The sequence below is a fragment of the Oncorhynchus mykiss genome, chromosome 10 (genome assembly GCF_057628025.1).
Source record: "Oncorhynchus mykiss isolate SJ-2025 chromosome 10, ASM5762802v1, whole genome shotgun sequence".
Classification (NCBI taxonomy): Eukaryota; Metazoa; Chordata; class Actinopteri; order Salmoniformes; family Salmonidae; genus Oncorhynchus; species Oncorhynchus mykiss.
This window is the reverse complement of record NC_143031.1, coordinates 50,768,188-50,895,740: the sequence shown is the minus strand read 5'-3', so window position 1 is coordinate 50,895,740 and position 127,553 is coordinate 50,768,188. Positions and strand designations below refer to the sequence as shown.

General features: G+C 41.4%; 4 protein-coding genes across 8 annotated transcripts; 2 read left to right on the top strand and 2 right to left on the bottom strand.

The window, feature by feature from the left end:
- Positions 1–654: 654 nt before the first annotated feature.
- LOC110534222 (eukaryotic initiation factor 4A-I) lies at positions 655–40,991 on the bottom strand. Of its 3 annotated transcripts, none has more exons than XR_016483783.1 (11): positions 40,742–40,948; positions 31,213–31,270; positions 30,828–30,960; positions 30,064–30,203; positions 29,215–29,383; positions 26,779–26,888; positions 14,802–15,981; positions 11,203–11,340; positions 7,656–7,745; positions 7,212–7,291; positions 655–1,729 (listed from the first exon to the last, which is right to left on the bottom strand). XR_016483783.1 is itself a non-coding variant. In XM_021618946.3 (11 exons), the coding sequence occupies exons 1-11, from the start codon at positions 40,762–40,764 to the stop codon at positions 1,585–1,587; spliced, it is 1,230 nt and encodes a 409-aa protein (XP_021474621.1). In that variant the 5' UTR covers positions 40,765–40,991; the 3' UTR covers positions 655–1,584. The 3 variants fall into 3 exon arrangements, 2 of the variants coding, with proteins under 2 accessions (XP_021474621.1, XP_090043148.1); XM_021618946.3 differs by having other exon boundaries at positions 14,802–14,945; positions 40,742–40,991; XM_090187022.1 differs by lacking the exons at positions 655–1,729; positions 7,212–7,291; positions 7,656–7,745; positions 11,203–11,340; positions 14,802–15,981 and adding an exon at positions 21,602–22,640.
- A 27,567-nt stretch (positions 40,992–68,558) lies between these two features.
- Positions 68,559–85,304, bottom strand: senp3a (SUMO specific peptidase 3a). The gene is made up of 11 exons (XM_021618945.3): positions 85,138–85,304; positions 80,075–80,760; positions 79,627–79,806; positions 73,720–73,834; positions 73,306–73,453; positions 72,928–72,975; positions 72,601–72,678; positions 72,194–72,331; positions 71,518–71,601; positions 71,376–71,426; positions 68,559–69,845 (listed from the first exon to the last, which is right to left on the bottom strand). Exons 2-11 carry the CDS (start codon positions 80,709–80,711, stop codon positions 69,735–69,737), a joined length of 1,590 nt encoding a protein of 529 aa, XP_021474620.3. The 5' UTR covers positions 80,712–80,760; positions 85,138–85,304; the 3' UTR covers positions 68,559–69,734.
- Positions 85,305–90,100: 4,796 nt separating this feature from the next.
- Positions 90,101–107,943, top strand: LOC110534220 (CTD nuclear envelope phosphatase 1A). 3 transcript variants are annotated; one of them, XM_021618942.3, is made up of 9 exons: positions 90,101–90,254; positions 90,444–90,675; positions 96,306–96,372; positions 97,960–98,090; positions 98,220–98,291; positions 100,637–100,747; positions 101,012–101,123; positions 106,559–106,643; positions 106,772–107,943. In XM_021618942.3, the coding sequence occupies exons 2-9, from the start codon at positions 90,571–90,573 to the stop codon at positions 106,848–106,850; spliced, it is 762 nt and encodes a 253-aa protein (XP_021474617.2). In that variant the 5' UTR covers positions 90,101–90,254; positions 90,444–90,570; the 3' UTR covers positions 106,851–107,943. The 3 variants fall into 3 exon arrangements, with proteins under 3 accessions (XP_021474617.2, XP_090043146.1, XP_036789220.1); XM_036933325.2 differs by lacking the exon at positions 106,559–106,643 and having other exon boundaries at positions 90,115–90,254; XM_090187020.1 differs by lacking the exon at positions 106,559–106,643 and having other exon boundaries at positions 90,101–90,675.
- Positions 107,944–117,599: 9,656 nt separating this feature from the next.
- On the top strand, positions 117,600–122,382 carry LOC110534218 (gamma-aminobutyric acid receptor-associated protein). Its single transcript, XM_021618939.3, has 4 exons — positions 117,600–118,744; positions 119,154–119,232; positions 119,316–119,434; positions 119,650–122,382. Exons 1-4 carry the CDS (start codon positions 118,655–118,657, stop codon positions 119,728–119,730), a joined length of 369 nt encoding a protein of 122 aa, XP_021474614.1. The 5' UTR covers positions 117,600–118,654; the 3' UTR covers positions 119,731–122,382.
- The last annotated feature ends 5,171 nt before the right edge of the window (positions 122,383–127,553 follow it).

Genomic DNA, 127,553 nt, shown 5'->3' with positions numbered 1-127,553 from the left:
TCGAGGGAGGGCCTCCCTGTGTCACTCCCACCGGCTCTCAGCCATGTTCCCTTGAATACCGATTCCTCAACCGTGCTGCCAGTTATCCTCCGGGTGCACTCATCAGAAGAGTGCCACAGCCAGTGGATCCTGCCTGGATCGATGGAATTTGGCAGACCAATATTATTTTTATTTGTCAAACGGCAGCCAAGCATCGATGATCATGTAACCAGAATAAAAAAAAAGACCCAAGAGAGAGGAGCATCAAGCTCATCACATTGCACTTTCACCACCCTGTGAAGTTCATCGTCATTTATTTCATATGTAGCCTAATAAACTGCACACTTTCCCAATGAGTCGTTGTGGGAGGACAACACGTCATCGCGTGGCACCCAAGTTTACTTCAATATGATGGTTATTTGGTAGACACTAAAAGATCCCACCTTGTCTAGCGTATTTTGTTGTCTGCATTTGGAAAGTTAACCGGAGAATGTTCTGTTTCCATCAGGCCTGTCATGACATTTTTTCTGCAACATGTACTTTACTCGCATAATAAGGTTGGATGAAAACCTGGTTAGTGTCGACAAAAAAAATAAAAAATCACTGGACAAGTTAATGGAAACATAGCTATTGATTATATTAACATGATAAATAACTGGCAAAACAAACACATTATTTATTTGGTAACTTTATTGAAGTCACCCCCCTTCCCCAATTTGTAAAATTAAACCAAACTAATGAATAAAAAAAGGTGTGGAAAATAAATAAAATGTTTATACTGGAATTTTATTCCATGTAGTCCATCAAATGTCTTTGCACTCAAAGCAAAACCCACAATAGCCCCCTCTGTACACCTTCAGTTTCTCCCCCAAAATGCCAACCTTTGTGAAATGTAAATTATACACTTTAGAATTAAATATGGGTAGTTTTATATATTCAATCAAAATATCTACCAACAGCTTGTGTCTTACCACTCATTAACGGTGTTAAAATGAATAGCTCTACTTTCAAGGAGGCACATGGAGGATTTTTTAAAACATTTTTATAAACAATGTCATCCTTTGTTTGTTTAAAAACTCTCCTGCAGAAAATCTACTGCATATCAGCAATGGAGAGTGATAGAATATAACAACTTCAATGCAAATAACAAAGACTGCAACTGCATAGTGCAATCCCCATTCCCAAAAGAAGTTACCATTTCCTATTGAAATGGAGTCCCAAGGGGTCCTTGTATACAACATAAGGACATGAAGTCTGCTGCTAATGCAAACATACTGATCCTCATCTGTGGCCAAGTAAACATACAATTCTAGGTTTTTATAATGCAAGGCTAGCAGGAGAGGTGGTCTCTTTCCTTTAAGCCATAGAGAACCAAATGAGTGGGGCTGAGCTGAGGGACCGCAGAGGGCATGGAAAAGGAGGGGAAACCGGGGGTTCCCCTACCCCATTTAAGAGCGCAAAATTGGGATACACGGGAGAGGCTTGGATAGGTGGGAATATAGGTGGGTGATAGGTAGGAAATGGGAGATTTTAGAGAACAGTGAGATGATGATAGTGGTATGTAGACCACCAGCAGGCAGGGCGCCAGGGGCAGGGGGCTCTACTCTAGATCAGGTCAGCCACATTCATGGGCATCTCTTCTACTGTGGTGTTGTAGAACGTCTCAATGTCCCGGAGAGTGCGCTTGTCCTCCTCTGTCACCATGTTGATGGCAACACCCTTTCTGCCAAAACGGCCTCCCCTCCCGATCCTGGCACACAACATTTAAAGACAAGGTTAATATGAACGCTGCCAATCTGCATTTAGAATTAAAACAGTAGTGAAATAAACATGAAATGAAACAAACCAGGAGGAATGTGAGCAGATCAATATAGATAACTCTGGAAATGTAAAAAAATAAACAAGAATTCCTGATTCATTCGCTTTATAACTAGGGTGGCAACAAATTCTACAGGTGGAATTCAAACCTGAGTTAAGCACACAAAAATTATACATGATTCCCTTTTAATGCACTTCTCTCTATGCATTTTCTGACCTTTAATTTAAGCATGAGAATAGCATGCTATTCACACGCTATTCATTCTGGGGTGGAGACCCAAAAACTTAAGTTGTGGCAAAGGCGTCTTTATACGCCGTATTCTGACATCTACCTCATTCCCTCATAATTCCACTACCTTTACGCACGATGAATAATGTCGAGCAACTTGTCGGTTCCAAGTAGAACATCTTTCTTTTATCCAACAGAAATAACACCATTCTCCATGCACTATTGATTAGAGCTAGGTAAATTAGTAAGCCGTTTGGATAAGGGGATTGTTAATAAATCTAAATAAATGTGAAACCAGTCAAAGGGTAGCAAACTGAAGCATATTAACATATCACCTTTCCCACAGTGAAGTTCATGAAATGCTGGCCTTATAACTTGGGGTGAAATTTGGAGACCCGAGGTATAGGCTTCTGTAGCCATGCACAAATGGCAGTATAACGCCAAACCTACAGAGTTTATTTATGATTTCTAGAATGTTTTAATTAGAGTGAGCTCCAAAAGTATTGGGACAGTGACACATTGTTGTTTTGCCTCTGTACTTCAGCACTTTGGAATTGAAATGATACAAGGAAGTTCAAGTGCAGACTATCAGCCTTACTTTGAGGGAATTTTCATCCATATCGGGTGAATCGTTTAGAAATTACAGCAATTCATGTACAGTGCCTTGCGAAAGTATTCGGCCCCCTTGAACTTTGCGACCGTTTGCCACATTTCAGGCTTCAAACATAAAGATATAAAACTGTATTTTTTGTGAAGAATCAACAACAAGTGGGACACAATCATGAAGTGGAACGACATTTATTGGATATTTCAAACTTTTTTAACAAATCAAAAACTGAAAACTGTGTTTGAGCAGGGCTGAAACAAAAGTCTGCACACCCTGTACCTCTCCTGGAGAATGGTTGGCTAACCTGCAACATTACAATTACCCCCCCCCCCCCACTGTATATCATACCTTCTTTTTATACAGTGCCTTGCGAAAGTATTCGGCCCCCTTAAACTTTGCGACCTTTTGCCACATTTCAGGCTGTATTTTTTTGTGAAGAATCAACAACAAGTGGGACACAATCATGAAGTGGAACGACATTTATTGGATATTTAAAACTTTTTTAACAAATCAAAAACTGAAAAATTGGGCGTGCAAAATTATTCAGCCCCCTTAAGTTAATACTTTGTAGCGCCACCTTTTGCTGCGATTACAGCTGTAAGTCGCTTGGGGTATGTCTCTATCAGTTTTGCACATCGAGAGACTGAAATTTTTTCCCATTCCTCCTTGCAAAACAACTCGAGCTCAGTGAGGTTGGATGGAGAGCATTTGTGAACAGCAGTTTTCAGTTCTTTCCACAGATTCTCGATTGGATTCAGGTCTGGACTTTGACTTGGCCATTCTAACACCTGGATATGTTTATTTTTGAACCATTCCATTGTAGATTTTGCTTTATGTTTTGGATCATTGTCTTGTTGGAAGACAAATCTCCGTCCCAGTCTCAGGTCTTTTGCAGACTCCATCAGGTTTTCTTCCAGAATGGTCCTGTATTTGGCTCCATCCATCTTCCCATCAATTTTAACCATCTTCCCTGTCCCTGCTGAAGAAAAGCAGGCCCAAACCATGATGCTGCCACCACCATGTTTGACAGTGGGGATGGTGTGTTCAGCTGTGTTGCTTTTACGCCAAACATAACGTTTTGCATTGTTGCCAAAAAGTTCAATTTTGGTTTCATCTGACCAGAGCACCTTCTTCCACATGTTTGGTGTGTCTCCCAGGTGGCTTGTGGCAAACTTTAAACGACACTTTTTATGGATATCTTTAAGAAATGGCTTTCTTCTTACACTCTTCCATAAAGGCCAGATTTGTGCAATATACGACTGATTGTTGTCCTATGGACAGAGTCTCCCACCTCAGCTGTAGATCTCTGCAGTTCATCCAGAGTGATCATGGGCCTCTTGGCTGCCTCTCTGATCAGTCTTCTCCTTGTATGAGCTGAAAGTCTAGAGGGACGGCCAGGTCTTGGTAGATTTGCAGTGGTCTGATACTCCTTCCATTTCAATATTATCGCTTGCACAGTGCTCCTTGGGATGTTTAAAGCTTGGGAAATCTTTTTGTATCCAAATCCGGCTTTAAACTTCTTCACAACAGTATCTCGGACCTGCCTGGTGTGTTCCTTGTTCTTCATGATGCTCTCTGCGCTTTTAACGGACCTCTGAGACTATCACAGTGCAGGTGCATTTATACGGAGACTTGATTACACACAGGTGGATTGTATTTATCCTCATTAGTCATTTAGGTCAACATTGGATCATTCAGAGATCCTCACTGAACTTCTGGAGAGAGTTTGCTGCACTGAAAGTAAAGGGGCTGAATAATTTTGCACGCCCAATTTTTCAGTTTTTGATTTGTTAAAAAAGTTTGAAATATCCAATAAATGTCGTTCCACTTCATGATTGTGTCCCACTTGTTGTTGATTCTTCACAAAAAAAATACAGTTTTATATCTTTATGTTTGAAGCCTGAAATGTGGCAAAAGGTCGCAAAGTTCAAGGGGGCCGAATACTTTCGCAAGGCACTGTACATAGTCCCTCTATTTTAAGGGACCAAAAGTATTGGGAAAAATTCACTTGTGCCTTGATTACTTCTGGAAGTTCGTTTTGCACAAAGTTTGTATTGCATTTCTGACATTGTTCACTAGCCAACATCAACTTATTTTTGTTCTAACGTATTGTACAACTTTCTCACCTTCCAATATTTCATGGATTGAACAATCAGAGTATCAAGATCAAAGTATTTTTTAAATCTACCAATTGGTGCTGAAAAGGAGACGAATTTGTGTATTTACATGGCTTTCTTTCATTGATCCCTAATATTCTGAAGCGTTAGTGAGTGTCGAGAAGAAAAAAAAAGAAAAAAAAAAAGGTACAGCAAATTTAAAAGGATGGATTTAGATAAATGTACTGACAACTTTATTGACAATCGTTTCAGCGGTTGAATTAAATTTATACAGCATTTATTCAGCATGCGCAAGGGGGTAGTAGACAAGTTTTTTTCTTCTGGTTAGGCCATCGTGATATCTAGCTTCCTCGAGACATTTGTGGGCCTTAATTATTTAATCAAACAGCATGCTTAAAGCATCAGACAAGTTCAGTAGATATAGTTGATTTTATTAAAGCACAAAGTGTGTGTCTATATATGGAAAAGTACACATTTAAAAATGTCAACCAATCGATTGGTCGAAAGAAGAGACTACTTTTGGCCAAGCAATATTTTTTGGGGTCGGGGACAACCCTAATCCATACACCCAGTCACTACAAAGAAACAGGCGTCCTTTCTGACTCACTTGTCAGAGGAGGAAGGAAATCACTCAGGGATTTCACCAGGAGGACAATGGTGATGTTAAAACCGTTACAGAGTTTAATGGCTGTGAAAGGAGAAAACTGCAGATGAATCAAAAACATTGCAAGAGCTTTGCACACCTGGATTGTACAATATTTGCACATTATTCTTAAATTCTTCAAGCTCTCTCAAGTTGGTTTTTGCTAGACAGCCATTTTCAAATCTTGCCATAGATTTTCAAGCCGATTTTTAAGTCAAAACTGTAACTAGGCCACTCCGGAACATTCAATGTCATCTTGCTAAGCAACTCCAGTGTAGATTTGGCCTTGTGTTTTAGGTTAATGTCCTGCTAAAAGTTGAATTAGTATCCCAGTGTGTTGGAAAGCAGCCTGAACCAGGTTTTCCTCAAGGTGCCCTTCTTTGCGATGCATTGAAAAACGGGTGTGTGAAAAAAGGGGTGTGAATAGCTTACGTTCCGAAGGCAATGTAAATGTAATGCGGGTATACCTGACAGTGGCTACTGATAGTGGGCTAATATTTAACACAATACAAATGGTAAAAAATACAGTGAAAAGTCTGGGTATAATTAAAACATTCTAGAAATCATGAATCAACTCTGTTGGTTTGTTGCTACACTGTAATTTGTGCACGGCTGCAGAGGCCTATAGCATGGGTCTCCAAATGCTATCCCAAGGCCAGCATTTCATATAAACTTCCTTGTGGACATTGCTGCCATATGACTGGTTTCACATTTGTCTCCATCGTTAAGGTAAAATAGATCTAAAACAATACTAATTTATATTTACAAATGCCTTATTTAAACGTCTTACTCATTTACCTAGTTCTTATCAATAGCTCTTATCAATTTTCCTTTATCAATTACAATGCAGGGAGAATGGTGTTCTCTATATAAAAAAAAAATTCCCCATGGAACTGACAGGTTTCATCGTCCGTAAAGGTGGTGGAATTATGTTGGAATTAAGTCATGGTGAGAATACAGTATCCTGTAGACGCAGATCTGCCAAACCATTTCTTTGATATTCAGCCCAAACGAAAAGCGGGTGAATATCATGCTATTCTCATGCTTAAGTTTAAGGTCAGAATACACATAGATAGAAAAGTGCATAAAAAGGGAATTCCGTTAAATTTACACACGCTTAAACTCGGGTCGGAATTCCCCACTAAGGGATTTCAATGGGGCGTTGGAATCAACTGTTGGAATCAAGGCAATAGAATGATTATTCAAATTCTATAGTAACAATATAATAGTGAGCACTTTGAATACACTGTTGTTTGACATGACAACGAATGAAAAAGCCCAGGGAGGAATTATTGTGACAGGATAGGAACCAAAGTGTTGGTCAGTGTTACCTAGGGGACCCTATAATCTAGCTACATTAAATGTTTTCTCTTAGCTACATCATATAGCTAACATTTTCATGCTTCGCCTATTCCTCTTTGATTTAGAAGATACTGTTGCACAAAAACAATGATGACTTAGGCCTTCACCAGCACTGGTATCAGGCTGTATTAGCTAACTGGTGATTAGCATTAGCAGCTAAAACTATACAATTTTAGTAACAACTTGCTAAAAAAAGACACTAGCTGTTTGCACACTGCAAGACACACAACGCTTGTGGATTTATATTAAGAAGCAAAGTGGAAATGAGCATCGTTGTCATCAACATCTTGTCGCAAGTGCTGTATTAACTATGCAGACTGAGCGCAAGTGGTCGTAGCATATCATATTTAGCGGAGTAGCATATCACATTTAACAAACCAAACATTCAGGCCTCTGCATCATTACCAGTATATAGTAAAATACGCTATACCACTCATCCCTAAGGGTCCCTCCTACCTGTGAATGTAGTTCTCACGGTTGGTCGGCAGGTCATAGTTGATAACCAGAGACACCTGCTGAACATCAATTCCTCGGGCCTGAAAGGAGAAACATGATCAGCACTCCTGCAATGCCTGACCTCTAGCTGCCATTGCTTTATTACCCTGAACACTGGTGCAGGCTAGCATAGTCCTGTGTGGATCAGTTGGTAAGAAAGTGTGGTGATAGCAATGCCAAAGGTTATGGGTTCAGATCCAACAGTGATCACATACTAAAAATGTATACATGTTGCCACTTGATTCAAACTTTGTCATCACTGTTCATTAAGAGTAGGCTAATTAAATAAATCATATAGAGCCCACTTACACATTCAATTAAGATATTAACATAATTTTACATCCAACATATGAAAAGATTCAGGGCACAGCGTGCTCTACCAAGGTAGTCCTGAACTCAACTCACCAGCAGATCTGTGGTGATGAGAACACGGCTGGAGCCAGAGCGGAACTCCCTCATGATCAGGTCCCTCTCCTTCTGGTCCATGTCACCGTGCTGGGGAGGAAGGACGACTCTACATTTAGCAGACACTTATACCGAGCCCCTTATAGTCAGACAAGATAGTTAGCCTGGATCTGACATCACCTTAGTGAATGAACACCACAAGCATTTCATGAATCTCGATACCGTACCAAGATCAAACAGTTACAAAAATCATAAAAAATACACAACAAATGCTGATCTATGGGAATCATACAAATGCTGATCTATGGGAATCATACAAATGCTGATCTATGGGAATCATACAACTGCTGATCTATGGGAATAATACAAATGCTGATCTATGGAAAATATACAACTGCTGTTCTATGGGAATCATACAAATGCTGATCTATAGGAATCATACAAATGCTGATCTATGGAAAATATACAAATGCTGATCTATGGGAATCATACAAATAATGATCTATGGGAATCATACAAATGCTGATCTAACCAGATCAACGGGATGATTTCTGCACAAATAGAGGCACTAAGAAGTACAGGAGGAACTTTGTGACAAAGATAGGAACTATACTGTGGAGATCGAAGGCTGTGGCTTCTGTAGATATTGCAAACTAATGTGTTTAATGTAAACGATGACATCTCAATAGGATAAATTACAGACACTTCAACCCTGTGCCCGTATTAAGTGTTCAACTCAATGACGAGTTTGTGCCGATAGCATGTACCAACCCGTTGCTCACGGCAGAGTCGGTTTGGGATGAATATGGCTTTGTCTCTCTCCCCCTGGCAGATAAGACTCAGTGCCACTCAAAAGACAGGGGGTGGAACTAACCACTTTTAAAAAATCAACGGCACTCTCCCAGACACAGATTGAGCTAGTCCGAGAGATCATGCTTTTAATCCAGGACTAGGCATAAATCGGCACCTGGAAACCCAGCTCATAAACTGTTATCAGTTTTCAGAAAGTATTCACACCAATTTACTTTTTCCACATTTTATTGTGTTACTGCCTAAATTTAAAATGTATAACATTTAGATTTCTTTGTCACTGGCCTACACACAACACTTAATTAAGTTTTTCCAATTTTCTTTTTTACAAATAAATTCAAAATGAAAAGCTGAAATGTCTTGAGTCAAAAAGCATTTAACCCCTTTGTTATGGCAGGCCTAAATAAGTCCAGGAGTATCAAATCAAATGGATTTATAAGGCCATTTTCACAACCGCATGTCACAAAGTGCTGATGCAGAAACCCAGCCTAAAACCGCAGAGAGCCAGCAATGCAAAGGTTTGAATATTTGCTTAACAAGTTACATAATACAGAGCCTTCAGAAAGTATTCATACCCCTTCACTTGTTCTACATTTTGTTGTGTTACAGCCTGAAAATGATTGTCAAGCAATGATCAACAAGCAATTTGACATAGCTTGAAGAGTTTAAAAAAAAATATTAAAAAAATGGGAGACTTACCCAGAAAGACTCACAGCTGTAATTGCTGACAAAGGAGATTCTAACATGTACTGACACAGGGGATTGAACACTTATCTAATCAAGATATATTAGGGTTTTATTTAGCTCGTCTTTTTTTATATACAAATGTTCTTCCACTTTGAGTATTTTATGTAGATTGTTGACAAAAAAAAAACAATTCAATCAATTTTAATCCCACTTTGTAACACAACAAAATGTGGAAAAAGTCAAGGGGTGTGAATACTTTCTGAAGGCCCTGTATGCCTTTGTTCATCATCATCCTCCACATACCTGAGTGGTATATGACAACATATTATTACTAAAACATCAACGCACATAACACTAACCATTATCAACCCATACAGTGGGGCAAAAAAGTATTTAGTCAGCCACCAATTGTGCAGTTCTCCCACTTAAAAATATGAGAGGCCTGTAATTTTCATCATAGGTACACTTCAACTATGACAGACAAAATGAGAAGAAAAAAAATCCAGAAAATCACATTGTAGGATTTTTTATGAATTTATTTGCAAATTATGGTGGAAAATAAGTATTTGGTCAATAACAAAAGTTTATCTCAATACTTTGTTATAAACCCTTTGTTGGCAATGATAGAGGTCAAACGTTTTCTGTAAGTCTTCACAAGGTTTTCACACACTGTTGCTGGTATTTTGGCCCATTCCTCCATGCAGATCTCCTCTAGAGCAGTGATGTTTTGGGGCTGTTGCTGGCCAACACGGACTTTCAACTCCCTCCAAAGATTTTCTATGGGGTTGAGATCTGGAGACTGGCTATGCTACTGCAGGACCTTGAAATGCTTCTTACGAAGCCACTCCTTTGTTGCGCGGGCGGTGTGTTTGAGATCATTGTCATGCTGAAAGACCCAGCCACGTTTCATCTTCAATGCCCTTGCTGATGGAAGGAGGTTTTCACTCAAAATCTCACGATACATGGCCCCATTCATTATTTTCTTTACATGGATCAGTCGTCCTGGTCCCTTTGCAGAAAAACAGCGCCAAAGCATGATGTTTCCACCCCCATGCTTCACAGTAGGTATGGTGTTCTTTGGATGCAACTCAGCATTCTTTGTCCTCCAAACACAACGAGTTGAGTTTTTACCAAAAAGTTCTATTTTGGTTTCATCTGACCATATGACATTCTCCCAATCTTCTTCTGGATCATCCAAATGCTCTCTAGCAAACTTCAGACAGGCCTGGACATGTACTGGCTTAAGCAGGGGGACACGTCTGGCACTGCAGGATTTGAGTCCCTGGCGTAGTGTGTTGCTGATGGTAGGCTTTGTTACTTTGGTCCCAGCTTTCTGCAGGTCATTCACTAGATCACCCCCGTGTGGTTCTGGGATTTTTGCTCACCGTTCTTGTGATCATTTTGACCCCACGGGGTGAGATCTTGCGTGGAGCCCTAGATTGAGGGAGATTATCAGTGGTCTTGTATGTCTTCCATTTCCTAATAATTGCTCCCACAGTTGATTTCTTCAAACCAAGCTGCTTACCTATTGCAGATTCAGTCTTCCCAGCCTGGTGCAGGTCTACAATTTTGTTTCTGGTGTCCTTTGACAGCTCTTTGGTCTTGGCTATAGTGGAGTTTGGAGTGTGACTGTTTGAGGTTGTGGACAGGTGTCTTTTATACTGATAACAAGTTCAAACAGGTGCCATTAATACAGGTAACGAGTGGAGGACAGAGGAGCCTCTTAAAGAAGAAGTTACAGGTCTGTGAGAGCCAGATATCTTGCTTGTTTGTAGGTGACCAAATACTTATTTGCAAATAAATTCATTAAAAATCCTACAATGTGATTTTCTGTTGTTTTTTTCTAATTCTGTCTGTCATAATTGAAGTGTACCTATGATGAAAATTATAGGCCTCACTCATCTTTTTAAGTGGGAGAACTTGCACAATTCGTGGCTGACTAAATACTTTTTTGCCCCACTGTATGTCCATCACCAAACACATACCTGGGTGTTAGGTATGACAACACTGTGGGACATGGACACAAAGCTGGAGGTGCAGGAGCTCTTACCAGGGCAGAGACAGTAAAGTCCCTGGCATGCATCTTCTCAGTCAGCCAGTCCACCTTCCTGCGGGTGTTGATGAAGATCACAGCCTGGGTGATGGTCAGGGTCTCGTACAGATCACACAGGGTGTCCAGCTTCCACTCCTAACAATGGAAATGGGGTTGAATTGAGACTGAAGACATGGGAGTAACGTTACTTTATAGCTAAGTAGTGGAGAGGGAGAGATCCCAGCCACGGTGGAGAGCAGTCTGCTTTCTTTGCCAAAGAACACCGTTCCTCTAACAGCATGGGAGACGGAGGGAACTCGGGACCCCAAAAACATTTAAAAGAGTGCTTAAAAGGATATAGCTACACATTATTAGTATCACTGTAGAAAGATTTTTTCATACAAAATCAACCATTTTGATAATCAAATAATCAAGTACTACAAGTTTAACGAAGGAGAGGCGATCTCTAAACTCATCACTAGCTATGTTTTCATGAACCTTTCCAGTGATGGTCAACATTTAGAATGCTTGCACAGAAAATACATGCGACAATTGCCTGCTACGGTGCGTTTCCATTGAAATATCTTGTATCGATAAACTCAGCTGGATGTAATGACGTCACACTTTCGCAGAAACCCTACAGTGTCAAAACAAAATGAAGAGATTAAAGTGTTACCATTAAATTACGCATTAATGCATTGCCGACAGCCTGTATGCCCTCACACCAGCATACATAGAATGCAATAATTGACTAATATTTGCCATATTCTAATAATTCTCATGTGTTGACATATAGCCACGGTTCGTGGAATGGTGAAACTTGCACTCCTGTAGCGGTGAAACTTGCACTCCTGTAGCGGTGAAACTTGCCAGCCAACCAGAAAAGAAAAGCGAAGCAATTCCGGCATTCTTTAAAGTCAATGTTCTGAAAAAAACTTTTTTATAGTTCGAAAAAATGATTTTGCAAGCGGTATAATTTAGAACTAAATGTTGAGCTTTATAGTTACGTGATGACACCACGTGCCCCACAAATTCAAAATGATTCACCAAAAACTGTTTCCAGCATCATTTGTCACAACAAAGGTTCGACAAAAGAACAATCTACCCCTGTTGAACGACCTCAGAAAACAATTGTAGACCTCCACAAGTCAGGTTCATCCTTGAGAGCAATTTCCAAAACGCCTGAAGGTACCACGTTCATCTGTACAAATAATAGTATAAACACCATGGGACCACGCAGCCGTCATACCGCTCAGGAAGGAGACGCATTCTGTTTCCTAGAGATGAATGTACTTTGGTGCTAAAAGTGCAAATCAATTAACAGCAAAGGACCGTGTGAAGATGATAGAGGAAACAGGTACAAAAGTATCTATATCCACAGTAAAAACGAGTCCTATATCGACATAACCTGAAAGGCCACTCAGCAAGGAAGAAGCCACTTCTCCAAAACTGCCATAAAAAAGCCAGACGACACTTTGCAACTGCACATGGGACAAAGATTGTACTTTTTGGAGTAATGTCCTCTGGTCTGATGAAACAAAAATAGAAATGTTTGGCCATAATGACCATCGTAATGTTTGGAGGAAAAAAGGGGAGGCTTGCAAGCCGAAGAACACCATCCCAACCGTGAAGCACGGGGGTGGCAGCATCATGTTGTGGGGGTGCTTTGCTGCAGGAGGGACTGGTGCACTTCACAAAATAGATGGCATCAGGAGGCAGGAAAATTATGTGGATATATTGAAGCAACATCTCAAGACATCAGTCAGGAAGTTAAAGCTGGGTCTTCCAAATGGACAATGACCCCAAGCATACTTCCAAAGTTGTGGCAAAATGGTTTAAGGACAGAAAAGTCAAGGTATTGGAGTGGCCATCACAAAGCCCTGACCTCAATCCTATGGAAAATTTGTGGGCAGAACTGAAAAAGTGTGTGCGAGAAAGGGGGCCTACAAACCTGACTCAGGTGCACCAGCTCTGTCAGGAGGAATGGGACAAAATTCACCCAACTTATTGTGGGAAGCTTGTGGAAGGCTACTCGGAATGTTTGACCCAAGTTAAACAATTTAAAGGCAATGCTACCAAAAACTAATTGAGTGTATGTAAACTTCTGACCCACTGGGAATGTGATGAAAGAAATAAAAAGCTGAAATAAATAATTCTCTCTGCTATTATTCTGACATTTCACATTCTTAAAATAAAGTGGTGATCCTAACTGACCTAAAACAGGGAATTCTTACTAGGATTAAATGTCAGGAATTGTGAAAAACTGAGTTTAAATGTATTTGGCTATTGTGTATATAAACTTCCGACTACAACTGTATGTGGTCAGAACAGTTACTATTGAGGGGGGGGGGGGGGGGGGGTTGCAAATATCGATAGTTACATACAGTATCAGAACTGGAGTTCTAACCAGTTTTAGGAGGGCGTGTCATATTTGTATGGTTCCCCCCGTTGCCCCTCCTTCTCCCGACAGTAGGGCCTGCTCTGCTCCTTCTCCCGTAAAGTGAAAGTGCATTTCCCAGCTGATAATCACTCCGAAACAAAATAAGTTTTGTTTACTGTCTCAATACCTTTGGAGCCCATTATAATGCCTTTATTGCTTTTGTTCTGACTTTAACAAGGCCACTTGACACTTATAATGATGTTTAGGTTACAGATGTTTTCATCATTAGACGGCTCGTGGTTGGGGTATTTTTTTTAAAATGTTGTCATTATAAAAAACTGTTACCGTGTTCCAACACATATGCTTTCTGTTTCATACTGTAGTTGTAACACAGGCACTCAACCAATAAAATAGATTGAACACTTTTCTTTGTTTGTTTTTTAATTTTACCCCTTCTTCTCCCCAATTTCGTGGTATCCAATTGTTTAGTAGCTACTATCTTGTCTCATCGCTACAACTCCCGTACGGGCTCGGGAGAGACGAAGGTTGAAAGTCATGCGTCCTCCGATACACAGCCCAACCAAGCCGCACTGCTTCTTAGCGAAACACTTTAATGAATTTGTTTGTTTGTTTTGTTTTTACATATAGCCTACAGTAACAAACTAATGAAAACACTATTGTGTTATTTTAAATGAAATACAAATCGTATTCCAATGCTATCCAAGGCCTTCGTTAACACAATCAAAAAAATGAATATTTTTGAGATAGCATATAATACATTTATTAATTATGTTATGTTGCAGTCTGGTGTTAAATAGGGAGCCAATTTGATTTGAGCACTTATTTCCATAACTGATCAAAACTCGTTTTCTCACGGCTCTCTCTTGTCCCTCTGAAGCAGACGTATGGTGAGCAATATGTTTGAAACCTCGATGGGCAATAAATTGCATATCGTATCTTGAGATCCCAGGCAATTCCGAGCCCAAAGAGTTACTGTGTTGTATTGACAAAATGTGTCTACTTCATGACCTTTGTTCTTCTTTTAGATACATTTTTTTTAAAATGTTAAAATCAACTGTTTTACTTACATATAGGATGCTCCATGAGTTGATTTATTATTATGTATTACTAGTAGAGCAAAGAGCCTCACGAAACTCTTGTATCACAAGCATATATAAAGAGCCTTATATTTTATCTATATATACTTTTCTAGAACAAGCAACTAGAACAGCAATACCTCTTTCTCCACGTTAATGTAGAACTGGCGAATACCCTCTAGGGTGAGCTCCTCCTTCTTCACAAGGATACGGATTGGGTCACGCATGAACTTCTTGGTGACTTCCAGCACATCCTGAGGCATGGTGGCAGACAGGAGCACCACCTGGAAAATAGGGTTGAGAAAAGGTATTAGCTAGGCTCTATAGAACAAAATTCCTGACAGAGGAAAGTCTCTCTCTCTCTCAGAAATAAATATTCTATATTCGCCAAGATTATGCTTAATTCTGTTGCAAAACAATTTGTCAGCAAAACAATCTTAATTAAAAGTCCTGAATTTCCAGAGAGGCAGCAGGAAGAGCATGAAATCAAATCAAATATATTGGTCGCATTCACAGATTTGCAGATGTTATCACAAGTACAGCATAATGCTTATGTTTCTAGCTCCAACACTGCAGTAATCTATATATCAGGAATCAAGGTAAGACCCAAGTGCAGTCTGTGTGAAGTAACAATGTTTATTGTAACAACAGGGGTAGGCAAACGACAGGTCAAGGAAGGCAGGGGTCGATAATCCAGAGTAGAGGCCAAGGTACAGGACGGCAGGCAGGCTCAGGTCAGACAGAGGTCGGTAATCCAGAGGCGGAGCAAAGGAACAGTACGGCAGGCAGGGTCAGGGTCAGGGACAGGCAGAGTGGTTAGGCGGGCGGGTACAGGGTCAAGAATGGCAAGGGTCAAAAACCAGGAGGATGAGAAAAGGAGAGACTGGGGAAAAACAGGAGCAGAGATAAACGCTAGTTGACTTGAACAAACAAGACGAACTGGCACATACAGACAGAAAATATAGGTATAAATACCAAGAGGCTAAGTGGGGAAGATGAGCAACACCTGGAGGGGATGGAGACAAGCACAAGGACAGGTGAAACAGATCAGGACGTGACAGTACCCCCCCCCCCCACCCCTCTAGGGACGCCACCTGGCGTTCCACCTGGGCGGATACCTGGTTGACTGGGGGTGCCGGCGGTGAAAGTCGGCAATGAGGGCCCGGGTCCAGGATGTCTTTAGCGGGAACCGAGCACCTCTCCTCCGGGCCATAACCCTCCCAGTCAACCAGGTACTGGAAATCCCTGCCCCGAACCCTCAGGAGGCGTCTCACCGTGTACGCTGGCTGGCCACCAATGACACAGGGGGAAGGGATGGGCCTAGAAACAGAAGACAAGGGGCAGTCAGACATGGTTTTTGACTCTAGACACAGAAAGGGTAGGAAAAATATGGAGAGTAAGGGGCAACAGAGGATGAACAGCAGAGGGGCCAATGATCTTGGAGCGGGGGGGAAAGGCCTCGGCTTCCGGGGGTGTAGTCGCGGCACTATAGCGGCATGCCAGCGCCTCAGGCTTGACCTTCTTGGATACCGGTCGGTGCTGCGGAATCGAAGTGGCCCGGGCCTTACTGAACCCCTCCAGGAGGGTCTGGTACTCTGCGAAGCTGGCGGAGAGGTCGGGGCAATTTCCAAGCCCCCAGGAACACTTCCCGCGGCAGGCAGAGCTGACTTCAGGCAATGAGTGTGGCAGGACAGGCTCCAGCCCACAATGGCACCAGTAGCCCAGTCAATGAGGGATTGTGTCGCTGGAGCCAAGAGAATCCCAATACCACGGTACCCTGCGGACACTCAACCATAAATTGGTATAAATGTACGGATATAAAAGTACGGATAATCCTGATTTGGACAATATAGATTAATGAGCCAAATCTCGTTTTCGTCCACTTTCATATTCAAAAGGATCCACCTTCCTTGCGAAACATTCCTGACTATTTACACATTCAGATCGTAATATTTGTTTATTAATATCATCACACCTTTTGAGTTCCTTTGTCCATGACAGAAAATGATTTCACCACCCCATTCCTTTTTCCACGCAACTTCATCTAAGGATGTAGAGTGAGTTTCCTGTAAACAGTAATTGTTACATTCCTTTTCTTTTAGAAATGTAAAGACTGATCTTTTTTTAATAATCTGCTAAACCATTACAATTATTACTGGCTATACTTATTTCACCCCTTACCATAACTAGATACTATTCTCAGTCTAAATTGACAATAATTAGTGCTTGTAAAGTTACTGCCATCAGAGGTATTACGACGGTCAAAACTAGAGCTTTCAAATGTCTGATTTCAAGAAATAGGTTCTAGCAATATTTGTTTTATTCCCTTGCGTGTTTGCCTGTGAGCCAATGCCACAGATGTTAGAAAATTGAGACAAGATCTTATGTGTGTAGTAAATCTGAGTATGTTGATGTGTATGATATTGGATGTGATTTAGTGAGAGTGTGTACAATGTCTGTATAAGAATAAGACTATAATGTGTGATGTCCAAATAAATAATAACTTCTTGATGGTAGTGGGGTGAACAGGCCGTGGCTCGGGTGGCTGAGATCTTTGATGAGATTCTTGGTCTTCCTGTGACACACGGTAGATGTCATTGAGTGCAGGCAGTGTAGTTGCCGTACCAGGTGGTGATACAGCCCAGCAGAACGCTCTCGATGGTGCATCTTTAAAAGTTTGTGATGGTGTTAGGGGCCAAGCCAAATTTCTTCAGCCTCCTGAGGTAGTACAGGAGGGTGCTGGGCTCACACCCCTGTGGGGCCCGTGTGTTGAGGATCAGCCTGACAAAGGTGTTGTTGCCTACCTTCACCACTTGGGGTCGGCCCGTCAGGAAGTCTAGGACCCAGTTGCACAGGGAGGGGTTCAGACCCAGGGCCCTGAGATTAGTGATGAGCTATGAGGGCATTATGGTGTTGAACACTAAGCTGTAGTTGATGAAAAGCATTCTTACATATGTATTCCTCTTGTCCAGGTGGGATAGGGCAGTGTGCAGTGCAATGGCAATTGTGTCATCCGTGGATCTGTTGGTGCAATATGCAAATTGTAGTGGATCTAGGGTGTCGGGTAAAGTGGAGGTGATATGATCCTTAAATGCACTTCCTGATGACAGAAGTGAGTGCTACACTGTTCAGTTCAGTAGCCTTTGCTTTCTTGTTGGGATGTAACCGTACACGTATTCGTATCGAACCGTTCGGTACGGACACCTCGGGTCGGTCTGCACTGAACCTGAATGATTACATTAAAAAAATGTGTATGTACAAAATAAAAAAAACTCTAGGAATAGGCTATGACTACACTGCGGTGTATGCCTTGAGTAAATCTGAGCTGAAGTAAACATGGTCTATTCCGTTAAAACAACTAAAGCCTATTGCACACGATGTAATGAGAATTCAAATTTTAATTGGCGAATTCCAAACTGTACTTTAGAGAGGCGCAGCCGGGAACTAGTTCTGTGCAATGACTAGTGTTGGGGATCGATAAACCAGGAGGATTTTCCCTCATCGTTTAAATCTCCAGTTTGAAAAACATTTTGGCTTCCCAGTAGATTACAACGGCGATGGACAGATAGAGTATGTCGCCACTGCTCAACGAGAATAGCCTATGCAGCTGCCAACACCACAAACATGTTGACACATTTACGCCAACACCACCCCAGTATTCAATGCTCCCGTCTGCATTCAAGCAGCCCTTCACAGCAAATTCTGACCGGGCCAAAGACATTCGAGAGCGATAAGTATGTTTATATCCGCAGATATGTTCACATACTTGTTCATTGAGAACAACATTGTGTTTCGAGCCACGTTACGAACTTCGCCCTCTCACACCCATTTCAGCAAATAGGTAATACAAGCTCTACAGTGCCTTCAGAAAGTATTCACACCCTTAGACTTTTTCCACTTTTGTTGTGTTAAAGTGGGATTCAAATGGATTTGATTGCAATTTTTTTGTCAATGATCTACACAAAATATTGTCAAAGTGGAAGAAAAATTGTAAAGTAAAACAATATTTTGATTAGATAAGTATTCAACCGCCTGAGTCAATACATGTTAGAAAGCATGAGAAGCTATTATCTGATAGCATGCAACCCCCCGAAATACCTGAAGGGGACGTAAAACAAAATAATTAGCGTAGCCGGCGCTACACAAAACGCAGAAATAAAATATAAAACATTCATTACCTTTGACGAGCTTCTTTGTTGGCACTCCTATATGTCCCATAAACATCACAATTGGGTCTTTTTCCGATTAAATCCGTCCATGTATACCCAAAATGTCAATTTATATAGCCCGTCTGATCCAGGAAAAAACAGCTTTCCAAAACGCAACGTAATTTTTTTAAATTAAAAAAGTTGCCTATAAACTTTGACAAAACACTTCAAACTACTTTTATAACCCAACTTTAGGTATTTGTAAACGTTAATAATCGATCAAATTGATCACGGGGCGATCTGTATTCAATAGCAGCTACTCTTGAAATCATGGTCCATTGCCTCTCTCCCATAAGCCTCTTCCTGTGTACTGGACGACAGGAAGTGCCTATTTCTCATTCCACCAAGGATTAATTCCAACAGAATTGCCAGTACTGGCGACATTGTGTGGTCGCTATCTATTTTCTCTTGCCATAGACAATTCAGAGACTGGCGGATGAATACTTTTTTTTTTGTGTGACCAGGTTTTTCTTGGGATTTTGCTTGCTGTTCACGTTCTGTTATAGTCACAGACATGATTTAACCAGTTTTAGAAAATTCAGAGTGTTTTCTATCCAACACATACTAATATGCATATACTATATTCCTGGCATGAGTAGCAGGACGTTGAAATGTTGCGCAATATTTAACAAGAGGTTATTAAGGGTTTCAGTGACTTCATTAGTTGTGGTTGCTGATGCGTATATGGTTGAATCATCAGCATACATGGACACACATGCTTTGTTTAATGCCAGTGCCAGGTCATTCGTAAAAATAGAAAAGAGTAGAGGGCCTAGAGAGCTGCACTGCGGTACACCACACTTTACATGTTTGACATTACAGAAGCTTCCATTAAAGAAAACCCTTTGAGTTCTATTAGATAGATTGCCATATCATGGATTCAGAGCTGAGGTTGAAAAGCCATAACACATATGTTTTTTCAACAACAGGTTATGGTCAATAATATCAAAGGCTGCACTGAAATCTAACAGTACAGCTCCCACAATCTTCTTATTATAAATTTCTTTCATCCAATCATCCATCATTTGTGTCAGTACAGTACATGTTGAGTGCCCTTCTCTATAAGCATACCGAAAGTCTGTTGTTAATTTGTTTACAGAGAAATAGCATTGTATTTGGTCAAACACTATTTTCTCCAACAGTTTGCTAAGAGCTGGCAGCAAGCTTATAGGTCTGCTGTTAGAACCAGTAAAGGCCGCTTTACCACTCTTGGGTATTGGAATGACTTTGGCTTCCCTCCAGGCCTGAGGACAAAGACTTTCCTCTAGGTTCAGATTAAAAATATGACAGATAGGAGTGGCTATTGAGTCAGCTACAATCCTCAGTAGCTTTCCATCTAAGTTGTCAATGCCAGGAGGTTTGCCATTATTGATCGATAATACTTTTTCCACCTCTCCCACACTAACTTTACAAAATTCAAACTGGCAATGCTATTCTTTCATTATTTGTTTATTTGAAAAGCAGACTGAACCAGGTTTACCTCTAAGAATATGCCTGTGCTTAGCTCCATTCCTTTTCTCTTTACCCCCACCCCCCACCCAAAATAAACTCTAGTCCTTGCCGATTACAAGCATACCCATAACACGATGCAGCCACCCCCATGCTTAAAAATATAAAGAGTGGTAACTCAGTGATGTATTGGATTTGCCCCAAACATTATGCACAAAAAGTTAATTTCTTTGCCAATTCCTTTGCAGCATTACTTTAGTGCCTTGTTGCAAACATGATGCATGTTTTGGAATATTTTTCTTCTGTACAGGCTTCCTCCTTCTCACTCTAATTTATGTTAGTATTGTGGAGTAACTATAAATGTTGATCCATCCTCAGTTTTCTATCACAGACATTTAACTCCCCATTGGCCTCATGGTAAAATCCCTGGGCAGTTTCCTTACACTCCATCAACAGGATCCCTGTAGATCTTTGTAGCAACAGGGCATATTAATAAACCATCCTAAGTGTAATTAATAACTTCACCATGCTCAAAGGGATATTCAATGTCTACCCGTCTACCAATAGGTGCCCTTCTTTGCGAGGTATTGGAAAACCAGCCTGGTCTTTGTCGTTGAATCTGCGCTTAAAATTCTATGCTCGACAGAGGGTGTCACGACTTCCGCTGATGTCGGCTCCTCCCCTTGTTCGGGCGGCGTTCGGCGGTCGACGTCACCGGCTTTCTAGCCATCGCCGCTCCATTTTTCATGTATCCATTTGTTTTGTCTTGTTCCCTGCACACCTGGTTTTCAGTCCCCAATCAATCTACATGTATTTATTCCGCTGTTCCCCCTCGTGTCTTTGCGTAAGATTGTTTTTGTGATACGTGTTTTTTTACGCACTAGGCTTGCGTGCGTTTTCCCTCGTGTTATTTCACGAAGCCTGTTTGTATACATTTGACGGTTGTGACTGTTTTTGCACGTTTTACACTTTGCCTTGTCGGCTGGAGGTTTTTGGACGCAGCTGCGTCCGTCGGTATATTCTCTCCTGCCGAAATAAAGTGTGCGCCTGTTCACAATTCTCTGCTCTCCTGCACCTGACTTCAGCACAAGTACGCACACGCCTGACAAAGGAACCTTACAGATGATTGTATGTGTGGGGTACAGAGATGGGTAGTCATTACAAAATTATGTTATACACCATTATTGCACACAGAGTTAGTCCATGCAACTATCTGACTTGTTAAGCACATTTGTACTACTAAATTATTTATGCTCGCCATAAAAACAAGTTGAATACTTGACTCAGTTTTTCATTTTTTATTCATTTGTAACTCATTCTAAAAGCATTATTCCACTGACATTGTGGGGTATTGTGTGTAGATCAGTCACACAAAATCTAAACGTAATCCATTTTAAATTCAGGCTGTAACAAAATGTGGAAAAGTCAAGAGGTGTGAATACTTTCTGAAGGCATAAGCAATGAGCAAGCTAAAGCCGAAGTTGTCAATGAGTTGGCCACTACAAGCTTACTACAGATGGATAGACCCGCAAGGCTACAGAAGGCTACTTAACAGTGACAAGCCCATCACATTAGCCTGGAGTGGGAAATGAGAAATAGCGTACTACAGACATGCCCTTTGAGTCACACAAGTATGCATCTTTTTCTCTTTGTAACAAAACATAGCATAAACCTATACAATGTCTGAAACATGTTTACATATTGATTTCACATGGATATAGCGCTTTATTTTAGTGTTGTTGTTTGCGTAATCGTGTGTTTTATTTAAGAAAATACAAAGTGCTGGTATTCCTTATTGTGCTCTCATGAGGCATTATATTACATGATCATATACTGTATGGAATCAGGAATACCAACACTTTGTATTTTCTTAAATAAACAAAAATGAACTAGTACCGAAACTAAGGGTGGGAATGTTTAAACACATTTCTTTGTCCCCCGCCCCCCCCCACTTAATTAAAATCACTGTTCATTTATCACGAAACATTTTCCGAGATACAGCCAATAGGTTGTGAAGGCCTGGGGAAGTTGTGCAACTCAAATAAAACTAAAGAGGAAGAGGCGAACTTTAGGCTACTTGGTGAATTTGGAAGTCATGCAAGACAAGACATTGCGAGATGCAGATTACCAAAACATAAGAGCAAGCTTCTGCCTCTCTCTTCCTCAAGCTGGCCTGCCTGCTCTACTTGCTCTGTCTCATTGCTAAGGATGCAAGTGTGTGTTCAGTCTTCAGTCTGTTGCATTTAGAATATCCTAATCCAGTGGTCGCCAACCGGTCGATCGTCGATCTTCAAGGCATTCCTAGTCGATCACCAAATATTTCTGTAGAAAAGCCAACGAACAATAAAGGCTTGCACTCCTTTATTTAAATAATGTTGAGCTGTTGCCAGTAGGTGCACTTGATTCAAAAGTCCTGCAAAGCAAAGCGTTCCCATGAGACAAAATACCTGGCGGACCGGCAATTCTGTGACTAAATCGAGTGCACCTACTGCGCTGCCCAATCCGATTGCTCAAATCACCGTGGCTACAGAGCTTCCATGACCCTGGCCACAGCCAAGTTTAATAGGCTACTAGCCTACGTAAGATTTAATATATTTTAAAATCATGACCACAGAGAGACTGTCAACGAATACAGCAAAGAGCTGAGTGAGTTCATGTTTAAGTTTATAATCAGCATGGTCACTGTTTTTATTCAACACTATTACAAAACACGCTTCTCCGTACTCGCTCGGGCTGCAATGAATGACTAGCCAAGTATCGATAGCCCTGCGTTTTATTATTATTAGCAGCTCGTCGTGTCAAATTTTAATATTAAGGAATATTTAACTTTCTTTGGTCATAGGAACAACATGAATTTCTGCATGAGGCAGATGCGGTGTGACTCAAGTTTTGCCATCAGGTGGAAGACGGTGTCCCCTCTCTCTGGTCAGTCTCACCAGAGGAAAGGAATGAGAGAGCAGGGACTGTGAGAGGCAGTTGGGAAAAATAGTTTTGAACGGTCATCCAAGTCGGAATTCCAAGTCGGAAACTCTTGACTTTTCGACCTGAAGACCACTGACGTTGTGATTTGACCTCGTTGACCATCAGATGCAGGTACCATCAGTCCAGTAAAATAAAATAAAAAGCTAATTATTTCAATTCATGCTCCACAGTGCCTCACAAGTGCTAAACCAACTGATCTATTTTGTTATCAAAGCTCGAGTTTTGAAATGTAATATGGTCTGATTAACAATATTGGCAGGCCAATCATATAGCCAATATGCTGTGATAATGTATTAGACCTACTGCCCAAACCTTATTCCTACTAACCTGTTTGTGTGAGGTTAATGTAAAAAAAAAAAAATCTGAGCAGTAGATATCAGCTTGCTTTTTGACTGCGAAAGTGATCTTGACTCAGAAAAAGTTGGTGACCACTGTCCTAGTCTATTCATGGAACCGATGTCTTCAGGCCAGTCTTCGGTTTTGCCTCATATTAAATTACAGTAGGCTACCTGTAGCCTGTATTGATTACACGTTTCAGCCTCGGCTGAAACGTGTTGTTTGTTTATCTGTCTGTTAGGGTAGGCTACACTACAGTTTTTAAATGCCGACATGGAACCTGCTTTGGTGATATGAATGGACATTTTACTTGCCTGTAAAGGAATGCCCACTGAAGAGGGACTAAAGTCCATCGATAGGCAACCAGAACTGTCAATCAAATAATCAAACACTCTGCTAAAAAATAACTTTGTTTATTAAACACAAAGACATTTATATTTATAGTGAACAAAAATATAAACCAACATGCAACAATTTCAAGGAGTTTACTAAGTTACAGTTCATATAAGGAACTCAGTCAATTGGAATTAATTCATTAGGCCCTAATCAAAGGATTTCACATGACTGGAAATAAAGATATGCCTCTGTTGGTCACATATACAGTACCAGTCAAAAGTTTGGACACACCTACATATTCCATGGTTTTTATTTTCTACATTGTAGAATGATAGTGAAGACATCAAAACTATGAAATAATACGCAATCCCATCTGGATTGAGCTTAGTGGGACTATGATTTGTTTTTCAACAGGACAATGATCCAAAACACACCTCCAGACTGTGTAAGGGCTATTTCACCAAGAAGGAGAGTGATGGAGTGCTGCATCAGATGATCTGGCCTCCACAATCACCCGACCTCAACCCAATTGAGGTGGTTTGGGATGAGTTGGACCGCAGAGTGAAGGAAAAGCAGCCAACAGGTGCTCAGCACATGTGGGAACTCCTTCAAGATTTTTGGAAAAGCATTCCAGGTGAAGCTGGTTGAGAGAATGCCAAGAGTGTGCAAAGCTGTCATCAAGGCAGAGGGTGGCTACTTTGAAGAATCTCAAATAGAAAATATATTTGGATTTGTTTAACACTTTTTTGGTTACTACTGTACACTATGCCATGTGTTACTTCATAGTTTTGATGTCTTCATTATTACTCTACAATGTAGAAAATAGTACAAATAAAGAAAAACCCTGGAATGAGTAGGTGTGTCCAAGCTTTTGACTGGTACTGTACCACATCTCCGTCACAGAGTTAATCAAGCTGTTGATTGTGGCCTATGGAATGCTGTCCCACTCATCTTCAATAGCTGTGCGAAGTTGCTGGATATTGACCTGTGTAATGATCATGCTGTTTAATCAGCTTCTTGATATGCCACACCCATCAAGTGGATGGATTATCTTCACACAGGAGAAATGCTCACGAACAGGGATCTAAACACATTTGTGCACAAAATTTGAGCGAAATAAGCTTTTTGTGCATATGGAACGTTTCAGGGATCTTTTATTTCAGCTCATGGGACCAACACTTTACGTGTTGCATTTATATTTTTGTTCAGTATATAACTTCATTGCCTGGCCCTAGCGGTCAAACAAACGTAACAGGACCATTATACTGCATTGTAAGTTCACCTGGAATTGTATGACTTTTTCTTATCATTTAACACACTTGAAGGCCTTACTCACATTGGCCACAGATATAGGGAGCACACAGTCCTTGTTAGCCCAATTTGCTTGTTTTCCTCAAAATGGGCAAAGAAAAGGTGTTTAGCTTGCCCAGGAGTGAGGCATCGGTGTTCGCGATGTGGTTGGCTTTCCCATTATAATCTGTGATTATCTGTCTGGAGTCCCTGACACATGCATCTAGTGTCTGAGCCGTTAGATTACAACTCCACTTTGTCCCTGTATTATAATTTTGCCTTACGGAGGTCATAGATGTTCCCAGTCACCATGTCGTGGTTAAATGTGGTGGTTCACGCTTTCAGTTTTGCGATTGCTGCCATCTATCCAAGGTTTTTGGTTTGGATAATTGCTAATCGTCAAAGTAGGAACAACATACTCTATGCACTTCCTGATGAATCCAGTCACCAAGTCAGTGTATACGTCAATACTATTCCCAGAGGGGAACCGGAAACATTTCCCAGTCCGAGTAATCAAAACAGTCTTGAAGCATAGATTCCGATTGGTCAGACCAACATTGAACAGCCCTTACCACAGGTGCTTCATGCATAAGTTCCTGTCTATAGGTGGGGAAGTGCAGGATGGAGGTGTGATCTGATTTGCCAAAGGGAGGGCGGAGGAAGGCCTTGTTCTCTCCACGTGTAGCACAGGAGATGTACTGGTAGAATTTTGGAAACATTTACCTCAGATTTCCTTTATTAAAGTCAACAGCTACGATAAATGTGGCCTCGGGATATGCGGTTTCTAGTTTGCACAAAGTCCGGTGTAGTTCCTTGAGAGCCATTGCTTGGGGGAATATGCATGACAGTGAACCAAATAACCAAATAAACCAATAAATTTCTCTCTGAAGGTAATGTGGTTGGCATTTAATGGTCAGGTATACCAGATCGGGAGAACAAAAGGCCTTGAGTTGGTGTACGTTACCACAATCACACCATGAGTTGTTAAATCATGAGACATACCCCTCCACCTTTGTTTTTACCAAATGGTTATTTCTTCCTGTCCTCGCAATGAACAGAGAACCCCGCTGGCTGTATGGAGACAATAAATCCATACAGCCATGATTCTGTAAAACTGAGTATGTTACAGTCCCTTATGTCTCACTGAAAGAAGATCCTCGCCCTGAGCTCGTTAGCAAGTAATATACTCTGAAGCAATGGATGATTTTCTCGCCGACTGAGCCTGATTAGAACCCCACTTCTCCCTCTCCTCCAATGTCAACGGTTTGGTGTAACACCAAGGATGAATGGGGCTGCCTCGGGAAGGATCCAGGTCAGAGAAGTGGCCACCGATCGAATGTCCAAAAGTTATTTTCGGCTGTAGGAAATAATACTACAAACATTCTGTGCAAATAATATAAGAAATATAAGAAATAACAGGGTGACCGTGTCTGTCGGCGCAATTTTGTCATGATCATAGCTTTCTAACGGACTGTTTGACAGTCTGTGCCCTTACTTGTGCGTGTGGTCCTCTTACCTGTGTGCTGGTGCCGAGCTTCTGGAAAATCTCATAGATCTGGTCCTTGAAACCCCGGCTCAACATCTCATCAGCCTCGTCCAGGACAAACATCTTGATGTACTTAGCAGCTGTAGGGGGAAGATGAGCACTTAGTTCAGACAACTTGAACACAAAATAGTCCAATCCCAATACTCCATTCAGTAAACAAATAATTTAATAAAACATACTGATGTAAACAACAACTTGAGAAAAGTATGACAAACAGTTATGTTATCTCCAGGGGTTAGAATTAAGATTATTTTCCAATCGTTTCGTTCTGGACAGAACAATTATTTTGTTCGTTCCGTTCCACTGTTCCAACCAGTAAAATAAAGATCTGAACCGGTTCGAACGCAAAAAAAGTATGTTTATATCGTTCCTTTCAGTTCCTTTTTAAACTTGTGAAATATCAATTTTTTTAAACATTTAGTTTGCCATTACATTACCTTACCAATCAGTGGGGATAGAGCAGCTTAATTGCTATGGAGCAGGCAAGCTATTTACATGCATTGGACAGATGAGTGTAGGGTGCGAGATGTGCCAGAAATGTTGTGGGTGGGGAGAGAGCGAGAGAGGGTGGAGGAAGAGGCTTGAAGTGCTGTGGATGTTGTTGTTGTGACAAGCATTTATACAATTATACTAACGCAGGAGCAGCTTCTATGAAGGAATTTTGAATGTCTTTGAACTTCAGAGTTGGCTTAACGTTGGACCAGCTAGCTAGCAAGCAAGCATGTGTGTGCAGAGTAGCACCAGAATTTTAATTTAAAACAAGTCTTACCTTTTTGTAGTTTATAAATCCAATGTGAAACATGAAAACGATAGTATCCTTAACTAGCATTGAATAGGTTAATCTATTCTCAAATTAAAAATCTCTCACCTCGTTTCTGAATCACGCTTGAAACGTTAATAGGCTACGAGACTATGCTTTGGAGGGGTAGGGGCAGGTTGTCTACACGCACACACGCTGGAAAAGATTTTCAGCTGGCGGGCAGGCAGGCAGACACGGGAATACATTTCTGAGTGGCAAAGTGTGGGCTTTGCATAGGCACTTTGTTGCGTTTTTTTGGGGGACTGAAAAAAATGCCTGAGAACGTAAAATAACATTATTTAAAAAAAACTGGAGTCAATTGATGCACCCGTGCTTCACAACTGTAAAACCTAATATGTCCCCAATAACGAAAGTGGAGATTCCCACGAACACGACAGTCTCTGTTGTTTGGGTCAATGATATCCACAAGCTTTACGGCAGTTGTCTGAACTCTGTCGCGGATGTCCTCATTTCGAAGAGGTCTTCTCAAAAAACTGACTGTCCAGACTGAACCGTTGGAGCTACAAACTAATATGCCACCAATATCAAAAGGGGACTCTCACAAACAAGAAGGTGTCGGTTGTTCTGCTCTACGCCAGTACCGGGCTGTAAAAATTGCAAAAAGTGCATTAGGGGGTAAAATGTGCCAAAAGGTTAAAAAAACACTTCAAAACCGTGTTTTTATTATTAATTTTTTTACTTTGTGTTTTGCCATTTATGAATGGTGTTATTCAAAGTGTTTCTATGGGTTATAGCAGTAAAGTCTAAATTCAATGTTTCATCAAATATATATTTTCTATACGTACAGAGGTCCTAAAATTCCAAATCAAATGGCTAAATTATAAATTTTATGATTATCTTAAAACAATTTCATATGTTAGCATAGTAGATATTGCGATCTAAGGGCTTAGACCTACAGGGTTAACCAGTACCCATGCTTTTAAAATAACCGTTCTGTTCCGGAACAGTATAAATCACTTTCGTTTGCTGTTCTGATTCTGTTCTTTGGGAAACAAATCCAATTCCAATCTATTGTTATCCTTTTGCGACTAGCAATCCCGGATCCGGGAGTGTAATCATAGCCTCAAACGAATTAGCATAACGCAGCGGACATAAATACCCCTAGAAACTTTTCCTATTCATGAAAATATGGTCCCTTACGGCTATTCTTCAACGGAAATGCGTAAAAAGACGTCACAATGCTGTAGACACCTGGGGAATACGCAGAAAACGTAAGCTAATTCGTAGCTCATTCACAGCCATATAAGGAGTCATTGGCATGAGGCGGTTTCAAAAAATGCGGCACTTCCTGATTGGATTTTTATCTGGGTTTTGCCTGTAACATCAGTTCTGTTGCACTCACAGACAATATCTTTGCAGTTTTGGAAACGTCAGAGTGTTTTCTATCCAAAGCTGTCAATTATATGCATAGTCGAGCATCTTTTCGTGACAAAATATCTTGTTTAAAACGGGAACGTTTTTCATCCAAAAATGTAAATATCGCCCCCTAGTCGCAAGAAGATATCTATACAAATCTGGTTACAAAAAAAAGATAATTAATGCAGAATAACACAAAAGTAAACAAAGACCCTGAGGACATTACTCACAGAGGAACTTGCGGTTCAACATGTCAAACACGCGTCCTGGCGTTCCAACCACTATGTTCGGAGCCTCAGCCTGGAGCTTTGTCACCTCGTTACGGACGTTTGTGCCGCCAATACAGGCATGGCAGGAGGCTCCCATGTAGTCACCGAGGGCCAGGATCACCTTCTGGATCTATTGAAGAGGAGAGGGAGTCAATACAATTTATTAAAACCCTTTTTCAAATCCGCAGTTGTCACAAAGTGCTTTTAGAGTAACACAGCCAAGACCCCAGAGAGCAAGCAGAAGCACAGTGGCAAGAGAAAGCTCCCCCTCTGGCACACATTTTACTACATTTACATGCACACAATACTCACGAAGACCCACATTACAATTCTATTCCATATGTTCTTAGTCGAGGTAATTCCATGGTCAAGATACTTTTAGCTTTTTCATACAAATTTGTATTAATTTGGCAAGCAACAATCTTCATAAGGAATCAGATTTTTGCAACTCAGTTATGAGTTTGTGCTCTTAGCATGAACCAGCACCGAGTCGGCTGGGATGAATATGGCATTGTCCGTTTCCCCTTGTCAGATATAACACTCAGTGCCACTCAAAGACACTTTCATTCCCAGAGACAGAGATGGTACAATATAGTACATGGTTTGAGTCACACTATGGAGCAGAGCCGAGCCACGCTTTACCGTGCTGGTCTGGTCCACCATAGTTGCTAGAACCGTACTGGAAAGGACCATGTCATATTAAAATACCAGAGGCACCATGGTACAGCATCGGTGCGACTGTGTAAAGGGTGCAGGAGTTGCATTCACAGTTAACTGTTTTTAGGCCAATTTAATGTTTGTGCAACCTGCCTGCTGAGCCAGCTCTCGGGTGGGAGCGAGGACCAAGGCCTGGGTGCCCTTCAGCTCGATATCAATCTGCTGGAGGATGGAGATGGCGAACGTGGCAGTCTTCCCTGTGCCTGACTGGGCCTGCGCAATGACATCATAACCTGGTGGGAAATTAAAATTAATTTGTTCACACCGTAGCAAAACATTTTGTAACAGAAAACAAAAACAAGTGTTTCTTATTGGACAAATTCAGGTAGGTCCCTACCCGTTTCATCCCATTTGGTTCCTAGTTGCTAAGACCAAGGATACGCTTTAAAGGCATTTGGGTCACTCTGTTTTGAAGCTTAGGAAATGTGTCCGCTTAATCATTAACTTGCATGAAAATAATAAAAAATGAAAGGCAAGATTGAGAAGGTCTCCAAACCTCACCGGTAAGATACTCTGGAATAAATAAAAGCCAGTATAGTATGATCTCTCAAGAAAACCTTATGTTCGACACAGGAATTAAGACGATTAAGTAATTAAATAAAGGTTAAATGTTTTTTTAAATACAATTTTTAAGTAAGTAAGTATAGATGCTCATGCAACTTCAGTCAGCGACAATTTAGGCTAGATCATCTTGAAGCAAGAAGCAATGTTCAAGAATCAACACATTAATAGGCATTTTGGAACCTTAGCTTATACCCATCTTGAAAAAGGTCTGACTGAAACGTGAACAAAATAAACAACATGCAGAGGTTATATCCTGTGTGTGTGAGTTTATACTTTAGGAAGCTTGTACTTACCCTTGATACAAGGGAGGATGGCCCTCTGCTGAATGGCAGACGGTTTCTCAAAACCATAGGCATAGATTCCTCTCAGGAGAGTCTCACGCAGGGCCATCTCATCGAAGCTGTCCACGATCTCATTCCAGTTACTCTGTGGAGAGAAAAAAATGATTGTAGAGCACGGTCAGTATAAATAGCACCCCAGTACTGTACTTCTTATACACAAACCCCAGTACTGTTTTTTTTGCCAGCGGAGACAAAAAAAAACAAGTGTGAGATACATGCATCTTTTCTTCCATTCCATTAGACAACATGCCATTCGATATTTAACAATGCAACATGTCCTTTATCCAACATTTAACAAAGTGTAGCTTGACACACACACACACACACAAACACTTACCTCAATGATGCCATCTGGCTCCATGCCCTCTGGGCCATTGTCTCTGTTGGAGAGGTCTCTGTAGGAAAACGTTAAATGTTGATACTTTAGGATACATGTCATTTTGCATACATTTGCTAAATATAATGATATATTGGGGGATAAAAAAACATTTCTGACCAAAAATCTATAAGGGGTCTGCCAGAATGTGATTGGCTCATTACAATGATTGCATTGAGGCAGCCATGTTCAATAAACTTGCATATCGTTGCTGACAAACAGCAATGCAAAAGCTGGGGCACACACCTAACTTGCGTGATACATTCTGAGGACGAGATGAAGCAAGAAGCTCCACTCCCATCAATCTGTCAATGTGAAAATACAGCGATACGCAGACCAATTGGGGATTTTATTTTTTATGGAGGTCTACGAGTGTCAGATATGGTCAACAATATTTTTTATTACTAATTTGCTAAGTGAGGCTTATTTGATCTAATATAAGTTTCGTAATGTTTAGTTTGTTATGAACGTACTGATGTAAGTGGACGCACATGGCATCTCCGCAACTTTGAGAAAAAATATTTTATATCGTAGTTGTCTGTTGTGCACAAGCGTTATCTGCCCTCTCATTGGCTAGAATGTTCATGCCTGATCTCGCCTCCTTCCGCCTGACTTTCCCCCAACGACTCCCATTGTTAGGGCACAGATAAGACGGATCTTGTCATTACATAAAGCAGTGGTGCGTGCACAATCAGAATTCAAAGAGGTCCAGTGATTCACAACAGGTCCAAACCATTAAAATGTCTAACGTGCGCTATGTTTTGGGGGCATATGTAGTTCTTGTATATGTATAGCTAATAAACAAAGTACTACATTTCAATAACAATTCAACAATATTTATTGCACATTTTCAATGTAGACACTTTAAACAGGTAAAACAAATATGCAGCGTAATCATAAATAAAAGTAGGCCTATCACAAATGTTTTCACTTCAAGCAAAACAAGGCCGCATCTTCACAAAAACATTTTTTTTTAAAGTGCCTGTTTCTGAAAACAGTGCTTTGATTTTTGAACAAATAAGAAGCCACAGGTTTAATATGTATCTTTACAACTCTCTCCCACCTCTCTTCTTTAGTGAGAGAAATAGGCTTTTGCTTGCCCTGCCAGTCATTTGAACCTTGGCTGGAATGGAGTCAGTTGCCATTGTCATGCACATACTGTATGTAGGTGCTCATTGGTGAGTCTAGAACGGTACTTATTGTTAATGATGTTCATAGTGGAGATAGAAGACTCACAACTGTATGTGGTGCCAAACATGGTCAAGGTGTGTAGTGCTACTTTGGTTAGACCAGGGAGAACAGTCTCAGACACAGCCTGCAGCCAGAAAGCGTCATGATCAGTTAGTTGAAAGTGCTCTCTTAGTGCAACATTTGCTTGCAGATCAATCAGTTCCATCTGTAGAGATCCAACATGTGCCCACTTGAAGGTCTGTGTCACCTCCTTTGAAAATCCCCTGACATCTGTGATGATGAATGGATTCTCAATTAGAAGGAAATGCTATCTAAGGCTGAAGCTGTCAAAGCGATTGCTGAAGTTTCCAATCAGCTTTATCTATGAAGTCAACATGAGGAGAAGCATCTCTCTCACCCTGAATCTGTTTCTGCACTTTTGAGAAGTGTGCACAGTCTTCTTGAAGATCTTCATTGAACAATTTCAGTTCCTTCTGGAAGGAGAGGACAGATGTCATCAAATCACAAACTGAATTGTTCTAGCCCTGTTGAGCTCATTAAAGTGTGACGTGGTGTTTACCAAAAAAGCAACCATATCCATTTTGCTCGTCTTGCAAAAAAAGTGAAAACTGTGTTGCCTTCTGACTCTTGAGCTGTACTAGGAAAGCTGTTATTTCCTTTCGAATGGACCAAAAGCGTTTCAACACCCTGCCTTTACTGAGCCATCTTACGTTGTTGTGCAGCAGTAGGTCTTTGCATTTGCCTCAACTTCTTTCATGAATTCTCTCAGCAGGCGATGCTGATGAGATGGGGATGCCCTGAGGAAGTTAATGTTAGTTAATGTTAATGTTAGTTTCATCATTGTATTCATCACTTCAGCATACTCTTCCGACAGATTGCTGTGAGGTCAGGGTTTTCCTCTTTCGGCCGTGCCACAGCTCCCCTCTCTCTTCCTATCATGGTAGGGGCCCCATCTGAGGTGATAGAGAATACTTGTTTTAGATCTATTCCCCTCTTTCTCTGCATGTCCTTTATGGCCATGGATATGTCCTTTCCTCTTGTATGTGTCTCGAGTGGTGTTACACCTAACAGGTCTTCGCAGAATTTTGTCTTCTTTGTGTGGTAAAATCTAACATACACCAGAAGCTGGGCCTTATCACTCACATCAGTAGATTCATCAACAGCTAATGCTCTGCGTGGTGCACTCCGAATAGCTTCATCATGCTGTGTTAATACATCCTCTGCTTGTATTTCACTCTTTCTTGCTGTTGTTGTACACGACATTGGGATTTTCTTGATTTTTTCACACAGCTCGTAAAGTTTCAGCAACAGCATTCGTGCACTCCGTCGCCACTCCCCCATCATTAAAACGGATTTTGGTGTTGACCCAAAATCCAAGCTATTTTTAGTTAACATTCACTTGCACGTTGTTGGGCAGTGAATGCATGGGAGAGGACTCTGGTGGACCGATCATACTGGGCTTTGAGTTTGTTTATTTTGCGTACCCTCAACTCAGACTGCTGTGGATATTTTTGCTCAAAAGATCGTGCTTTGTCTCATAGTGGCGCTTCACGTTGGCACTTTTTATTAGAATCACAGTCGCTGAACATATCAGGCAGAGTGGTTGGACACTCGCTGCGGGAAGGATAAAGGCATATTTGTCTGTCCACTCCTCTTTGAAAGCTCCATTTTCTGTATCGACTTTCCTGACTTTTGCGTACGCCATTCTATAATTTCTCCTCTCGCTTCCGCCTTTGCTTCTCTTGCGGTCTCTCTCTATGACAACATCAGTCTCCTAACATCAGTCTCCACTGTGAAGAGTCATTGTAAACATTTGCTTTGATTGGCTGAGTTTCGTGAAGTGATTTAAGTAACGCACGCGATTGGACAAGTATGGGGCACTGTCTGGGACCTTCCAAGCTGTGCTGTATGTCTACATTGAAAAAAAGGGTTGCTTCATCAGTATTTAATTTAACAATTATTTATGAGAAATGTGTCGAGGTCCAGATAGAACCTCAGAAAATGTGCATGACCTTTTTTTTGTATTTCCCCACCAGAAGTGTGTTTCCATCAGATACAAGGCGTTGCGTGATGACGCAAAATAAGGGCTATAAATACATAGGCCTACCGGCAGGCTGGAAAAGGAGGCTTGTCTATCTGCATTTACCTCATTGGAAACATCCTTATTATTATTATTATTATTCGCAAAACAATTGTAAAGTATTCTCATTGTAAATATTCTAACTTTTTAACCATAAATGGTAGAGACATGGGGTTTGGATTATTGTTTTTCTAACCTAATGTTATATTGAGTGGTCATATTTTTTATAAACCTTGAATGAATTTAAAATTTTATGGGCGAACACAATACAAAGTATGCCACTGTCCTTCTAAGACACCAATGTCCCTTTAAGAGCTCCGTTGGCCCGAAAGGCCAATATACAGATCTCTCCGTGACTGTACTGTGCCATCAGAGTCCCTGGGTTCGCGCCCAGGCTCTGTCGTAAACGGCCGCGACCGGTAGGTCTGTGGGGTGACGCACAATTGGCCTAGCGTCGTCCGGGTTAGGGAGGTAGGGATGTCCATGTCTCATCGTGCACCAGCGACTCCTGTGGCGGGCCGGGCGCAGTGCGCGCTAGCCAAGGTTGCCAGGTGCACGGTGTAGCCTCCGACACATTGGTGCGGCTGGCTTCCGGGTTGGATGCGCGCTGTGTTAAGAAGCAGTGCGGCTGGTTGGGTTGTGTATCGGAGGACGCATGACTTTCAACCTTCGTCTCTCCCGAGCCCATACGGGAGTTGTAGCGATGAGACAAGATAGTAGCTACTACAACAATTGGATACCACGAAATTGGGGAGAAAAAGGGGTAAAAAAAAAAGAAAAGAGAATGATCAATGGAAACAGGATGCACCGGCCTCAATTTTGAGTATCATAGCATAGGTACTTAAATAAGGTATTTCAATTTTTATTTAATTTTTATTTAATTAAAAATGTGCAAAAAAATCTAAAAACCTGTTTTCACTTTGTCATTTTGAGGTATTGTGTATAAATTGATGAGGAAATATTATGTAATTCATTTTTGAATAAGGCTGTAACGTAACAAAATATGAAAAAAGTTAAGGATTCTCTGGTCTGAAGAAACCAAGATTGTACTCGTTGGCCTGAAAGCCAAGTGTCACATCTGGAGGAAACCTGGCACCATCACTATGGTGATGGCAGCATCATGCTGTGGGGATGTTTTTGAGCGGCAGGGACTGGGAGACTAGTCAGGATCAAGGGAACAACGAACAGAGCGAAGTACAGAGACAGGACCTCAGACTGGAGCAAAGGTTCACCAACAACCTTAAGCACACAGCCAAGGCAATGCGGGAATGGCTTCGGGACAAGTCTCTGAATATCCTTGAGTGGCCCAGCCCGGACTTGAACACGATCAAACATCTCTGGAGAGACCTGAAAATAGCTGTGCAGCAACCCTCCCCATTCAACCTGACAGAGCTTGAGAGGATCTGCAGAGAAGAATGGGAGAAACTTCCCAAATACAGGTGTGCCAAGCTTGTAGCATCATGCCCAAGAAGACTCGAGGCTGTAATCGATGCCAAAGGTGGTTCAACAAAGTACTGAGTAAAGGTTCTGAATACTTATGTAAAATTTGATATCAGTTTTTTAAAATAAATTGGCTACAATTTCTTAACCTGTTTTAATTTTGTCATTATGGGGTATGTGTAGATTGATGAGGGAAAAATTCATATAAAAAGTCACATACAGTGCCTTGCGAAAGTATTCGGCCCCCTTGAACTTTGCGACCTTTTGCCACATTTCAGGCTTCAAACATAAAGATATAAAACTGTATTTTTTTGTGAAGAATCAACAACAAGTGGGACACAATCGTGAAGTGGAACGACATTTATTGGATATTTCAAACTTTTTTAACAAATCAAAAACTGAAAAATTGGGCGTGCAAAATTATTCAGCCCCCTTAAGTTAATACTTTGTAGCGCCACCTTTTCCTGCGATTACAGCTGTAAGTCGCTTGGGGTATGTCTCTATCAGTTTTGCACATCGAGAGACTGAAATTTTTTCCCATTCCTCCTTGCAAAACAGCTCGAGCTCAGTGAGGTTGGATGGAGAGCATTTGTGAACAGCAGTTTTCAGTTCTTTCCACAGATTCTCGATTGGATTCAGGTCTGGACTTTGACTTGGCCATTCTAACACCTGGATATGTTTATTTTTGAACCATTCCATTGTAGATTTTGCTTTATGTTTTGGATCATTGTCTTGTTGTAAGACAAATCTCCGTCCCAGTCTCAGGTCTTTTGCAGACTCCATCAGGTTTTCTTCCAGAATGGTCCTGTATTTGGCTCCATCCATCTTCCCATCAATTTTAACCATCTTCCCTGTCCCTGCTGAAGAAAAGCAGGCCCAAACCATGATGTTGCCACCACCATGGATGGTGTGTTCAGCTGTGTTGCTTTTACGCCAAACATAACGTTTTGCATTGTTGCCAAAAAGTTCAATTTTGGTTTCATCTGACCAGAGCACCTTCTTCCACATGTTTGGTGTGTCTCCCAGGTGGCTTGTGGCAAACTTTAAACAACACTTTTTATGGATATCTTTAAGAAATGGCTTTCTTCTTGCCACTCTTCCATAAAGGCCAGATTTGTGCAATATACGACTGATTGTTGTCCTATGGACAGAGTCTCCCACCTCAGCTGTAGATCTCTGCAGTTCATCCAGAGTGATCATGGGCCTCTTGGCTGCATCTCTGATCAGTCTTCTTCTTGTATGAGCTGAAAGTTTAGAGGGACGGCCAGGTCTTGGTAGATTTGCAGTGGTCTGATACTCCTTCCATTTCAATATTATCGCTTGCACAGTGCTCCTTGGGATGTTTAAAGCTTGGGAAATCTTTTTGTATCCAAATCCGGCTTTAAACTTCTTCACAACAGTATCTCGGACCTGCCTGGTGTGTTCCTTGTTCTTCATGATGCTCTCTGCGCTTTTAACGGACCTCTGAGACTATCACAGTGCAGGTGCATTTATACGGAGACTTGATTACACACAGGTGGATTGTATTATCATCATTAGTCATTTAGGTCAACATTGGATCATTCAGAGATCATCACTGAACTTCTGGAGAGAGTTTGCTGCACTGAAAGTAAAGGGGCTGAATAATTTTGCACGCCCAATATTTCAGTTTTTGATTTGTTAAAAAAGTTTGAAATATCCAATAAATGTCGTTCCACTTCATGATTGTGTCCCACTTGTTGTTGATTCTTCACAAAAAAATACAGTTTTATATCTTTATGTTTGAAGCCTGAAATGTGGCAAAAGGTCGCAATATATATATATATATATATACATACATACATACATATATGGATATATATATATATATATATATATATATATATACATACATATATGGATATGTATATATACAGTGGGGCAAAAAAGTAGTTAGTCAGCCACCAATTGTGCAAGTTCTCCCACTTAAAAAGATGAGAGAGGCCTGTACCAGGCTGGGAAGACTGAATCTGCAATACGTTTGACCTCTGTCATTGCCAACAAAGGGTATATAACAAATTATTGAGATAAAGTTTTGTTATTGACCAAATACTTATTTTCCACCATAATTTGCAAATAAATTCATAAAAAATCCTACAATGTGATTTTCTGGATTTTTTTTCTCATTTTGTCTGTCATAGTTGAAGTGTACCTATGATGAAAATGACAGGCCTATCTCATCTTTTTAAGTGAGAGAACTTGCACAATGGTGGCTGACTAAATACTTTTTTTCCCCACTGTACATACATATACATAGATACATATATTTGTTACAGCTCAACTAAAACAATCTCAGTCGACCAACAGCCAAACTACCAATCGATGACCATTCGACTAATTGGGGTAAGCCCCACCGGCATCATATGAGATGTGAATAGGCAACGTTTCATTCCTTAGTCAGAGTATATTTTATCTCGCTTTCAGCTCAAATAATGGCACCACCGATATCAAGAAATTTTGCCTTGTTTTTTACGCGGTTGTGTCATAATTCTTTGCATACTTTCCGATGAAGCGTGCAACGATGCAAGCTTCAAATTAGGGACAAACGGAGTATGCATTCGAGAACTGCCCTCCATGCTCCGTTTCACCCATTTTGATTTGGACTCATTCTCCAACCCTCCAGTGCTCCAATTTGCATGCTTGTAGCACAGTAACATGCATTTTGAGAAACACCCAATGTATGATGGAAGACCACACAGCTCACGTTATGTGCGCGAGTGTTCCAAATAAATGTACACATACATGTTATTCAATCATTGCTTCTAAATTTCTCCGCGCGTCAACGAGCATCCGCGTTGCCAGGCACTACAATAGAAACTTGGTTCTATTTGTGATGCTTCATGCGCTGCAAATCCTGCCCCTCTCATCTCCTTATTGGTTTTTAGGAGCATGTAACCACATGGGTGATTGAAATATTTACTGAGGTCCACACTCAAGTCCAGTTGGGTGGTAATGCACATTAAAGTTCGTTGCCAACCGCCATATGAAGTCCAAAGAAGACTGAAGGAGGAGAGATTACTAGAAACTAACTTGGTTTACCCTTTTATCTGTGGATTAATTGTCGGAGTAGAGGACCTGGTGCATTTCAGGTAAAATAACATGCCAATGTTTATATCCCAGGACAAATGAGCTAGCAACAGCAAACTAGCTAAATTGCCATGAATGTTTAATGCTTTTCGACCTGTCTCCAAATTAATATAGTTTGTTCGGAGTTCGTTTTGATATTTCAACCTGTGTGTCCTGATCGCGTCTGGTGTGGACAAACTCAACATGCGCACGCACGCACGCCCCATCTAGACAGCATGTTAGAAGTAGTTTCACATACAAACTTTATGTCTAAACTCAATCAAATATGCTTCCCAAAAATAGCATGGTCACTGTTGTAGAACGTTTATTTGCACCAGCATCCATCATGAAAATCTGAAAAGACGTGTCCATGTAAATAGGATTATTAGGGAAATCGTTCTTGCAAAGCATGTAAACGTTTTAATCGAAATATTATATTAATCTGACTATCCAAAATAATCTCACGGTGTGCATGTAACCGTACACAGTGACAGAACCATAACCCCTGAAATGTACCTACACATGGTTATTCTAACAACAATTGTGAAAAGAAACGTTTCCACCGCAATTCGTCACATGATACATTTTGTAGACACAAAAATATTGGTCGTCTGTTGACATTTATAACATTGTACCAACACTTCCTGTTTCCATCACACTTTTTATGACTTTACTCACATAAAAACGGTGGATGGAAACGTGTTTTCTGATACATTTGATCACGTCTTCCCAATGCAGACGATTTAAACACGCCAATACAAATACAGTTTATTGTGTTAAGAGGTTTTGAAGAGAACAGCCCGAGTGGTCATTGTGGATAACAAAATTGGTGGGGGTTCGCTGGCTATGCGCTAACGTCAGTGGAAATTAAAACCCCGTGATTAAACGCCTAGCCTACTACTAGTAGCTAGCTAGCAAAACGGCACTACTACACATTCAGCAGGGATAACCATACTAATTTAGCTGGAATTAGACAAAATACTAGCAACGGTCAATCAAATGCCCTATCCGATAGCAAATCCTTCCATTTTGTACAAGCTCGTACACATAACGTTAACATTTGGGGTAGCTAAGAAATGTAACGTTAACGTTAGCCAGCTAACGCTAGACACAAAATTATCTCGCAAATTATCTCGAGTTCTGGGATTGTTAGACAACGTCCGTTAGCTAATGTAGCTAAACATGACTAAAGACACTCACTGGGGCAGAACATAATTTGTGCACGATTGCGGGGCTCGCTGGTGGTGAGACAGGCCACCATTTCCCCGCAACCTCTGTCTGGTGTTCGCCTGCCAAATTATAGCTAACGTTAGCTAACTATTTTAGTGAACTGATTAGCAGTTCGCCTTCAAAGTCAGTCAATTCGCGAGCTGACCAGCAAATCAGTGTTTACAATTCATGGCACAATATTCGCTAACTAGCTAGTTAACACGTTATAACGTGATAAAATGTGCAAACGGCTTGGCGTTAGAGACATGGCTAGCAACTCCAACCAGACTACCAGAAGCTAGTTTACAGTTGCTAACGTTGCACTAAAACGACAGCACAAGGAAATCGCTAACGCAAAGCTAGATAAAATTGCATGCTGCATTTTATAACGGGGGGGGGGGGGGGGGGGGGGGATTGCTGGACTGACAGTGTTATCATATCAAAGTATTACTGGTTATAATAAAAAAAAATAGCTGGGCTCTTTACCTCTCTTCATAATCTGCCGACATTGTCACAAAGGGCGAATACGCCGCAAAAAAATGTTTTAGGTACCACAACGTGATCTGGAAAGTACAGTTTTGATTGCAGAAGGGGACTATCGTTCAATGTTGGCCACACCCATTGTGATATTTTATTGGGTATGTAAGACGTCATTAAACTTGTGGTCTACGCCTTTTTCAACATAATAGGAGTGAAAGGATGCGTCTTTTCGTTCCTCCCCTGCAACAACACCATTGAAGAAACGTAAGGAAAAATGAATTAATCGTTCTTAATTATGACGCAGTAGACATCATTTTGGCTCCGGTGAATGACAAAATACAGTGCTGCCAGTACTGAACCTGGTAAAATATATTCAGATGCTGAAAACAGTAATGTTCTGGCTAGATTTTTTTCTCCAGAATAATAAAATAAATATTTTAAAGCCACACCATGAGAGAGATGTGCATACTATCAAAGAGTGAGTCACCAATAAAACCGAAAATGTGTCAGAAAGATCCGTAAATACTATTCATTATTTTGAATTCTACTCAAAACAGAGAGTGGAAAAACGGAAAACAACTTGTTTTCTAATTTATTGTTTTCAAAATTGGAAATGTAATAACGGAAAACAAATAACTATATATGTAATTGTAAAAAAAATATATATATATATATACACGCTCCTAATAGAACATTTACTAGGTTTAGGAGGTGTGTTTCCTGTCCAGGTTGGCAGCACAAATAAATAATTATAAACTGGGTGGTTATTCAGCCAGTTATTCATTATTCAGCCCCTTTACTTTCAGTGCAGCAAACTCTTTCCAGAAGTTCAGTGAGGATCTCTGAATGATCCAATGTTGACCTAAATGACTAATGATGATAAATACAATCCACCTGTGTGTAATCAAGTCTCCGTATAAATGCACCTGCACTGTGATAGTCTCAGAGGTCCGTTAAAAGCGCAGAGAGCATCATGAAGAACAAGGAACACAGAGATTTGTCTTCCAACAAGACAATGATCCAAAACATAAAGCAAAATCTACAATGGAATGGTTCAAAAATAAACATATCCAGGTGTTAGAATGGCCAAGTCAAAGTCCAGACCTGAATCCAATCGAGAATCTGTGGAAAGAACTGAAAACTGCTGTTCACAAATGCTCTCCATCCAACCTCACTGAGCTCGAGCTGTTTTGCAAGGAGGAATGGGAAAAAATTTCAGTCTCTCGATGTGCAAAACTGATAGAGACATACCCCAAGCGACTTACAGCTGTAATCGCAGCAAAAGGTGGCGCTACAAAGTATTAACTTAAGGGGGCTGAATAATTTTGCACGCCCAATTTTTCAGTTTTTGATTTGTTAAAAAAGTTTGAAATATCCAATAAATGTCGTTCCACTTCACGATTGTGTCCCACTTGTTGTTGATTCTTCACAAAAAAATACAGTTTTATATCTTTATGTTTGAAGCCTGAAATGTGGCAAAAGGTCGCAAAGTTCAAGGGGGCCGAATACTTTCGCAAGGCACTGTATAAACCACCTATGACAACATATTTATTTTTACTTATCTAATTACGATGGTAACTAGTTTATAATAGCAATAAGGCTCTTTGGGGGTTTGTGATATATGGCCAATATACCATGGCTAAGGGCTGTGTCCAGGCACTCCGGGTTGCGTCGTGTTTAAGAACAGCCCTTGGCTGTGGTATATTAGCTATATGCCACACCTCCTCTGGCCTTATTGCTTAATTATACCGTGAGTGTGACAGGACAATAAAAATTACAATGGCAGCTAAGATACATAACTGATATTGAAGTTAGCATGCCAATAGAACAAACTCAACAACAACTGAACAAAGTTGGCTAGCCCTACCTTGTTTCTGGTTATAGACATGCTAGTAGTAGCTAGTGGAAGTAAGTTAGTCCCTCAACCTGCTTGACTTTGACTTGACTTTTTCCACATTTTGTTACGTTACAGTCTGAATTCAAAATGGCATAAATAGTTTTTTTCTCCTCATCAATCTACACAAACTATCCCATAATGACAAAGCAAAACAGTTTTTTAGAATTTTTGCAAATGTATTAAAAATACAAAAACTGACTTAACTTTTACTTAAGTATTAAGAACCTTTACTCAGTACTTTGTTGAAACACCTTTGGCAACGATTACAACCTTGAGTATTCGTGGGTATGACACTAACAGCTTGGCACACCTGTATTTGGGGAGTTTCTCTCATTCTTCTCCGCAGATCCTCTCAAGCTCTGTCAGGTTGGATGGGGAGCGTCGCCGCACAGCTATTTTCAGGTCTCTCCAGAGATGTTCGAAGGTTTTCAAGTCCGTGCTCTGGCTGGGCCAGTCCATGACATTCAGAGAGTTGTCCAGAAGCCACTCCTGTAATATCTTGGCTATGTGCTTGGGGTTGTTGTCCTGCTGGAAGGTGAACCTTCACCCCAGTCTGAGCTCCCGGGCGCTCTGGAGCAGGTTTTTATCAAGGATCTCTCTGTACTTTGCGTCATTGATCTTTGCCTCGATCTTGACTAGTCTCCTAGTCCCTGCCACTGACAAAACATCCCCACAGCATGATGCTGCCACCACCATGCTTCACCTTAGGGATGGTACCAGGTTTCCTCCAGATGTGATGTTTGGAGTTCAGGCCAAAGAGTTCAATTTTGGTTACATCAGACTAGAAAATCTTGTTTCTGGTGGTCTGAGAGTCTTTAGTTGCCTTTTGGCAAATTCCAAGCGGGCTGTCATGTGCCTTATACTGAGGAGTAGCTTCCGTCTGGCCACTACCATAAATGCCTGATTGGTGGAGTGCTGCAGAGATGGTTGTCCTTCTGGAAGGTTCTCCCATCTCTATAAATCAAATCAAATGTTTTTGTCACATGGCCAAATACAACAGGTTTAGACCTTATCCCGAAATACTTACTTTACAAGCCCTTAACCAACAGTGCAGTTAAGAAAATAGAGATAAGAAAATATTTGCTAAATAAACTCAATATATATTTTTTTAAGCAGCACAATAAAATAACAATAATGAGGCTATATACAGGGGATACCGGTTCTGAGTCAATGTGCGGGTGTACAGGTTAGTCGCGAAAATATGTACATGTACAGTGGGGCAAAAGAGTATTTAATCAGCCACCAATTGTGCAAGTTCTCCCACTTAAAAAGATGAGAGAGGCCTGTAATTTTCATCATAGGTACACTTCAACTATAACAGACAAAATGAGAAAACAAATCCAGAAAATCACATTGTAGGATTTTTAATGAATTTATTTGCAAATTATGGTGGAAAATAAGTATTTGGTCACCTACAAACAAGCAAGATTTCTGGCTCTCACAGACCTGTAACTTCTTCTTTAAGAGGCTCCTCTGTATTAATGGCACCTGTTTGAACTTGTTATCAGTATAAAAGACACCTGTCCACAACCTCAAACAGTCACACTCCAAACTCCACTATGGCCAAGACCAAAAAGCTGTCAAAGGACACCAGAAACAAAATTATATACCTGCACCAGGCTGGGAAGACTGAATCTGCAATAGGTAAGCAGCTTGGTTTGAAGAAATCAACTGTGGGAGCAATTATTAGGAAATGGAAGACATACAAGACCACTGATAATCTCCCTTGATCTGGGGCTCCATGCAAGATCTCACCCCGTGGGGTCAAATTGATCACAAGAACGGTGAGCAAAAATCAGGGACTCCAGGGACTCAAATCCTGCGGTGCCAGACGTGTCCCCCTGCTTAAGCCAGTACATGTCCAGGCCCGTCTGAAGTTTGCTAGAGAGCATTTGCATGATCCAGAAGAAGATTGGGAGAATGTCATATGGTCAGATGAAACCAAAATATAACTTTTTGGTAAAAACTGCAACTCATCGTTGCATCCAAAGAACACCATACCTACTGTGAAGCATGGGGGTGGAAACATCATGCTTTGGGGCTGTTTTTCTGCAAAGGGACCAGGACGACTGATCCGTGTAATGGAAAGAATGAATGGGGCCATGTATCGTGAGATTTTGAGTTAAAACCTCCTTCCATCAGCAAGGGCATTGAAGATGAAACGTGGCTGGGTCTTTCAGCATGACAATGATCCCAAACACACCGCCCGGGCAACAAAGGAGTGGCTTCGTAAGAAGCATTTCAAGGTCCTGGAGTGGCCTAAGCCAGTCTCCAGATCTCAACCCCATAGAAAATCTTTGGAGGGATGTTAAGGGAATTTTTTATCAATGATGACTAATTATGTATACATTTCAATCAGGACTGACTAATCAGAATACTATCATGTTACTGTATATGTACTAATCAGAATACTATTGTTACTGTATATGTATGAATTTTCTTTTTAATCCTAGTACTGAATATAATGTGTGTAAATATAATCAAGAATTAGAACAATGACTGTCTGTACCATGGTAGAAATGAATGAACTTATAGCCAGTCTGTCTAGAAGGCTTATCTACACAAGCATGACCTTGGCTCTGTCATATATTATCTTAATAGTGAGAGACATGTGAGAACCATACAGCCATTGTACTAGAGCGGAGATGACACAGGCTGGTACTGAAACTAATGACGTCATTTTAAGTTTATAACCTGTGGTAAAATGTGTAAGGAGCAGTACTCTCGTGAATAAAAGCTGCTGGTTGACTTTAAGACTGGGCTCTATCAATTTTATACAAATAAGGGTCATACAAACCCCTATTACTAGCCTGTTCAACCTCTCTTTCGTGTCGTCTGAGATTCCCAAAGATTGGAAAGCAGCTGCGGTCATCCCCCTCTTCAAAGGGGGGGACACTCTTGACCCAAACTGCTACAGACCTATATCTATCCTACCATGCCTTTCTAAGGTCTTCGAAAGCCAAGTCAACAAACAGATTACCGACCATTTTGAATCTCACCACACCTTCTCTGCTATGCAATCTGGTTTCAGCTGGTCATGGGTGCACCTCAGCCACGCTCAAGGTCCTAAACGATATCTTAACCGCCATCGATAAGAAACATTACTGTGCAGACGTATTCATTGATCTGGCCAAGGCTTTCGACTCTGTCAATCACCACATCCTCATCGGCAGACTCAACAGCCTTGGTTTCTCAAATGATTGCCTCGCCTGGTTCACCAACTACTTCTCTGATAGAGTTCAGTGTGTCAAATCTGAGGGTCTGTTGTCCGGACCTCTGGCAGTCTCTATGGGGGTGCCACAGGGTTCAATTCTTGGACCGACTCTCTTCTCTGTATACATCAATGAGGTCGCTCTTGCTGCTGGTGAGTCTCTGATCCACCTCTACGCAGACGACACCATTCTGTATACTTCCGGCCCTTCTTTGGACACTGTGTTAACAACCCTCCAGGCAAGCTTCAATGCCATACAACTCTCCTTCCGTGGCCTCCAACTGCTCTTAAATACAAGTAAAACTAAATGCATGCTCTTCAACCGATCACTAGCCTGTCCAACATCACTACTCTGGACGGCTCTGACTTAGAATACGAGGACAACTACAAATACTTAGGTGTCTGGTTAGACTGTAAACTCTCCTTCCAGACCCATATCAAACATCTCCAATCCAAAGTTAAATCTAGAATTGGCTTCCTATTTCGCAACAAAGCATCCTTCACTCATGCTGCCAAACATACCCTTGTAAAACTGACCATCCTACCAATCCTCGACTTTGGCGATGTAATTTACAAAATAGCCTCCAATACCCTACTCAACAAACTGGATGCAGTCTATCACAGTGCAATCCGTTTTGTCACCAAAGCCCCATATACTACCCACCATTGCGACCTGTACGCTCTCGTTGGCTGGCCCTCGCTTCATACTCGTCGCCAAACCCACTGGCTCCATGTCATCTACAAGACCCTGCTAGGTAAAGTCCCCCCTTATCTCAGCTCGCTGGTCACCATAGCATCTCCCACCTGTAGCACACGCTCCAGCAGGTATATCTCTCTAGTCACCCCCAAAACCAATTCTTTCTTTGGCCGTCTCTCTTTCCAGTTCTCTGCTGCCAATGACTGGAACGAACTACAAAAATCTCTGAAACTGGAAACACTTATCTCCCTCACTAGCTTTAAGCACCAACTGTCAGAGCAGCTCACAGATTACTGCACCTGTACATAGCCCACATATAATTTAGCCCTATCAACTACCTCTTTCCCAACTGTATTTCTACTTTGCACATTCTTCCATTGCAAAACTACCATTCCAGTGTTTTACTTGCTATATTGTATTTACCTTGCCACCAAGGCCTTTTTTTGCCTTTACCTCCCTTCTCACCTCATTTGCTCACATTGTATATAGACTTGTTTATACTTTATTATTGACTGTATGTTTGTTTTACTCCATGTGTAACTCTGTGTTGTTGTATCTGTCGAACTGCTTTGCTTTATCTTGGCCAGGTCGCAATTGTAAATGAGAACTTGTTCTCAACTTGCCTACCTGGTTAAATAAAGGTAAAATAAAAATAAATAAATAAATAAAAAAAATCCTTATGAATTGACAGAGTGTTTGATTTTAATTGGGTATTAAAACAGAGAAATTTAATTCCTGCAACAAGGGAGTTGAAAGTCCGTGTTGCCCAGCAACAGCCCCAAAACATCACTGCTCTAGAGGAGATCTGCATGGAGGAATGGGCCAAAATACCAGCAACAGTGTGTGAAAGCCTTGTGAAGACTTACAGAAAATGTTTGACCTCTGTCATTGCCAACAAAGGGTATATAACAAAGTATTGAGATAAACTTTTGTTATTGACCAAATACTTATTTTCCACCATAATTTGCAAATAAATTCATTAAAAATCCTACAATGTGATTTTCTGGATTTTTTCTCTCATTTTGTCTGTCATAGTTGAAGTGTACCTATGAGGAAAATTACAGGCCTCTCTCATCTTTTTAAGTGGGAGAACTTGCACAATTGGTGGCTGACTAAATACTTTTTTGCCCCACTGTAGGTATGGGTAAAGTGACTATGCATAGGTAATAAGTAGTAAGTAGTAGCAGCAGTGAAGAATAGTCCGGGTGGCCATTTGATACATTTTTCAGCAGTCTTATGGTTTGGGGCAGAAGGAGGATCAGACCCTTTTTTTCAATTTTCGCCTAAAATGACCTACCCATATCTAACTGCCTGTAGCTCAGGACCTGAAACACAGATATGCATATGAAAGTAAACACTTTGACGTTTGTGGAAATGTGAAATGAATGTATTAGAATACAACACATTAGATCTGGTAAAAGATAATACAACAAAAAAATGAGTTTTTTTTTCCAACATTGAAATGCAAGAGAAAGGCCAATATATGATTTAGGAATCTAGACTTAATTTAGATTATCGTGTCTGAGCAAAGTTTTAGACTTATCGAATTGCATTTCTGTTCAAAATGTTGTATCAAAGACTGCCCAAATGTGCCTAATTGGTTTATTCATACATTTTCAAGTTCATAACTATGCACTCTCTTTAAACAATAGCATGGTATTATTTCACTGTAATAGCTACTGTAAATTGGACAGTGCAGTTAGATTAACAAGAATTTAAACTTTCTGCCCATATCAGATATGTCCTTGTTACTTAAAACGTTATGCTAATCACATTAGCGCACATTAGTTCAACCATCCTGTGGGGGGACACCGATCCCGTAGAGGTTAATGATGGTGTTGGAGATGTGCTTGGCCATACAGTCGTGGGTGAACAGGGAGTACAGGATAGGACTAAGCACGCACCCCTGAGGTGCACCCTTGTTGAGGAGCAGCCTCGCAGATGTGTTGTTGCCTACCCTTGCCACCTGGGGGTGACCCGTCAGGAAGTCGAGGATCCAGTTGCAGAGGGAGGTGTTTAGTCCCAGGGTCCTTAGCTTAGTGATGAGCTTTGTGGCCACTATAGTGTTGAACGCTGAGCTGTAGTCAACGAACAGCATTCTCACATAGGTGTTCCTTTTGTCCAGGTGGGAAAGGGCAGTGTGGAGTGCAATTGAGATTGCATCATCTGTGGAGCTGTTGGGACGGTGTGCGAATGGGACTGGGTTTAGGGTTTCCGGGATGATGGTGTTGATGTGAGCCAGACTAGGGTGGTCTGACTGAAACATATAGGTATTACAGACTCGGTCAGGGAGAGGTTGAAAATGTCAGAAGACACTTGCCAGTTGGTCCGCTGTCAGTGTGACCATCGGGTTCTTGGTCACCTCCCTGACCAAGGCCCTTCTTCCCCGATTGCTCAGTTTGGCCGGGCGGGCCAGCTCTAGGAAGAGCCTTGGTAGTTCCAAACTTCTTCCATTTTAGAATGATGGAGGCCACTGTGTTTTTGGGACCTTCAATGCTGCAGACATTTTTTGGTACCCTTCCCCAGATCTGTGCCTCAACACAATCCTGTCTCTGAGCTCTACGGACAATTCCTTCGACCTCATGATTTTTGCTCTGACATGCACTGTCAACTGTGGGACCTTATATAGACAGGTGTGTGCCTTTCCAAATAATGTCCAATCAACTGAATTTACCTCAAGTGGACTCCAATCAAGTTGTAGAAACCTGAACCAGGTTTTCCACTAGGATTTTTCCTGTGCTTAGCTCCATTCTGTTTATTTTTTATCCTGGAAAACTCCCCAGTCCTTAATGATTACAAGCATACCCATAACATGATGCAGCCACCACTATGCTTGAACATATGGAGAGGGGTACTCAGTAATATGTTGTATTGTATTTTCCCCAAACCTAACACGTTGTATTCATGGAAATAAGTTAATTGCTTTGCCACATTTTTTGCAGTATTACTTTCGTGCCTTGTTGCAAACAGGAGGCATGTTTTGTAATATTTTTATTCTGTACAGGCTTACTTATTTTCACGCTGTCAATTAGGTTAGTGTTATGGAATAACTATAGTACATGTTGATCCATCATCCTCAGTTTTTTCCTTTCACAGCCAGTCAACTTTGTAACTGTTTTAAAGCCACCATTGGACTCATTGTGAAATCCCTGAGCAGTTTCCTTCCTCTCCGACAACTGAGTTAGGAAGGACGCCTGTGTCTTTGTAGTGAATGGGTGTAATTCATAATTTCACCATGCTCAAAGGGATATTCTATGTCTGTTTTGTTTTACCCATCTACCAATAGGTTTTCTTCTTTGCGAGGCATTGGAAAACTTCTCTTTGTGGTTGAATCTGTTCAACGGAGGCATTTTACAGATACTTGTTTGTGTGGGGTACAGAGATGAGGTAGTCATTGAAAAATCACGTTAAACACTGTTATTGCACACAGAGTGAGTCCATGCACATTATTATGGGACTTGTTAAGCAAATGTTTACTCCTAAACTTATTTAGGCTTGCCATAACAAAAGCGGTGAATACTTATTGACTCAAGGCATTTTTTATTAATTTGTAAAAATGTACAAAAACATAATTCCACTTGACATTATGGGGTAGTGTGTTGGCCAGCGACACAACATCTCAATTTAATCTATTTTAAATTCAGGCTGTAACGCAACAAAATGTGGGAAAAGTCAAGGGGTGTGAATACTTTCTCAAGGCATTGTAAGTTAACTAGATCTTTTGGCTGGCTGATGGTGCTTATTGACTGAGTAATATTGAACTGCAGTTACTGTAAATTCTTAACTATCTGGCTATTGCTTACACATACAACAATATCCAATGAAGCTATAGTCAGTGCTGATGTGTGTGTGTGTGTGTGTGTGTGTGTGTGTGTGTGTGTGTGTGTGTGTGTGTGTGTGTGTGTGTGTTTATTTTCAAACAGTTTGACATGAGGTGTTTTCCACCTCCTCATGAATTCACATAGAAGTAGCACATTTCACTGTGGCGAACAATTTACATTTGAGGCATGCTATGCTAATGTAAGGCGAGGACTAGATAGATGAGCCAGACGAGTTTGCAGACATTTGCGCATCTCCAGTCAGAACAGAACCTGCACTAACTTTTTCCCCTGGCTCATTTTCCGTCTGGCGCCCGAATTGCCTTCATTGTTGTTTTCCTTACTTATAATAAATTTACACATGTGTGGGTTCCTATCAAAGTATGTGCCTTATTACATTATAATAATAGTTTCTGTATAACTTATGTTGTTTCTACTGTAGCACACCGCATAAACAGTTGAAGTCGAAGTTTACATACACCTTAGCCAAATACATTTAAACTCAGTTTTTCACAATTCCTGATATTTAATCCTATAAAGAATTCCCTGTCTTAGGTCAGTTAGGATTGCCATTTTATTTTAAGAATGTGAAATGTCAGAATAATAGTAGAGAGAATGACTTATTTCAGCTTTTATTTCTTTCACCACAAACCCAGTGGGTCAGAAGTTTACATACACTCAATTAGTATTTGGTAGCATTGCCTTTAAATTGTTTAACTTGGGTCAAATGTTTCACGTAGCTTTCCACAAGCTTTCCACAATAAGTTGGGTGAATTTTGGCCCATTCCTTCTGACAGAGCTGGTGTAACTGAGGCAGGTTTGTAGGTCTCCTTGTTCACAAGCTTTTTCAATTCTGTCCACATATTTTCTATAGGATTGAGGTCAGGGCTTTGTGATGGCCACTCCAATACATTGACTTTGTTGTCCTTAAGCCATTTTGCCACAACTTTGGAAGTATGCTTGGGCTAATGTCAATTTGGAAGACCCATTTGCGACCAACCAACTGATGTCTTGAGATGTTGCTTCAATATATCCACATACTTTTCCTACCTCATGATGCCATTTATTTTGTGAAGTGCACCAGTCCCTCCTGCAGCAAAGCACACACACAACATGATGCTGCCACCCCTGTGTTTCACGGTTGGGATGGTGTTCTTCGGCTTGCAAGCCTCCCCCTTTTTCCTACGAACATAATGATGGTTATTCTGGCCAAACAGTTCTATTTTTGTTTCATCAGACCAGAGGATATTTCTCCAAAAAGTACCATCTTTGTCCCCATGTGCAGTTGCAAACCGTAGTCTGGCTTTTTTATGGCGGTTTTGGAGCAGTGGCTTCTTCCTTGCTGAGCGGCCTTTCAAGTTATGTCGATATAGGACTCGTTTTACTGTGGATATAGATGCTTTTGTACCTGTTTCCTCCATCTTCACAAGGTCCTTTGCTGTTGTTCTGGAATTGATTTGAACTTTTCGCACCAAAGTACATTCATCTTTAGGAAACAGAATGCGTCTCCTTCCTGAGCGGTATGACGGCTGCATGGTCCCAAGGTACCTTCAGTCATTTGGAAATTGCTCTCAAGGATAAACCAGACTTGTGGAGGTAACCAATTTTTTTCTGAGGTCTTGGCTGATTTCTTTAGATTTCCCATGATGTCAAGCAAATAGGAACTGAGTTTGAATGGAGGCTTTGAAATACATCCACAGGTACACCTCCAATTGACTCAAATGATGTCTATAAGCCTATTAGAAGCTTCTAAAGCCATGACATCATTTTCTGGAATTTTCCAAGCTGTTTAAAGGCACAGTCAATTTAGTGTATGTAAACTTCTGATCCACTGGAATTGTGATACAGTGAATTATAAATGAAATAATCTGCCTGTAAACAATTGTTGGAAAAATTACTTGTGTCATGCACAAAGTAGATGTCCTAACCAACTTGCCAAAACTATAGTTTGTTAACAAGAAATGTGTGGTGTGGTTGAAAAACGAGTTTTAATGACTCCAACCTAAGTGTATGTAAACTTCCGACTTCAACTGTACACTTGACATTATGGTGTAGTGTGTTGGCCAGCGACACAACATCTCAATTTAATCTATTTTAAATTCAGGCTGTAACACAAGTTGCGTCGTACTGCAGCACAGCTTGCGGGCTGCTGCAAAATTATAAAGTGTCAGCCATTGTTGCCATTAATGCTAGTAAGTGCTAGTTTGCCCACCAGAGGGCGTCTTTGAGAAGCTAAATTATAAAAATGACATGGAGCTGTAGGCCTAAAATGCTGACCAAACCCGCTTGCGCGTGTGCGCCAACGCGCGCATGTTGATTTTGTACCCCCACACCAGACACGATCAGGACACGCAGATGGAAATATCAAAAGAAACTCTGAACCAATTATATTAATTTGGGAACAGGTCGAAAGCATTAAACATTTATGGCAATTTAGCTAGCTAGCTTTCTGTTGCTAGCTAATTTGTCCTGGGATATAAACATTGGGTTGTTATTTTACCTGAAATGCTTTTTTATTTTATTTTTGCAAACCACGTTTCCGGTCTGGTCAGCATGTAAGAGTCAAAGGGAGCCTTGAATAGAACAGACTATATGGGATTGTTTTTTTGTTTTTTAGAAATGTAGCTTAATGAATTAAATTGATGAATGTTATTCTATCCCAAGAAAAACGAAAATGCTTTCCTTATTGCAGGTGTTTTAGCGTAACTTACTTATTGGCATAAAGGCCTACTTCAATATACAGTAAATCAATCAATGACTCATTAATTTGTGCATGTCAAACAGCATACAAGTCATCCATGTCTTTAAATACAGTCAAGTATTTTAGTTCTAAAACTAAATAACAAAGGGAGCCTTGATTCATTTTACAATCACGGCTAAAGCGATTTAATTAAGGGTTTCAGTTAGGAAAATAAGGCACTGTACAAGGTGACCGGTAGGGAGTAGGCCTAGGCTACTAAGTGACTGCAAGTGAAGAGCAAAATAATCCTTACATTTCCACATAAAAATCTGATTGATTTATAAAGACCAGTCCCCATGCTCTGTCATTCAGTTCTGTTTATTCCCATGGTAAATCGTTATGGATCCATCCAGATGTGATTAGAAAACAGTGCATTTGGTGGGCTATGTAAAAGAGATCGGAGAAGTGAACAGCCTCGCAAACACCCATTAATACTCTCCATTTAAAATCCCTAAACTTGGCAAGAGTCTATTGTCCTGCTGATAGCCCATCAAGGGTGATTGGCTTCTAGCCCATCAAGGACACGTTGTTTGCAGAGTTCACAAACAGGAGGTGGCGTTCCAGAGCTCACAGGTGTGCCTGGCATGGGTTGCGACTCGATCTCGTTCCTCGCCCTCTTCAACATGTCATTCCCCACCTGACTCTCCGACAGTGCCGCCTGACTCTCCGCCAATAACGCCTGGCTCTGGACCAATGCATCAGCTGTCGCTTGTATCTCTGCCCTCAGAGAATGTTTCTCTTTCTGCAGGTCTGCCTTCAATGACTCGATCTCAGTCTTCAAAGTTTGAATCTGATACAAGACTTCCGGCGCCGACAGAGATGGCCGCCTCCCTTCGCGTTCCTAGGAAACTATGCAGTTTTCAGTTTTTTTACGTGTTATTTCTTACATTAGTACCCCAGGTCATCTTAGGTTTCATTACATACAGTCGAGAAGAACTACTGAATATAAGATCAGCGTCAACTCACCATCAGTACGACCAAGAATATGTTTTTCGCAACGCGGATCCTGTGTTCTGCCTTACAAACAGGACAATGGAGTGGATCCTATGCAGCGACCCAAAAAAAACGACTCCGAAAGAGAGGGAAACGAGGCGGTCTTCTGGTCAGACTCCGGAGACGGGCACACCGTGCACCACTCCCTAGCATTCTTCTTGCCAATGTCCAGTCTCTTGACAACAAGGTTGATGAAATCCGAGCAAGGGTAGCATTCCAGAGGGACATCAGAGACTGTAACGTCCTTTGCTTCACTGAAACATGGCTCACTGGAGAGACTCTATCCGAAGCGGTGCAGCCAACGGGTTTCTCCACGCATCGCGCTGACAGAAACAAACATCTTTCTGGTAAGAAGAGGGGCGGGGGCGTATGCCTCATGGCCAACGTGACATGGTGTGATGAAAGAAACATACAGGAACTCAAATTCTTCTGTTCACCTGATTTAGAATTCCTCACAATCAAATGTAGACCGCATTATCTACCAAGAGAATTCTCTTCGATTATAATCACAGCCGTATATATCCCCCCCCAAGCAGACACATCGATGGCTCTGAACAAACTTTATTTAACTCTCTGCAAACTGGAAACGATTTATCCGGAGGCTGCATTCATTGTAGCTGGGGATTTTAACAAGGCTAATCTGAAAACAAGACTCCCTAAATTTTATCAGCATATCGATTGCGCAACCAGGGCTGGAAAGACCTTGGATCATTGTTACTCTAACTTCCGCGACGCATATAAGGCCCTGCCCCGCCCCCCTTTCGGAAAAGCTGACCACGACTCCATTTTGTTGATCCCTGCCTACAGACAGAAACTAAAACAAGAGGCTCCCACGCTGAGGTCTGTCCAACGCTGGTCCGACCAAGCTGACTCCACACTCCAAGACTGCTTCCATCACGTGGACTGGGAGATGTTTCGTATTGCGTCAGATAACAACATTGACGAATACGCTGATTCGGTGTGCGAGTTCATTAGAACGTGCGTTGAAGATGTCGTTCCCATAGCAACGATTAAAACATTCCCTAACCAGAAACCGTGGATTGATGGCAGCATTTGTGTGAAACTGAAAGCGCGAACCACTGCTTTTAATCAGGGCAAGGTGTCTGGTAACATGACCGAATACAAACAGTGCAGCTATTCCCTCCGCAAGGCTATCAAACAAGCTAAGCGCCAGTACAGAGACAAAGTAGAATCTCAATTCAATGGCTCAGACACAAGAGGCATGTGGCAGGGTCTACAGTCAATCACGGACTACAGGAAGAAATCCAGCCCAGTCACAGACCAGGATGTCTTGCTCCCAGGCAGACTAAATAACTTTTTTGCCCGCTTTGAGGACAATACAGTGCCACTGACACGGCCTGCAACGAAAACATGCGGTCTCTCCTTCACTGCAGCCGAGGTGAGTAAGACATTTAAACGTGTTAACCCTCGCAAGGCTGCAGGCCCAGACGGCATCCCCAGCCGCGCCCTCAGAGCATGCGCAGACCAGCTGGCCTGTGTGTTTACGGACATATTCAATCAATCCCTATACCAGTCTGCTGTTCCCACATGCTTCAAGAGGGCCACCATTGTTCCTGTTCCCAAGAAAGCTAAGGTAACTGAGCTAAACGACTACCGCCCCGTAGCACTCACATCTGTCATCATGAAGTGCTTTGAGAGACTAGTCAAGGACCATATCACCTCCACCCTACCTGACACCCTAGACCCACTCCAATTTGCTTACCGCCTAAATAGGTCCACAGACGATGCAATCTCAACCACACTGCACACTGCCCTAACCCATCTGGACAAGAGGAATACCTATGTGAGAATGCTGTTCATCGACTACAGCTCGGCATTCAACACCATAGTACCCTCCAAGCTCGTCATCAAGCTCGAGACCCTGGGTCTCGACCCCGCCCTGTGCAACTGGGTACTGGACTTCCTGACGGGCCGCCCCCAGGTGGTGAGGGTAGGCAACAACATCTCCTCCCCGCTGATCCTCAACACTGGGGCCCCACAAGGGTGCGTTCTGAGCCCTCTCCTGTACTCCCTGTTCACCCACGACTGCGTGGCCACGCACGACTCCAACTCAATCATCAAGTTTGCGGACGACACAACAGTGGTAGGCTTGATTACCAACAACGACGAGACGGCCTACAGGGAGGAGGTGAGGGCCCTCGGAGTGTGGTGTCAGGAAAATAACCTCACACTCAACGTCAACAAAACTAAGGAGATGATTGTGGACTTCAGGAAACAGCAGAGGGAACACCCCCCTATCCACATCGATGGAACAGTAGTGGAGAGGGTAGCAAGTTTTAAGTTCCTCGGCATACACATCACAGACAAACTGAATTGGTCCACTCACACAGACAGCATCGTGAAGAAGGCGCAGCAGCGCCTCTTCAACCTCAGGAGGCTGAAGAAATTCGGCTTGTCACCAAAAGCACAAACTTCTACAGATGCACAATCGAGAGCATCCTGGCGGGCTGTATCACCGCCTGGTATGGCAACTGCACCGCCCTCAACCGTAAGGCTCTCCAGAGGGTAGTGAGGTCTGCACAACGCATCACCGGGGGCAAACTACCTGCCCTCCAGGACACCTACACCACCCGATGTCACAGGAAGGCCATAAAGATCATCAAGGACATCAACCACCCGAGCCACTGCCTGTTCACCCCGCTATCATCCAGAAGGCAAGGTCAGTACAGGTGCATCAAAGCTGGGACCGAGAGACTGAAAAACAGCTTCTATCTCAAGGCCATCAGACTGTTAAACAGCCACCACTAACACTGAGTGGCTGCTGCCAACACACTGACACTGACTCAACTCCAGCCACTTTAATAATGGGAATTGATGGGAAATGATGTAAATATATCACTAGCCACTTTAAACAATGCTACCTTATATAATGTTACTTACCCTACATTATTAATCTCATATGCATACGTATATACTGTACTCTATATCATCGACTGTATCCTTATGTAATACATGTATCACTAGCCACTTTAAACTATGCCACTTTGTTTACATACTCATCTTATTTGTACATACTGTACTCGATACCATCTACTGTATCTTGCCTATGCTGCTCTGTACCATCACTCATTCATATATCCTTATGTACATATTCTTTATCCCCTTACACTGTGTACAAGACAGTAGTTTTGGAATTGTTAGTTAGATTACTTGTTATTACTGCATTGTCGGAACTAGAAGCACAAGCATTTCGCTACACTCGCATTAACATCTGCTAACCATGTGTATGTGACAAATAAAATTTGATTTGATTTGATTTGATGTGCACCTTCATCAGATGAGCCACAACTTGTCGGCTAAAGCGATTTAATTCATCAATAATGCATTTTAACGTTTTTAATATTGAAGAGCAAAATAATTCTAACATTTCTAAATAAAAATCTGATTGATTTATCGAGACCGGTCCACATGCTCTGTCATTCAGGGATATTTATTCCCATGGTAATTCGTTATGGAGCCATCCAGATGTGGTTAGAAAACAGCGCATTTGGTGGGCTATGCAAAAGAGATGGGAGAAGTGACATGCCTCACAAACATCCATGAATACATTTAAAGTCCCTAAACAAGTCCCTTTACACTTGTGTGTGTATACGGTATTTGTTGTGATATGTGTTAGATATTACTGCATGGTCGGAACTAGAAGCACAAGCATTTCGCTACACTCGCATTAACATCTGCTAACCACATGTATGTGACAAATAAAATTTGATTTGACTCGGCAAGAGTCTATTGTCCTGCTGATAGTTGAAATAAACATCTGCATTTTGAGAATATTTGTGTCATTATTTGATTAATGAAAGCATGAAGATGTTGATGAACAAATACTGTACAGTACTATATATGCTTCATCCGACATTTTGTGGTTGCATGAGATTTGGAGTTAGAAATGTAAAACTTTAGAGTACTTAAGACATTGCAAGTTGGGGGGATTCTTTTTTTTACACCTAGCCAAGCTATTAGACTATCCTTTTGTAAAAGTATGTAGAGTCTATTGTCCTGCAAATAGCTCATCATGGAAACATTGTTTTCAGAATTCACAGCCTGCTACGCTTGTGAAAACAAAATGCCTCCAGCTGTCCACCACTAGTGTAAATAAAAACAGCATCTACACTGGTACAAATATATTATTGAATTTGCTTCTTTTAATACTAACATGTGGTTACCATGGTGAATAATTCAATACTAATTGGTATGACACGGCTCTGACACGGCTTCTAAATTAAAATACTTGCAGATCAATAAAAAGTTCCTGTTGCTGTAAATCAATTTAGAAGATTGGAAGATTCTAAATGAATATCTAAGAGTAATTTTTCATTTGGGCAAATCTGGTCTGTGATATTGAGTTAGAAATGTAAAACCGTACAGAGAATATCTAAGGGATGTTATATAATTATATTGCAGGCTCAATAGTAATAATAATAATCTTCGGGTAACAGATCGGCCCTCAGAACTCATTAAGTGTTTCTATCTTCAATATAATAATTAATTCAGAAGGCTAAACCCATAGCTTTTAGGCCTGCAGTCGGTTATAATAATCCATGCGTTCTGGGAATGTTAAGAAGTCCAAAAGTTGTGGATGGAGTTATAATTGTGGCTGTCAGAAGTATTAAAATCAACCAATGTCAGCCTTTAAATGCTTTATTATCCAAATGTTTAAAGTGCATGTGGGCGACGGAGAGAAAGAAAATTGTGTAGTTAAGGACACCATGCAGAGAATGATGCAGGCGCTGGAGATATAATAAATGAGTACATAAAAAAAGATCAAATAAAGTTTGCAACACACATCCTATTATTCATTATGAATAGGATTTATTTTGTTTACATTCTTCATTGTAACCATAATGTCACAAATAATTTAACACCAACATGAGCAGATAAATTTGGTCAGGTCAAAACAGTTCTTTATTAAAAGACTATCAGAAAGAATGTTTGTACTATACAGTGCCTTGCGAAAGTATTCGGCCCCCTTGAACTTTGCGACCTTTTGCCACATTTCAGGCTTCAAACATAAAGATATAAAACTGTATTTTTTTGTGAAGAATCAACAACAAGTGGGACACAATCATGAAGTGGAACGACATTTATTGGATATTTCAAACTTTTTTAACAAATCAAAAACTGAAAAATTGGGCGTGCAAAATTATTCAGCCCCCTTAAGTTAATACTTTGTAGCGCCACCTTTTGCTGCGATTGCAGCTGTAAGTCGCTTGGGGTATGTCTCTATCAGTTTTGCACATCGAGAGACTGACATTTTTTCCAATTCCTCCTTGCAAAACAGCTCGAGCTCAGTGAGGTTGGATGGAGAGCATTTGTGAACAGCAGTTTTCAGTTCTTTCCACAGATTCTCAATTGGATTCAGGTCTGGACTTTGACTTGACCATTCTAACACCTGGATATGTTTATTATTGAACCATTCCATTGTAGATTTTGCTTTATGTTTTGGATCATTGTCTTGATGGAAGACAAATCTCCGTCCCAGTCTCAGGTCTTTTGCAGACTCCATCAGGTTTTCTTCCAGAATGGTCCTGTATTTGGCTCCATCCATCTTCCCATCAATTTTAACCATCTGCCCTGTCCCTGCTGAAGAAAAGCAGGCCCAAACCATGATGCTGCCACCACCATGTTTGACAGTGGGGATGGTGTGTTCAGCTGCGTTGCTTTTACGCCAAACATAACGTTTTGCATTGTTGCCAAAAAGTTCAATTTTTGTTTCATCTGACCAGAGCACCTTCTTCCACATGTTTGGTGTGTCTCCCAGGTGGCTTGTGGCAAACTTTAAACAACACTTTTTATGGATATCTTTAAGAAATGGCTTTCTTCTTGCCACTCTTCCATAAAGGCCAGATTTGTGCAATATACAACTGATTGTTGTCCTATGGACAGTCTCCCACCTCAGCTGTAGATCTCTGCAGTTCATCCAGAGTGATCATGGGCCTCTTGGCTGCATCTCTGATCAGTCTTCTCCTTGTATGAGCTGAAAGTTTAGAGGGACGGCCAGGTCTTGGTAGATTTGCAGTGGTCTGATACTCCTTCCATTTCAATATTATCGCTTGCACAGTGCTCCTTGGGATGTTTAAAGCTTGGGAAATCTTTTTGTATCCAAATCCGGCTTTAAACTTCTTCACAACAGTATCTCGGACCTGCCTGGTGTGTTCCTTGTTCTTCATGATGCTCTCTGCGCTTTTAACGGACCTCTGAGACTATCACAGTGCAGGTGCATTTATACGGAGACTTGATTACACACAGGTGGATTGTATTTATCATCATTAGTCATTTAGGTCAACATTGGATCATTCAGAGATCCTCACTGAACTTCTGGAGAGAGTCTGCTGCACTGAAAGTAAAGGGGCTGAATAATTTTGCACGCCCAATTTTTCAGTTTTTGATTTGTTAAAAAAGTTTGAAATATCCAATAAATGTCGTTCCACTTCATGATTGTGTCCCACTTGTTGTTGATTCTTCACAAAAAAATACAGTTTTATATCTTTATGTTTGAAGCCTGAAATGTGGCAAAAGGTCGCAAAGTTCAAGGGGGCCGAATACTTTCGCAAGGCACTGTATATCCTACCAATGGGACTTTAAAAACTGTAATATCTTATGTTTCATAGAGTCGTGGCTGAACGATGACATGAATAACATACAGCTGACAGGTTTTAAGCTTTTTTGGCAGGATAGAACAGGGGCCTCTGGTAAGACAGGGGGTGGCGGTCTATGTATATTTGCAAACAATAGCTGATGGACGAAATCTAAAGAAGTCTCAAGGTTTTGCTCGCCTGAGGTAGTGTATCTCATGGTAAGCTGAAGACCACATTATTTACCTAGAGTTTTCATCTGTATTTTTCGCAGCTGTCCACCTACCACCACAAACCGATGCTGGCACTAAGACCACACTCAATGAGCTTTATACATCCATAAGCATAAGATTTGATTTGATTTGAAGCAAACAGGCTCCGAAACACCGGCTCCGACGCTCGTTGGATGTGGCAGGGCTTGCAAACTATTACAGACAACAAAGGGAAGCACAGCACAGCCTACCAGACAAGTTAAATGACTTCTATGCTCGCTTTTGAGGCAAGTAACACTGAAGCATGTATGAGAGCATCAGCTGTTCTGGATGACTGTGTGATCACGCTCTCCGTAGCGCGTCTGATTAAGACCTTCAAACAGGTCAACATTCACAAGGCCGCAGGGCCAGACGGATTACCAGGACGTGTATGCCGAGCATGCGCTGACCAACTGGCAAGTGTCTTCACTGACATTTTCAACCTGTCCCTGCCTGAGTATGTAAACCAACATGTTTCAAACAGACCACCATCGGCCCTGTGCCCGTACCACTCACATCTGTTGTCATGAAGTGCTTTGAAAGGCTGGTTATGGCTCACATCAACACCATTATTCCAGAAACCCTAGACCCACTGTCTGCAGCAGGATGGCCCTACGTGGATGGACTTTGAGGGGTGTGGTGCTCCTCCAGCAGCTCTCTCATGAGGTTCTCTCTGTACTTTTGGTAGGTAATCACCTCACTTGTGGGGGAGAGGGGGTGGAAAGGATAAGTGAGTGGGCAGGTGGGTGAGATATTGTCAATATAATTGTATAATAGAACTGTATGGTATTTGTATATCCAATTACAAAAAATACCTTGTTCAGTAATCATCTCACCTGTTAGCTGACTGTAAATTATGTGGCCATTGAAGACAGCAGTGTCGATCAGATGGAAAAATATATTCTTACACCACCTGGCATTTTCCCAATGGCATTCCACAAAGCTGTTTATCATGTCTGACATGGTTGCTGTATGGACAGTGGAAAGGACATGGGCTCGTTTGTCATGCCACTTTACTGCCAGCTGTCAACCTTCGTCCTTGAACTGGAAGATGCTGGAAGAGTGTGGGTCTGCTGTACCAATTGTCGTACGAGGCTTAGCTACAATGCTACAGTTGTCAACAACTGTTGTCCCTGACGCATCCACTAGATAGAGCCATTTTAGGCCTAGCTACTCCATCTAGCCACAATGGTAGAAAAGTAAACCAACCATCTGTTGCGTCAAATCATCAGTAGAATAATAGCAATACGCACCACTTGTATCAATAAATTACTATCAAAATAGTTTGTGTGGTAATCATTACTTTATTACTGTTTTTTATTCACATTTTCAAGTAGTGGTGATAAATGATGCATTCCGATTCTTGCATAGATTGTAATGGACACGTGTAAAATACTTAAAAGGTTGTATTGACTACGCTAAGATATTTGCCAGATATGTGTGGAGCCATGTTGGTTGACATAATTCAATGCATTCTGGGTATCACCAGAGAGGAAGAGGCAAAGCAGAAGGTTTTACTATCCATCTCCAAAACTGTCCAAAATAAGCCCAATGTGTTTCTATTGGCTTATTTTGTACCTAAGGCTATTGCCTGCCTTCCCGCCTTTGGGACAACGTTAGGGCAGAGACATGAGCACCTCGTCGTTATAGAGTGTATTCGGAAAGTATTCAGACCTTGACTTTTTCCACATTTTCTTATGTTACAGCCTTATTCTAAAATTAGTTCAATTGTTTTTTCCTCATCAATCTATACACATTACCACATAATCACAAAACAAAAACAGGTTTTTAGATATTTTTGCAAATGTATAAACAAATTCTAAACTGAAATATTACATTTACATAAGTATTCAGACCCTTTACTCAGTACTTTGTTGAAGCAATGATTACAGCCTTGAGTCTTCTTCGGTATGACGCTACAAGCTTGGCACACCTGTATTTGGGGAGTTTCTCCCATTCTTCTTTGCAGATCCTCTCAAGCTCTGTTGGGTTGGATGGGGAGCGTCGTTAGACATCTATTTTCAGGGCTCTCCAGAGATGGTCGATTGGGTTCAAGTCCGGGCTCTGGCTGGGCCACACAAGGAAATTCAGAAACTTGTCCTGAAGCCACTCCTGCACTGTCTAGGCTGTGTGCTTAGGGTTGATGTCCTGTTGGAAGGTTAACATTTGCCCCAATCTGAGGTCCTGAGCGCTCTGGAGCAGATTTTCATCAAGGATCTCTCCGTACTTTGCAAGACAGGGAGACATGACGGACAAGCTGATCGTCCTCGCAGTGGAAGACCACGTGTGACAACACGTGCACAGGATCGGTACATCAGAACATCAGACCTGCGGGGATAGGTACAGGATGGCAACAACAACTGCCCGAGTTACACCAGGAACACACCATCCCTCCATCAGTGTTCAGACTGTCCACAATAGGTTGAGAGAGGCTGGACTGAGGGCTTGTAGGCCTGTTGTAAAGGCAGGTCCTCACCAGACATCACTGGCAACAACGTCGCCTATGGGCACAAACCCACCGACACTGGACCAGACTGGACTGGCAAAAAGTGCTCTTCACTGACGAGTCGCGGTTTTGTCTCACCAGGGGTGATGGTCGGATTCGCGTTTATCGTTGAAGGAATGAACATTACACCAAGATCTGTACTCTGGAGCGGGATCGAATTGGAGGTGGAGGGTCCGTCATGGTCTGGGGCGGTGTGTCACAGCATCATCTGAACTTGTCAATGCAAGCAAATCTCAACACTGTGCGTTACAGGGAAGACATCCTCCTCCCTCATGTGGTACACTTCCTGCAGGCTAATCCTGACATGACCCTCCAGCATGACAATGCCACCAGCCATACTGCTCGTTCTGTGCGTGATTTCCTGCAAGACAGGAATGTCAGTGTTCTGCTATAGCCAGCGAAGAGCCCGGATCTCAATCCCGTTGAGCATGTCTGAGACCTGTTGGATTGGAGGGTGAGGGCCATTCCCCCCAGAATTGTCCGGGAACTTGCAGGTGCCTTGTTGGAAGAGTGGGGTAACATCTCACAGGAAGAACTGGCATATCTGGTGCATTCCATGAGGAGGAGATGCACTGCAGTACTTAATGCAGCTGGTGGCCACACCAGATACTGACTGTTACTTTTGATTTTGACTCCCCTTTTGTTCAGGGACACATTATTCAATTTCTGTTAATCACATGCCTGTGGAACTTGTTCAGTTTATGTCTCATTTGTGGAATCTTGTTATGTTCATACAAATATTTACACATGTTAAGTTTGCTGTAAATAAAACGCAGGTGACAGTGAGAGGACATTTATTTTTTTTGCTGAGTTTAAATCTCTGGTGTCACGTAAACGACTGTCAGACCAAAGATGTCGAGTAAACTTCCAGAAGTGAATGATGTAGACTTCACACCGCTTCGCCTCAACATGCATACTGCAAACAGACCCATCTCATCTTGTCACCTATTCTTTTCTTTGGTTGACGCAGAAACACAAACATGGCGGCATGCACAAGCTCTACCCACCGTCTGATTAATTTCGACCTGTTTTACTCAATTATTTTGATCACTGGTGAGCTCACCCATCATATAACTTGATAATTTGTAAATAGTCATTGTTATTAGCTAATACATACTATGACTTCTGTCAGCCAAGAGTTACCTAAATATTACAGCAGCTTTCCTCAGAATAATGTAGCCTACATTTTCCGATTTGGATGAGAACTGCTACTTCTGAGCATCTGCATCCAAAAATAAACAACTCACATTAAGGACATAAAGTTGTAAAGACTGTGTTACTGCAAACTGTTTGTGAAAAAACTGTGTGGTCAGCTCAAATGCTGACTGATGTGTCAACTGTAACGAGAAGTTTCTAATGTTCTAATCACACCGGTTGAGCGTACGCTGCATGGATCACGGTAGAATCATCACACCCGTGTGTTTGTACATGTCATTAAGCTACTGTAGCAGTCAGTGTTTGTGTTAGTGTGTGTGTGTGTGTGTGTAATCATTATTTTTGGACCAATATAATGTATGAATTAAATTAATGAAACGCACTAGAAAATGAATACAGTTGCTTGAAACAACATTTCATTAACAGCCTCAGGAGGCTGAAGAAATTTGGCTTGTCAACTAAAACCCTCAAGCTTTTACAGATGCACAATTGAGAGCTTACTGTCGGGCTGTATCACCGCCTGGTACGGCAAACGGTAGCAAAGAGGTAATAACAAATCGTTAGCGAATATATTAATGCAGCAACCATACATACTGTGGCCACGTAATGCATTTTATAAAGGACAGCTACTGTGAGTTGCCATGTATAACACCGCACTGCGTGCATAACCATTCTAGCACTGCTGAGATGAGAAGGTCTCTACTTGGATCCAGGAAAAGGGCTATCAGGAAGAACTTCAATTCCTGGTAGCTGAACCGGTTTACTCTCAAGCATCGCATTATAGATTGTGACATAAAACTAACACAGTAATGCTAACGTCGTGGTTTAGCGGTAATGTGCCAGACATCAAGGCATATGCTATTAGTGCCACCCAAAGACCTGGGTTCGCCACCCTGTCTCCCTGTCACTCGTTTTCCTCCTGTCTTGGTAATTGTAAAATACCCCAATAAAAAATAATCTTAAAAATGTAAGAAAACATGCACAGCCACATATCATACTGTAGTTTGTTATAGTGGTTGCATGTAAAATTTACATAAACCATCAACACATTTCACTGCCTTCAGAAAGTATTCACACCCCTTGACTTGTTCCACATTTTGTTGTTACAGCCTGAATTTAAAATGGATTAAATTGATATTGTGTGTCACTGATCTACACACAATACCCCATAATGTCAAAGTGGAATATTTTTAGAAATTAATTGATAAAAAAAATGAAAAGTTGTCTTGAGTCAACACATATTCAACCCTTTTGTTATGGCAAGCCTTAATATATTCAGGATTTCACCATGAGGCCAATGGTGATTTTAAAACGGTGACAGAGTTGAATGGCTGTGATAGGAGATAACTGAGGATGGATCAACATTTTAGTTACTCCACAATACTAACATAAATTAAGGTGAAAAGAAGGAAGCCTGTACAGAATACAAATATTCCAAAACATGCATTCTGTTTGCAATAAGGCACTAAAGTAAAAACGTGGCAAAGAAATTAACTTTTTGTCCAGAATACAAACTGTTATGTTTGGGGCAAATCCACCACAACGTCACTGAGTACTACTCTTACATTTAAATGGCAAGCATTGTGGTGGCTGCTAGGGCTGTTGCAGTGGGGTAAAGTACTTAAGTAAAACTACTTTAAAGATCTACTTAAGTAGTTTTTTTGGGTATCTGTACTTTACTATTTATATTTAACAATTTTTACCTCACTACATTGCTAAAGAAATGTATGCACTTTTTACTCCTTACATTTTCCCTGACACCCAAAAGTACTCATTACATTTTGAATGATTAGTGGGACAGAAATGGTCCAATTCACACTTATCAATAGAACATCCCTGGTCATCCCTACTGCCTCTGAATTTTAAATGATGTCTGAGTGTTGGAGTGTGACCCTGGCTATCCGTAAATAAATAAAAAACAAGAAAATTGTGCTGTCTGGTTTGCTTAATAAGTAATAAGGAATTTTAAATTATTTTACTTTTGATACTGAAGTATATTTTAGCAACTACATTTACTTTTGATACATGAGTATATTTAAAACCAAATATTTATACTAATTCAAGTAGTATTTTACTGGGTGACTTTCACTTTAGCAATGTTTTTATTAAGGTATTTTTACTTTTACTCAAGTAGATATATATTGTAAACCATATCCTAATAGCATTGACAACTTGGTTGTCGAACTGTGAGGCACTTTTCCCCAGAACTATCACTGAAGGTGACGCGGTCCAGGAGTCCCGGCGGGTGTGGTAGGAGGGCCATGTGGATGGTGTGACGAAAATTGCGTCCATATTGCATCCATATCACCGTAAATGCTGCACGGCCAATGCAGATGTTGGATTGACCATGCAGCGCCTTAAAGTTAAATAAAAGGTTAAAAAAAAGATGTACATTTTTAAAAAGCTAATTTATGCTTACAATATGGACGGGGTGACGCAATTGCAGAGCCTCTGGAGGCATACAGATACCAAATTGAGCTCCGTACCGCATCGCTGTGCGCCTCTCAATTTTTGTAACAATGCGGAGGGCTCCGTGTATCTCCGCATTGACATGGTTGGTTGATGATAGGTGAGAGCAGGAGGTCCTGTATAAACACAAACTCACTTCCTTGACAACTTCCTTCACAAAAGCTCTGCTATGCTCCGCGAAGTGCAAGAAGTATGATTGCCCTGACTTCTGCAGAGACCATATCACCTTAAATGCTGCACAGCCAGTGCAGACATCAGATTGACAATGCAGCGCCTTTTAAAAACGCTTGGTGGCGCATCGGAGTTTCAAAAGACACATCATAGGCTCATTGGTCCGTGGACAGAGCTCAGTTTTTATATCATACCTAATTATTGATGTATACTGAATGAAAATATAAACGCAACATGTAAAGTGTTAGTTTCATGAGCTGAAATACAAGATACCAGAAAGTTCCATATGCACAAAAAGCTTACTTAACTAAAATTGTGCACAAATGTGTTACCATCCATGTTAGTGAGCATTTCTCCTTTGCCAAAATAATACGTCAACCTGACAGGTGTGGCATATCAAGAAGCTAATTAAACAGCATGATCATTACACAGGTGCACCTTGTGCTGGGGACAATAAAAGGCCACTCTAAAATGTGCAGTTTTGTCACACAACACAATGGCATAGATGTCTCAGGTTGAGGGAGCGTGAAATTAGCATGCTGACTGCAGGAATGTCCACCAGAGCTGTTGCCAGAGAATGTAATGTTCATTTCTCAACCATACGCCGCCTCCAACATAATTTGTGAGAATTTGGCAGTACGTCCAACTGGCCTCACAACCACAGACCATGCTTAACCACGCCAGCCCAGGACCTCCATATTTCTGTCTGTTATAAAGCACTTTTGTGGGGGAAAACTCATTCTGAGTGGGTGGGCAGGGGCCCACCAATGGCTGTGCCCCTGCCCAGTCATGTGAAATCCATAGATTAGGCCCTAATGCATTTATTTTAATTGACTGATTTCCTTAAATGAACTGTATATAACTCAGTAAAATTGTTGAAATTGTTTGATGTTGCGTTTATATTTTTGTTCAGTAAAGTTTATAGGCTCATGAGAAATGTCCAGATCCTGAAATGGGCAAAACTAGAAACTGTTCCCCATGGGTCATGACCACAGTGTAGATCATGAACTCGCAAATTTCACCAGACCGCGGCTGCCTTCCCACAATTAAATGTCTCTGTAACGGAATATTGAATGACATTTGTGCTTTCCTGTAAAATCGAGCGGTTATGTTTTCTAAGCTCATAGGCACTGAAGCTTGTGGTGATCAGCTGCATGTTATTGAGCCTATCCACAATTATATTGACTACAAGTTGAAGTGCTTAGGGTTGTAAAAGTGGCTTTCTCACTGACCTAGGCCAATTTGGACTGGGCACATGACCCACTATAGTGACTGTCAATCATCAAATCAATGGAATGAAAATAATATATTTACAAAATAAATAACGTTTATCCATTTATTCGATTACATATGTCAAATCAAAAACATGAAGAACGACCCATTTATAATTTGTGTTGTCAGCAAGCCACGACTATTCTATTGGCCAAAACGTACTGGTGCACAGGCTGAACCAGAACCGATAATTAAAAACACAACATTTGAATAATCAAATCATTAATTCTCGTTAATTAATATTTCCTTTAGACAAAACAAAACCGTTTGTGTTGAATGATTTCAGATTCAAATAAAAATAAATCAATTATCTTGTCATCTAATAGGAAATATTAATTCGCCAAAAACTAAATGGACCACAAACCATGTTCCCTAAAAATGAATACAAATCAACTGAAAATAAGGTTGTGATCCATCAACACTTCATCAAGACTTAACTTTCATTTATTTTATTTTCAACACTATACCCCTGGCTATCCCCCAACAACATCAAGGACCAAAAAATTATCTTGCGTGGCCTCCCAAGTGGCGCAGCGGTCTAAGGCACTGCATCGCAGTGCTTGAGGCGTCACTACAGAGCAGTGTTCTATCCCACGCTGTGTCACAACCGGCCGTGACTGGGAGTCCCATTGGGATAGCACAATTGGCCCAGGGTCGTTCATATTAGTGGAGAGTTTCACCAGGGGGCTTTATTGGCTCATCGCACTTTAGCGACACCTTGTGGTGGGCCGGTCGCCTGCAGGCTGACTTTAATCATCAGTTGAATGGTGTTTCCTCCGACACATTGGTGAGGCTGACTTCCGGGTTAAGCGGGCGGGTGTTAAGAAGAGCAGTTTGGCGGGTCATGTTTCGGTGGACGCATGACCCGACCTTCACCTCCCCGAGCCCGTTAGGGAGTTGCAGTGATGAGACAAGAGCGCAATTGGATATCACGAAATCAGAAAAAGTAAAATATGGTAAAATATATTTTTACAAATATTATAATAATCTCCCACATCACACCCTAAGTGCAACAACCGTTCTTTTGTTTAGTGTCCTCATAGGAGTACAGTTTACTTGTATCAAAAAGGAAAATAAACAGATATAAAGAGTGAGTGGGTGTGAGCAAGAAAATAAAAATGCAACAATGTCCATCTTGTAAAAAACATATCTGCCAAGAGAGCTGGGGGAAGGGAAGGGTGAATAGTCTACGTCTTTTCGTTCTACGATAGTTCTTTCATTCAAACTCACAGTGAGAGCTTGCAATGACACAACTCTTTGTACATGAGTCTCCTTAGCTTTGGCATATCCAGCTGGCCAAAACGGAAAGGCTGCTCTAAGGCTAGGCACTTACAGTACTGTAGAGAAAAAACAGACAAATTAAGCAAAGTTAATGTCAATATCAATGGCAAATGTAATGATATTATCTCAGCAAAAAAAGAAACGTCCCTTCTTAAGGACCCTGTCTTTCAAAGATAATTAGTAAAAATCCAAATAACTTCACAGATCTTCATTGTAAAGGGTTTAAATACTGTTTCCCATGCTTGTTTAATGAACATGCACTTGTGGAACGGTCGTTAAGACACTAACAGCTTACAGACGGTAGACAATTAAGGTCACAGTTATGGTCACATAGGACACTAAAGAGGCCTTTCTACTGATTCTAAAAAACACCAAAAGAAAGAGCCCAGGGACCCTGCTCATCTGCGTGAACGTGCCTTAGGCATGCTGCAAGGAGGCATGAGGACTGCAGATGTGGCCAGGGCAATAAATTGCAATGTCCGTACTGTGAGACGCCTAAAACAGCGCTACATGGAGACAGGACGGACAGCTGATCATCGTCGCAGTGGCAGAACAGGTGTAACAACACCTGCACAGGATCGGTACATCCAAACATCACAACTGCGGGATAGGTACAGGATGGCAACAACAACTGCCTGAGTTACACCAGGAAAGCACCATCCCTCCATCAGTGCGCAGACTGTCCGCAATAGGCTGAGAGAGGCTGGACTGAGGGATTGTAGGCCTCACTAGACATCACTGGCAACAACGTCACCTATGGGCACAAACCCACGGTCATTGGACCAGACAGGACTGGCAAAAAGTGCTCTTCACTGACGAGTCGCGGTTTTGTCTCACCAGGGATGATGGTCGGATTCGCGTTTATCTTCAAAGGAATGAGCGTTACACCGAGGCCTGTACTTTGAAGCAGGATCGATTTTGAGGTGGAGGGTCCGTTATGGTCGGGGGCGGTGTGTCACAGCATCATCGAACTGAGCTCGTTGTCATTGCAGGCAATCTCAACGCTGTGCGTTACAGAGAAGACATCCTGCTCATGTGGTACCCTTCCTACAGGCTAATCCTGACATGACCCTCCAGCATGACAATGCCACCAGCCATACTGCTCGTTCTGTGCATGATTTCCTGCAAGACAGGAATGTCAGTGTTCTGCCATGGCCAGAGAAGAGCCCGGGTCTCAATCCCATTGAGCACGCCTGGGACCTGTTGGATCGGAGGGTGAGGGCTAGGGCCACTCCCCCCAGAATTGTCCGGGAACTTGCAGGTGCCTTGGTGGAAGAGTGGGGTAACATCTCACAGCAAGAACTGGCAAATCTAGTGCAGTCCATGAGGAGGAGATGCACTGCAGTACTTAATGCAGCTGGTGGCCACACCAGATACTGACTGTTACATGGAAGGACGTTTCTTTTTTTTTTCAGTAGAGTACTGCATTTATGATAGATATCAAAGCAAATTACTTTTCTACCAGTTTGTGTGTAGCATACAATGAAGTATGAAAACTGTTACCAACACACAACATGATTAGATAGACAGATTGCACTTTAGGTTCTGTTATTGAAATATGAATAATGATATTTAAGTTAACCCACCTGGAGGACAAATGCTCCACAGTCGCTGTCATTGTTCTGCCTGCCCACATTCTGGGAAACACATGGGACCAGAACAATCACATAAACATGGTATCAACTGACAAGTAAACATTACCCACCAAAAATCCAAAAGCCCTCTTACCATTTTGAAGAAACCCTTCCACCCTGTGATAAAATCCTTCTGCTCTTTCTTGATTGCCTCAGCTTGTAAGTATTTTGCAATGTGCTAAAAAACCAAGAGAAATACATGGGTGAATATGAATCCACTGAGGGATAACAAAAATTCAAGTATATCCACAGAGGAGCAGATGTGTAATCCTATAGATCAGTGGTATTCAAAGTCGGGGTCGCGGGGGAACAAAACATTTTATGAACAAAAAAAATCAAGAGTACAGATTATTGTATGGGACAGTATACACAAGTTTGAGACCGATCATGTGAAACATTTACTCAAAAGTGTATTTACCGGCTTCTTTTAATTTTGATAAGAGATAAAAATGCAATGAATTGAAGGCTATTTGTAAAAAAAATCTGCTAAAATCTTAATGTACAGATTTTAAGGTTGTATCATTAGATTTGGGTTGGGGTCGTTATTTTTGGGGAAAAAAATAGGGTCCCCCGAAATTCTGGCGGGAAAAAAAAATGGAGTTTCCCCAGAAAAAGTTTGAATACCACTTCTATAGATCGAAATTACAGACTGACCAAATGTATTGTTTGGACTGGCATAAAAGGCAGATTTATACTTTCCACATTCGTATAACTGCACGGGTCTGACTGCACAGATAGGCTTTAAGCCCAGGGAATTACACTACACAGACCTTTGGGCAGCGGCGGTTGAGGGTGCGCTGGGAGTCAAAGTATGTGATGGCGCGCTGTGGGACGTCCACACACACCAGAGACCAGTGCACTTCCAGATGGATAGGGATCAACAGTAGCCTCTTCTGGAAAATGTTCACCTGGAAAAAAAAGATATGGACGGAATTGTAATTTTATTTTTTTACATATTTTTTCCCTCTACTTTTCTTTACTCTCCAGGGACTACAGTGATACATGTACAGAAATGCTGATCAGTGTGCATTGTTCACGTAAAATAAATTAGAATAACACTTCTGGCATGTTGATTCAAAAACAAAAAAACGTATACAAACAAACCAACAAACACACTTGACAACATAAGTCAACCATGGAACTCCTGCTAAATAAAATTCCGCCAGGGATAACTCACATTTTTTGTCCACCGTTTGACCCCGTCATAGCCCTTTGTCCTCAACTTGTCGTAAAAAAAGCTGTTGAAAAAATGAACCTGAAAGAAAGAGGAGAGTAGCCACGGTGTGAATGGGAACACATAATACACAAGTTGAGTTTGTGCGCACACACACAATAGTGGGGCTTTCCTGTGTTGGCGGGAAAAATGCAGGCAAATGTCAAATGAGGAATGGGGCATAACATGACCGATGAGGTAAGAGGATGCCAGCACCTAAATGTCATCAGAATTTCTCTCTCCTAAACATATATTTTACATTCATATTACTAGGCATGATCATTTTCTCACCTCTTCTGGGACTGTGTCCATAACCATATCCCCATACATGTTCATGATCTGTGGTTCAAGACAAGATATTATTAAAGACAAAACTTTAATATAATTTCTTAAAAACACAAATATTTATATTATTTAGTCACAATGTTTACATAAATCACACACTGAAAAATAAATGAAAATCTCACACTCTGTTCTCTATATATAGAATTGGAAAATCATTAGTACATTTGAAATATTTCATAAACTGCTAATGTAAAAAAGAAAAACTCACAAAATGTTTAAAAAAAAGTGAGTTGATTTGGCCTGACCAAGACAGACCAACTGAGATGTGCTATCGTGGCTCAGAGAATACAGTGTTCTTTTCAAAATGTTAAAGAGTAGAAGTACCTGGTCGTTGAGCCAGTTCTGTCCATACAATGTGCTGAGGTCATCCATTGTGAGGGTGTGGCGCTTGTAGTTGACACGGAACCCCCTCACCATGGCAGTCCCAGACAAACGCTGGTAAGACTGGATGAGGTGCTGCACAACAACTTTCCTTTGGAAGGGACACAACAACACTTAATGAGACACTTTTCAACATGAAAATACAAAAACACATGTTCATTAGACAGACACCAAATGTTTCGAACAGCAGTGTGACGGGGAGGGACTACTTGGACTTGTACAATAAGAAACGCTTGTTTTAATTTCCCACTGCAAAAAACTGAAATGTAATTCCCATCGTGTGCCTAATGAAAATGACCCAGGATGCTGAAATGCGAATGAGCATGATGAGGTTGAAGGCCAATTATCATGACAAACCTGTGGGGCTCGGAGAAGCTCTTGCTGGGGAAGATTTCCTGTAGCTTGTCCACCACCTCATCCACATGGATAGGGATCATGCTCCCATACTGGTGCAGGAATTCATTCAACATACCTGGGAGAGATGGGAGACGGTCACAAAGCCACACAAATTAAATAACACCTTTATTATATAAATCACCAAATTACATGTTTTAATGACTTTGTAATATGGTGTCTATGGCTTCAGTCTGGAGATTGAGCTCAATCAATGCACAATTTGCCCAGTCAACGTTGACCCTAACCCATTAACGGACCATTTAGGAATCTTTCTTCATTAGCCTACCACATCTGGAGTGAATTAATTAAGGGCTGTACCTAACTAAAATACATCTTGGTCGACCGAGAGACGTCCAGTTCTTTCGACCAATCAAAATGGTTCAACTTATTTTTTCCATATAGACAGACACACATGAGTTTGAATAAAATCAACTACATAAGCAGAGCTTGTCTGATGCTTTAAGCACACTGTTTGATTAAATAATGAAGACATGCAAATGACTCACACAGTGTACATTTTTTTTTACAGCGAGTGCATGTGTGACTGGCGCTGTTGTCTTACTCTCCTAACTACTGCAGCGAAAAGGCACCATGGCACAACAAGTGTTCATTGCTCTGTCCGTGCTGAAGCTGCAACATCATTACAGCCATTTCTGACAGAAATGCTCTGCTACCGAAATCCCTAATTTAGGAAAAACATTTCCTATTCCCCTCAACCCTTGCTCTCTTTAAGTGAAACATGTAAGCATCGCAAGCATGTGACCAATATGACCTATAGCCTATCATAATCACGTCAATAAATTTGGTAATACAAAAAAAAAAACTCAGAACACAGTAACAACAAGGAGGACGTCAAAAATAAACTTGAAATGGGCAAATGTTAGTTTACTGGTTGCTGAGGAGGGAAATGGGAATTCAGGTCTGTGGAAGACATTTGACTTAGTTGGGGAAACTACTGGAGATCCAGAAAAAAGGAGGGTATAGGAGCAAAAAGCGAAATTTAAAGCCTTTATTAAAGCAGACAAAAAACAGTTGCATGCGTTCGTGAATTGCGGTTTATTTATTGTTTAGGATAATTATTAAAAAGCTCCATTTGTTATTTAATTTTTAAACTAAAATGTTGGATTGCATTTCACAGCATTCAATGTCTTGTATGCTGTGTGATAGCTTGAACAGAATTCATGACTGATTGATACACTTAGGCTTATATTTCAATATTTAGGCTAAGTAAGTTACGGTATTAAGACTAAACAGGATGTGCTCTTAGGCCTACAGCTTGATGGTGGTTATGCAAGGATACTATACAAAGCCTACTAATGATAACAACATTACTTATTATTATTATTATAATGATCATATAATAATTTGAACAACAACAACAATAAGGAGATCAATAAAAAGGAGGGTAAAGGAGCGAGAGCTGTGTGCATAGTGTGTGACAAACAGGTGCTGTTAGATTACAATTTAATTTTAGGCCTGTTTGGAACAGTAAATAAGTAATACCAGTCTGTTCTAACAGGAAGACATTGTAAAGCTTTTATTACAGCATAGCAAAGACTAAAAATAGACGAATTTGTGAAATTGCTTTAGCCGCCATTTTGCCGATGCAAGAGGCTTGGTGCTTACAGAATCAGAAGGCTATTAAACAAACACCTTGACTTTTTCCACATTTTGTTATGTTACAGCCTTTTTCTAAAATGAATTAAATAGTTTTATATTCCTCATCAATCTACACACAATACCCCATAATGACAATTTTATATATATATTTTTTTATATTTTATATATTTATTATGACATAACATTGAAGGTTGTGCAATGTAACAGGAATATTTAGACTGATGGAAGCCACCCGTTAGATAAAATATGGAACGGCTCCGTATTTCACTGAAAGAATAAACGTCTTGATTCTGAGATGATAGTTTCCAGATTACTGCGTTTGCCAGCAGCTCTTAGCAATGCTTGACCACAGGCTTGAAGTCAAACAGAGCTATCAATTCCTGAGATTAGGCTGGCAACACTAAAGTGCCTATTAGAACATCCAATAGTCAAAGATATATGAATAGTATAGAGAAAAATAGTCGACGCATCATAATTCCTATAATAACTGCAACCTAATATTTCTTTACTGGGAATATTGTACCACCAGCTTGCATATGTTCTGAGCCAGGAACTTAAACGTGAGCTTTTTTACATGGCACATATTGCACTTTTACTTTCTTCTCCAACATTGTGTTTTTGCATTTTTTAAACCAAATTGAGCATGTTTCATTATTTATTTGAGACTAAATAGATTTTATTTATGTATTATATTAAGTTAAAATAAAAGTGTTCATTGTTCATTCAATATTGTTGTAATTGTAATAATTTCAAATAAATTATATATAATAGGTTTTATATATATATATATATATATATATATATATATATATATATATATACACACACACACACACAGTGCCTTGCGAAAGTATTCGGCCCCCTTGAACTTTGCGACCTTTTGCTACATTTCAGGCTTCAAACATAAAGATATAAAACTGTATTTTTTTGTGAAGAATCAACAACAAGTGGGACACAATCATGAAGTGGAACGACATTTATTGGATATTTCAAACCTTTTTAACAAATTAAAAACTGAAAAATTGGGCGTGCAAAATTATTCAGCCCCTTTACTTTCAGTGCAGAAAACTCTCTCCAGAAGTTCAGTGAGGATCTCTGAATGATCCAATGTTGACCTAAATGACTAATGATGATAAATACAATCCACCTGTGTGTAATCAAGTCTCCGTATAAATGCACCTGCACTGTGATAGTCTCAGAGGTCCGTCAAAAGCGCAGAGAGCTTCATGAAGAACAAGGAACACACCAGGCAGGTCCGAGATACTGTTGTGAAGAAGTTTAAAGCCGGATTTGGATACAAAAAGATTTCCCAAGCTTTAAACATCCCAAGGAGCACTGTGCAAGCGATAATATTGAAATGGAAGGAGTATCAGACCACTGCAAATCTACCAAGACCTGGCCGTCCCTCTAAACTTTCAGCTCATACAAGGAGAAGACTGATCAAAGATGCAGCCAAGAGGCCCATGATCACTCTGGAGGAACTGCAGAGATCTACAGCTGAGGTGGGAGACTGTCCATAGGACAACAATCAGTCGTATATTGCACAAATCTGGCCTTTATGGAAGAGTGGCAAGAAGAAAGCCATTTCTTAAAGATATCCATAAAAAGTGTCGTTTAAAGTTTGCCACAAGCCACCTGGGAGACACACCAAACATGTGGAAGAAGGTGCTCTGGTCAGATGAAACCAAAATTGAACTTTTTGGCAACAATGCAAAACGTTATGTTTTGCGTAAAAGCAACACAGCTCATCACTCTGAACACACCATCCCCACTGTCAAACATGGTGGTGGCAGCATCATGGTTTGGGCCTGCTTTTCTTCAGCAGGGACAGGGAAGATGGTTAAAATTGATGGGAAGATGGATGGAGCCAAATACAGGACCATTCTGGAAGAAAACCTGATGGAGTCTGCAAAAGACCTGAGACTGGGACGGAGATTTGTCTTCCAACAAGACAATGATCCAAAACATAAAGCAAAATCTACAATGGAATGGTTCAAAAATAAACATATCCAGGTGTTAGAATGGCCAAGTCAAAGTCCAGACCTGAATCCAATCGAGAATCTGTGGAAAGAACTGAAAACTGCTGTTCACAAATGCTCTCCATCCAACCTCACTGAGCTCGAGCTGTTTTGCAAGGAGGAATGGGAAAAAATGTCAGTCTCTCGATGTGCAAAACTGATAGAGACATACCCCAAGCGACTTACAGCTGTAATCGCAGCAAAAGGTGGCGCTACAAAGTATTAACTTAAGGGGGCTGAATAATTTTGCACGCCCAATTTTTCAGTTTTTGATTTGTTAAAAAAGTTTGAAATATCCAATAAATGTCGTTCCACTTCATGATTGTGTCCCACTTGTTGTTGATTCTTCACAAAAAAATACAGTTTTATATCTTTATGTTTGAAGCCTGAAATGTGGCAAAAGGTCGCAAAGTTCAAGGGGGCCGAATACTTTCGCAAGGCACTGTATATATATATATATATATATAAAAAAACGGCCGATTAAATCAGTATCAGCTTTTATTGGTCCTCCAATAAATCGGTATCGGCGTTGAAAAAAAATCATAAAATCGGTCGACCTCTAATATTTAACCGTTACTCCTAGACTGAGGCTCCTCCTACACATCTGAAGAGTCAATGCATTTCTGTTGCTAGACAGAACCTTAGTGATATCGGTTCTTCCTCACGTCATCTGACCTCTACCCCAGTGCTCACTCCTCCCCAACTCACGGCTGTCATGGTGCCTGGTACCAGGCCGTGTCTCTTCTCTTCCCAGAAGATCCCTGATGGCTAACAATAACATATCCTGACATAATGTAAACGTTATACATTACCCTCTCTCCCTCAGTAACATGAATAAGTATATTTCATATTTTTGGAACCAAACAAAAGGATTCCTAAATCATTGCTAAGAATAATGACAATAACTGCAGTTTCTACTGGTCATTGTTTTCAGGCTGGTTGTATTGGTGCTAGCTAGGTCCAGAAGTTGCGGTCGAACAAATAATGCTTTATTACCAACGTGGTATTGTAAACACATCGTTCGTGGCCAGTGTTTGCAGACTTTTTTGTACAGCTTTGACAGTGCTACTGATTGTAGTAGTGGCGCTTGGCTTGCACGTGCAAATTCAGAACACACAACATTCTATAATAGAACTGTGTTATTTGACATGGATATTTTTTGACACGCAAAGACCCAAACAGCGTTCCATAGTATGTCGTGAAGCTAATAGCAGTGACGCTATTACTCCGCTAGGGCAACATCTGAAAAATAGTGCACTTGGTAGTGTGTACCGGTGCTTGACCAGTCGGCGAAAGCCAACATCACCCACGACAGAGAACAGTTGATTGTCAAGGGCAATGAATTCCATTATCCTGGCGTTAATGGAGTCGCCTTTGAGTTGTCTCGCTGAAATTGTTACTCTTTCAAATGACTGCTCAACTTGTTGACTGCTCGATCCACACTGCAGACATTGCGGACTAGGTTAGGAATGCTGTGTTGCAAGTGTAGCGCATAATTTTACGTGGCGTCATTACGTCATTTACCTACCGGTTTTGCACACCGGCGTTAAACTGGACATCCCAAGTTGTAACGTGCATCCCTAGTTGTAATGTAACAAAATGTGGAAAAAGTGAAGGTGTCTGAATACTTTCCGAATATACTGTATATGGATGATTTATAAAGCCAGGCACATTTAACAGTTAAGCTATTGATTATAGACATAATTAAGTTTGGGTTTCCTATCTCCTCAATTTTCTTAGGCAAGGGCTGTTTTCTCGTCTCTGCTGCTGCTGCCTCCGCCGCATTGTTCTCAATCCAAATACGCTGGTTAACTTTGCTTTTATGCACATAGCAACATAGGGAAAGGTGCCAATTCTACGACGCACCTAAGATTATGATTCAGAACCGCGGACAGCGATCGTATCCAACACGGGAGAAAGCAAATGTTATAAAATAATATTCAATTTCTTAGTGTTGCACCATTATTTTTACATAATATAACCACATACAACTTCAGTATTACATGTCTTACGAGTGATGGACTGTGCAATCCCCGTGGGCCCCCACAATGGATTAGTCTACTGAGACAGGAGCGAATCAGACAGGTGTCTTGCGCACCATGAATTTGCTCAACTAAAGAAATCTCAGTCCAAAGAATCGACCAGTCGACTAAATGGGTTCAGCCCTACCTAGTGTGGTTTTCCATTTGTTTTTAACAGAAAAGTAGACTAGTATTCAAAGCTGTTTTACCTTGTACACAGGAGATGTGTTCACTGCTGAGTTGCTGCTGAGGTGGTGGTTTATCCCTGTGGATGGTTGGCAGGCTTACAGGAGATTCCCGGAAGCCCAGCCCATCCCTGTCCCCAACCTTGGCTGCATTACTCGCCACCTCATTCCCTATGTGTCCATTTGTCTCACACACCCAAGGGTCTGAGGAAAAATAGGAGATGGGTGCAGATCATGTAAAAATATTAACATTTATTAACCATTTCAGCTTTACAGAACAGTCTGTGATCATTCTCTTTCATGAAATGCTACTGCTCATTTTTGAAAACAAAAATTAAGTAAAGGGGGTGGAGGGAAACAAGTCATTCTGATGCAACTTCCAGTTTACATGTTGGAATATATTAATATATATTCATGTTTCATGACACATGCAACATTAAATTTGGTCCAAAAACAACAATATTATACATACCATCTCCAGCCTCTATATCTTCCCTTCCCTTAAAGCAGCCCTGAGTTCCCCCATGCAGATAGGATCTTCCTGGCTTCCGTCTGTTGTGGAGATGTTTGTTCCTGCTCCCGAGGTGCCACCTCCTAGGCCTAGCTCGCCTGTACCCCAGGCCCAAAGACCCAGCCCATTTAGCCAGCTGGCACCATGTCCTCCAATGCAGGGCCAAGCGAGTGTGGCGGTTCACAGTCCTACTGAGTCTATACCAGCGCAGCAGCCTCCGCATCCTGAACCCATTGGGCTGTGTTTTTATTTGTGAGGGGCTACCAGAGTCACTGGCTGTGGATCTACTCTGATGAAGTGATGGCGATAGAAGTGGTGCAGTCCAATCATCCTCTCCTGGTTCTTCCCAACTGAAATCCTCCTCCTTATCCTCTTCAGGGTCCATATCCATACGTTCTTCCATGCCCCACATGCTAGCTTCCTCCTCAGGCCGCCCTAGCTTGAAATGCATGGAACTTCTATGGACATGGTGAGGCGTTCTGGAGTCCACCAGATATCCTGGTCCAGTGGCCTCCTGTCTGACTGTCTCAGGTTCCCCTGCCAGTGTCAGCTCATTGGTCCAGTGGTTCTGTGCCAAGCTGTCTCCACTGTCTCGCATCACTCTCTCCACGGGCACCCCACCAACAACACCTGCTTATAGCCTCTGCCTGGAATACAAAACAAGTGGTGGAAATTGTAGTTAAGGAACAGGTGATAGTAACTACTGTAACAATAGTATTAGACCAGGTAATACTTAAACCATTCATTCCCACATTTTTCCCAGACAAGTCACTATGCAAATCGTATGCGATTAGTAACCCTAACATGTAATCCATATTGCTTTTTAGAGAGAGAGGAGAGTAGAGAGTGAAACATAGTGCTCTGCCTATAATAAAATTAACTGCCATTTTCCCCTAATCCTTAGCCCCAATACAGTACATTCGTAAAGTATTCAGACCCCTTTGACTTTTTTCACATTGTTACGTAACATCCTTATTCGAAAAAGGATTAAATAAAACATTTTCCTCATCAAAGTGAAAACTGGTTTTAAAAAACTGGTTTGCAAGATCGAATCCCTGAGCTGAAAAGGTAAAAATCTCTGTCAAAATCCTAGGCCGTCATTGAAAATGAGAATTTGTTCCTAACTGACTTGCCTAGCTATAAAAAAAAAGCTACATTTTTTTTTTTTTTTAAAACAGGTCTACTGCTACATCAGCCCCAATTGTAAAAATAGGTGTACTCCTGCATTTCAGCCCTAATATTCATACAAAACAGGTCCACACCTGTACTTCAGCTCCAATTTACATACCTACAAAGTCTGCACCTGTGCATAAACCCAATTAGTCCCATGTGCATCAGTTGGTAGAGCATGGCGCTAGCAAAGGCAGGATTGTGGGTTCAATTCCCCTTTGGGGACCAGTTAGAAAATATAGGCACTCACGACTTTGAGTAGCTCTGGATAAGAGCATCTGCTAAATGACTAAAATGTAAAACTAAGCCAGGTCTAAATGTCCTCCAAGCCTGAATACTCAAACTGTAAACCACCCCTGCACCTCAGCTCCAACTTTTACAAACCAGGTCCCAATGCTAATATAAAGAGCTACACCTGCATATTCCAGATCAAATACCCCTACGAACCAGGTTTACACCTGTAGCTATGTCCCAACACTGATAAACCAGGTCTACCCTTGTGATTATTCAGCAAACCTCACATAAACCAGGTCTACCATTGATCGAGAGAAACCTAGACATTAAGTACTTGTTAAGTTATTAAACTAATTCAGTTTATGATGTATCTATTCATGGCCAATTCCCCAAAATATGAAGTTTTTCTAAGAATCACTGATTTAACACATATGTAAAGGCTAATGGAGAATTGAAAAATAATCTGTAAGATCATATTGGTCAAGTATATCCATAAACCAACTCAAATCTACTGAAAAAATAAATACATCTGCTATAATTAAATATGTATAATAAATTGGAGCAAATGTGACCGCTATACACTATATATACAATAATACGTGGATTAGAGGTCGACCGATTAATCGGAATGGCCAATTAATTGGGGCCGATTTCAAGTTTTCATAACAATCGGAAATCGGTATTTTTGGAGGCCGATTTGGCGGATTTAAAAAAAAAAATTTACACCTTTATTTAATCTTTATTTAACTAGGCAAGTCAGTTAAGAACACATTCTTATTTTCAATGACGGTCTAGGAACGGTGGGTTAACTGCCTCATTCAGGGGCAGAAAGACAGATTTTCTCCTTGTCAGCCCGGGGGATCCAATCTTGCAACCTTACAGTTAACTAGTTCAACACAATAACGACCTGCCTCTCTCTCGTTGCACTCCACAAGGAGACTGCCTGTTACGCAAATGCAGTAAGCCAAGGTAAGTTGCTAGCTAGTATTAAACTTATCTTATAAAAAACAGTCAATCATAATCACTAGTTAACTACACATGGTTCATGATATTACTAGATATTATCTAGCGTGTCCTGTGTTGCCTATAATCTGACTGAGTATACAAGTATCTAAGTATCTGACTGAGCGGTGGTAGGCAGAAGCAGGCATGTAGGCAGAAGCAGGCGTGTAAACATTAATTCAAACAGCACTTCCGTGCGTTTTGCTAGCAGCTCTTCGTTGTGCGTCAAGCATTGCGCTGTTTATGACTTCAAACCTATCAACTCCGAGATGAGGCTGAGATGAGGCTGGTGTGACCGAAGTGAAATGGCTGGCTAGTTAGCGCGCGCTAATAGCGGTTCAAACTTCCTTCGCTTTGGGGTGGTTGTTTCCCTTGCTCTGCATGCGTTACGCTGCTTCAATGTGGTGGCTGTTGTCGTTGTGTTGCTGGTTCGAGCCCAGGGAGGAGCGAGGAGAGGGACGGAAGCTATACTGTTACACTGGCAATACTAAAGTGCCTATAAGAACATCCAATAGTCAAAGGTTAATGAAATACAAATGGTATAGAGGGAAATAGTCCTATAATAACTACAACCTAAAACTTGTTACCTGGGAATATTGAAGACTCATGTTAAAAGGAACCACCAACTTTCATATGTTCTCATGTTCTGAGCAAGGAACTGAAACGTTAGCTTTCTTACATAGCACATATTGCACTTTTACATTCTTCTCCAACACTTTGTTTTTGCATTATTTAAACCAAATTGAACATGTTTCATTATCTACTTGAGGCTAAATTTATTTTATTGATGTATTATATTAAGTTCAAATAAGTGTTAATTCAGTATGGTTGTAATTGTCATTATTACAAATAAATAAAAAAAATTACTTTTTTAAAATCGGCATCAGCTTTTTTGGTCCCCCAATAATCGGTATCGGTGTTGAAAAATCATAATCGGTAGACCTCTAATGCGGATGCCCCTTCAAATGAGTGGATTTGGCTATTTCAGCCACACCCGTTGCTGACAGGTGTATAGAATCGAGCACACAGCCATGCAATCTTCATAGACAAACATTGGCAACAGAATGGCCTGTACTGAAAAACTCAGTGACTTTCAACTTGGCACCATCATAGGATGCCACCTTTCCAACAAATCATTGTCAAATTTCTGCCCTGCTAGAGCTGCCCCGGTCAACTCTAAGGGCTGTAATTGTGAAGTGGAAGCATCTAGGCGCAACAACGGTTCAGCCACGAAGTGGTAGGCCACACAAGCTCACGGAACAGTACCGGCAAGTTCCAAACTGCCTCTGGAAGCAACGTCAGCACAAGAACTGTTCTTCGGGAGTGTCAAGAACTGGGTTTCCATGGCAGAGCAGCCGCACACGTCTAAGATCACCATGCGCAATGCCAAGCATCGGTTGGAGTGGTGTAAAGCTTGCCGCCATTGAATCTGGAGAAGTGGGAACGCATTCTCTAGAGTGATGAATCACGCTTCACCATCTGGCAGTCCGACGGACGAATATGGGTTTGGCGGATGCCAGGACAACGCTACCTACCCCAATACATAGTGCCAACTGTAAAGGTTAGTGAAGGAGGAGTAATGTGGTCAGGGCTGTTTTTCATGGTTCGGGCTAGGCCCTTTTGTTCCAGTGAAGGGAAATCTGACCGCTACAGCATACAATGACATTCTAGACAATTCTGTGCTTCCAATTTTGTGGCAACCGTTTGAGGAAGACCCTTACCTGTTTCAGCATGACAATGCCCCTGTGAACAAAGCGGGTCCATACAGAAATGGTTTGTCAAGATCGGTGTGGAAGAACTTGACTGGCCTGCACAGAGCCCTGAACTTAATGAATTGGTATGCCGACTGCTAGCCAGGCCTAACATCAGTGCCCGACCTCACGAATGCTCTTGTGGCTGAATGGAAACAAGTCCCCGCAGCAATATTCCAACATCTAGCGGGAAATCCTTAACAAAAGGAGGTTGTTATAGCAACAAGCAGGCGTCTACATACTCTTGGTCATAGATTCAATGTATTGAAAATGATGGCAGATATGTAAACTAGACACTTTAAAAATTATATTTACAAATTCAACATAAGTCAACAATGTATTTATTTTTAAATCTGTTTGGTACCAAATTCGTCAAAAAATGTACACTTATGAGATTTATACTTTGAGAAATCATGAAACTTCCCTGAATCCTACTTGACACCTTAATAATGCATAATATATAACTTATTTGTTAATAAGTACAACTTTAACTTGTCTTGACTCTGTAAAGTACAAATGTAAATGTTTAAACTATTGTGACCGATGAGATTAAATGGGTTAAGTGTTTATTTATCACGGGAGGCCATAGCACGGATTACTGAAATATTAGTGCTTAGTTTTGTTTCGGCAAATGTTTATAGCAAACTGGGATTCGCTAAATGTATGTCGTGAATAAGAACCTTCGTTGTGATAAGTGAAAATAAAATGAAACACACGATACTTCATCCAACCGGATAGGAGGTCAGAGGAGAAGTATCTTTCTTGCTGGCCAAATTGTCTTTCATATGAAGCGCGCGCAGAGCACATAAAATTGGATACTCAAGCGAGGTGTCGGTTGGATGAGTGAGGGAGAAAACAACTACTTACCTTTTAGATCTAGTATTTCTCCGAAAGCGATTACTGTCAATGGTCCATTTTGTGCGTATTTCCGTTATTTGAATTGAATAAACGATAAACGCTTTCCCATTCAATGAAAACTGGCGCTTGCTTATGCCACTGTGAAGCAGACAACAATAACTAAGTACTTCCGGGTCACGGATTTTTGGACTCCTCCAGAATAAGTGTCCCATGAGGTATACTTTGTGAATTAATAATTAGGACAAAAATGTACACAATTGTCGATATTTTATACTAGTTATCACACAAAGAATAATTTAAAGTATTTCTAAAAGATATGTATCACACAACACAATTCCAACGTTTTGAGGGAGTGTGCAATTGACATGCTGACTGCAGGAATGTCCTCCAGAGCTGAGAATTTAATGTTCATTTCTCTACCATAAGAATTTGGCAGTATATCAAACCGGAGAACCACGTGTATGGTGTCCTGTGGTCGAGCGGTTTTCTGATGTCAATGTTGTGAGCAGAGGTCCCCATGGTGGGATTATGGTATGGCAGTAGCGGTGGGTGTGTAAAATCACTGAGGAAGACAGGCCAGTAAAAAATACAAATTACAACCTATGGTGTGATAATTGCATTGTTTGCTCTATAACCCATTTGTTCATACAACACCTTGATATAAAATAAGGCTGTGCTAACAAAAAGACAACAGTCACACAGTGGTGGAATAAATTCAACTACACATTAATTTGTTTAATCACAAAACCGAAAAGCAACATCAGTCCGGTGAAGTCCACAAAGCAAATATTGCATAGAAACAGTTATATCACCTGTAGCATGGTCAAGCAAGTTAATGTTTTCAAAAGTTTACTAAACAACTACTGATTTAGAACCACGTAGTTACCGCAAGTCAGCACAAAGTCAATAGGAGCACCGCCTCCGCTATTCCAGTACTATTTCAACTTAAACATTTAAACATCAAATAAAAAAGTCTATATTTGCTTAGTTTAATATACCGAAAACCAACTTAAAGATACCAAAAACAATTTAGTCCAATCAATGTTGCTAAATATCATATGGCTGTCCATGGTACTGATTTCTGTGTGTGTGTGTGTGTGTGTGTGTGTGTGTGTGTGTGTGTGTGTGTGTGTGTGTGTGTGTGTGTGTGTGTGTGTGTGTGTGTGTGTGTGTTGGCGTGCGCAAGTAAAACTAAAATGTCGACTCACCTTACTGGTTGACAAGTTGAACAGTAATGCCATCCACCTCTCTTCAATGTTGGCAAAACGGTCTATGGCACTGTCAGACAGTAAGTACAATGAACCAGCGAAGTTAGCTAGCTAGCTAGTTAATGTGAGCTTACTATCTACAGTGCATTCGGAAAATATTCAGACCCTTTGACTTTTTCCACATTTTGTTACATTACAGCCTTATATATATATTTAAAAAAATCTCATCAATCTACACTCATTACCCCATAATGACAAAGCAAAAATGGGTTTTTAGAAATTGTTAAACATTTATTCAAAATAAAAAACAGAAATACCTTATTTACATAATTATTCAGACCCTTTGTTATGAGACTCGAAATTGAGCTCAGGTGCATCCTGTTTCCATTGATCCTCCTTGAGATGTTTGTACAAATTGATTGGACATGATTTGGAAAGGCACACACGTGTCTATATAAGGTCCCACAGTTGACAGTGCATGTCAGAGCAAAAGCCAAGCCATGAGGTCAAAGGAATTGTCGATAGAGCTCCGAGCCAGGATTGTGACGAGGCACAGATCTGGGGAAGGGTAAAAAAAACATTTCTGCAGAATTGAAGGTCCCCAAGAACACAGTGGCCTCCATCATTCTTAAATGGAAGAAGTTTAGAACCACCGAGAATCTACCTATCTACTAACAGCCTCACAGCCAAATTAAGCAATTGGGGGAGAAGAGCCTTGGTCAGTGACGTGAACCAAAACCCTTCTGGAACCCGATGGTCACTCTGACAGAGCTCCAGAGTTCCACTGTGGAGATGGGAGAACCTTCCAGAAGGACAACCATCTCTGCAGCACTCCACCAATCAGGCCTTTATGGTAGTGGCCAGATGGTAGCCAATTCTCGGTAAAAGGCACATGACAGCCCACTTGGAGTTTGCCAAAAGGCACCTAAAGGACTCTCAGACCATGAGAAACAATATTCTCTGGTCTGATGAAACCAAGATTGAACTCTTTGGGCTGAATGATAAGCGTTACAGAGAGATCCTTGATGAAATCCTGCTCCGGATATTGAACTATTTGGCCTGAATGCCAAGCGTCATGTCTGGAGGAAACCTGGCACCATCCCTACGGTGAAGCATGGTGGTGGCAGCATCATGCTGTGGGGATGTTTTTCAGTGGCAGGGGCTAGGAGACTAGTCAGGATCGAGGCAAAGATGAACAGAGCAAAGTATAGAGAGATCCTTGATGAAAACCTGCTCCAGAGCGCTCGGGACCTCACCTCCCAACTGACAACGACCCTAAGTGTAACAGTATAATTTTAAACCGTCCCCTCGCCCATACCCGGGCGCGAACCAGGGACCTTCTGCACACATCAACAACTGACGCCTACGAAGCGTCGTTACCCATCGCTCCACAAAAGCCGCGGCCCTTGCAGAGCAAGGGGAACTACTACTTCAAGGTCTCAGAGCAAGTGACGTCACTGATTGAAACGCTATTTAGCGCCCACGCTAACTAAGCTAGCCGTTTCACATCTGTTACACTCACCCCCCTTTTGACCTTCCTCCTTTTTTCGCAGCAACCAGTAATCCGGGTCAACAGCATCAATGTAACAGTACAAATTTAGACCGTCCCCTCGCCCATAGCCGGGCGCGAACTAGGGACCTTCTGCACACATCAACAGTCACCCTCGTTACCCATCGCTCCACAAAAGCCGCGGCCCTTGCAGAGCAAGGGGAGCTACTACTTCAAGGTCTCAGAGCAAGTGACGTCACTGATTGAAACGCTATTTAGCGCCCACGCTAACTAAGCTAGCCGTTTCACATCTGTTACATAAGCACACATCCAAGACAACGTGGCTTCGGGTCAAGTCTCTTTGACCAACTCAGAGGCCGATTGAAAATCTAAAATCTCTGGAGAGACCTGAAAATAGCTGTTCAGCAACACTCCCTATTCAACCTGATAGAGCTTGAGAGGTTCTGCAGAGAAGAATGGGAGAAACTCCCCAAATACAGGTGTGCCAAACTTGACCATCGTCTGTCCTGACTGAGCCCACATGCCTGACCACTCTGCCTGCCCCTGAGCCTGACTGCCGACCTGTACCTTTGCCCCATCTCTGAATTGTTGACCTCTGCTGACCCTGCCTCCCGTCCGGTACCGTTGCCCCATCTATGGTTTACTACCCCTGCCTGCTTTGACCTGTCTAATGCCAGCCCCTGTTGGAATATTAAACCATTGTCAATTCGACATGTCTGCATCTGGGTCTTACATTGATTCCTGACACACTGCTGCCATCTAGTGGCCAACGTCTAAATTGTGCTTGGGCTGGAATAATACATTATGGCCTTTCAAATGTATTTCAAAGATGATGGTACAAAATAAATATTAAAAAAACACATTTTTTTCTTTGTCTTATCTTTCACCAGATCTAATGTGTTCTTTTCCTACATTAATTTCACATTTCCACAAACTTCAAAGTGTTTATTTTCAAATGGTATCAAGAATATGCACATCCTTGCTTCAGGTCCTGAGCTACAGGCAGCTAGTTTTGGGTATGTCATTTTAGGCGAAAATGTAAAAAAAGGTGCGGATCCTTATTAAACAGCATGATCATTACACAGGTGCACCTTGTGATGGGGACATTAAAATTCCACTTTAAAATGTGTTTTGCGTATACAATTGGCAAGCTGACTGCAGGACTCTCCACCAGAGCTGATGCCAGAGAATTGAATGTTAATTTCTCTACCATAAGCCACCTCCAACGTCATTTTAGGGAATTTGGCTGTATGTCCAACCGTTCTTACAACCGCAGACCACATCGGACTTCTTCACCTTTTTTGATCCACTCGTACAGCTGATGAAACAGACGTATTTAGGTCTGTAATATAGCATTTTTTTGTGGGTGAAAACTCATTCTGATTGGCTGGGCCTGGCTCACCCAGTGGGAGGGCCTATGCCCTTCCAAGCCCACCCATCGCTGCACCCCTGCCCACTGGGGCCAAGCTTCCTGCCATCCAGAATTTCTATTCCATGCAGTGTCAGAGGAAGGCCTTAAAACTTGTCAAAGACTCCAGCCACCCCAGTCATAGACTGTTCTCTCTGCTACCGCACAGCAAGCGGTAACGGAGCGCCAAGTCTAGGTCCAAAGGCTTCTTAACAGCTTCTACCACCAAGCCATAAGACTCCTGAACAGCTAATCAAATGGCTGCCCAGAGTATTTGCATATATGCAAACAGACCATAAATGTCTCCGATTTTGTTTTCTTGGAAAGCTGTTAGTGCTATTATATAATAACATATGAGTACTTGTTGCATTTACAACTTGTCTAAGTTTTATCATCAGTGAATTCGGTGTAGGAAATGTGGGGACCTGGTGTCCAATGTGGCTATATGTGTGTGGAAAATATTTCATCACGGGTAAGACCAACTCCCTGGCCAACGTGGCTGACATTTCGACAATCTTAGTAAGGTTCATGACCATTCTAGTATTCTAATTCCTCATTTTATGGTCCCAATTTACACTGCAGACGTTTGTCTGGACTGGAGCCGTTTTAGAACAGCACAGCAGCCTAGCGGTTGTCTGGACTGGGTGTAACAAAATAGTTCTGTCTGGCATTATTTTATCCACCACGGTCATTGATTGCGCTTCATAATAGATTACAGTATATTACAATGCAGTAGTGTATTTCTAATGACCTGCCTGTTGGTCAATGCTGGTCTTAACCATACTGAGGTCAATCAATACCTGTGGCCTGAATGTGACTATTTCGCGGGAGGAAAGTATTTGAAATGAGCGCATGTTTTTCTCTACGGAAGTGACAGTGAGACACTTATGGCGGCACTCTGTCCAATTCCTGATTTCTTTGAAAGTTGCGTTGACGGCGTCTAGTTGGGACTTTTGCCATATTTCGTAAAATAACTTATTTATCAACGAAACTAAGCAAGGTTAGAAGGGCATTGTTTGCATTTCATAAAGACGTCTTTTCACACTTTAATGAAAGTCTAGCTTGCTAGGGCTAGGTAGTGACCGAGAACCAGTGAATGTAATTCGTCTGGATTCCTCGCTTTCGTATTTAATGACGGTTTTGCGTTGTAGGCTACTTTTTACGTTTTATTTTTTTCATTCATTTTCAGTGGAGTGTGGCGAAAGTGAGATTTGAACTGAGCCCACGATTGCCATTGGCCAGTGTCTACTCGACCTGCAGTTTCGGGAGGGAAGAGGCTGGGGTCCCGACTCAACTGGAGTCGCTCGGGTTGTACCATGCTGAAGACCCGTCACCGCTTACTTGGCATTCACACTTTCGTCGGAGTTACATCTAGAATATGGGGGTTTATTCTGTACATACTCAGGAAGCATTTACGGACGGTGAGTTTTCTAGAACTAAAAGTGTAATAATATTGGCCCCTGCTAAGGTATTTCCCCTAATTAATATCACTTGGATAAGTGATATTGGAAGCTGGATTAACTAATATTCACACGGCCCATTTGGATTTGCCAATGCTCTTGACAGACGGTTAATATGAAACTCACACACACACACACGCCAATCTATCTATTAAAAGGTCTGAATGGTACTTCACTGTGCTATTTGATTCCAAATTAAATCTTGGTAACATTTCAAAGACCTCGAGGAAAACTGTCAAACAGGTGTAATCAATACGGGTTGTCTTAACATGTGCTACTACACGTAACAAAACGCAACATTTAAATTGTTTCATGAGCTTAAATACAATGTCTCTGAAATTTTCCATACACACAAAAAGCTTATTTCTCTCAATTTGTGCCCAAATGTGTATACAACCCTGTTAGTGAGCATTTCTCCCATGCCAAGATAATCCACCCAGCTAACAAGTGTGGGATATTAAGAAGTTGATTAAACAGCATTATCATTACACAGGTGCACCTTGTGCTGGGGACAAATGGCCACTCCAAAATATGCAGTTTTTTTCACACCACACAATTCCAGATGTCCCAAGTTGAGGGAATGTGCAGTTGACAAATGTTATGTTACATGCACTCAATACAACAGTGAAATGTTTACTTATAAGCCTTTAACCAACAGTGCTTTAAGAAGTTAAGTAAAAAAAAACATGAGTAGAAAATAACACAATTGTTGCAACCCCTATTACTAGCCTGTTCAACCTCTTTCGTATCGTCTGACTCCCAAAGATTGGAAATTTGCCACGGTCATCCCCCTCTTCAAAGGGGGAGACACTCTAGACCCAAACTGCTACAGACCTATATCTATCCTACCCTGCCTTTCTAAGGTCTTCAAAAGCCAAGTTAACAAACAGATTACCGACCATTTCGAATCCCACCGTACCTTTTCCGCTATTCAATCTGGTTTCAGCTGGTCATGGGTGCACCTCAGCCACGCTCAAGGTCCTAAACGATATCATAACCGCCATCGATAAAAGACAGTACTGTGCAGCCGTCTTAGTCAACCTGGCCAAGGCTTTCAACTCTTGTAAATCACTGCATTCTTATCGGCAGACTCAATAGCCTTGGTTTCTCAAATGACTGCCTCGCCTGGTTCACCAACTACTTCTCTGATAGAGTTCAGTGTGTCAAATCGGAGGGCCTGTTGTCCGGACCCCTAGGCAGTCTCTGGGGGTGCCACAGGGTTCAATTCTCGGGTTGACTCTCTTCTCTGTATACATCAATGATGTCGCTCTTGCTGCTGGTGATTCTCTGATCCACCTCTACGCAGACGACACCATTCTGTGTACATCTGGCCCTTCTTTGGACACTGTGTTAACAAACCTCCAAATGAGCTTCAATGCCATACAACTCTCCTTCCGTGGCCTCATTGCTCTTAAATGCAAGTAAAACTAAATGCATGCTCTTCAACCGATCACTGCCCGCCCGTACAGCATCACTACACTGGACGGTTCTGACTTAGAATATGTGGACAACTACAAATACCTAGGTGTCTGGTTACTGTAAACCAGACTCTCCTTCCAGACTCCAATCCAAAATTAAATCTAGAATCGGCTTCCTATTTCACAACAAAGCATCCTTCACTCATGCTGCCAAACACACCCTTGTAAAACTGACCATCCTACCCATCCTCGATTTCGGCAATGTCATTTTACAAAATAGCCTCCAACACTCTACTCAAAATCAAATCAAATCAAATGTATTTATATAGCCCTTCGTACATCAGCTGATATCTCAAAGTGCTGTACAGAAACCCAGCCTAAAACCCCAAACAGCAAGCAATGCAGGTGTAGAAGCACAGTGGCTAGGAAAAACTCCATAGAATGGCCAAAACCTAGGAAGAAACCTAGAGAGGAACCAGGCTATGTGGGGTGGCCAGTCCTCTTCTGGCTGTGCCGGGTGGAGATTGTAACAGAACATGGCCAAGATGTTCAAATGTTCATAAATGACCAGCATGGTCCAATAATAATAAGGCAGAACAGTTGAAACTGGAGCAGCAGCACGTCCAGGTGGACTGGGGACAGCAAGGAGTCATCATGTCAGGTAGTCCTGAGGCATGGTCCTCCGAGAGAGAGAAAGAAAAAGAGAGAGAGAATTAGAGAGAGCACACTTAAATTCACACAGGACACTGGTCACCATAGCAGCACGCGCTCCAGCAGGTATATCTCATTGGTCACCCCCAAAGCCAATTCTTCCTTTGGCTGCCTTTCCTTCCAGTTCTCTGCTGCCAATGACTGGAACGAACTGCAAAAATCACTGAAGCTGGAGATATCTCCCTCACTAGTTTTAAGCACCAGCTGTCAGAGCAGCTCACAGATCACTGCACCTGTACATAGCTCATCTGTAAATAGCCTGTCCAACTACCTCATCCACATACTGTTATTTATTTATCTTAGCATGTTTTTGGATGCGGCTTATGGTAGAGAAATTAACATAAAATTCTCGGCAACAGCTCTGGTGGACATTCCTGCAGTCAGTATGCCAATTGCACGCTCCCTCAACTTGAGACATCTGTGGCATTGTGTTGTGTGACACAACTGCACATTTTAATGGCCGTTTGTCCCCAGCACAGGTTGCACCTATGTAATGATCATGCTGTTTAATCAGCTTCTTGATTTTCCACACCTGCCAGGTGGATGGAATATCTTGGCAACGGGGAAATACTCAACAGGGATGTAAGACATTTTTGCACATGATTAGAGAAGCCTTTTGTGCTTATGGAACATTTCTGGGATCTTTTATTTGACCTCTTGAAATGTGGGGAACACATTTTACATGTGTTTTTATATTTTTGTTAAGTGTAGTTGAAGTTGGTAGGCATACATTTCTTTAATTTCTGCTTCTCCCATTCAGTAATGATGTTTATGGACCAAGGAGAAATGCAATAACTCTAAATGAATTAATTTCCCATCCCAAATTTCCGTTTGAATGGTTTTAAGGCAACTGAAAGCGGTTAAAACGACCAAACATGTTTTTCATAAGATTTAAGTTCAGCTTGGATGCATATCTTATGTGGTTGAAATACTATCAGCTTTTATGATGCTGACAAAGATAGCACCTTTACAGATGATCCCTAACCGTGTATTCATTCTCTCAAGATGCTGAAAGAATTAAATAATATTTTATATTGTTTCCCAGTCAACTTACATTTGGTGTATAATTTTACTGTAAGAAATCCTTAATTCTGCCAGAGCTCATATTGTAGTAGGCTATATGAGAGGTTATAAACCTACAGTCAGTGTCCAGATTTCAGTTAGGCTACTATTCCATTTTACCCATCTGAACAGTCAACCTGAACTGAGGTAATATAAATCCGGGACACTCAAATTTGTATAATATGTTACATTTCGTATGGTATTGATTCATTTGTGGATGTCCATCATCCATTTTGTATGATACTTTTGGTCACCTAGTGTATGTGGACACCTGCTTGTCGAACAGCCAATTCCCAAAATCAAGGGCATTAATATGGCGTTTGCTGCTATAACAGCCCCAACTCTTCTGGGAAGGCTTTTCACTTGATATTGGAGCTTTGCTGCAGGGACTTGCTTCCATTCAGCCACAAGAGCATTAGTGAGGTCGGGCAGAGATGTTGGGCGATTAGGCCTGGCTCGCAGTCGGCGTTCCAATTCATCCCCAAGGTATTCAACGGGGTTAAGGTCCGGGCTCTGTGCAGGCCAGTCAAGTTCTTCCAAACCCATCTCGACAAACCATTTCTGTATGGACCTCATTTGTGCACGGGGGGCATTGTCATGCTGAAACAGGAAAGGGCCTTCCCCAAATTGTTGTCACAAAGTTGGAAGCACAGAATTGTCTAGAATGTCATTGTATTATTTAACATTAAGATTTCCCTTCACTGGAACTAAGGGGCCTAACCCCAACCATGGAAAAACAGCCCCAGGCCATTATTCCCTTTCCACCAATCTTTACAGTTGAAACTATGTATTGGGGCAGGTAGCGTTCTCCTGGCATCCGCCAAACCCAGATTAGTCCGTCGGACTGCCAGATGAGGAGCGTGATTCATCACTCCAGAGAACGCGTTTCCACTGCTCCAGAGTCCAATGGCGGTAAGCTTTACACCACTCCAGCCGACGCTTCGCATTGCATAAAGTGATTTTAGGCTACTTGGCCATGGAAATCCATGTCATGAAGTTCCAGACTAAGTTATTTTGCTGACGTTGCTTTCAGAGGCGGTTTGGAACTTGGTAATGAGTGTTGCAACCGAGGACAGACATTTTTTATGCACTACACGATTCAGCAGTTGGAAGTCCTGTTATGTTAGCTTGTGTGGCCTACCACTTCACGGTTGAGCCGTTGTTGCTCTTAGACGTTTCCAACAACAGCACATAAAGTTGACCGGGGCAGCTCTAGCAGGGCAGAAATGTGACGAACTGACTTGGAAAGGTTGAAAGTCACTGAGCTCTTCAGTAAGGCTATTCTACTGCCAATGGTTGTCTTTGGAGATTGCATGGCTGTGTGCTCAATTTTATACACCTGTCAGCAATGTGTGTGGCTGAAATGGCAGAATCTACTAATTTGGAGTGTCCACATACTTGTGTGTATGTTACCAATTGTAATTTGTACAATATGTTACGAATTCCAGTTTGTTTTTGCTAACGTTAGTTAGGTGGCTAATGTTAGTGACATAGCTAATGCTAGCTAGGCTAGGGGTTAAGGTTAGGAGTTAGGTTGAAGGTTTAGCAAACATGCTTGCAAAGTTCTTAATGAGCTAAAGTTGTCCATGGTTTGATTTGAACACAACTTTTGGGTTTCTAGACGTTCAAGTTATACGTCCACCCATCCACCTTGACAATCACCCTACTTTTGTTTTTGCCTTAAGTAACCTGTCTTATGTAACCATACCAAATGTAACAAACACGTTGTACTAATTTGAGTCCTGGATTTACTTTACATTTACCATTTACATTTACTATGATACGTCTAGTTTATGAGACTAGGCTGGAACAGTTCAGTTCCCTTGATGTGCCATTTTGAAGTCCCCATTTTGTGACAACATTTTTTTTAGCACCTCAAGATCATAACAGGATTCATCCTCTTTTACCACTTCACCAAATCTTTCCCAAACTGACTACTTTTCTGGGCCTCACTTCTATTTATTTTTAACTTCTCTTATTGAATGAACGGAGATGTTGTTTTTGCCTAACTTTATCGACGTAAACTTTTTCTGCCCAAGTTCCCCCAAAAGCATTTGGCGATTGGCGTGTATTTGGCGTGCTAGTTAGGCCCTAAAGCTTCGGCTAAGGCTATGCACTAATGCCAGATAAAAAAATGAGAGAAACTTCCATGTCGTCTATAGATACAACTGGTACAAGAATTATACATGTAGGCATTTTGTATGCATTATTTTCTCTTTATTCAATCCGCCTGCCACCCACCCGCCCTTCATCCACACATTATTTCTTGACCCTAAAACCTTTGCCACAATGTATTTAACAAGGCCTATTGTGTTTATCGCAAAACATTTTGAGATAAGTTTTGGTAATTTGACATTTCAGTTGATCAATTGTGACAGTTGCTCATCTCTACCTCTGCAGATAATCCAGTACCAAACGGTGCGTTATGACACACTACCTCTGTTGCCTGTGTCCAGAAACAGACTCAGTAAGTATCCTGTCACTATAGTGTCTAAAAGGTCAAAGGGTCTTAATCTTGTCCCAGATCTGTTACTGCTGCCATTGCTTTTTTTTTTTACAGTACAAAACATACAAAAGACAACATACAGACACACAAACATCACACCTGCCCAGACCAACTTGTTCTCACCCCTATCTCCAGTGCCTGCACTACTCTCTGCCACGTCCTCAAATTGCACCATTTTGTTCCTCTGTCGCCCACATCTGACAATATTTAGATAATGAAGCATATTATTTTTCCCTGGTCCCTTTTCCAGTTATCTAAAAAAAATTGTTTTATACCAAAGTAAATGAGTATCGTCCAACCCATCTTCAATATGTAACCATTGTTCCTTTTTAGTGCATTACAATTGTTTTGATAAAAATATATGTTTACCCCGTTTTCTCCCCAATTTCGTGATATCCAATTGGTAGTTAGTCTTGTCCCATCGCTGCAACTCCCCTATGGACTCGGGAGAGGCGAATGTCGAGAACCATGCATCCTCCAGAACAGGACCCTGCCAAGCTGCACTGCTCGCTTAACCCGGAAGCCAGCTACACCAATGTGTCGGACGAAACACCTGCCACAAGGATTCCTTAGAGCGCGATGGGACAAGGAAATCCCGGCCAGCCAAAGCCTCCCCTAACCCGGACGACAATGAGACAATTGCACACAGCCTCATGGATCTCTTGGTCACGGCTGGCTGTGACATAACCTGTAATCGAACCCGGGGCTGTAGTGATGCAGTATCTTAGACCGCTCCGCCTCTCGGGAGGCCTGTAGTGCATTCAAACATATGTCTCAAGTAAAAGCCTTGGGTGGCGAGTTGATACAATTCCAAGTCAGAGGTTAAAACCATATAAAGACTTATGGCAGAGTATACTTTTTAAAGGAATGTCTTCGGTGGGGTAATTGGGATTTCCGAGAATAAAAAAATAGATACATTTTGGGAGCCATGCCATTCTGAAGAGGTTTATTTTACCTATAAGATTCTTGGGAAGATTGTCTAACCAGGGGGGCATTGAGTTTTCAATATTGGTCAGGTATATCAGGAGAACGGCAAATAAGTTTAGATTATATTCATGTTTACCAATACTGATAGCTGTTACGTTTTGGGTCCTGTCTAATTCTTTCTGCAATTGCCAGTGCAAACAGGAGGGGAGAGAATACGTCACTTTCTTGTTCCCCTTAAGCAATTTCAGATAATGTATTATTTGTATATTTTTGCTTTAGGATAGCTTTTTCGGCATCAACAGCCATTATTGATAAATGTATCTTGTTTTTGTTTTTTTTGCGTATTGTATCGTACTGAAACATGTTCTTGTAAATGTCTATTAATATGTCCAAACTATTATTGTCGTTGTCATGACATTGAATGTAACGGTTGCCGCGACAGAACAAACAGATCTTGGACCAGGCTATGACGGTAGGAGTTATTGGTATGACTTAACAAACAGATCTGGGACCAGGCTAGAGACCAGAGATTTATGGCTTTGAAATTGAAAAATTAGAGGTTACTTGTTTAGTTTTTCACATGGTATTGACTGTGATTGGACTTGGGCTCCTGCTCATCAGATGCAGTCAAGAGGAAGATTCTGGTGCTGGACCTTGACGAGACCCTAATCCACTCCCACCCTGATAGGTTGGTGAGACCCAAAGGGAGACCCAAAGTGAGACCAGGCACTCCACCTGACTTCATCCTAAAGGTATTGGCCTATATGTTCACTGTGTGATTAATTTGCGTCATGCTGTCACCTTGTCAACACACGCCAGACTGACTCGCACGCTTAACCTTACCTGTTCCCTTTTATTCATATTCTCTCTCTACCATGAAGGTGGTGATCAACAGACATCCTGTCAGGTTTTTAGTCCATAAAAGACCGCATGTGGACTTCTTCTTAGAAGTGGTAAGTGATGGGCCTTTTGTGTCAACATCCAAATAAGTACAATATAGTAGCAAGTATGAACATTATTCAACTAAGCTTTGGATATACGATTTCAAGCAGCTTAATACTTTGTGTTCGCATCTTGTTTATGCTCTCTGCGGTGCTTCTTGGTGTCAAAAAAATGGGTTAGAGTTGTGGTTTGAATAAAGGACTGTATCTTGACGTTTGAGTTGGGGCTATTGTCGTGGTGTCCATTTAAAATACAGAGAGGAGGATGGCAGTTTTATTATTGCAGTTTAGATCATGAAATTATATTGAAGGATGAATGGATATTAGGACAATTACGGGGTGAAAGGATGGTTAACTGGAAGTGGAGTCACTGGAGTGATTTGATATATGGTAAAACAAATGCATATAAATGTACTCATAAACCTCATAACATTTCAAAGGAATATCACTGTAGTGAAAGTTAAGCAATGGGTAAAACATGAGTAAAATAAAGTTATGGTAAACATATCAATTAGTAACAGTAAATGTTCTCAATAAAATTCTAATACAAATCAATAAATAAGAACTTATGTGATCAATAAACGCATCCAAAACGCAAACGAAAGGTTATAAGAGAAGGTGTGTTGTAACAAACACTTGCAAATTGGTAAGGTCTGGCGCTGATGCTTCTTTTTCTTTGGTATCATGGCGGTCGCACATTTTGTTTATGCTGCCACCTACTGTGCGGGAGTGTGGTCGAACACGTTACATTTTGTGATACAAAAATAAAAAGGACTAACTAACTAACCCTACACTGAGTGTACCAAACATTAGGAACACCTTCCTAATATATTGAGTTGCATCCCTTTTGCCCTCAGAACAGCCTTAATTTGTCAGAGCATTGACTCTACAAGGTGTTAAAAGCATTCCACAGGGATGCTGGCCCATGTTGATGTCCAATGCTTCCTTCCCTCAGTTGTCAAGTTGGCTGGGTGTCCTTTGGGCGGTGAACCATTCTTGATACACATGGGAAACTGTTGAGTGTGAAACCCAGCAACGTTGCAGTTCTTGACGCACTCAAACTGGTGTGCTTGGCACCTACTACCATACCCCGCACTTAAATATTTTGTGTTGCCCAGTCGCCCTCTGAATGGCACACGGTAACAATCCATGTCTCAAGGCTTAAAAATCTGTCTACCTGTCTGCTACGCTAATTTGAAGTGGATTTAATAAGTGACATCAATAAGGGATCATAGCTTTCACCTGGTCTGTCTTGGAAAGAGCAGTTGTTTTGTACACTGTCTAACACTATTTCCTAAAAATGGTAACACCACCCCATTCATTACACTACTTTGACTGTAACTGATCTTACACCAGGCCAGTGGCCTGGGAGGACAGTACTCTTTCGTTCCACACACCTTGTAACTCTTCTGCAGTAAAACCTCATACACCCAAGTACTTCTCTGCAGCTCCCACCACAACCATCTGTTTTCTGTGATTTCCGTTCTATTTCTACAGTTAATAACCATGGCAATGAATGTGACGAATCCAACCTTACCGAAGCAGAAATTCATATCACTTTGTGTTGCCCAAGGCCTGGTATTCACCCTTGACCCATCATCCTTTACTCCAGTGTTTCCCAAACTCGGTCCTGGGACCCCAAGGGGTGCATGTTTTGGTATTTGCCCTAACGCCTGCACAGCTGATTTCAAATCATCAAAGCATGATGATTATTTGAATCTGCTGTGTAGTGCTAGAGCAAAAACCAAAACGTGCACACCTTGGGGCCCCGAGGACTGACTTTGGGGAAACCCTGCTCTACTCTCTTTACTGCCTCTGATCCCCAGCAACATGGGCACCGCCACAATTGTTTTTTCAACGATACTACACATTCCTTTGTCCCATGCCCTCCTGCACACTTCTCACATCTCGGAATCTCCCTCCTACACACTGCTACAACATGACCATAAGCTTGGCATTTGAAACACTAATGGGTTCACCACCAAAGCTCTTACAGGATAACTGAAATATTCAGGTAGAATGCTTCAAAACTCAATGACAGACCATGTCTTCTCAGTTGTACCACGCTCGCCACAATGATTAGGGAAAGGTGTGTGTGTATTTAAAGCCTCTGCTGGAGGGTGATTGGACAGGGTAGGGTGCTTGGTGATGGTATGAGGGGGGACTGTCAGTCAGGGTAGGGGCAATTGGACAACAGTGATGATGACAAATGTATTTGAAAAGTATTTTGAGCTAGCAATCAATACATTTTCATTTTGAGGTTGTGTACTATACAGTTAATCTATTTGATTTATAATTTTGTGCATTTTTGGTGGATCTCTTGGCTGTTTGTGAGATGTAACTCGATTTTTTTTTAGGTGAGTCAGTGGTATGAGCTGGTGGTTTTCACGGCCAGTATGGAAATATATGGCTCAGCCGTGTCTGACAAGCTAGACAGAGACATCCTTAAACGAAGATACTACAGACAGGTAAACAAACCCACTGACAGGTTCACTTCAGCTGTGTACAGTTATGCACTCTGCTCAGTCTTACACTCTGAGGGCTGGTTTCCCGGATAAAGATTTATGCCTCGTCTTACCCTAAAAAGCACTTTCAATAAAAATTCTGTGTCCAGGAAACCGGCCCTGATTGTCTCTGTCATTATTTAAAGGTTCTCTCTATGTAAAGTTAGACTTATCACTCTTTTGCAACACATAAAACTCACTTTTCCTAATTTTCATTTCTCTATTTAGCACTGTACATTGGATCTGGGTAGCTATTTTAAAGATCTTTCTGTGGTGCACAATGATCTATCTAGCATAGTCATCCTGGACAACTCGCCTGGAGCCTACCGCATCCACCCTGGTAAGCAGCTGTTACCATGTTATAACGACTACATATTAGGCTTAGGTGATATACTGTATACCATTTAAGAAAGATAAGTCGCTCGGGGGCTGTGTGCGCCGCCCCTGCATATAATGATTTATGTCAAATTATATCCAGCTCAGGGCTCCAGCTTTGCATTTTGTTTGCTAAGTGGGTAGTAGTCAAATCAAGCTTTTTGGTTACAGCAGTCATTCTAGTCTGAGTACTAGTCTCTTTAGCTAACATTCCAGTCCTGCCACACCTTATCATTGCTAAAGAGACTGGCCTTTCGGCCATCTTCAAATATGAACATTCAGGCGGGCCTCCCGGGTGGCGCAGTGGTTAAGGGCGCTGTACTGCAGCGCCAGCTGTGCCATCAGAGTTCCTGGGTTCGCGCCCAGGCTCTGTCGTAACCGGCCGCGACCGGGAGGTCCGTGGGGCGACGCACAATTGGCCTAGCGTCGCCCGGTTTAGGGAGGGCTTGGTCGGTAGGGGTGTCCTTGTCTCATCGCGCACCAGCGACTCCTGTGGCGGGCTGGGCGCAGTGTGCGCTAACCAAGGTGGCCAGGTGCACGGTGTTTCCTCCGGCGCATTGGTGCGGCTGGCTTCCGGGTTGGATGCGTGCTGTGTTAAGAAGCAGTGCGGTTGGGTTGTGTATCGGAGGACGCATGACTTTCAACCTTCGTCTATCCCGAGCCCGTACGGGAGTTGTAGCGATGAGACAAGATAGTAGCTACTACAACAATTGGATACCACGAAATTGGGGAGAAAAAGATAAAAAAATAAAATAAAATATGAACATTCATCGTAAATGAGCTCAAGAAGAACAGCGGAGTTAATCATGATTCGATAACCATCACAGCTATAATCCAATTACGATTATCCAAATATTGGAACTATATCCCTTTTTTTCTTCCACAGAACACGTTGGTATCCATTTGTTAAGCAACCATTTTTGTCCGGACGAAACCAGTCTAGCTGCATATTGAATGTTGAGATTGCCGAAACGTTTGTCTCTTTGACAATGACATGGAGTGGAATGTTAGCTAAAAAAGACTGGTACCCAGACTAGACGTTCAATCCCTTTCTCGATCAAGATCCCTGTTGCCTAAATTGTTTAATTTATTTTTCTCAAAAAATTAAAAAAAATAAAAATAATGGCGCCTCTTGTGTGCACTTCCGGTAATACCATAAACCCCGGTATGGTACAGAAACGGTATGATAATCTGGATACTGCCCAACCCTACTACATGTACAGGTAACTGCCAAAATAAAGGAAACACTTAAGTAAATGAGGGATATAAAGTATATTGAAAGAAGGCGCGGCCCCTGAGTTAAAGGAACGATTTTCCCATTTTGAATGTTATACTGTTTTTGTGCATCGCTGAGTGATGTTCCATTGATTTCCAGGGCCATTTCATGTGTATCTGAGCTATTGCCATTCAAGCAGGCAGAAATTCAGCCGGTATCACGTAGCATTGCAATAAAGCCACTCACTACACTGGAAGTTAATAGGAATACGACTTTTAGGTCATTGGCCTTTGCGAATGTCAGACTCCACTCTGCGAGACACATCAATCTGCACGTTGAACATGGTAAGATTGTAGACGGCTATATTGATAGTGCATTTTGTTTAGGCGATTTTTACAGCTAATTAGCTACTTCACATGCTGTGGCCTCGCCAGCCCATAGAGAGAGCATTGCATTGTGGGTTTTGTAATTGACTTAAGCTGCAACAAATTTTCACATTGCTATCAACCTTATTATAACAAAATGTGTTCACCTCAAATATTGTTATAACATATTAGTGTTATTTAACAATGTAAATTAGTGGTTTTGGGTGTTTCCCCCCCATTAATTAAGCAATTAACATCCCATCATGCTTAGGGTGTAGAGTCCTGCATCGGATCGGATACTTACTGTTCCCCGCGGACGACCCGCAACACACAAAAAAAATCAGTTGGCATCTGGAATGAGAACATTTTAACCCGAGGGTCGGCACACTGTTCAGAACAATTATATTGTGGGTAGGAAATGTTTTAAATCAAGAAACGTTTTACAAATCCAGTAGCTTGTGTTGCATTGTTCTGAATTCCATTCTGTAATAGTGAGGCAGACATCGTAGCCTACGCCTAGATGGATACACAGCCTGCAAAAAGTGCAAGCAGGTATTTGTTTACGATAATTCAGTTAATTATTACATTCATTCTGGCTTTCGTTCAGACCATTTTCAGGGCATATTATGTTCCAACCTGTGCGGCTGGAAAAAGTTTGAGGATAGCCTACTAAATAAATGTAGGTTGTTTTTGCAACCCATTGCCTATTCGATTCTCAGAATTGTTTAAATTTCAATTAAAATATTGATTTGAACTAAACAATATTGAATGTAAAGGTTTTGTTATGTCGGCTACAGGCTTTCATTAGGTAAGAAAGCTAATTAGAAAGCTTTTTTTCCCCAAAAGTTATTTGAGTTCATGTGCTGCATCGTATTGGGTAAAATAATATATTGTTGTTAATTCATGGCATGGTTTCCTTTTGTCCAAATGTTGGATAGACATGCAGACAAATTCATGTAGTGAAGGGGATTAGCCTGGAGTCATAACAATTTAAATCAATTTGGTGGGTCACGGATTGGCTCTCGGGAACAATTCAATGCGGGTGGGTCAGGTTACAGAGAGATCTTCCCTGATGTCGGGTGGGGCTCGGAATTGATGTGGCCGGGCGGGTGCGGCTCCAAAATACTGACCCATGCAAGACTCTAGCTTAAGGTCATGTATAACAATGCCCAGTTGCTCATCATTTTGAATACCATGGCTAGAAGAGATCTGTGACTTTGAGTGGTCTCAAAGGAGCATAGGGTATTTAAACAGTGTGTATGTACCTCAGTCAACCGATATGAGCAGTATGGGAGATTCTGGAGCAGCCATGGAGCGATTTCAGTGCCAACAGAGATTGTTTTTGAATTTCATCATTTTGAATTTGTATTAGGATTTTGAATTCAATGCACACATGTAATAATTTAATTCATAAATTGAACTTGTATTTCATGATTTGAAACTGAATTGAATGAATATTGCTTTCAGTTGTAAAATTTCATTGAATATTCAAACTGATAAGTTTCAATATGGTATTGCATTCATTGTCTGTCAAGTTTACAAACTATAATTTCAGGTGTATCAAAGTTTCATATGTTCAACCTCGGATTCAGTTTTCAAATTCATTTCTCTAAATTCCTATTTAAAACTAAACCAACATCGTGGTACATTGCCAGCCAGGAAAGGTAGAGGAGAACGGATAGAATCGAACGCTCTCTGTGGGAAACAATAGAAGTTTCTGGCGGTTTCTGAAGCCAATATGGCATGTTAAATGTATTTTCTTAAGATTAACTTGGCTCTAGCGTTTGTACCGTTTTGGCAACAAGCTATTATTTGAGATCACGGCATCATAACTGCCTGTGTTCAAAATCAGGCCTAATGCACAACAACAATTTCAGTGGCAAGGATCTGCGCACTCCATTTAATGAATGCAACAAAGGTGGTTTGGTGATCCATGCATGGTGATGCGCAACCTTGCCTGAGACCTGAAGAGATGTTAGTTTGACTAATGAGGTTCTAACCCAGGTCTCCTGTGCACCAGACAATGCAACTTTTCGGGATCTGACAAGTTACTCATCACGCAAGCGTGGTCACCAAACCACCTGTTACATTTCACCCCCCTTTGACCACCTCCTTGAATAGACCTATCCAAGTCACAGGACCAATGGCTAGGCTTTATCTCGGCAAGCCAACGGTCACGTTACCGGAGACTTGAAACTAACACATCTAACAGGTCTTCAGGTTGCTCATATTAGCATGTATCACCAAACCACACTGTTTTGATGAGTAACCTTGCTGGACCTTGAAGACTTCTATTAGTGTAGCAGATGGGGATTTGTGGAACTCAATTCTCAGCATGAAGGGTCGCCCCTTGCACATTTGAAGGCCTTTTTTAATAGCACAATTGGTGGGAATGCTTCAGGAGGGCGGTCGTGTGTTTTGAGGCAAAAGTCCTGAGTTTGATCTCGGTACTGTATGAGCTGAGTCCGGGGGAAGCAGTACTCGTTAAGCAAGAAGCAGGTTGTCCTTTACATTAACTTCCTGAACGTGTCCCTATAGACTTTAGCTAAGTGGACTAACATAGTCTTGTGACATGTAGAAGACCTAGTTTGAACCCAGTCAGTCACAAGAGCAAGCTTTTAAATAGGGAGTGAAAAGGCTATCCTTAGAAGGGCTACGACAGGCCCATTCAACTATATTCTTAATGGGGGCCAAATTGCGCATTATTGTGACACTCTTCTAATGTGTTCTGTGCAGCCTGTGATCATCGTAAAGGGGAACGTCCATGTTCCACAGAGTCTTTGCTTTCAGGAATGGGGTCATAATAGTTTATAGCCAAAACGGTTCAAATGCTAGAGCCAAATTCATAGGAAGATTAAACATACCACATTGGCTTCAAAAACTGTCAGAAGCTTCAGTTTACCACAGAGTGCATTTGATTCTGTTCTGTTCACATCTACTTTTCTTGGCTGGCAAAGTACCAGGATGTTATCTGGTTTAATATGAAAACTGAATCTGAGAAGTTGAATATGCTATTTGAAACTTAAACTTGATACATAGACAATGAATGCAATATCTACAATATTGAAACTGTATATGTAAATATTGGATTAGAATATTCAAACTGCATTTTAAAACAATACAATATTCCTTAAATTCAGTTTCAAATCCTACGTCGCATACTTCGTAAACAGGTGTGGACTAAGTGAAATGTTTATTTACGGGCCCTTCCAACAATGCAGAGAGAAAGAAAATAGAGAAATAATAGAAAAGTAAAACATGTAATTAAAGTAATAATTGATTCACAATGAGTAACGATAGCTTTGGTATATACAAAGGGTACCAGAACTGAGTTGTGCAGGGATACGAGGTAATTGAGTAAGATACTCAATATCCTAAAGCAAATTCAAAATGGGATTCATAGAATTTCTGAGGGCACTGAAATCGCTCCATAAGCGGCACCTGAGATGGCGTTTTCCACCACCATAAACGAAACACCAAATTATGGAATTTCTCATGGAAGAATGGCATCACATCCATCCAATAGAGTTCCAGACTCTTGTAGAATCTATCCTAAGGCATATTGATGCTGTTCTGGCGGCTCGCGCCCTATTAAGACACTTTATGTTGGTGTTTCCTTTTACTTTGTCAGTTACCTGTACAACTCACACTGTACAACTCACATATGTCAAGTACATTTGGCTATTTATTATTTCAAACTAAGTTTAGGTAGATGCCAAGTGCCATTTTTCATTGGATTGCTATTGGCTTGTAACAGTTCTGTCATGGATCTGGCCTGTCTCCGTACCCTCTTGTCAAACATTTGTGTTTGCCTCACAGACAATGCAATACCCATCAAATCGTGGTTCAGTGACCCAAGCGACACAGCTCTACTTAACCTGCTTCCCATGCTAGATGCACTTAGGTATGTCTCAAAGATGTTACACCTGTGATGTGCTGCCAAGAGTAGTGATACCGCTCATCATAACTTATTAGTATGTTGATTTTCCATAGTAATGTTTCTTTATCTTGCCCTCTTCCTCTCAATCTCAGGTTCACCTCAGATGTCCGATCCGTCCTCAGTCGAAAACTCCATCAGGATCGGCTATGGGGATTCGTCCATCGGGACTAGTATCAGCACCTCCACTTCCTCTCCTTTTTAGAATGCCCTTTCTCCTGGTTTGCACGACCCCTTCCTCTGCTCTGCCCACATCTCTCAATCTCCATGGTGTGACCCTTTTTAAGAAGAGGGAGGACAAAGACTGGGGGCCACAAATAAAGAGGGGGGGGGGGGGGCTACGTATTATAAAAACAAAGTGGAGAGGGCAAGGTTTTTTTTTTTCCTGAATGGAAACTCTTGCCTTTACAGTCCTTGGATTCTGGGAGTTCGAGTGTTTGTATAAATTTGTGAGTCGACTTCTTTTAAAAAAAATTTTTTTTAGATAAATTATGTAATCTTTTTAACTATTGACTGGAGATATTGATGATATGAGACTAAAGAAACCAGTCATTTCTTATTTCCCATCCCATCTTTTAGTTTATGCCCCTAGAACTCAACTCTCTCTCCACTACTATACCCAGTCTATCATTCTCTCTCAACATGTCTGTTAATCTTTTCTGTTTATCATCTACCTTCTCAGGTAAGGGTGCTTTTAAAAAGTTTTGGTTCTGGAGTTAAAGTTAAGATTAAGGAACAACTAATAGATAACTGATCAACAAGCCTAAATATAACTATATTTACTCAGTGGTTAGGGATGGACTGGGTCGGGCCAGTTTGGCAATATCTTTCAATTATTGGGATATGTGGATTTTTACTGAGGGGTCAACAGGGTGGTTAAGTAATGAGTTATTTTCTCCCTTTGTTGAGAATATTTTTTTACTCTTAAATAATTTGTATTCTATTCAGAGATTTACAGAAATAACTGAATTACTTGAACGTTTAGTTGATAGAGAAGACTTACCGTACTTCTCCATCCACAGAGCAAAGATGGGTTTTCTGATTGATTATTCAACAAGCATTCTATTCATGAGCACGTTTTCTTCCTTATACTTTTTAAAGCCTGATTTACACCCATTCACTTTCCACCATGTACACATTATCACATTTCCTTCAATGTAACCCCAACATCCCAGCCCATTGAACAATGTACGCTAAGGCCTTGGTTGGGTTTCTGTGTCGCTCAAAATCACATCTAGCAGTGTTTCCAATAAAATGCTAGGCATCACTCTTTTTTTTTTTTTTTTTTAATAAAAAAAAAAAAACATTTTACTGACTTTTAGATCATGATCGTCTTATGTAGATTATTCTATTACTATTTTATTTTGTGAGCTTAACTTGCTGCATTCCATGGTGAATGTCAAACTAAATTCAGAGCAATCTTTTTAATGGAGAGTTTCGAGTAAGTGACTATAATACAGGTCCCTGGACCAAAGCTTCTCTGGTCTAACAGGGACGGTTGTCACTAGTTAACAGTCAGAATTATGGTTTAACCCTTCAATTTATCTTAACATTTTATTTTATAACGAACCTTAACCACACTGCAAACCTTATACGTAACCTTTAAATTAACACCAAAAAGCTAATTTGTTAGCCAATTTTTTTACTTTGCTGGTGGAATCTGACTTATCTAGTGGAAACTCTGGAGCATGAAATATGAAATAACTGGATGGAAATCGGAAATATGCTCTTCTGACTGCTCTTCAAGGGGTGATTGGTATTCTAAACAAACATTTATTGAACAATCCCTTAAACGGCATGTAGGTTTTAACGGAGCTGGGGTTCTTCTTGCCCCTCAGCAGTCAAATTGAATGCTCTTGTGACGTTTTATTGATATCAATAAGCTGATATCAATAAAACATAGCGGTCAAACAGGAAAATGGTATTAATCATTTTCCCACCAATTTTCCCTTAGGGAATTTTAGAAGCACTTAAAATAAAGGCTGTGTTTTGTGTGACAACCATGTAAATCTCCCTCGGACAAGGTGACCTATCAATATATATTTGGCTCAATTTACTCCAATTCGAAAATGCAAGTTCGCATCAAAGTAGACATCATGCACGACTTCAAGTCCCTGCTACCTACTGCATGTCATCTCCAGCTGACACCTTTGCTAACAGGTGTTGTGCACATTTAAAACTTACACAAGACCGTTCATAGAATGGTACATTTTTTAGACATTTAGACAATTTATTCATTACTAAATTTAGCTAACGTAGTTAATCCAGAGATTCTTACTTTTGCCTCGATTCGACAGTCTCGTTCAGATCATGGCACTTTTTGCAAGATGTCGTCGACAGATAGGGCAGCTCTGCTTCTAGCTCTTTAGCAACTTTTCAGTATTTTTGTTTTTGTGTGTGATTTCTTACATTAGCAGCCCAGGACATTTGTGTTACTACATACAGCCGTAAATAACTTTTTGATATCAGAGTGGCAGTAACTCGCCAGCATTATGACCGGGAATACAACTTTTGAATTGGATCCTTTGTTCGTACCCCCCAGGGCAATTGAACTGATTCCAGAGGCTAATCCAAAACACTGCCGGCAGAGAAGCGCTATTAGGAGTCGACTTCTAGTCCGACTCAGGAGGCGCGCACACCATCCACCGCTTCCGAGTATATTACTCACTAATGTTCAGTCTCTGGATAATAAAGTAGACGAGCTCAGGGCGAGAATCTCCTTCCAGAGAGACATCAGGGATTGTAACATAGCCATGTTTCCGTGAAAGAGTTTCTCGGGATATACTGTCTTTGTCCATTAGGAAGTGTAAGGGATGTTGTACCCATTGTGACTTAAAACCTATCCTGACCAGAAACTGTGGATAGATGTCAGCATTTGTGCAAAACTGAAAGTGCGAACCACTGCATTTAACCATGGCAAGATGACTGGGAATATGGCTGATGACAAACAGTGTAGTTATTCCCTCCGTAAGGCAATCGAACAGGCAAAACGTCAGTACAGACACAGTGGAGTCGCAATTCAACGGCTCAGACACGAGACGTATGTGGCAGACAATCACGGACTACACAGGGAAAACCAGCCAAGTTGCAGACACCGTCTTGCTTCTAAACAAGCTAAACTCCTTCGCCGCTTTGAGGATAACACAGTGCCACCGATGCGGCCCGCTACCTAGGACTGTGGGCTCGCCTTCTCCGTGGCCGACATGAGTTAGACATTTAAGCGTGTTAACCCTTGCAAGGCTGACGGCATCCCTAGCCGCATCCTCAGAGCATACGCAGACCAGTTGGCTGAAGTGTGTACAGACATATTCAATCTCTCCCTATCCCAGTCTGCTGTCCTCACTTGCTTCAGGATGTCCACCATTGTTCCTGTTCCTAAGAAAGCTCAGGTAACTGAAATAAATTACTATCTCCCCGTAGCACTCACTTCTGTCATCATGAAGTGCTTTGACAGGCTACTTCAGGATCATATCACCTCTACCTTACCTGACACCCTAGACCCACTTCAACTTGCTTACCGCCCCAATAGATCCACAGACGGTGCCATCGCACTGCCCTATCCCATCTGGACAAGATGAATACCTACAGTGGGGCAAAAAAGTATTTAGTCAGCCACCAATTGTGCAAGTTCTCCCACTTAAAAATATGAGAGAGGCCTGTAATTTATCACAGGTACACTTCAACTATGACAGACAATGAGGGGAAGAAAATCCAGAAAATCACATTGTAGGATTTGTAATGAATTTATTTGCAAATTATGGTGGAAAATAAGTATTTGGTCAATAACAAAAGTTTCTCAATACTTTGTTATATACCCTTTGTTGGCAATGACAGAGGTCAAACGTTTTCTGTAAGTCTTCACAAGGTTTTCACACACTTGCTGGTATTTTGGCCCATTCCTCTATGCAGATCTCTAGAGCAGTGATGTTATGGGGCTGTTGCTGGGCAACACGGACTTTCAACTCCCTCCAAAAATGTTCTATGGGGTTGAGATCTGGAGACTGGCTAGGCCACTCCAGGACCTTGAAATGCTTCTTACGAAGCCACTCCTTCATTGCCCGGGCAGTGTGTTTGGGTTCATTGTCATGCTGAAAGACCCAGCCATGTTTCATCTTCAATGCCCTTGTTAGGAGGTTTTCACTCAAAATCTCACGATACATGGCCCCATTCATTCTTTCCTTTACACGGATCAGTCGTCCCGGTCCCTTTGCAGAAAAACAGCCCCAAAGCATGATGTTTCCACCCCCATGCTTCACAGTAGGTATGGTGTTCTTTGGATGCAACTCAGCATTCTTTGTCCTCCAAACACGACGAGTTGAGTTTTTACCAAAAAGTTATATTTTGGTTTCATCTGACCATATGACATTCTCCCAATCTTCTTCTGGATCATCCAAATGCTCTCTAGCAAACTTCAGACGGGCCTGGACATGTACTGGCTTAAGCAGGGGGACACGTCTGGCACTGCAGGATTTGAGTCCCTGGCGGCGTAGTGTGTTACTGATGGTAGGCTTTGTTACTTTGGTCCCAGCTCTCTGCAGGTTATTCACTAGATCCCCCCCGTGTGGTTCTGGGATTTTTGCTCACCGTTCTTGTGATCATTTTGACCCCACGGGGTGAGATCTTGCGTGGAGCCCCAGATCGAGGAAGATTATCGTGGTTTTGTATGTCTTCCATTTCCTAATAATTGCTCCCACAGTTGATTTCTTCAAACCAAGCTGCTTACCTATTGCAGATTCAGTCTTCCCAGCCTGGTGCAGGTCTACAATTTTGTTTCTGGTGTCCTTTGACAGCTCATTGGTCTTAGCCATAGTGGAGTTTGGAGTGTGACTGTTTGAGGTTGTGGACAGGTGTCTTTTATACTGATAACAAGTTCAAACAGGTGCCATTAATACAGGTAACGAGTGGAGGACAGAGGAGCCTCTTAAATAAGAAGTTACAGGTCTGTGAGAGCCAGAAATCTTGCTTGTTTGTAGGTGACCAAATACTTATTTTCCACCATAATTTGCAAATAAATTCATAAAAAATCCTACAATGTGATTTTCTGGATTTTTTTTCTCATTTTGTATGTCATAGTTGAAGTGTACCTATGATGAAAATTACAGGCCTCATCTTTTTAAGTGGGTTTACTTTCACAATTGGTGGCCACATTTTGGGGCCCTGGGTCTGAACACCGCCCTGTGCAACTGGGGCCTGGACTTCCTGACGGGCCGCCCCCAGAAAGTGAAGGTAGGAAACAACACCTTCACTTCTCTAATCCTCAACACTGGCCCCACAAGGGTGGGTACTCAGCCCCCTCCTGTACTCCCTGTTCAGCCATGCACGCCTCCAACTCAATCATCAAGTTTACACTACAGTGGTAGTTTTGATGACCAACAATGCCGAAAATGCCTACAGGGAGGAGGTGAGGTCCCTCTGAGTGTGGTGTCAGGAAAATAACCTCTCATTCAATGTCTACAAAACAAAGGAGATGATCGTGGACTTTAGGAAACAGCCGAGGGAGCACACACCTATCCACATCGACGGGACAGTAGTGGAGAATGTGGAAAGTTAAGTTCCTCTGCGTACACGTCACTGACAAACTGAAATGGTCCACCCACACAAACAGTGTGGTGAAGGAGCAACAGCGCCTTGGGTGGAAATTTGGCTTGTCACCAAAAACAAGCTTCTACAGATGCACAATCGAGAGCATCCTGTCGGGCTTTATCACCGCCTGGTACGGAAACTGCTCCGCCCACAACCCTAAGGCTCTCCAGAAGGTAGTGAGGTCTGCACAACTAATCACCGGGGGCAAACGAACCTACCCTCCAGGACACCTACACGAACCCGATGTCACAGGAAGGCCAAAAAGATCAAGGACAACAACCACCCAAGCCACTGCCTATTCACCCCGCTATCATCCAGAAGGCGAGGTCAGTACAGGTGCATCAAAGCTGGGACCGAGAGACTGAAAAACAGCTTCTATCTCAAGGCCATCAGACTGTTAAACAGCCATCACTAACATTGAGTAGCTGCTGCCAACATACTGACTCAAATCTCTAGCCACTTTAATAAATGTATCACTAGTCACTTTAAACAATACCACTTTATAATGTTTACATACCCTACATTACCATATCTTATGTATATTCTGTACTTATCTACTGCATCTTGCCTATGCCGTTCGGCCATCACTCATCCATATATTTATATGTACATATTCTTATTCATTCCTTTACACTTGTGTGTAAAAGGTAGTTGTGAAATTGTTAGATATTACTACATGGTCAGAACTAGAAGCACAAGCATTTGGCTACACTCGCATTAACATCTGCTAACCATGTGTACAGTGCCTTGCGAAAGTATTCGGCCCCCTTGAACTTTGACCTTTTGCCACATTTCAGGCTTCTGTATTTTTTTGTGAAGAATCAACAACAAGTGGGACACAATCATGAAGTGGAACGACATTTATTGGATATTTCAAACTTTTTTTAATAAATCAAAAACTGAAAAATTGGGTGTGCAAAATTATTCAGCCCCCTTAAGTTAATACTTTGTAGCGCCACCTTTTGCTGCGATTACAGCTGTAAGTCGCTTGGGGTATGTCTCTATCAGTTTTGCACATCGAGAGACTGAAATTTTTTCCCATTCCTCCTTGCAAAACAGCTCGAGCTCAGTGAGGTTGGATGGAGAGCATTTGTGAACAGCAGTTTTCAGTTCTTTCCACAGATTCTCGATTGGTTTCAGGTCTGGACTTTGACTTGGCCATTCTAACACCTGGATATGTTTATTTTTGAACCATTCCATTGTAGATTTTGCTTTATGTTTTAGATCATTGTCTTGTTGGAAGACAAATCTCCGTCCCAGTCTCAGGTCTTTTGCAGACTCCATCAGGTTCTCTTCCAGAATGGTCCTGTATTTGGCTCCATCCATCTTCCCATCAATTTGAACCATCTTCCCTGTCCCTGCTGAAGAAAAGCAGGCCCAAACCATGATGCTGCCACCACCATGTTTGACAGTGGGGATGGTGTGTTCAGCTGTGTTGCTTTTACGCCAAACATAACGTTTTGCATTGTTGCCAAAAAGTTCAATTTTGGTTTCATCTGACCAGAGCACCTTCTTCCACATGTTTGGTGTGTCTCCCAGGTGGCTTGTGGCAAACTTTAAACAACACTTTTTATGGATATCTTTAAGAAATGGCTTTCTTCTTGCCACTCTTCCATAAAGGCCAGATTTGTGCAATATACGACTGACTGATTGTTGTCCTATGGACAGAGTCTCCCACCTCAGCTGTAGATCTCTGCAGTTCATCCAGAGTGATCATGGGCCTCTTGGCTGCATCTCTGATCAGTCTTCTCCTTGTATGAGCTGAAAGTTTAGAGGGACGGCCAGGTCTTGGTAGATTTGCAGTGGTCTGATACTCCTTCCATTTCAATATTATCACTTGCACAGTGCTCCTTTGGATGTTTAAAGCTTGGGAAATCTTTTTGTATCCAAATCCGGCTTTAAACTTCTTCACAACAGTATCTCGGACCTGCCTGGTGTGTTCCTTGTTCTTCATGATGCTCTCTGCGCTTTTGACGGACCTCTGAGACTATCACAGTGCAGGTGCATTTATACGGAGACTTGATTACACACAGGTGGATTGTATTTATCATCATTAGTCATTTAGGTCAACATTGGATCATTCAGAGATCCTCACTGAACTTCTGGAGAGAGTCTGCTGCACTGAAAGTAAAGGGGCTGAATAATTTTGCACGCCCAATTTTTCAGTTTTTGATTTGTTAAAAAAGTTTGAAATATCCAATAAATGTCGTTCCACTTCATGATTGTGTCCCACTTGTTGTTGATTCTTCACAAAAAAATAGTTTTATATCTTTATGTTTGAAGCCTGAAATGTGGAAAAAGTTCACAAAGTTCAAGGGGGCCGAATACTTTCGTATGTGACCAGTAAAATTTGATTTGATAGATTCAAGTTCCTTGGCGTACACACTGACTGAAATGGTCCACCCACACAGATGGTGGGGTGAAGAAGGCAGAACAGTGCCTCTTCAACCTCAGGAGGCTGAAGAAATTTGGCTTGTCACCTAAAGCACTCAAACTTTCATAGATGCACAATTGAGAGCATCCTGTCGGGCTGTATCACCGCCCACATCCGCAGGTCTCTCCAGAGGGTTGTGCGGTCTGCCCAACACATCACCGGGGGCAAACTCCCTGCCCTCCAGGATACCTACAGCACCCGATGGGCACCTACAGCACTCGATGTCACAGGAAGGCCAAAAAGATCAAAGACATCATCCACCCGAGCCATGATCTGTTCACCCCGCTATCATCCAGAAGGCGAGGTCAGTACAGGTGCAGCTGTGCCCGAGAGACTGAAAAACAGCTTCTAACTGAAGGCCATCAAACTGTTAAATAGCCATCACTAGGCTGATTCCACCCGGTTACGTAACCCTGCACCTTAGAGGCTGCTGCCCCATATACATAGACTTGAAATCAGTGGCCACTTTAAAAATGGAACACTTGTCACTAATGTTTACATATTTTTGCTTTACTTATCTCGTGTATATACTGTATTCTATTCTACCATATTTTAGTCTATGCCACTCTGACCATGCTCATCCTAATATTTATATGTTCCTTAACTCCATTTTACTCTTAGATTTTGAATTGTTAGATATTACTGCACTGTTGGAGCTAGAGAAACAAGCATTTCTCACCCGCAATAACATTTGTTAAGCATGTGTGACAAATAAAAATGTATTTGTAATTCTTTGATAGCCACATCAGCAGCTAATTAGCGGTTCATTTTGGGGGAGTAAATACAGTCAAATATATTGATAAGTCACATTGTCCTAGAGAGATTGACACATATGTCATGCCAGGGTAAGACTACATTGGAAACAGCCCTTATATTAAGTGTTTCTAAAATCCCCAATGGGAAGAATGTATGGTAAAAAAAACTATTGGAACCATTACGTTGTTTGACTGCCAGGTTTGATGGGTATTATGACTCACACAGTGGTACTCTTGCCGAGTTCAAAACAACTACTGTAGGAACAAAAAAAAGTCAAATCATGACGTCTGATCTTCATGTCAGAAATTTGGTGCTCAAGAAAGATGCCGGATTACCGACTTGGAATTCCAAATTGGATGACCTTTCATAAGATTTTTTCCAGTTGGACTGGGAATGGGTGCACCTCAGCCACGCTCAATGTCATAAATGATATCATAACCGCCATCGATAAGACAGTACTGTGCAGCTGTCTTCGTCAACCTGGCCAAGGCTTTCAACTCTGTCAATCACTGCATTCTTATCGGCAGACTCAATAGCCTTGGTTTCTCAAATGACTGCCTCACCTGGTTCACCAACTACTTCTCTGATAGAGTTCAGTGTGTCAACTCGGAGGGCCTGTTGTCCGGACCTCTGGCAGTCTGAAGGTGCCACAGGGTTCAATTCTCAGGCTGACTCTTTTCTCTGTATACATCAATGATGTCGCTCTTGCTGCTGGTGATTCTCTAATCCACCTCTACGCAGACAACACCATTCTGTGTACATCTGGCCCTTCTTTGGACACTTAACAAACCTCCAAACGAGCTTCAATGCCATAACATTCCTTCAGTGGCCTCCAACTGCTTTTAAATGCTAGTAAAACTAAATGCCTGCTCTTCAACCGATTGCTGCCCGCCCGCCCGACTAGCATCACTACTCTGGACGGTTCTGACTTATGTAACCGATGTGAAATGGCTAGCTAGTTAGCGGTGGTGCTTGCTAATAGTGTTTCAATCGGTGACGTCACGCGCTCTGAGGCCTTGAAGTAGTTGTTCCCCTTGCTCTGCAAGGCCCGCGGCTTTTGTGGCACGATGGGTAACAATGCTTCAAGGGTGACTGTTGTTGATGTGTGCAGAGGGTCCCTGGTTTGAGCCTGGGGCGAGGGGACAGAAGTTAAACTGTTACACTTAGAATATGTGGAGAACTACAAATACCTAGGGGTGTGGTTAGACTGTAAACTCTCCTTCCAGACTTACATTGGAGATGCTTAATCAAAAATGACATACATTTGTAAAGCCCCGCCTTACCTCAGCTCACTGGTCACCACAGCAGCACATACCCGTAGCACACGCTCCAGTAGGTATATTTCACTGGTCATCCCCAAAGCCAACACTTCCTTGGGCCGCCTTTCCTTCCAGTTCTCTGCTGCCAATGACTGGAACAATTGCAAAAATCACTGAAGCTGGAGACATATCTCCCTCTATCTTGAAGCATCAGCTGTCAGAGCAGCTTACCGATCACTGTACCTGGATTTGTAAATAGCACACCCAACTACCTCATATTGTTATTTGTCTTCTTGCTCTTTTTCACCCCAGTATCTCTACTTGCACATCATCTGCACATCTATCACTCCAGTGTTAATGCTACATTGTAATTATTTCGCCTATTTATTGCCTTACCTCCCTACTCTTCTAGATTTTCACACACTGTACATATTTTTTATATTGTGTTATATTGACTACGTTCGTTTATATGTAACTCTGTGGTTTTGTCGCACTGTTTTGCTTTATCTTGGCCAGGTCGCAGTTGTAAATGAGAACTTGTTCTCAACTGGCCTACCTGGTTAAATAAAGGTTATTTTATTAAACTTAACTCCTCTATATACAGAAATGTTACAAAATAATTGAAAATTGGCTACTACACCAGAAAGCATTATTTGGCCACAGAGGATCATTGGCTGCTTACTCACCTTTTCACTGACAGTCGCAATTTAACAATCATATATTTGGTATTTGCAGCGCGCACTGCCCAAATTGCGAGCCATTCCGAATGTAGGCTATACGATTTGGTGAGTGTGCATGTTCACTGTCTTATCATTGGGTCAGTACCACTTGTTTGTTTTTGGACAATCATTTTCTCCAGGTTAGATTAACGTCATATTGTATTTATAACTCCCCTTTTCGTAGGTCTATTATATGGATCAGACAAAAGTTTGTATTGATCCGTTTGTCAGTGTCAGCAGAGTAGTATACCCTGTACGTTTTGTGGGCACACTTGGGTGTCCCGTACCGGTAAATCATTAAATCTACTGTCGCCCCTGGATAACGTTGAGTTTTAATTGCATGGATCCGTCGTTTTTAAACCACGGGTTTGCAGATTGATTCACTTTTTGGCTTGGCTAGCTAGCTTTTGTTTAAAAAAAATGGATCTCGACACAGTACCATCTTTTTTTGTTTTACCTGGCTGACAATTCCTGATATTTTGAGAATATATTTTGAGGAATCGCCTGAAGCGTGAGATGAATGGGAGACAGAGGAATACAACAGTGCTGAGGCAGAGCGCTCGTAGGGAGGACGACGCTACTATTCTGAATTTTGTGTGATACGTTTTCTGGCGCCCAGAGCTGCTGATACAGAATGGAAGAGAAGTCCAGTTGCTATAAAACTCGGGCTGGTTCCCAGATTTGCCCTCTACAAGATCACCTGCAGACCCCATCACCATAATCTACCATCCTCGGAAAATACAGTTTTCAAATATTTTGCCTTTTTGCTGCTTTCATGTGCTATTCGGAACCTAGGACATTTCCGACTTGCTAACTGGTTGTAGTTCTACCACGAAGAGGACTTCAACGAATCAGCATGTCGGACATTTCCTAGTTCCGACTAGCATGTGAACTTGGCATCTATTGGTTGACCCTTCGTGATATATTGTTTGTTTTGCGTTTGAAGTGCTTCTAGATTATGAAAAGCGCTATATAAATGTAATACATTATTTTTCCGAGTTCCCAGTTTTTTGGAACGCGGCATCAATCCCATGTTTAACCTAGGTTTAGTAACGTCATTGTTCTATTCCTCCTCGTCATAACGTTCAACGTCACGAAATTAGCATTAGCAACAAGGCGAACAGATTTGATAGAATTGCATAGTTTTGCTGCCATACAAAGGGCAGGCATAGGCTAGCTTGAACTGTCATCCAAATTTAGAGTTTGGAGGAATCTTAAACCGTGACAATGAAATTCCTGTATAAAGAGGAGCACCCATTTGAGAAGAGAAGATCGGAGGGGGAAAAGATCAGGAAGAAGTACCCTGATAGAGTGCCAGTGAGTTGCTGCTAACTAGCTAGCCAATGCTTGCGAAATGCTAACCGCATCGCTTGTCACCCACACACACAACACAATAACAAAGAGAGGAACTTCAGGACATCGACAGTGTTGGTACTAGCTACAACCTTAACATATATGGTTACATTTTTGGAAAAAGTTTTACAATTAATTGGGCACAGATTGTTTTGATTTAACGTTTTACACTGTCATTCTAGCCAGCTAGCTAACGTCATCTATTTTGCTAAATTGACACCTTTTTGACACTATCTATCTATCTATCTATCTATATATATATATATATATATATATATATTTTTTTTTTAACGTGTTGCTTTGAGAATCGGTAAGCATTTCATAAATAGATTTTTAGTCATCTGACTGCCTGGGACATTTATTTAATTTGCAGGTGATAGTGGAGAAAGCCCCCAAAGCCAGAATTGGTGATTTGGACAAGAAGAAATATCTTGTACCCTCTGATCTTACAGGTGAGATACAGGACATGTATCGAATTGTGTTGGGTCAATTTCCACATTTTGATCTGAATTAAAGTATTTTCTTATTTCTTAAGTGGGACAGTTCTACTTCCTAATACGGAAGAGGATTCACCTGCGGGCAGAGGACGCCCTTTTCTTCTTTGTCAACAATGTCATTCCTCCCACCTCAGCCACCATGGGACTACTTTACCAGGTACTGAGCCTATTTATCTAGGCAGGGCTTCATTTTTTTAAAATTCCCTCTTATACATTATGCATGCTGCTGTGGCATTTCCTCCTGATTAATCAGGAATTCCTGCCTTTGACGTCCTACATCTGGTCTATCCTACTTATCCTGAAATGTTCCTTGATTTTCTGTTGTCTCAAACACATTCCTGATTAACCGAATGTTGAATCTCTCTGTAATAGGAACACCACGAAGAGGACTTCTTTCTTTACATTGCCTACAGTGACGAGAGTGTCTACGGAAACAGCCAAACGAAAGTCTAGCTAACCACCTTTCAGCACATCTGCAGTCTGACTCTGCATCGTCACAAAGATAAATAAAAGCAATTTAGTTGCCACCAGATTAATCTTTTAATGCACTTTCAAACCCCCTTTCCCCTTTTAAAGCTAAAATCCTTAATTGAAACGATAAAACGACCATCCCGCCTCTGTTTTGGTAAAAAGCGACGGGATGGACCTGTGGAAATGTAACCACTCTCAAATACATAGACCGAGCTATTGATGCAAGGACTGACCATGCATGATGTCAAAATTATAGTTAACAATATTTTGAGGCTATCCAGTAGTTTTTTTAAACGTTGTTTACCAACATTGGAGTAAAACTAGCTTCTATTTTGGGTTCAACAGTTGAACTAAGCTCATGAGGCATTTATAAGTTATATTTTTCAAGAATCAATGGGTATATATAATTTATTATTCCCAAAACTGATGTGACAACTACGGATTCTAGCTTTAACATTCAGACTACCAAATCTACATCTGTGTTCTCCTGTCATAGTTGTTATCCACAGCACATTTTTGTTTGTTTCGTTTCTCCTCCCAAATGGCTTAGGGATAGTTTCCTGGACACAATTCAATCCTTGTCCAGAATTAAAAACGATATATATTCTCCATTGAACATGTGTTTTAGTCTAGGAATATGCTTAGTCTATGTCTGAGAAACAGGCCCTTAATCTACCCGATTACTCTGTTGCTAGCAATCATCTTTTTTAGTTTACTTGAAAGATTAGCTTTTAGACCTACAGTATATCACACCCCTCACATTTTTGTAAATATTTGAGTATATCTTTTTGTGACGACACTGCTACAATGTAAAGTAGTGAGTGTACAGCTTGTATAACAGTGTACATTTTCTGGCTCCTCTAACTCAACACACAGCCATTAATGTCTAAACCGCTGGCAACAAAAGTGAGTACACCCCTAAGTGAAAATGGCCAAATTGGGTCCAAAGTGTCAATATTTTGTGGCCACCATCATTTTCCAGCACTGCCTTTGGGCATGGAGTTCACCAGAGCTTCACAAGTTGCTACTGGAGTCCTCTTCCACTCCTCCATGACGACATCACGGAGCTGGTGGATGTTAGAGACCTTGCACTCCTCCACCTTCCGTTTGAGGATGCCCCACAAATGCTCAATAGGGTTAAGGTCTGGAGACATGCTTGGCCAGTCCATCACTTTTACCCCCAGCTTCTTTAGCAAGGCAGTGGTCGTCTGGGAGGTGTGTTTGGGGTCGTTATGTTGGAATACTGCCCTGCGGCTCAGTCTCCGAAGGGAGGGGATCATGCTCTGCTTCAGTATGTCACAGTACATGTTGGCATTCATGGTTCCCTCAATGAACTGTACCTCCCCAGTGCAGCCCCAGACCATGACACTCCCACCACCATGCTTGACTGTAGGCAAGACACACTTGTCTTTGTACTCCTCACCTGGTTGCCGCCACACACACTTGATACCATCTGAACCAAATAAGCTTCTTGGTCTCATCAAACCACAGGATATGGTTTCCGTAATCCATGTCCTTAGTCTGCTTGTCTTCAGCAAACTGTTTGCGGGCTTTCTTGTGCATCATCTTTAGAAGAGGCTTCCTTTTGGGACAACAGCCATGCAGACCAATTTGATGCAGTGTATGGCGTATGGTCTGAGCACTGACAGGCTGACCCCCCACCCCTTCAACCTCTGCAGCAATGCTGGCAGCACTCATACATCTATTTCCCAAAGACAAGCTCTGGATATTACGCTGAGCACGTGCACTCAACTTCTTTGGTCGACAATGGCGAGGCCTGTTCTGAGTGGAACCTGTCCAGTTAAACCGCTGTATGGTCTTGGCCACTGTGCTGCAGCTCAGTTTCAGGGTCTTGGCAATCTTCTTATAGCCCAGGCCATCTTTTTGTAGAGCAACAATTATTTTTTTCAGATCCTCAGAGTTCTTTGCCATGAGGTGCCATGTTGAACTTCCAGTGACCAGTCAGTATGAGGGAGTGTGAGAGCGATGACACCAAATTGAACACACCTGCTCCCCATTCACACCTGAGACCTTGTAACACTAACGAGTCACATAACACTGGGGAGGGAAAATGGCTAATTGGGCCCAATTTGGACATTTTCACTTAGGGGTGTTCTCACTTTTGTTGCCAGCAGTTTAGACATTAATGGCTGTGTGAGTTATTTTGAGGGTTATTTTGAGAGTTATTTACACTTATACAAGCTGTACACACTACTTTACATTGTAGCAAAGTGTCATTTCTTCAGTGTTGTCACATGAAAGATATACTCAAATAGTTACTAAAATGTGAGGGGTGTACTCACTTTTGTGATATACTGTTTACGCATTTATGTATACAGTATGCATTGACATTGCACCCAAACATTTCAGTGGACAGTTTTGGTGATTCATCTTACTGTAGCTTCATAGACCAATGAAGGTTATTTCCGTGATATGAAGGATATGTTAGCCTGAAAGCCAGGCCAGATGACCACTCAAGCCATTAACTTTCTAATGATTGTCCATCTTATGATGTTGTGATGTTTTTTCTAAATTGCATGCATTTTTGTTTAGCTTTAAAGCCCATTGAGATTCTTTGTAATGAACAGTGCTATAAAAGTTGAATAAATTATTATTATTTATCTGTCCAGGAAACTGGCCGTATATGTGTGTTTGCTCAATCTTTGGTCTAGTTTTAATTTTAAAAAATTAAGCCGTTAACAGTAAACAATGAAGCAAGTTAAATAGTCACGTGCAAATAGTTGATTGCCTACAATATATCTTTAGTTTTTAAAAAAAATGATGAGTTAAGACAGTTGTAGCCTATCAAAGGGTAGCAGGCAATGATGTATATAAACCCTGGATTGCTGATGCTATGTATTGGCACACCCCAGTGGGAGCATGTATGAATTAAGTTAAGAATGTTTTCCCATCAGCCTAATTTGAATAAACATTGTGATTGGCTGATAGCCGTGAGGGTTATCGAATCAGGATCAAATGTTTTGATCTCTTCAAGCTCATTAATGATAGAATGTTCCTATTTCAAGATTGCCAAAAGGCCAGTCTCTTTGGCAAATGGCAGGAATAGAATGGTCTCTGGAGAGCTCTAACCCTGGCAATTAGACTGGTAAAGTCACGAGTACACTCGCAATGGCTGCCTGCCTGTCTTTCAACTAATTCTCTGTGATTATTTAGGTATTTAATAAATAAATAAATAAGCCAATTATTGTATTGCTGATTCAACTTGTTAGCCAGGGTTCGTGAAGATAACCAAGAATTTTACGACGTTCAGATGAGACTGAATAAGGTGACGATTAATAATTGACTGCTATTGATATAAAAGATCTTCAGAGAAAGCCTTGTGAGGTATTGGTCAGTCACATGTGCGAGCCACCGGTAATGATTAATGAAGTATGCTAAATCATGCAAATATAACTTGCCATACATAAGACAACTGCTGGGACTGCCCCAGAGGAGCTTCTGATAGAACTGTGTGGTGTGCAGAGTTTGTTGTAAAATCTCCAGCTTGCTAATAATAAACAGCTGCGGCTCCTGTCCGTACAGCAGGCGATAGGGTGAGTACTCTGGAGGCCTGGATGCTGCTTTTGTGTGCAAAGATAATTACTTTCAGATTATCCTCCCACCATTCCTGGTACCAGTCAAGGGACTTGCCCATGGATATCCCACTGGTCCGTTCATCCAAACCTGGAGTCACCATACATCTATACATTCACATTATATATAACTCACTGTACTATATCAGTGTCTATTTTGAAAAAAGTTGATATTACTGGAGGCCTATGCAAAACAATGCTACAACCATTGCATTATTAACCACTAACATGTAAGCTAACATTGACTGAAACCAACTAGCCTAGAGCTAACCAGCGCTGAGCCAAACTAAATTTGGTTAGCATCAAGCTAGCTAGCAAGCTGTTAATTAAAAGCTATTTTCGTACAAATATTAACACTAACACATTTTATTGGGAAATCACATATTTACATATATTACCTAAAGTAAACTGAGCATTTGTTCATAGAAAATAAAACAAATTGGATCTAAAACGTTGTTGAAAAAAATTACAGAAAGTTTGGACGCCATCTTAATCCCTTCTCTTACATGTAAACCATTAGCAACCTTGCCAAACTCCATTAGTTACAATGGGGAAAATACCAACCAGTTTTTCACTCATTAAAACTAGAGGCCGACCGATTAATTAGGGCCGATTTCAAGTTTTCATAACAATCGGTAATCAGCATTTTTGGATGCTGATTATGGCCGATTATATTGCAATTTTTGAGGAGACTGTGTGGCAGGCTGACCACCTGTTACCCGTGTTCAACAAGGAGCCAAGGTAAGTTGCTAGCTAGCATTAAGCTCATCTTATAAAAAAACAATACATCTTAACATAATCACTAGTTAACTACACATGGTTGATGATATTACTAGTTTAACTAGCTTGTCCTGTGTTGCATATAATCAATGTGGTGCCTGTTAATCTATCATCGAATCACAGCTTACTTCGCCAAACGGGTGATGATTTAACGAAAGTGCATTTGCGAAAAAAGCACCATCGTTGCACCAATGTATCTAACTATAGTCAGGGTATATGCAGCAGTTTGGACCGTCTGGCTCGTTGCGAACTGTGTTAAGACCATTTCTTCCTAACAAAGACCGTAATTAACTTTCCAGAATTTTACATAATTATGACATAACATTGAAGATTGTGCAATGTAACAGCAATATTTAGACTTAAAATACATAACATATTTCACGGAAAGGAGAAACGTTTAGTTTTTGAAATGATTGTTTCTGGATTTGACCATATTAATGATCTAAGGCTCGTATTTCTGTGTGTTTATTATATTAGAATTAAGTCTATGATGTTATATTTGATAGAGCAGTCTGACTGAGCGGTGCTAGGCAGCAGCAGGCTCGTAAGCATTTATTCAAACAGCACTTTCTAGCGTTTGCCAGCAGCTCTTCGCAATGCTTGAAGCACAGTGCTGTTTATGACTTCAAGCCTATCAACTCCCGAGATTAGGCTGGCAATACTATAGTGCCTATAAGAACATCCAATAGTCAAAGGTACATGAAATACAAATGGTATAGAGAGAAATAGTCCTATAATAATAATAATAATAACAACCTTTAATAATAACCTATAATAATAACTACAATCTAAAACTTCTTAAAACTTATTCGGTGTAGGAGGCAGTATTCGGAAGTTTGGATGACTGAGGTGTCCAAAGTAAACTACCTGTTACTCAGGCCCAGAAGCTAGGATATGCATATAATTGGTAGCATTGGATAGCCAACACTCTGAAACTGTTAAAATATTGTCTGTGGGTATAACATAACTGATTTGGCAGGCAAAACCCTAGGGCAATCCATCCAGGATTTTTTTTTTTGAGGTCATTGGACTTTTCAATGCTTTTCTATGGGAAAGCCAAATAATTAGGACCCAGATTGCAGTTCCTATGCATCCGTCGCTACCGTCCCACCTGCCCCAAAAGAGGAATATTGAAGGCTCATGTTAAAAGGAACCACCAGCTTTCATATGTTCTCATGTTCTGAGCAAAGAACTTTAAACGTTTGCTTTTTTACATGGCACATATTGCACTTTTTACCTTCTTCTCCAAAACTGTGTTTTTGCATTATTTAAAACAAATTGAGCATGTTCATTTATTTGAGACTAAATTGATTTTATTTATGTATTATATTAAGTTAAAATAAGTGTTAATTCAGTATTGTTGTAATTGTCATTATTACAAATATATATTTATATAAGAATCGGCAGATTTATTGGTATCTGCTTTTTTTGGTACTCCAATAATCGGTATCGGCATCTGCTTTGAAAAATCATATTCGGTCAACCGATAATTAAACTCCCTTGAATTGCCTTCAAACATCTCCTAACTTTTGGACTATGCAATTAACCAGGTTACCTCAACATTTTGAGTCATATTTAACTTTTGCACATGATATACCTGAATTAATAGGGTAAAATGATGAGACGGAGAAACGTTTGTTTTCATTAGTCATTCTCCAAGATGGAAGAAGAAATCAACAAGACCCTCACGATCTCAATAACACACTCCATTGATGCCACAGCTCCCCCTAGCGGCAATAATCATATACATACAGTTGAAGTCGGAAGTTTACATACACTTAGGTTGGAGTCATTAAAACTCGTTTTCAACTACTCCACAAATTTCTTGTTAACAAACTATAGTTTTGGCAAGTCGGTTAGGACATCTACTTTGTGCATGACACAAGTCATTTTTCCAACAATTATTTACAGACAGATTATTTCACTGTATCACAATAACAGTGGGTCAGAAGTTGACTGTGCCTTTAAACGGCTTAGAAAATTCCAGAAAATTATGTTATGGCTTTACAAGCTTTCTACTTTTAAACTCGGACAAAACAGAGATGCTTGTTCTAGGTCCCAATAAACAAAGAGATCTTCTGTTGAATCTGACAATTAATCTTAATGGTTGTACAGTCGTCTCAAATAAAACTGTGAAGGACCTCGGCGTTACTCTGGACCCTGATCTCTCTTTTGAAGAACATATCAAGACCATTTCAAGGACAGCTTTTTTCCATCTACGTAACATTGCAAAAATCTGAAACTTTCTGTCCAAAAATGATGCAGAAAAATGTATCCATGCTTTTGTCACTTCTAGGTTAGACTACTGCAATGCTTTATCCGGCTACCCGGATAAAGCACTAAATAAACTTCAGTTAGTGCTAAATACGGCTGCTAGAATCCTGACTAGAACCAAAATATTTGATCATATTACTCCAGTGCTAGCCTCTCTACACTGGCTTCCTGTCAAAGCAAGGGCTGATTTCAAGGTTTTACTGCTAACCTACAAAGCATTACATGGGCTTGAACCTACCTATCTCTCTGATTTGGTCCTGCCGTACATACCTACACGTACGCTACGGTCACAAGACGCAGGCCTCCTAATTGTCCTTAGAATTTCTAAGCAAACAGCTGGAGGCAGGGCTTTCTCCTATAGAGCTCAATTTTTATGGAACGGTCTGCCTACCCATGTCAGAGACGCAAACTCGGTCTCAACCTTTAAGTCTCTACTGAAGACTCATCTCTTCAGTGGGTCATATGATTTAGTGTAGTCTGGCCCAGGAGTGGGAGGGTGAACGGAAAGGCTCTGGAGCAACGAACCGCCCTTGCTGTCTCTGCCTGGCCGGTTCCCCTCTTTCCACTGGGATTCTCTGCCTCTAACCCTATTACAGGGGCTGAGTCACTGGCTTACTGGGGCTCTCTCATGCTGTCCCTGGAGGGGGTGCGTCACCTGAGTGGGTTGATTCACTGATGTGGTCATCCTGTCTGGGTTGGCGCCCCCCCCCCCCCCCCCCACTGTGGTTGAAGATATCCCTCTAGTGGTGTGGGGGCTGTGCTTTGGCAAAGTGGGTGGGGTTATATCCTTCCTGTTTGGCCCTGTCCGGGGGTGTCCTCGGATGGGGCCACAGTGTCTCCTGACCCCTCCTGTCTCAGCCTCCAGTATTTATGCTGCAGTAGTTTATGTGTCGGGGGGCTAGGGTCAGTTTGTTATATCTGGAGTACTTCTCCTGTCCTATTCGGTGTCCTGTGTGAATCTAAGTGTGCGTTCTCTAATTCTCTCCTCCTCTCTTTCTTTCTCTCTCTCGGAGGACCTGAGCCCTAGGACCATGCCCCAGGAATACCTGACATGATGACTCCTTGCTGTCCCCAGTCCACCTGACCGTGCTGCTGCTCCAGTTTAAACTGTTCTGCCTCATTATTATTCGACCATGCTGGTCATTTATGAACATTTGA

Excerpts from the sequence above, each read along its gene's own strand:
- LOC110534220 (XM_021618942.3), top strand. The coding sequence starts at position 90,571 with ATGCTGAAGACCCGTCACCGCTTACTTGGCATTCACACTTTCGTCGGA. Across the intron at positions 100,748-101,011 it reads AACGAAGATACTACAGACAG|CACTGTACATTGGATCTGGG; the intron begins GTAAACAAACCC and ends TTCTCTATTTAG. Across the intron at positions 101,124-106,558 it reads AGCCTACCGCATCCACCCTG|ACAATGCAATACCCATCAAA; the intron begins GTAAGCAGCTGT and ends TTTGCCTCACAG.
- LOC110534222 (XM_021618946.3), bottom strand. The coding sequence starts at position 40,764 with ATGTCGGCAGATTATGAAGAGAG. Across the intron at positions 30,961-31,212 it reads AGCCAGATGGCATCATTGAG|AGTAACTGGAATGAGATCGT; the intron begins GTAAGTGTTTGT and ends TTCTCTCCACAG. Across the intron at positions 7,292-7,655 it reads TCATCACCACAGATCTGCTG|GCCCGAGGAATTGATGTTCA; the intron begins GTGAGTTGAGTT and ends TTCTCCTTTCAG.
- LOC110534218 (XM_021618939.3), top strand. The coding sequence starts at position 118,655 with ATGAAATTCCTGTATAAAGAGGAGCACCCATTTGAGAAGAGAAGATCG. Across the intron at positions 118,745-119,153 it reads AGTACCCTGATAGAGTGCCA|GTGATAGTGGAGAAAGCCCC; the intron begins GTGAGTTGCTGC and ends TTTAATTTGCAG. Across the intron at positions 119,435-119,649 it reads CCATGGGACTACTTTACCAG|GAACACCACGAAGAGGACTT; the intron begins GTACTGAGCCTA and ends TCTCTGTAATAG.
- senp3a (XM_021618945.3), bottom strand. The coding sequence starts at position 80,711 with ATGCGAGACAGTGGAGACAGCTTGGCACAGAACCACTGGACCAATGAG. Across the intron at positions 72,679-72,927 it reads TGGACACAGTCCCAGAAGAG|GTTCATTTTTTCAACAGCTT; the intron begins GTGAGAAAATGA and ends TCTTTCTTTCAG. Across the intron at positions 71,602-72,193 it reads TCAACCGCCGCTGCCCAAAG|CACATTGCAAAATACTTACA; the intron begins GTCTGTGTAGTG and ends TTGGTTTTTTAG.